The 144179-nt window shown below is 49.4% G+C and overlaps 1 protein-coding gene across 1 annotated transcript; it reads left to right on the top strand.

Annotated features, from left to right (window-relative positions):
* Positions 1 to 27482: 27482 nt before the first annotated feature.
* LOC144947679 (midnolin-like) lies at positions 27483 to 143734 on the top strand. Its single transcript, XM_078876951.1, has 7 exons — positions 27483 to 28113; positions 35985 to 36072; positions 37761 to 37823; positions 91209 to 91964; positions 97892 to 98027; positions 107919 to 108380; positions 136631 to 143734. The coding sequence occupies exons 1-7, from the start codon at positions 27908 to 27910 to the stop codon at positions 136999 to 137001; spliced, it is 2082 nt and encodes a 693-aa protein (XP_078733077.1). The 5' UTR covers positions 27483 to 27907; the 3' UTR covers positions 137002 to 143734.
* Positions 143735 to 144179: the final 445 nt, after the last annotated feature.

Here is a 144179-nt window from a genome sequence, read left to right as displayed (position 1 = left end):
ACAATTAAGGATAATTGCAGATAATAGGATGTCGGTGAAAAGGCGTTCTGCTGTGTGTTGTACGTACAGGTCTGACATCGTTGTCGTCACCGTGTGAAAAAATCTACGAAAGGCCCCCACACCACAGCTTCTCCGCTCAACAAGTCGACAACCGTGATTCGGCATTTACCGAGCTCATCTACCCCCCTCCCCCCCCCAAAAAAAATCCGTGAACACAACGGAGACACGGACGCCAAAAAAAACCCCTCTGTGGTGCGTGAACCGCTCGCTGGGGCGTTTTCCCCAGGCGCCGATTTATTGCCCCTCTGCGTGGCGGAGCTGAGCTCCACCTTCTGCACGAGCCTGTCCCGCTAAGGAGGCATTCTCCTCGTGTGCGTCGGCACTGCGAAGATTAGGCCAATGCGCACGTCATATACTGCGTTGTAGATTGTCTGCTGCAAAGTTTGAATATGTTTATTACTTCCCCTTCGCAATACTTTTGCGGTTGTCAGTCGTACTGTCCCGTTGTCTACTTGTTGTTTTAATAAAGCACAATTGTTTATTAAGACGATTCCATTGCCTATGGCGTTCTGGAATCGTAGGATATAATGACATGTATGCGCCGACTTGAGATACACGGTGTATTTATGCAGAGCGGTTTCAAAAGCTAAACGTGTAGCTATTTTAATAACTGTACAGGCCAAAAAGTACGAAAACCGAATCCTGGTTTCACATGCATGGCACATCATCAGCCCAGTTCAACCCTGCCATTGTAAATCTTGGTCCACGCATTGACCAAGCAATGATGGTCGAAGAGAATCGGTGAACGTAGAGAAACACTGGGCAATGAGAAACGCTGGGGTGACAAGGGCCACACTTCTCCTGCACAAAGTAGGAGTGCGCAAAGCTACCATAGCGATTATATAATGGTAACATTTGAATTGCGTGGCGTTTCAATGCCACGAAAAATGTCGAAGACATTGTGCAGGGAAAACACAGGAATTTACGAACCTTGCTCTGTGGCTGCCCTGCAAATAAGGCGACGCGTGAAACCGCGCTTATCGCAAGCCAGGAATCGGATATCAATTCCCCCCCTTGCCTCTGTGCGTCATTGGGCAGGGGATGGAGCACGGGTCACTACAGGCATGAGAACGCAGCGGGTGTAAATCTACAGCGCCACCGTTGCCCTGTGACGCAGCGCACTGGATGAAGCGGTACCATCGTTGTGCGCGAGACTCAGGGCTCTGATTTGGCTAATCGTCAGCAATACAACGGTAGACATGGTGCGTTTGGGTGCACGTTAATCCAACGTTTACAACCGCATGCCAACAATGGCCCAACGTGTAACGTGCCAGCCGCGAGGCTGCTGACCTATGTACAGGTTTGTGCTATCTCATCGTATGCATGGGTTATCTTGTATGTGGGTTACCTCTAGAGTTGAACTGTCTGATTAGAATCAAGCAATCCATTTTTCTTTGGTTCTTTAGGTAAAGTCACGTAGATAGAAAAAGAATAATAAAAATAAAGTGACAAAAAATGATTAAAAAATATATTAAAAAAAAACATTAATGTAGACTGTAGCCTGGTTCTTAATCGGAGTGAGTGTACTGACAGTCTATAATGTAGACTGTAGCCTGGTTCTTAACTTCGGTGAGCATACTGGCAGTCTATAATGTCGACTGTAGCCTGATTCTTAATCTCGGTGAGTGTACTGGCAGTCTATAATGTAGACTGTAGCCTGGTTTTTAAGCTTGGTGAGCGTAGTGGAATTCTATAATGTAAACTGTAGCAATGGTTATTAAACTTGGTGAGCGTTCTGGCAGTCTACAATGTAGACTTATTCTTGTTTCTTCCAGTAATAAAAAAAAATAAAAGAAAAAATAAAGATAAAAAACAAAAACCACGACGCTTCGATCACAACACAAGCGATCGTCTTCAAGAGGAAAGAGGGAGCTGGTCACCTAAGGCCTACCGCTCCCCATACATACATGCACACGTGTATGCGCACACGGGGGGCAGGGCTGGAATGAACTGTATCTACATCTGTCAGCCACCGGTCAAACGTGTCGAGCTATTTACATTTTCATCATCGGGACGTCACGGCTTTCGGATCATTAATTCGCACGGGGAAGCGGTGAAATCCAAAACGTGTGACGACTTCATTATGAATCACTCTTTCCAACATCAGCACGTGAGCAAATGTTGACCTGCGAGGTCACGCATGCATATGCTTTATATTTGTTGAATGGCAGTTAATTTTCGCACCATTCCGTTATACATTTACCATCGCCATGATATCAATAATTTTACTCTCCTGCAATACACACGGGGGGTTTTGTCCTTGGTTTATGGTTTGTTATCTTGGCACATGCGGCAATGGACTTAACATAAATACAAATAATGTCCGTCCACGTTTATCTTGAGCCCAACTTTGCAGTCATTTTTTTATGAAGTCGTTAAATTATTTCCTGTAATTATTTTCCATTGGTTGTTATAATGACTGTGTCTTCATCAAATATCAGATGTCTAATATTTTCTCCATGCGACAACTGCGGTAGCAGGCTCTGTCATTCCATGATCGGCCTTTTCAGTCATTACCTCTCAGAGAAAAGTGAAATATGGAAGCTTATCGTCTGAATATTTCCCCCCGTATATATATGAAGGCATTTATTTCTCCAATCCAGGTTTTCGGATCTTCTAATGTCTAATAATGGCGACGACTTCTGGAGGATTTCAGTTAGCAGTGAAAAGAGCATGGTTGCTGATGATGACGATGATGTTAAGGAAATAGTACTCCAATCAACTCCATTTACCCCGCGTGGTCTCAGACCAGAGTAACTTTATAATCGCTTCAACGGAGCATTGCATTCAACCATGTTTAGCAACACGCGTTTAGAGAATTTGGCTGCTATAATCTTCCACATGATGATAAGCCACTTCGTTGAGCTATCATTTGTGGCCAGGTCACTTATGAAAAAGAGCTACATAGCTCAGTGGGCCTTAGCTGGTACAATACAAATAGTTTAACATGTAGGCTTTTGCGACCAATATTATAAATCTTGTGGCTTTGCTCTCCAACACACCGGCGTGCTGTACTAGTAACGAATTGGCATGTTCCGTTTACATGACAACCCTTACTAGTTGGCTGTGTCGGGTGGTGGCGGGTTTAACGACACATTTATATATTTACGCGATCTAACCCAAAACCACCTGTATCACGGACAATAAAAAATAATGTAGTTCTAGTTTCATCACAACGCTCGACTCCAGATCGCTGAGCTGAGAATTAAAATCAAGTGGGGGGGGGGGGCGGGGGGTTGAACTCAGCCCATCAGCACCACTGTGGCCCACGTGAAACCAGGTGCTGATCCGTGTAAATAGTCAACAGTGGTAAATCTTGAGGAGAGTGGCCTCCTCCCACCTTAGGAATGTGGAATGTCCACTCGTGGCTCTGGGCTGCCAATGAAGATGAGCACCAAACTCAATGCTCATTGGAGGAGCGCGAGAGAGAGAGAGAGACGCTGTACCTCGTTTAGCCCCTTTTGACGAGGCAACTCCTCAACCAACCACATAAATCAATGTACTTACAGTTCCCAGCCCAGATTCCATTATCTTCGTAGCAACAAAACCAAACATGCGACACATTCGTCAATAGCACTGCCCCCAAAATAAAACTATCCACTGTCTATCGAACAGAGGTGTGGACTCGAGTCATGTGACTTGGACTCGAGTCAGACTCGAGTCATGAATTTGATGACTTGCGACTCGACTTGGACTTGCATAACAATGACTTTGTCCCACCTCTGCTATCGAATAATAGGCAACGTATGTAAGGGACGACGTTTTTGAGAAAAATGGCCATTCTTTACCACACACGCACACACACAGAGACCTATGAGCATCTCGTGCTCTCATTTAGCCCCGCCCCCCCTCCCGATACGTTCCATTCATTGGCTACCACATTCTGATAAGCCCCCCCTCTCCTCCCCCTTAACTTGTATTTAAGAGTTTGCATCTTGGAATCCCTGCCTCACTTGATGCAGCAAATCTGGCTGTGACGGTCCCACCTGACGACGGAGACTTGTGTTATTATTTGGTTCTTTCGGTTAAGTCACGTCTAAAGATAAAATAATAAATTAAATTAAATAATAGAATACGACGTTTCGATTGCAACACAAGCAATCATCATCAGGTATAATGAAATAGCGACATAATATCTAACCAGAAAACTATAGACAGACATATTAGCAGACAGATATCACAAGATACATACATAGCGAGAGCAACACAGGTGACAGAGAGGGGTGATCGTCTCTGTGGGGTGGCCTTAAATAGACAGAGGGGGGGCGGAGGCAGAGAGAGGGAGGGGGGTTAGAAAAAATTAGCATATCAATTTAATTTATTATTTTATCTTTAGACGTGACTTAACCGAAAGAACCAAATAATAATTCCTGCAGTCACGAAAGTTCTAAAATTAAGATTGAGACTTGTGTTGCCTCCGAAACGTCGTGATTTTATTATTTTATTTTTCGTTTTTTATTAATTTTTATGTAATTTTTTACCTACGTGACTTTACCGCAAGAACTAAGAGTATGAATCCTTGCAGTCACGAAAGCTTCAAATCTTGAGACCATGGACATCGAGTGAAAAAAAGAGTCGGGAGACACCGCATCCGCGCTTCAGCATTTGTGCGTCACTGCCGGCCTCGTATTTGGCGCGTTCACTTTGATGAACTTGACGAGCGGGGGTTGTGGTTTTTTGTTGTTAACGGACTGGGTCGACGTCACACGAACGTGCGCGTTTTCCTTGGACCGATGCCCTCAACCAGTGGCGTGCGTGCGCGTAGCAGAGACGGTGCGACTTTGACGGTCTCTTGATCTGCCCGTGTAGTCCTGTTAGTTAAACACATTAATTGGGTGATTCGGCTGCTTTGTTATCTACTTATGTTGAAGCTCTTTCGCGCCGTGCGTAGCCAACCGCGCTAATGGGAGGTGCGTGGGGTGTGGGGTACATCAAACTAAACACGCGCGACTAACGATGCAACCTTAACACGTGTGTCGATAACACTGAGTGGCCTTAATAGGGAGCGAAAATACACCGTGGGTGCACGTGCTCTCTGCTTGATGTGCGATGAGCAAGAGGGCCCTGCCCGAAACGTCGCCTGTTACATATTTCTCAATTTTAAGGCCGCAACAATGTTATTGGAAAATGAGTTTTGGGGCCGTCCATAAATGACGTCACGCACCTGGGGGGGGGGAGGGTCAGACATTTGTGACGATGTGTGACGAGGGGGAGGGGGTTTGAGAAATGTGACGTCACATAAAAATGCGCAACTTTAAATAAAATATAGACAACACGTTGTACTTAATTAAATCGACTTTTTAATAAATGTTTTCTCCTACAACATCAGAGTGCAGCGCCACATTAAATACACACTACAATGACAATAGTTTAAAGCGATTTGAAGCATGTTTTATTTTGGGGGGGGGCGGGGGGGCAGAGCTTTGTGACGTCGTATTTGAGGGGGGGGGGGTCTGACTTTTTGTGACGCCGTGTGACAAGGGGGGGGGGGTCAAAAATCGTCCAAAATCGCGTGACGTCATTTATGGGCGGCCCCTTTCCTGCGCTCCACACGCGTTCCCTCCCGATCACACGCCCAGACTGTCTTTACAATCGCTTGGTAAATGCGACGTGCGGTGTTTATTTGCTGCGGTGTTTATTTGCAGCGGTGCGGGCCGGACACTTTGGGGCACATTTTATATTTTCAACTTTGAGTGCCGACTCGGGCAGAGGCAGCCTTGAGGGGTGTCAGCCCACGCGTGCCATTCGCGAGACACCACGATCCCATAAAACCTATTATAGCCTGTGAATTATTACTGTGATCGGCGTCTCCCTTTGATGTGCTTTCGAGCTCGTTGTTCAATACTCGACTGTTTGCCCTTTGACTTTTAACAATCCCAAGAATGCGTGTGACCTTTGCGAAGACACCCGCCATTCATTCCTCCATTTTTCACGACAGAAAGAAATCCACCGGCGGCTTGGAGCTGTGAAGAAAGATGGAGAGAGAGAGAGAGTGAGAGAGTGGAGTGTGTGGTTTGGGGAGGTTGAGACACAAGGCTGTACCACACCACCGGTTCGTGCAGTGCACTCAGATTAGACATTTTTGGGCCATTCTTCGTTGCGCTGTGTAGAAAGGGACATTGCCCAAAACGTCGTCTATTTTTTGTGTTCCTTTTAAAGGCCACAGTGTTGTGGACGAATGTGTTGAGTTCGGTGTTTTATTTGTGCCTGTGCACCGCTGCCAATACAGCAGCAGCACCAATTAATCGATCTTCTTGCTCAAGATTTTCAAATCGTACTTTCCGGTAACCCTAACACCGCCCCGTTATGCAAATTTCACGCGCCCCAATCGGAGGGCGAGCGGTGATTGACGAACAGAAGCTGTCTGGATCTGCCCGCCCATGCGAGTAAGAAAAGTACCTCGACTTGACGGGTCCCGCTGTATTTTAATTATTATTTCACACCCCCCATCCTGCCCCCCCCCTCCTGCCCCCCTCCACCCTGTCACTTTGCCAATTGCTACACCTGTTGCCAAGTTCTTTTCCCCATCTTTCGAACGTATTACTCACAGCAGGCAGACACATCTCGGCGGCGAGCTGTCATAGATCGAGACATCAAAGGATCTCTGCTCCGATTCTTATTATTTTGTACATCATTTGAAAACGAAAAAAGCGGCAGGCATACGATGGTAATTTTCTTTTGAACGTCGCCAGCCATTCCACGGCATCCAGGGTGCTCGCTAGAGCGTTCCAGACGGCGCGCAGTTTGGTGGGGTCCCACGGTCGTTCCATTTGTGGAGGATATCTCCACAGCTTCTTCCGTCTCTTGTTGTTCTTGGGACGACGTTTTTGAGAGTGGCCCTCACTGTCGTCGGTTCTCCCCCGTGTTGTTGAACCGCTCTTTGTGTGTTTAGTTTGTTGTCCTTCCCCCGCGCCTCCGATTAGCGCGGTTGGCTACGTACCGTGCGAAAGAAGTTCAACGTGCATACAAAGAACATTGCCACGAAAAACCTGCTCTGCAGTGACAGTAGTCATCCCGAAAAGAGAAGTGGTTCTCACCATCAAACCCTGGAAATTCCACCAATGGGCTCAGAAAAAGCCAACGGAGATGAGTGCTCAAACTCAGACTTTATTATTTCAGCCGGTCAGGCCTCATTGAGCTAAGCAGCTCTGATTACAAGGACGACCGCAGCCACCGGACTGTCGCCATCGTTGGCAGCTGCAGGACGCTGCAGGGAGAGAGTGTGTAAACTAACCGGAGCGAAAATATTTCTAGATTTGAAGCTTTCGTGACTGCAAGGATTCATACTCTTAGTTTTTTCGGTAAAATCACGTAGGTAAAAAAAATGTGATTTAAAAATTTTTATTTTTATTAATTTTAATTTCATTTTTTACCTACGTGACTTTACCGAAAAAGTAAGAGTACGGAGCGAAAATAACCAAATTTTCACAAAAACCCACAGCAAAGCTTGCAGCGGACAGGGTTATTCGCTGAGAATAGGTTTTTCCCTTTTTTCTGGGAACAAAACAGGTGTTGAGATGTTAAAACACCAAACTGAAACCTTTTACAAGGAATCATGTCTGCATTAACCACAATACTTGTGGTTAGAATGCCTTTTGGCGTCCTCTGGTCTAACACCGTTTGGGACTAGGCTCAAAAGAAAGCTGTCTCTGGTGTGGACCAATCGTTTTCAAAGCCAATGAATTTCTTATCAGAGTACGGTTTTTGTTTGCATTCTGACCACAAGTACTGTGGTTAATGCAGACGTGATTCCTTGTAAAAGGTTTCAGTTTGGTGTTTTAACATCTTAACACCTGTTTTGTTGCCAGAAAAAAAGGGGAAGACCTATTCTCATATTTTAGTACTGGCAAAGGAGGTCCCATGAGGATTCTTCACTATTCTATTTTTGCGGGGGGACACCGATGCATTGAAACTTTGGTGTCCGCGTTGTGAAACGGTGAACTCGCTACCCCGCACCTCCGATTAGCACGGTCGGCTACGTACGGCGCGAAAGAAGTTCAACAAAAGACAAAGATCCCTTGTATAGCCTTAACAGACTGTCACGGCAAGTGCTGTTAGTACGCACATATGAAGGCCGGCATGGCACACAAAGGGGTGGGTGGCCAGCACCACATCAGTGTTTGGGTGATTTGTTACCTAAATTGTACTTTGATAATTGTTTTTTTACCCTTCTATCTGGCAACAAAACTGACACCTTTTTTTACAAGGAGTCATGTTTGCATAGACCACAATACCTGCAGTCATAATGCAAACTAAAAACATAACTCTGATAATGTGCACTGTCCTTGAAGTTGATTGGTCCACACCCGAGACAGCTTTCCTTAGAGCCTAGTCTCACATGGGTTGGACCAGGCATTATGACTGCAGGTATTGTGGTCTATGCAAACATGACTCCTTGTAAAAAGGTGTCAGTTTTGTTGCCAGATAGAAGAGTAAAAAAAACAATTATGATATTTTTACTTGCAAATGAGGTTCCCATGGTGTAAATCGTACTTTGTTGTAACGTTCTAACCCCGTGCCCTGGCAGGAAATCTGTGAAAAAAATTTGCTTGATAGCACATCGGATTCCTCCATGTAATAATACACATTCTGATTCCGGCATACAACTAGCTTTCCCCCGCCCCGGTCGAGTTCTCCGTTTGAAATCAGCCGCTGTGTGCGTCGCGACTCTCGGCGTGTCTCGCCGCCGCCCGCCGAGTTTCAACGCAGCCGGCTCGGCCCTCTGCCCGTGGCGCCGGGCTCGGCGGGCGAGTCTGCGCACGTGTGCACGTCGTGTGTGGACACGCGGACACCCGTGGCAATGCACTGGGGTCACGATGACTCGTAGGGGAGCGAACTGCCGAGCGCACGGCACACGCAGTGTTAATCAAAGCGTGTGGCGTCAAGTCAAATGTTCTCGTTTTATTATTATTTTTTTCATTCCTTTGAGTGGGGTTTTCTCGTTGGGGGAAGCTGTTGTGTTTTTTTTATTCAAGCGTAAAGTGTCTACCTACTCAAAGGTAGCATTGGGAACGGATTAAAATCCTTCAGCTTGTATTTAATTTGTTTCCTGATTTTTTACGGCACGTTTTTATAGTTATTTCTTTGGCGGGGTGCACGGGGTGGCGGGGTGGGGCAGAAACTTATTTTTAAAATAAGCACCCGGTCTAAACTTCCTCGTAACTCATTTGCTAAAATGTCCACGCGTGACCTCATTATTGAGCCGTGCACATTTAGTTCAGAGAAGGAGCGGCTCTTAGAAGCTAATTTGACACTGGACACTGGAATGCAGTGACCTACTGTTACGAACGTCACGACAGGATTCTTGTTTTTATGTGCCATGCCACGTGACGTATCGTTCTGCGACTCGATAGGCAAGGTTGGCATCGCTCATTAAACACTGCGCCGAGGAACAATTCGCATTTGGAAGGCGTTGAAGAAGTCGTGCGTTTTTTTCCTCCCTTTCATCCCAATGCAGGGCCCTCTTGAAAAAGTCTTGATACTCTTTGAATTTAGTGGTGAAATAATTACGAGTGCCTTCGTGCTTACGCTTACCACTGATAGACATTCCACATTCTTACGGCAGTGCCCATACTAATAATCCTATACAGACTGGCCTCCACCATAGACATGAGGAATTTTCACCACTGGCTCAGGACCAATATCGTTTTTGAACTGCAATAAACAAAATAGTCGACGTATAAATGATCTCTAGTCTTTTGTAAATCGTGTGTTTTCCGTGTGGCCACCACCACTCTGAACCCCCCTGCCCTCTCATCTCTGCATCTCTATCTAGGTCAGCTCAAGCCTCCAGTAAACCACGTGACTTCCTGTGTGGCCACCTGCACCCCCCCCCCCTGCCCTCTCATCTCTGCATCTCTCTCTAGGTCAGCTCAAGCCTCCAGTAAACCACGTGACTTCCTGTGTGGCCACCTGAACCCCCCCCCCCTTACCCTCTCATCTCTGCATCTCTCTCTAGGTCAGCTCAAGCCTCCAGTAAACCACGTGACTTCCTGTGTGGCCACCTGAACCCCCCCCCCCTTACCCTCTCATCTCTGCATCTCTCTCTAGGTCAGCTCAAGCCTGCAGTAAACCACGTGACGTCCTGTCTGACCAATCTCACTCCGAACCCCTGGCCTCTCCTCGCCTCCCGCTGTGACCACAGACGCGACTCCTCCTCTGTGCAGCAGCGTTGAGGCGCTGATGCAGCCTCTCCCTCCCCATCCTCATCTCTCCTGACTCAGTGCTCACGCTTCTCTGTTCTTTCCCCATCCTTTCCCTCCTATTCCCCATTCTTTCTCTTCTCTCTTCCACCCGTTCCTTTCTCTCTTTCCATACGCTACATCCTTGACTCCCGATTTAAAGCTTTCGTGACTGCAGGGATTCATTTTCTTGGTTCTTTCGGTAAAGTCACGTAGAAGGGAAGTAATAAAATAATAAAAATAAAACATAATAAAATAAAATAATTCTCACGACGTTTTGGCTACAACTTCCCTTCTACGTGACTTTACCGAAAGAACCAAGAAGATCCTTGACTCCCCTTCCCTTGGTGTAGCGACGGGTAGAAAAAAAAAAGTTGCTTGCGCATGGAAATATTTGCCATTTGCTTGCTGTAAAAAAAGTTTTTATGACGTCAACATAACATTGCAGTCGTTAACCTTTAACTTAACGCCTGTCGGTGTAACTTTATAAACATATAACTCGAACATGAGGGGTGGGGGGGGCGAATTACAACATCTGAAAACATCCAACGTTGCGGGCTTAATTTCATCCTCGTTCAGTCAGTTGTCGTTAAACAAACACAATAAAAAATTGTTTACAACGGGGCCTAATAAAATAATCGTCTTCAATGGCGCATTAACAGCAAAGATTAATGACGTGTCGGATGAAATGGATCAGTGTACGTTTGCATTTCGTCGTTTACGAATCCTTTCGAAAAAATGATTTTTGTTTTTTAAAATCACACCGCACTGCACGAGAAAAAATGTATAATATTATTTAGGACTGTAATTCCGCTCTTGTGCTTGGAAGTTAAAACTCTTGCTCATACAAAAAAAGTCATCATCATACTCGCGATTGAATTCGGGATGCTGCCAAACACAGTGGGCAGGCATTCCAGAAGTGGCCGGTTCCATGTTTCATCTCCCGGTGTGGCAACTGAAACTGTTCACCACTTGTTAGTCCACTCAGTGGCACTGTATTAATGTGTACATCGATCGGCTTGTTGCGAGTGGTGCGGTAAAGTGTAGCGACTCTCACCGCTTCCAAGACATAAGTAACAGGCAGCTGCATAGAGCGCCATTCACACGAGGCCTCACAGCGCTTAGCAACACAATCCCAGTATAAAACCCTGAACATTAAAACTAAGAGGGAAAACAACCCTACACAGACGGACACGCAAGATAAAATGAATACATGTGGTTTTAAGACGAGCCCTAAAAACGTAGACTGACGGAGCGTCTTGAACGGACCCGGGGCGAGACGTTGGACAAGCGAGGTGCCTGGCTCCTCCTGAACGCTTTCGATCATCGCCAACTTTACGCAGCCTCTGGTTGTCCTCGCCACACTCTCGGGGTGCCCCAATTTGGTGGATCCAAGTTGCCGGACAGGGGCTCACCGTATGGAGTCAGTCGAAATCCAGAGATACAATGGAGCTTACTATAACGGAGCTTACGATAACGGAGCTTACTATAATGGAGCTTACTAACTCTTTCAGGGGCCTGAAGGGTAATACAAGAACTTTAAATTCGATCCTATATTCTACTGGAAACAATGTGCTCATATTTCCTCACTAAACACAAAAGCCCGGCCAGCAGAGTATTCGGCAAGCTGCAACCGATTTAAACCTTTCCCTGTTGCACCACTAAAGAGGACACTACAATAATGGAGTCTTGATGAAATATAAGCACGTATCAGCAGTCTCTCAGCATCCGGCATTGAGATAATTATTGATCGAATGTGTGAAATATTCTGCAGGTGAAAGGAGGAGACCGTAGCCAGATTCCTTGCATGACACTCAACAATCAAGGCGGGATCAAAAATTACCCCGAGGTTCGGGATCTTAGATGATGGTATGATTTCAAGATCATCAATCATCACACCGAAACCATTTACTTGATGAAGCAGGTTTAGGGGAACCCAGCAACATGACCTTCAGTTTTGTCGCAGTTAAGCTTCAGGACATTTTAAGTCATCCACACTCCGACCTCAGAGAGACACTGAGACAGAACTGAAACGGCAGCAATCAGTACCAGGCTTATATTCTTGGGGTTTTTTCGGTAAAGTCACGTAGGTAAAAAATGAAAACTAAAATTAATAAAATAAAAATAAAATAAAAATCACGACGTTTCGGAGGCAACACAATCCTTGCAGTCACGAAAGCTTCAAATCTAGAAGTACCAGGCTTAGTCTGCGGATATATCTGGGTGACGTCGGCATGACAATGATAATTCAGACCATGACGACGGAAATGTTTTCACGAGGAAACAAAGAGATGGAAATCAACAAAGGCCCTAAAATCGACCGCTGGGGGACACCAGTGCCAACGTCACAAACTGTTTCCGATCGGTCAGATAGGAGCTAAGCCGGGAAAGAACTGCACCGCTGATGCTAACCAGGGTCTCTAGGCGCTTGAGCAGAATACGATGCTCAACCATTCCCTGTGCCTGGCTCCTGAACGCTTTCGATCATCGCCAACTTTACGCAGCCTCTGGTTGTCCTCGCCACACTCTCGGGGTGCCCCAATTTGGTGGATCCAAGTTGCCGGACAGGGGCTCACCGTATGGAGTCAGTCGAAATCCAGAGATACAATGGAGCTTACTATAACGGAGCTGCACTAAGATCCAGCAGCACCGGGTTTGAAACTAAGCTCGAATCGGCAGTCGTGAAAATATAATTGGCCAGCATGGAAAAATATGCTAAATATATCCCCGCGAGACGTTTTTTTCCCCACCTGTTTTTTTTTGCCGTATCCAATTAGTCGATTAAATTAACCTTCGCAAGTGGGACCTCAGCCCCCGACGGTGAAGTTTGGAAAGCCGAAAGGAGTTCGCATGAAGCCGCAAACAAAACGCCTCCTCGTGAAACGCCCTCGGCAGAAAAATCCACGGCTTTGATCTTCCACAAAGCTTCTGGGCCGCCACCCCTGAACCGCATCCGCACGCAAACCGTGGCAGCAGATGCAGATAGTTGATCCACGAATGGAAAATGGAAAACTCTCCAGCAACTGTGGTCACCACGGCTCGACGCCCGTTTCACGAACACGGAGGAGGAGGCATCGTCACAGCGATGCACCCATCTTCTTGGTTCTTTCGGTAAAGTCACGTGGAAGGGAAATAATAAAATAATAAAAATTAAACATCATAAAATTTTATAATATTTATTTTTATTATGTTTTATTTTTAACATACTAATATAATATAATAATGATTTTATTATGTTTTATTTGTATTATTATTTCCCTTCTACGTGACTTTACCGAAAGAACCAAGAAGATGAATCCCTGCAGTCACGAAAGTTTTAAATCGATGCACCCCTCAGCTATTCCTGACGCAGTCATCTGGCTCAACCACCTCCACGTAAAATGACAGCTGTTGGTTTACATCAACATCAGCCCTACAAAAGAAGAAGGTCAAGTAATGCATTACTTAATCGGATTACCCAGCTCTAATTTGAACAAAATCTCTGAAAGGATGCATTTTGTATCACGGGTAGGGTACGGGTATCGGGTACCTGATTGCGACCTCTGGGATGAAGCCATGTTGCAGGCGCGGGTGGGTTGATTCTAGGAACTTGAATTGTGAGAAGAGACAAGACGTTGGGAAATGAGTGACAAACGGTGACTCACCAGTGACTCACGGTCTACCCGTACCCGGCCGCACCAGGGTTGCAAACTGGTACCCGTACCCGGCCGGGTACGGGTAGCCGGGTATCGGGTAGGGTACGGGTATCGGGTACCCGGTTGCGACCTCTGGACCCACCCCTCTCCCTCGCACGTGCCCAACCAAAACGTGCAACATTAAACCCTCCGCAGCCGTGGATACACAACATCAATACGTAATTTAGTTTGCTTTGCAGCTTCGGGTGAGGGTATTACAAATACGGATGTGGTATTACCGGCACTGTTGGCTTTGCGTTAACCCGCTGCAAGATCCCGTTGAGAACGGGTTGTTGGCTAAAGGTGTGCACGCGTGCGTGTGTGTGTGGGTTGTGAGGAGCGGTGGCGCAGTGGTTAGCGCACCACGCTGCGGGCCCGGCAAATCGAGTTCGATTCCCGTTCATGGCCAATAACAGTGGCGAATATTTGAAACGGTCCTGGGCCTCGTCTAGGTCGACTCGGCCTTAAATAAGTGCGGTGTGTAAACATCAACGCTGGGGAGACAAAGGTGGCTGGGCGTGATGTTGGTCACACCACCCCCTAATGTGCCGTGCCGGCCTTCACAGGTGCTCGCTAACAGCACTTGTCCCAACAGTTTGTTAAGGCTATACGGGGGATCTTTGTCATTGGCGTGTACAGCCGTGATGCCTCCCTCCTTCGTTTAAGTAAATCGGGCATTGAGTGGTTTACTTGTTCCACGGTCTATTCTGGGTGACCACAGACGCACACACTGGAGAGTTTATTCTGCAGATAAGAGGAGTTGTTTTCACGAGCAGGTGCAGATTATAGCATCTACCCCTCCCGTTCCCCGCATCAATGTGCATCGGAGTTGTTTCACATGTGTGCTGTATTGCAAAGTTCATGCATAAGATTTGTTCCAACCGTGGGAATGTGGAAATTACTCAACTGGCCGAGGACTGACGGTGGAAATGAGTGCGGCCCAATCTGAAACACAGACACACGGTGACCCTTTTGCCTTCGTAAAAAAAATCTGAAAGGTAAAGTTGCAGCCCTGTGTGTACGAATGTTGAACTTCTTTCGCGCCGTACTTAGACAAACGCGCAAATCGCAGGTGCGGGGGAAGGACGATGAACTAAAGTCAAAAAAGCATTTCCAAAGGAATGAGTTTTCAATTTCGACATCGAGCCCTGCAATTACTTTTGTTCGCGCCATTGTTGGCGGAATGCCCCCTTCTAGAGACAGCTCTCGGGTATTTGGCCTACTCTTCCACGCTGGCCAGACGTCTTGGAACAGATGGGAGTAACCCACACTTTACTCCTCCAGCACATGTGACCTGTTGATCGACTGTGGGTGAACCCATTCACACCGCTGGGTGGACAGACGTGGGCGGATGTAATGAACCTGCTGCGCCTGGAGATCGAACCGTCGATTTCTGGATCGCCAATGCAGTCCGATAACCTTTCCACCACCGTGGCAAGATCATGTGTCAAATATGGCCAAGTCAAAGTGTACCCGTGACCGCATTCAAATTCCCATTCCTCAGACGTCTAATGTGAACACAGCAGATGTCTTGAAATATAACGCCGTGGATACCCAAAGGGCACCGTGATAGTCATCGTTGCACCTGAGCGCTGTAAAAGTCTCGTTTGGATTCACAGCTTCAGCTATCAATGTGGGATGCCGGGGGTTTGGGGAGGCTTTCCGTGAAAGGCAGCAAGAGCAGCCTTTGCTGCTAGCTCAAGGTGCACGTTCTCGGTGTTGGAATTAGCGAGTAACGCATTGACTCGCAGATGGAAGTTTGGGAGTTCAAATTATGTCGGTTGTTGACGTGTCGGTAAAGGGGGGGGGGGGGTGGGGGAACGACCACACTTCTCACAATGCCAGCAGATGGCCCTGCATACACATTGCTCTGCCTTAGCAATGTGGAATTTCCACTTCTGTGTCCGCGACGCCAATGGCGATGGGGCAACGCCCCGTGCTTGTCTGGGCGACGAGACACTTTGACATTGTGCCATAATTCGAGGTAGGTTTACATGACAACTGCCTGGCCTTGCTCCCAATTTTTTTTCCACGATGGCTTGTGGGGGCTACAAGGTGCCTACAGCAGGACACTGTCATGGCTTTGCTTGTTTTGTTTAATCATAAATGTATTTTGTCATTAAAGAGCCCACAATTCCAGGGGTAAACAACATATACGGTGTAACAAGCTCAACGTAGGCTTGTTTTTTGTTATTCATTGGATACGGCAGTCAGAGGCAGTGGTGAATGACTTCAAATCAAAAGTCCCCGGTGTGTAGAACGTCAACCAGGCATGGTGGTGCACGCCCGCAATACAGAGCTCTTTGGATCACGGTTGGTGGATCACGCAGGGACTGTCGTGTGCGTGGGGCACCAACCTGCCGGGTAATGCAAAGGTGGTCTGCGGAAGGCAGTGTAGTTGGTAAGCGGCTGCCACCTTTGTGGAATGACAGTGCTGTTATTCCCCCTGTGAGCAGAGCTGTGGCACGGTGCCCTGTGAACCTGTCGACCTTTGTTCGGTTCCTGGCCACGGTTAACACCAAGTTTGATTCCTGGCCATAATTAACACCTTTTGCCGACTTGCTCTGACCGACGTGGTGTGCTTCTTATTCTTTCGTATGGCAAGGTGAGCTTAGCAACGTTATCCGTGTGGATATCGATGTTATTCAGCCAACCGATAGCCGCTGTGGAGGCTCCGGTGGATGTCGGTGACGTTGCCGGTGATCCGAAGTGTGGGATCGTATACCGTATGTTCGTTGAACTTCTTTCGCACCGTACGTAGACAACCTTGCTAATCGGAGGCATGGGGGGAAAGATCACGTGGTCTATGGTTCTGGCTCTGGTGGCCAGTCACAACGCCGGCTGTTCTTCATCTCCCATCGATGATGAAGGAGGTGAGGGCATCTGCCGTGCCCTGTTCTGCAGCGGTTTAGGGCTGGCCAACTTTTGCCTGGGTTAGAGGTCAAACCCTGGTGAGCTCTGTTTGTGACAGTGGAGTGAATAGCTGCCAATGTGGTCAAATAAGGTCAAGCAACTCTCATGACCGGTAGAGTGTGGGGAGACCTACATCCAGCAGTGGATTGACAGAGGGCTGTAGATTAATAATAATGCTTTCATTTTATATGGCGCCATTCATGCCAACAGCATACCACAATGTCCTACATTAATTTTTGTATAAGGACCAAATCCGATATACGCAGTTGGCTGCTTACGGCGCGAAAGAAGCCCAACACACACTTAGCAAATGAAAACCTTTAATACAATGTTGTAAATGTTGTGGATTTACTCTCCAACACACTGGTGTGCTGTACTAGTCGCGAATTGGCACGTTCTGTTTACGTGACAAACCTTACTAATTGGCTGTCGGTTGGTTGCGGGTTTAACGACATTCATAATCACGCGATCTAACCCAAAAACAACCTCTATTATGAAAATATGATATCCCAAAACTGTTAACCGAAACCCAATCCTTCGAACGGTAGCGTATCATTATTTTTTAAGCAGTCGCATAAGCCAATGCATGTATCCTAGAAAATGCTTTACTGCCGACCTGTCTGCATGATGCACATTCGGATAATATTTCTTATTACATTTTCACATGCAAATTGCCACAGATATGCTGATAGCCACGGAGTCTGTTTGGCGCCAGTGCCGTTCGCGAGAGCCTGCTCGGGCTACCATTGCCAGGCTCACACTCGGCTGCCTTTTATCTCCCCATCGTTGCTTTCTACGGTGCAACCAGGTATTCATTTAAAAGGTTGGTCAGGTTCGAATACCACCTTTCACTCGTGTCATTGGGATCGAAAAATGAGAATCAGACCGACATACAAGATTTAAGATCATCCGAGACAAAAAAAACACGTTTCAGACTGAACGGAAAATGTTCTGATATTTCAGCTGAGCAATTATGAATTTCTGGTAATTGGAATCAGGTCACCGGGTTCATAACAAAGTGTACTAAACACTTCACCACAGGTCCCCAAAGACAAAAACAAAGATCCTCTGCATTGCCTTTAATAGACTGTTGCGCCAAGTGCAGTTTGTGAGCATCTAAGAAGACAGGCACGGACGCACGTGGGGTTTGGTGGCCAGCACCACGCCCGGCCGCATGTGTCTGCCCATTGCTGATATTTACACACTGGACCAGATACTCGGCCTCGGATCGATTCAGATATCCGTCACCGATGTTGGCTGTGAGCAGAAGTCGAACTCGGGCCGCCCGGTTCGTAGCACAGTGTGCTAACCAGAGGTGGGACAAAGTCATTGTTATGCAAGTCACAAGTAAGTCTCAAGTCTTTGCTCTCGAGTCCCGGGTCAAGTCGAGTCAAAGATGAGGCAAGTCCAAGTCGAGTCTGAAGTCATCAAAATCATGACTGGAGTCTGACTCGAGTCCAAGTCGCATGACTCGAGTCCACACCTCTGGTGCTAACCGCTGCGCCACCGCTCCACCAACACTTCACCTGTGCCCGTGCACACACGCACGCACGCACGCAGAAAGAGCCGCCCCCCTCATTCTCCTTGTTGTTTTGACGGTGTTCCATGCCTGCCTGGCATGGAATCAGGACAGCGGAGGGAGCTGAGACCACTCCTGTTTATTGACACACCTGCACCAGGTGATCGTTCAGGCCGAGTTGCCCTTCATCGGTGTACGTGGCAAGGAATGGCGCCTGCGTAAATAGAATACAATAGCACCGCTTCCTGCTTTATGGATACCATCTCCCATCGTTCAGAAACACACAGACACACGTACTTATAGACACCCACGTATAGACACACAAAGATGCCCTGTGTAGTCATACAGACTGTTGAGGCGAGTGCTGTGAAGGCCAGCACGGCGCATGAGAGGGTGGTGCAGCCGCAATTGTTTCTACGGTGCCAATGTTTTATTGACACAGTGCACCAGGTACTGTACTCATTTAAGGCTGAGACCAAGGGAAGCCCCAGGACTGATCCAGATATTCGCCACTAATGTTTGCCATGAGCGGGAATTGAACTCGCGTTGACAGGTTCGTAGTGCGGTCCGCTAACCAACAGCCCACTGTTCTCAACAGGCAGCCACACACAGACACGCCGACGCATGCACAAAACAAGAAATAATAAAATAACAAAAATAAAACATAATAAAGTAATATATTATTATATTATTTTATTATGTAGAAGGGAAATAATAAAATAATAAAAAGAAAACATCATAAAATAATATATTATTATATTATAATAAAAATGTAAAGAAAACATAATAAAATATTATATTATTATATTATGTTTTATTTTATTATTTTATTATTTCCCTTCTACGTGACTTTACCGAAAGAACCAAGAAGATGAATCCCTGCAGTCACGAAAGAAGCTTTAAATCGTGAGAATTATTTTATTATGTTTTATTTTTATTTTTTTATTATTTCCATTCTGCGTGACTTTACCGAAAGAACCAAGAAGATGAATCCCTGCAGTCACGAAAGAAGCTTTAAATCGAAAGATTGTGTCGCGTTCTTGGGCACATTGACGATAGGGGTGGGGGGGGGGTGAGACACTCATCTCAGGATGAGTTATCCCTGAGGAGGGATCCAAATACAGGTCTCCGATTCCATTCGCCACCGATGTTCTGAGTCGCCGACAGGAACCCCGGGGCGCTATCTCACGGGGACCAAAAGCAAAGTACCGTAGACGAACCACACGGATGTTAGGGTTTGAAGCTGTGATGTATAGGCTCAAATGAGACTTCCTATGTAATAATTGCAACGTTTGGTTGTGAGCATTGTACCGCAACTCACCCGGTGAGCTGATACAATAATAACGGGGCCACGTTAAATGATTGTGCGCGTGACAGTTGAATTCGTTTGGCTGTGTCGGGTGGTGGAGGGTCTAACGCACATAGAAATCAACGATGAATCGTAAAATCGGCCTCACCGTCACACTGTTCCCGGACGTGCACACGCGGAATTTCAGGACATCTAATCTGATCGTTGCTCAGTGTTTACACTCATTAAATTGCAACCACGTTGCAGCTCATCCATAATTCATGGGAATGTGCCTTTCAAAGCAGGTGGTTAGCATTTAGTGTTATATATTGCTGCATCCGTAACTACATGTGCATTAAAATCACAATGCAATGAGCTGCATTTTTCCATTTATTATTCAGATCTCGATGTACTCTTTCCACCGTTTAAAAGCATTTTACTACTTTGGCCTCAAGTACGTGATATTCTTTTGCAAAACAATACTATTCATGACTCACTCCGGCCTACAGCAGGGTTGAGCCTGAATAGTGCATGGAAGGGCTTCCACCTGTGCATGAAATAGGTGTTACTGCCTGCTGCAAGGCTACATTACTTGCATGGGGCAATGTAAAATTAAAGACACAAGCCACAGTGAGATTGTGGTCATGAAACCCAAACTGTGGACCAGAAAGTAAACCGCTGTAGTCTGCGCTCCTTCAACGGAGGAATCGCAAAACTACACGAACTCCTTACTATTAAAAATTCCTTCCCTTTATTACTGATAACCCTACTTCCTCCCTTTATGACTGCTAATCCTACATAATACACGAGCATAATATGACTTTGAGACCCCCCCACCTCCTACACATTCCACAAGTAGTGACTAATCCCATTTCTGCATTTTCCATAAATATGCTAAATTCATCTGTTGATATGCAAATTCCGTTGTCAAGGCGCCCTTCCTCCTTTAACCCAGCTTAAATATACGCTGCCAAGCTTGGTGGTGTTCATTCAGACGCTGTCTTTCCGACAGACCTGTTCTTCACCTGAGGACGGCTGCTTGCGTTGTGGCCGAAACGTCGTGAGAATTGTATTTTATTATGTTTCATTTTTATTATTTTATTATTTCCCTTCTACGTGACTTTACCGAAAGAACCAAGAAGATACACGAACTCTCTCCTGAAACCCTCTCGTGGCGAGCAGACCTCGACATTGCCATTCAGCTCCTGCACGTTTTTCCGTACGTCAAAAGCAAAACAGAATTCGGCAAAAATCCACCGCTGTGCTTTACCGTGCAACGATATCTGTGCACTCTGCCGTCACTAACCTGGACTCATCAGTCAACTGTGGTCAAATAATCCCCAAGACCCTTGCAGGCGCTCATACAGTCGCGGATTGACAAAGCGTGCTCTATATCTACATATCCATGACTCAACGATGTATCACCCCATTCTCCCTCTGGGGTCTATAATACTAGAAGCACCACTTTTGTGGGAAAGCAACAGTGGTTGTCCTATGGAGTACCATAGGAACATGCGACTTTCCATCAGTATCTCAGGGCTACCAACAGAGGTGAGCACTGCCCCAACACTCAGAGAAGAAAGGAGACACGTAGATGGATGACGTCAGCGTGGACCTGAAAACTCACAGTGGATGGCCAACTAAAATGTCCTTAGAATTACATTTTAAACGTCATTTGAAAAGCGCCGTGTGTGTGTGTCATGCCCGAAGAGTTAACAAATATATTTCAATGGAAGCTGCGGAAACCTCAAACCTAATACTGTGTGTACTTACATTTGAGAAACAACAATAATTACTGATAAATAAACTGCCTACAAGAAAATCAACGTGAATATACACGATCTTAAATCGGCAGATATACACTACTTCCAATATCTGAAATTTCGATTTAAAGCTTTCGTGACTGCAGGGATTCATTTTCTTGGTTCTTTCGGTAAAGTCACGTAGAAGGGAAGTAATTGTGGCCGAAACGTCGTGAGAATTGTTTAATTATGTTTTTTTTTATTTTTCCAATATCTGGTTAGTATTTGGACCGTGGCCACTGGGGCTTGCCATGTGTTATATGGCATGGGGATATGAGATGGCCAGGAGATAGCAGTGCTGATTGTCACCTTTTAAAACCGGTGGGGTCTGTCGATGTTCTCTGGTTTCCACCCACACGTCACTCCTTGCTGGCATGAGCCAAGTGTCCCAATGTGGAGCCCTTTTATGACACTTTGTTGAGCTATCATTTGTGGCCAGGTTGATTCTAAAAAAAGAAGCGAATAGCTCATTGGGCTTTACCTGGTAAAATAAAACTTTTACTTACCTTTCCTATACTTTGCACGCTTATCGTATTTTTGTATTGTTTGTTGATGTAACGTTCTGACAAGCCGCTACTGGACTTCTATGAAAAAGAGCCTTATAGCTCATCGGATTCCTCCAGTATAGCTAAAGACTAATTGTGATAGAATTTTGAAAAAGAGTGTTGAGACTCAAGTAGAAGTGTGTAGGTAATTTCGAATATAACGAATAACACGATGCAGTGCGGAAGTATAGAAATACTGTTCAAGCAGAATGCTTAAAAGTTAATTACAACAACAAGAACAACCATGGAAAGTTCCTTTAAAAAACTGCGCATTGCTCACAGCTACGCCACATACACATGTACACGAAAATAGCTCCGTGGTCCAGTGATCTCTGTCCCACCAAGATACATGCAACTATGGGTTGACCAACAGACGGGCAGTAAAGCAAGCAGGTGACTGATCCAACTCTATATTTCAGTGCTATATCCTGATGGAGGTGGGTTTTCTCCAGCAGTTTTGCTTTTCTCCTACACCGAAAGAATAAAAACTCAATCGAAAACTGGGGAAACATCCCAGTTCTCTCACCTGCTTATAAAGAGTGTGAACACTTTCTGTCAGGATAAATAATTGGTTCACCGAAAGCAAACTCTGGACCGGTTTCAACATTCAGTGCCTCATCAGCAGTCAAGCTTACTTGACCCTTATTCTTCGTATGGCTGATGCAGGTGTAGAGCAACAACCATAATGTTTACACCGGTGTGGTTGAACCAGACAATTGCATTAGGATTAGAGGAGTGTATCGCTGTGATGGCTCATTCGCATTTGTGAACTGGGCATCCGGTCGTCATATGTTCCATGTTCTGGGTGAGCACAGTCGTCACACACTGCCGGAGAGTTTTTATGTTTTTCATTTGTGCACCATCCAGTATCCCCATCATCTGCTGCCATGGTTTGTGCGGTTGCGGTTTAGGATGGGCCCGCAAGCTCCGTGCAAGATCGAGTATATTCTGCGTCGGGTCTTTTATACCTGTGAATTGCCAGATGTGCATCGGCAAAGGCCCTCTCTGTCAGATGTGGGTCCCTAGGTCGACGCAAATCTATATGAAACACTATCTAAACTAATCGGCAACGTTTTTGGAGAGAATGTCCAAATTCAGCAGACAATTCGTCTGCGAATGGATCTCTTAGTGTTTAAGTACCTAAAGTTCCCTGTAGTGGGCATCAGTGTGTCGTCTAAACTCTAAAGCGCTTCCTCGCACACTCGTGGTTCACTTGCATTTGACCATTTCATAAATTTACCATGATTAAGAGGTTAAACTTTTACATGTTCACTTTTTTTTATTAGTTTTTAATGGTTATTGCATTAACACAAGGTCAAAGTCTCTGCGTTCCCTCGTTCAATTAGCAAATTTCATTTGAATCACCATGGAAAATCCCAGCTGCAAGATTGTATCTGCTGCTTTAAATCACTTGAATCGTAGAATGTACATACTTTTTTTTATGTTATTTTTTCTTAACGTAACATTAAATTATCACAATTACTGCAGTGCTTATTCACTATACACTGCATACACCATGTAACACCAGCACATGGTGTTATCATACACAATTGGCAAAATAATTGGCACTTGCCAAAATTATTGGCAGCTGTCCCTCGGTGTTTTTGCTACTTGAACTTAATGTGTTAATGGTGCGACCACAATGCATTAAGGGCCGTCCATAAATGACGTCACGCGATTTTGGACGATTTTTGACCCCCCCCCCTCGTCACACGGCGTCACAAAAAGTCAGACCCCCCCCCCCTCAAATATGACATCACAAAGCTCTGCAATGCCCAAAACTATATTTCTATTTTGAAGAAAAAACATGCTTCAAATCGCTTTAAACTATCGTCATTGTAGTGCGTATTTAATGTCATGCTGCACTCTGATGTTGTAGGAGAACACATTTATTAAAACGTCTACTTAATTAAGTGGAACGTGTTGTCTATATTTATTTAAAGTTGCGCATTTTTATGTGACGTCACATTTCTCACCCCCTCCCTCGTCACACATCGTCACAAATGTCTGACCCCTCCCCCCTAGGTGCGTGACGTCATTCATGGACGTCCCCTAACAGGTGTTTAGAGCTACAGATTCTACTGCATTATGGGAAGCAGTGGATACCAGAGGTGTGGACTCGAGTCATGTGACTTGGACTCGAGTCAGACTCGAGTCATGAATTTGATGACTTGCGACTCGACTTGGACTTGCATAACAATGACTTTGTCCCACCTCTGAGATGTGGACTCGAGTCATGTGACTTGGACTCGAGTCAGACTCGAGTCATGAATTTGATGACTTGCGACTCGACTTGGACTTGCATAACAATGACTTTGTCCCACCTCTGAGATGTGGACTCGAGTCATGTGACTTGGACTCGAGTCAGACTCGAGTCATGAATTTGATGACTTGCGACTCGACTTGGACTTGCATAACAATGACTTTGTCCCACCTATGAGATGTGGACTCGAGTCATGTGACTTGGACTCGAGTCAGACTCGAGTCATGAATTTGATGACTTGCGACTCGACTTGGACTTGCATAACAATGACCTTGTCCCACCTCTGAGATGTGGACTCGAGTCATGTGACTTGGACTCGAGTCAGACTCGAGTCATGAATTTGATGACTTGCGACTCGACTTGGACTTGCATAACAATGACTTTGTCCCACCTATGAGATGTGGACTCGAGTCATGTGACTTGGACTCGAGTCAGACTCGAGTCATGAATTTGATGACTTGCGACTCGACTTGGACTTGCATAACAATGACTTTGTCCCACCTATGAGATGTGGACTCGAGTCATGTGACTTGGACTCGAGTCAGACTCGAGTCATGAATTTGATGACTTGCGACTCGACTTGGACTTGCATAACAATGACTTTGTCCCACCTATGAGATGTGGACTCGAGTCATGTGACTTGGACTCGAGTCAGACTCGAGTCATGAATTTGATGACTTGCGACTCGACTTGGACTTGCATAACAATGACTTTGTCCCACCTCTGGTGGATACAGTGCAGCAACATTCATTGTTGTATTGTACGTCTATGCCATCACCAACTCCCAGTGACTAGCCTGGTGAAGTATGGTCAAGTGACCCCCATGGGATTGAGGGGGGGGGTTATCGAGCAGTGGATTGAAACCAGGGCGCGGTATCGTTGATAGGCTGCGTGACGTCATCGCGTCACCTCAAAGTGTCGTCATCACGTACGCGTGACGTCATCGCGCCCGCGGTAATTTAGACGCGACGTTGATCACTTGCCGCCTCTGGGCGCCATCACGCCACTTGGCGGGAAGCGGCGGCGCACGCCCACCAACGTTGCGACCCGGCCGGTCTCTCGGTGCGTGCGTGGTGACGTCACCTTGCCACGAACCGACCGGTCTCTCGGTGCGTGCGTGGTGACGTCATCTTTGCACGAACCGGCCGATCTCTCGGCCACGTGCGTGGTGACGTCATCGCGCACACGCCGATAAACTTGTTGAGTTGGCGCGCGCCGGCTTTCGAAGGTTAAGCCCGCGTGACGTCATCGCGTTCGCGTTCATTCTTTAAGGCGGGTGACGACGTCACCGCGTCGTGTTCATTCTCAACTCGTGGGGGAGGGGGCAAGGGGGTGGGGGAGGGGGAAAGGGGGGTGGCAAGGGGGAGGGGGCTAGGGGGGTGGGGGAGGGGGCTAGGGGGTGGGGGTTAGTGGGGGGTGTAGGGTGGGGGGTGTGGGGGGGCTCCATTGTTTGAGACTTCACGCGAGAGGCTGCGAGCAACTCAGCCCGGGCTGCGCAGACACGCGGAGACAGACACACAGATACAGGGACGGGGAGACACACAGACACAGGGAGACACACAGACACAGGGAGACACACACACAGACGGGGAGACACACAGACACAGGGAGACACACACACAGACGGGGAGACACACAGACACAGGGAGAGACAGGGAGACACACAGACACACAGACGGGGAGACACACAGACACGCGGAGACAGACACACAGATACAGGGACGGGGAGACACACAGACACAGGGAGACACACAGACACAGGGAGACACACACACAGACGGGGAGACACACAGACACAGGGAGAGACACAGGGAGACACACACACAGACGGGGAGACACACAGACACGCGGAGACAGACACAGGGATACAGGGACGGGGAGACACACAGACACAGGGAGACACACAGACACAGGGAGACACACACACAGACGGGGAGACACACAGACACAGGGAGAGACACAGGGAGACACACAGACACACACACAGACGGGGAGACACACAGACACGCGGAGACAGACACAGGGATACAGGGACGGGGAGACACACAGGCACAGGGAGACACACAGACACAGGGAGACACACACACAGACGGGGAGACACAGACACAGGGAGAGACACAGGGAGACACACAGACACACACACACAGACGGGGAGACACACAGACACGCGGAGACAGACACACAGATACAGGGACGGGGAGACACACAGACACAGGGAGACACACAGACACAGGGAGACACACACACAGACGGGGAGACACAGACACAGGGAGAGACACAGGGAGACACACAGACACACACACAGACGGGGAGACACAGACACGCGGAGACAGACACACACAGATACGCGGAGACACACAGGGAGACACACAGACACACACAGGGACGCGGAGACAGACACACAGACACAGGGACGGGGAAACACACAGGGAGACACAGGGACGGAGACACGCGGAGACACACAGACGGGGAGACACGCGGACGGGGGGAGAGACAGGGATGGTGAGTGGCAGACAGAGGCGGGTATAAACAGAGACACACGTAACACCGGTACAAATAGAAGCAGGCATTTACACAGACAAGCGGACGAATACACAGGGAAGCAGACATAGATACAGCCACATATACATAGACAAGCGGACGCATATACTGTCCTGGTAGGAAGACAGCCACCCAGGAGACACGAGGAGACACGTGCGTGTCTGATTTGACAGCTCTGTGTAGTAAGCGCACGATAGAATGTGTTCGAGTGATCCGCTTTGTACTCGGGTTTAATTGCCGAGCTGTTGCTCTTCTAAAAAGCCACCGGCTGCTGCTGCTCAATACAATTTGCCATAAAGTTGAAACAAAGTGCTGCTTCGTCCCGAAACCACCACCATCATCATCATCCACACACACACACGTGGTGCGTTCGTGTAGCGACGTGGGTCCATACAGCGGCAAGGGGCCAGCAAGGCACGGCACGGACTGGACGGACCAGACACTTGGCCCACCGGCGACCAGAGAGCGAAGGAAGCCCCCCCCCCCCGTGTAACTTTATCGCTCTCGCAAGTGCTTGGGGTGACTGACTGACGAAGAGAGACAGAGAGAACGCTGCTGCCTTCGTTTTATAACTGCACCATCAAGCGCTGCTGCTGCTGCAACCAGCATCATCATCATCAGCACGTCCCACCCACTCATCCTAACCCTACCCCTAAAGCAGCAGCAGCATCAGTAGTAGTAGCAGGCACCCCCCTCCCCCACCCAAAGCCCTTCCTCCTCCTCCTCCGCCGCCTTCCCCGTGGCTCCATCTCTCGCCGTCCCCACCTCCTCCGTGCTCAACAGCCCCATTCAAGCCGAGCCGAGCCGCGGCACCAGCCAGACGCGGACCCTCCACCACCACCACCACCCCCCTCCACCACCACCACCTCCACCACAGCCTCCTCCACCACAGCCAAGCGGAGAAAGGCGAACGAGAGGCGACGGAGAGCACCCCCCCCCCCCAGATAGGGAGAGGAGAAGAAGAAGAAGGTGGTGGGGTTGGGGGGCTAATATCGATCTAATATCGAGAGCTCTAGCGAGCGAGGAGAGTGAAACCGGCGACGGTGACAGAGTAAAAAGCTCAAAACTCCCGAGTAGCAGCAGCAACAACAACAGCAGCAACAACAACAACAGCAGCACAGATGGAACCGGGCAGCAGCAGCAACAGCAGCAGTAGCTATGACCTTGGCGAGGTATCGTCGCCCATCGCCGTGTGTATCCGCTCCACCACGGGCTCCGAGTTCGAGGTGACCGTCTCTGCCGACGAGACGGTGGACGGCCTCAAGCTGCAGCTGTCCCGCCGCCTCAAGGTGTCCCGGGACAGACTCACGCTGCTGCACAGAGAGACGTGAGTGGAGCGCAGAGACACACACACACATTGGGGACAGAGACAGACGGGGGGACAGAGACACACGGGGACAGAGACACACGGGGACAGAGACACACGGGGACAGAGACACACGGGGACAGAGACACACGGGGACAGAGACACACGGGGACAGAGACACACGGGGACAGAGACACACGGGGACAGAGACACACGGGGACAGAGACACACGGGGACAGAGACACACGGGGACAGAGACACACGGGGACAGAGACACACGGGGACAGAGACACACGGGGACAGAGACACACGGGGACAGAGACACACGGGGACAGAGACACACGGGGACAGAGACACACGGGGACAGAGACACACGGGGACAGAGACACACGGGGACAGAGACACACGGGGACAGAGACACACTGGGACAGAGACACACGGGGACAGAGACACACGGGGACAGAGACACACGGGGACAGAGACACACGGGGACAGAGACACACGGGGACAGAGACACACGGGGACAGAGACACACTGGGACAGAGACACACTGGGACAGAGACACACGGGGACAGCGACTCACACAGAGACAGAGACAACGGGGGACAGAGACAGACACGGGGACAGAGACACAGATACAGACACACGGGGACAGAGACAGAGACACGGGGGCAGAGACACACACACACATGGGGGACAGAGACAGAGACACACGGGGACAGAGACAGAGACAACGGGGGACAGAGACAGACACGGGGACAGAGACACAGATACAGACACACGGGGACAGAGACAGACACGGGGGCAGAGACACACACACACATGGGGGACAGAGACAGAGACACACGGGGACAGAGACAGAGACAACGGGGGACAGAGACAGACACGGGGACAGAGACACAGATACAGACACACGGGGACAGAGACAGAGACACGGGGACAGAGACACACACACACATGGGGGACAGAGACACACGGGGACAGAGACAGAGACACACGGGGACAGAGACAGAGACACACGGGGACAGAGACAGAGACACACGGGGACAGAGACAGAGACACGGGGACAGAGACTCACACAGAGACAGAGACAACGGGGGACAGAGACAGACACGGGGACAGAGACACAGATACAGACACACGGGGACAGACAGAGACACGGGGACAGAGACACACACACACATGGGGGAGAGAGACAGAGACACACGGGGACAGAGACACACGGGGACAGAGACACACGGGGACAGAGACACACGGGGACAGAGACACACGGGGACAGAGACACACGGGGACAGAGACACACGGGGACAGAGACACACGGGGACAGAGACACACGGGGACAGAGACACACGGGGACAGAGACACACGGGGACAGAGACACACGGGGACAGAGACACACGGGGACAGAGACACACGGGGACAGAGACACACGGGGACAGAGACACACGGGGACAGAGACAGAGACACACGGGGACAGAGACAGAGACACACGGGGACAGAGACAGAGACACACGGGGACAGAGACAGAGACACACACAGAGACAGAGACACACGGGGGACAGAGACACACACGGGCACAGAGACACGGGGACAGAGACACACACACGGGCACAGAGACAGAGACACGGGGACAGAGACACTCACACAGACACACTCACACAGACAGAGAGACACGGGGACAGAGACACTCACACAGATACACTCACACAGACACACTCACACAGACAGAGAGTCACGGGGACAGAGACACTCACACAGACAGAGACACACGGGGGACAGAGACAGAGACACGGGCACAGAGACACTCATACGGGGACACGACTACACAGACACGAGTGGAGACATCACAGCGGGACAGCCTTGCATCACTCCGACTGTTACAAGGCAGCACACCTTAACGCCACCACACTTGTGTATGTCCACAGTGCTAACCCACACACAGACTGCACTACAGTACACACAAGCCTCACCCACTACTAACCACACTTTACTTTCACGCGTGATTATATTAACTCGTGCGTACCACCTAGGCTTGTACCGTACAATTTGGAGTCGTGTGTACAATATATCATTATACATCACCCTGCACGGCAATTTATAAAGTGTGTGTGTGTATAGCCTTTGTATGCGGCAGGTTTACGAACGCCCTCTTCTACATAGGGATGTTAATACAGTACAGGTAGTCCGCGAGTTACGGTGACAGTCCCCGAGTTACGCAAGCAGTCCCCGAGTTACGCCAGCAATACCCGAGTTACGCTGGCAGTCCCCGAGTTACGATGGTCCGACTTACAATATTTCGATCTTACGATGGCGATATCGATTCGACAAAATTTGCCATCAACAACCTAACATCGTTCAAGTATGCAGACGACGGACAGAATCTTGGTGTGTACAGTACAATATGATACGTTACGATAAGATTTCATTTTAAGGTTACCACGATAAATTGCTCTGTTTTTGCTAAATTATCACCATTCTTTAAGACTCCTGGGTAGGCGAGGCCATCTTCGACTTACGACATTTTCGACTTACGATGATGGGGTCGTCGTAACGCATCTCCATCGTAAGTCGAGGACTACCTATATACGCAGACTACATCACAGGAGCTATATATGGGACACACGCTATTCACTGTGTCATACTAACCGGTGTTACCGTAGGTGCTATGTAGTATAAGTTGCGAACCCCACAGACAATCGAGCCCCTCCAATCCACAGTCGCACTCCTAAAGCGTGGTTGTGAAACCACACACCGCCTTACAGATTAATAGTATAAATCTATGGCTATGTGGCCTTGTTACATAATGCTGTATTGTGTATGATTGTATGCGAGAAGCTATAACGTGGTGTATGTGAGCGAGCGTGTGTATTTAAAACAGCGGAAACCCTTATCCTGTGGGTATACCAAGGGTTGATCCTATATACCATCGGTGCCCATATAGGACTTTGCCCGTGAGCTAAATCTATGCGTTGCTATTGTCATAACTTTGCTTTGTAGCACAGTAGTTTAAACTTTAAACTATACAACCACGACTGATTCTAGTGCACAACGCTGTTGCAATATGTTAGCACTGTGTGTGTATATATAAGCGTTGTTGCCTGGCCACCCACCCCACTCCCCCTCGTGTGCCGTGCCGGCCTTAATAGGTGCGATACTACTCGCTAACTGCACTTGCCCCTATAGTCTGAAATGTCTACACGGGGGTTGGGGGGATCTTTGTGTTTGTTGGCTGGATGATGACCTCCCCGCACCCCTTTGCGTGGCAATGGGGGGTTGTTTGACCATACTTCACCACTCTGGGTTGAATGTGCACGAGGGAGTGCACACAGCGTTGGTGTACGGTGCCTTTTTTTCTGGAAGACTTTGCAGTTTTTTCATGGATTTTTCTGTTTGGGCATAGTCACTTTAAGATGTTTTCTTGTTCATGTTTTTATTTTTTTGTTTGTTGCGGTTGCACGCGATTCAATAACCGAATGGCTTACAGGGCTATACCATATAAATGAAAACTGAAAAACTGAAACAATGGATTTTTCAGCACTGCCCTCTGCTGTCCAGAACCTCTGCTGTGTTTCTACGCCCTGTCGATTGTCACCCCCGGCTCAACCCCCAGATATCTACCCCCGAGATATCCATCCCGAGATATCATTCCCGATAAATAATTCCCGAGTGGCTCGTGATATCTTACCCTCTCTTGCTTTATACCACTATGTAACACAATTTTGGTTCCTGGGTAGTAAGTGTATTTTTTTATTGCTTATGCCTAAAAAGTATAGACAATGGATATTATTCCCCACAAACTGTGCTTTTGTGACCGGGACTTTATGTGAAGGAATGACACATGCACACCACGTTTTTCTCATTGAAAATATGTAAATTTCTAAATATCACTGTCCTGGTCACAAAAGCAAAGTTTGTGGGGGAATAATAGCCATTTTCTGTACTTTTGAGGCATAAGCAATTAGGAACTAACACTTACTACCGACGAACAATTATTTGTTTGTTACACACTGTTATCAACCGAGTAGCCGGTCTGCGTGGTTGGTACTAAACCCCCCATTGACCAACAAGGCGTAGGGGGGAGGCTTCATCCAACGGTAGATTGAGAATGATAAACTGCATGCGAGAACACTGCCAAATGCACAGGGCTGTACACGCAACAGTACAGATTTAGTTGATAAATATATATTTATTGGAGAGCTCATATATTAAAGTATTGTGCACGCTGCAGCGCGCAGTGTATTCAGTATGTGGTGATGCTTAATGAGGATCACAGTGAGCGTCCGCTGTGTTCGCGTAGGCGGTGCTGTTCTATGCCATCAGTAGCATAGCATGCGAAGGGGAGTCGTACATGATAACCAAGGTACATGGCAATTGTGGGCTGTTGTTGCTGGATACATCTCATGCAACCCCCCCACACACACTCTCTTATTCGCCTATTGAAAGCTGTCTGTTCTGAGCGCCGTGTTGCTTCGCGACTCGCAGATGGCAGTGAGGCGGTGTCCGACAAGCGCTTTGAGTAATGTCAATTAAACGGGTCAGCTCATGCACCCTAAAATAAAAAAAACTAATTAGCATTTTGTATACGGTTTTAATTGTGTTCACATCACTGCGTTGCGTTTGCATCTCAAGTTATGATCGGAACGATAATAACAAAACTACGGTGCGGTGGGAACGGTATAGAACCCGGCAAACGTGAGTTAGATTCCGGGCCATTGCTAACATCAGAGACGAGCTATAGACATCTGATCTCCCCCCTCCGCCCCTCAAGCTTGCACTGACCAGCATGGTGAAGTATGGTCAAACACCCCCCACCCATTCCCGACTGCGTGGGGAAGCCTTCATTATGCAGGGATCGACAAAGGGCTGTCAATTATATCCATCAAATACTGTAATATGTAGCGCGCTATTACCTCTTCCAAGCTGACGTAACGCCTATTGTGGTCATACATACTACTATTGACTGAACTATTATAGCCTTTACGCCCTATAGAGACGCATTTTTATCCTGCCCAGTATACACATCTTGAACCTTTACCGAACGGAACCATGCAAGACAGTTATTATCTTACAAGCGCGTCTTACATAATACACGGGTCTAATATAGTTTCCTTTGTGCAGTTCATGCTATGCATCATATAGCGATCTACACACAGGCTGCGTTGACTCCTGTCCCGTATTCGACTGCAGACTGGTTCTGCCTTTGTGTCACCAACCATTGCACTATCTGTGCAAGAGACACTAAGCCCCACGCTTTTCCCTACAAGGCTGCGCTACACTCTTCACCCTACACTCTTCACCCTACAAGGTTATGCTGTCTAGGTTATACTCTATCCAGGATACACTCGATGTATGGAATGTGCTTGTACACTTTTGTATTGCACCGTCTCTTGACTACGATGTATAATACTAGGCCATGTGTAGGCTATGCTATGTACCAGGCTCTATAGTCTCGACTAGACAGAATTCAATACAGAGGCTATGTTAACTTGAAACTGGAGGTACTGCATTTCCCGAGTTCGTCATCCGATGAAGCTCGGGGAGGTCTTGGCTCGAAACGTCGTCGTCCCACGTTGATGTTGAACTCGGTGGTGAGAAGTCCGAAGCCGGAATCTGATGGACACTTTAGCCACCTGTGAATAATAATAATAATGTCTTGTGTGAACGGGACAGTCGTGTCGGGTGGTGGAGGGTTCACGACAATAACGTTGGAATAATACTACCACGTGGCCTAAACCAAACACACACATGAACCAGAGGCTATGTACTCAACTATTGTACGCGATACGGAATAGCATGGACTTTAATCTATAGCGTTCACTCGAAAGGCTACGTTTTATATCATCTATTCTATCCTGTATCATGTGTGTGCTATACCATATATACCTACAGCACCATCTTATACACTTAAGACTACTGTATCCTATTAAGGCTATTCAACAAATAATCCAGTGTTATATTCTACATATACTGTATATCATACCATGTACAGATGTATGCTCTGCTATTCCCTATCCAGGCTACACTGCATGCTATGTCCCACAGAGATTGTTATGCTGTACCCTACACAGGTTATTCTTTAATAACACACTACCCTTACTGGACATCTGTGAACAAACAACTTTATAGCTCATCGGATTCATCCAGTATAAATAAATATCCTGATATAGTCTATACTCCACGCGATGCTATACCATAGCTCGTACAGCCTATACGATCCTATTACCAAAACATACGTTGCTGTGTAGACCTATACTGCGGTCTATATATCGTACCGAGGCCGCGTGCTACATACCACGTGTTATTGGGCTCAGCTGATGTGTTGATGCTATGTTGGGTTGCCCGCTGCAGCTTTCATGAACAAAAGAGGTAAAGATGATAACACAATTCTCCTTGCTCAGGTTCGCCGTCGCATTACTACCAGGCACTGCTTATCGACCTAATAAGGGGGAGAGGCTTGCGTGTTATCGACTTAGTCGGCAGTGCAACAGCCCCGTCTTTATAAATAGCGTGCTATTTTTTGCGAGATCGGATTGCCGTGTAACTGCGACTGCTACACGTTGGTGTTGCTGCATGGGGGAAACTGCTTTTCTCTATATCGAATTCGCGTGCTTTGTTAGCCGGTAACGTGTCATCGCAGTGTGGCTCTGTCACGTGTAACCCATGCTGTGTGTGTGTGTCAAAAAGGAGTCTAGAGTGTATCCGGTTAACGCGCTGCGCTACGAACCCAGGGACCCGAGTTTGATTCCCGCACACTGCCACCAGCAGCACCAGTGACAATTATCTGAATCGGTCCTGCGCCTCTCCCAGGGTCGAATCAGCCTCAAATGAGTACCCTGGTGCGGTGTGTAAACATCGCCACTGGGGAGACAAAGGCGGCCGGGCGTGGGGGCTAGTCACTCCCCCCCCTACCCCTTGTGTGCTGTGCCGGCCTTCATAGGTGCTCGGTAACCGCTAACAGCACTTGCCCCAAATGTCTGTTAGGACATATACTGGGTGATCTTTGTCTTTGTGTGGTTCTGGCCACCCACCCCCTCGTGTGCCGTTCCGGCCTTAAAATAGGTTGCCCGCTAACAGCAGCATTTCCCCAAACAGTCTGTTAATGCTGTATGGGGGATCTTTGTCCTTGTACATAATCCGAAGACGTTATGAGCCACAGTTGTAATTGCGGTAGCATACGTTGTGTCTGTGCGGGGAGGAGGGTGGGCTGGGGGTGGGCTTTGTCATTCATTCCTTTGTTGAGGATCTGTCATGAGACCTGCAGTCTGCCCCGTCATCAGAGACAGGAGGAGACTACGGTACAATCAGCCACCATTGTGAAACCCCCTTTGAAGGAAGAGCACCTGTGTTGTAAAGACACAAAATTGACTGCACATGCAATGCCCCATTGTGCCATGAGCACAGCACCGCGAATTGCTTATTTTAACTCACAAAAGCCAGTGTACACTGCCGCTGCCTCGCCAGTTGTGAAATGAAAAGCTAATGGTTTTATGAAACTTCACAAATGAAAACAGCACGTGTACCACCACCACCCCCTTCCCCAACATTTTTTTCTCTCTTTGCTTTCATAATTTGTCTTGCTGGATAATAGCCACGCAGACAACAAAGATGAACGTCTGTTACTTTCTCGGCGTTTGTCATCATCACCAGCCCGTGATCAATCCGCCGCTCCACGAAAGACTCCTCAAGCTGTCGCAATCAGTTTGAACGTAATGCTGGAGAACTGACGTCGTGTGAGATTGCCTTTGTTATGGGGTTCAATGTGCTTGTGTCCACGTGAGTGTGTTCCAGTATATTTGTGAGCCAATGTTTTTGGCGCGTGCGTTTAAGCCCGTGTTGTTGCGTGGTAAGCGTTGCACATCGACTTATGTGTGTCTCTTCTGTTGTCTCTGCAGGCACCTGAGAACGGGCAAGTTGCGTGATTATGCCGTGTCCAACGGAAGCAAGCTTACATTGGTGCCAACGGTGGAGACGGGACTCGTGGTATGTTTGTGAATTGCAACGCACAACACACCCGCAAAGAACACGCACTCGGGTTATCTGCAAAGAAGGACGCCGGGGTGGCGAGATGTGAACTACCTCGCCTGGTATACAGGAGGTCGTGGGTTCGATCCCGACCCTGATGCCTGTATATTTGGGGTTTGCATGTAATTCTAGATTTGAAGCTTTCGTGACTGCAATGATTCATACTCTTAGTTTTTTCGGTAAAGTCACATAGATACAGCAAATCTGGCTGTGACGGTCCCACCTGATGACGGAGTCTTGTGTTGCCTCCGAAACGTCGTGATTTTAATTTATTCTTTTTTTTATTTTTTATTAATTTTAATTCAATTTTTTACCTACGTGACTTTACCGAAAAAACTAAGAGTTTGCATGTAATCTCTCCTCACGGTTGTGTTGATTGTTTTTCCGGGTCCTCCGGGTTTTCTCTCAGCATTTAGGAACACACGTTTAGAGTATATGACTCCTGTAAGTTCCCACGTGATAAGCCACTGCATTGAGCTATCATTTTTAGCCAGTTCGCTTCTAAAAAAGAGCTATACAGCTCAGCTGGCCTTAGTAAAATAAAAAAAATAGTTTAACAGTTTAAACAGTTGAACACACACACACATTGCTCATTCTCTTCTGCTTCCGCCGTTCTCTAGAACTTCCTTCCCACAGCCATCAATGCTGTCGACTCTGCCCCCTGTTTAAAGTCCAGTCTTGTGGACGTTCCTTTGTTTTCTCAGCCTCTGACAGCCTCTGTAAAGCTCATTTGCCCACTCTTTCTCTACTGCGTCTTCACATGCACTTACATTCAGATGCCGTATGAATTCAAATGATATTGTATTGTTCACATGATTTCATAAATACAGATGTATTCCATACCATGCAAGTGTATATTTTGTAAATGCATGCGCATACGTTTTTGATGGGTTATATTTTTTAAAGCTCAACTATATCCGTGCCAAGTGTTTTTCAGCCTTCTAACCCTTCTCGAACATGAATTGAATTGGCATCAGTCACGGAGTCGGTCGTGACTGGCTATACGCGGCATATATTAGAGAAAGCGTAGTATGCGTTATCGCAACGTGATAGTCATCGCCAATTGAACAATATGTGCTAACATTTAAACAGTAAAATACAATCACAGCCGTGGAAAACGCTGTCATGTGATCGGCTTATATGGTACCCTCTGAGTCAGAGGAAAGCTGTTTGTGTAACATTTAAGCCTGGATCTTGTTATAAAAGACTGTTAGTTTCAAAGCCAATTCCCGGTGCTTTTGAAGCAAATCTAAGGCCATACAATGAAAAACGCAGACTCAGATCCTCATATAAGTCCTGTTTGTACGGGGGGGCTGTGCATGTTGGTCTAGTACTGTTTTTGCATACTTTAATGTCTAGACACGAAAGCCTCATCGAGGGTCAAGCCTCATTTTCAGGAGGGCACAGCTTTGAGATCCACAAATGTGTTGACTAAGCAGATCATTCATGCAGTATAAAGTGGGTACTACTTTGTAGGAAGTCGACAGTGGTTATCCTCTGGTGTACCGTCTCTCATAATTGAAATTTCTAATATTTGCTTGGGACTGCCAATAGGATACGATCACGAACATTGGCTTGGAATATATATGTGTGATTCTGTACTCTCTGTGTTTAAATAACACGTGTATTGTAATTGTTCTTTGCAGTCGCAGTCGGCAAGGCCGGAGCAGTCGGTGATGCAAGCTCTGGAGAGCCTGTCTGACAACCAGGTAAGGGCGCCGCACTTGCATTTTGCTGCTGCTGCTGCATTGTGTGGTGGTGTGGGTAAGCTACGAGTGGGATCAGTGTTGAGTCCAGTCTTGTTGGGGGGGGCCTGTGTGGGTTTGGAACGAAGGGTTGTCCTCCTTTGTTCTGTACCAGGCAGCTGTTTCGTGGCATGTGGTAGGGAGGGGTAGCCCCAATGGGTTGGGCACTGGGTGTGGGGCAGCGGTGGTGGGGTGTGGGATTTGCAGAGTGAGTGAGTGGGAGGGAGGGCTTCCCAAGGTATATATTTGGGGACCCAACCACGCGCTGCATGCTGGAGATTGCCTGGGACCCACGAGCCAATGAAAGGCGTTGCTGTACAGTGGGTGTGGGCCAGCTGCCCAGCACGCATGCACACACAGACACACGGCATTCCGGGGTTGTGCTTTTCTTGAAATGCGCAATTACTCACACGGTCTATGAAATCCAATGACTGAGACGGTTGATTTTGTAGTGAAGATAAGGAAAGAGAATGTGCTTTCCAATAAATAAATGGACAGTGCATTACTGCCATGGCAAGCCTGAGTGCTTTGGGTGGGAACGTAGGTTGCTGTTGGCCTGGGGTTGAGGCCATTGTGGGCATCCAGTGCTGTTAGGTCAGAGTTCCATTTAACCCATTAAGGGTTCGGCGTTATTAAGAGGGCATTGATGATACACGTGTGGTTTTTACTGCCACCGCCCATGCACCTTTGGTGGATAATGAAACAACACACTGGTTATATCCCACTTAAGAGCAAAGTAATTTTTTGATAGAATGTCAATGTGGGCAGATTACAGCTCATTCGGTAAAGCAGAGGGAGCTCTCAACCGTGAGTTCGTGATTTCAGATGTTGGCCTGCTATTGAGTATTTTTTTTTACCAGTGTGAGAGAAATATAATAAATACTTTGTAGCAACGAAAACGTTTTCTGTTTTTAAACAAAGTGCAAATGCTTGTAATACTCCTTCATCTGATCTTTCTTAACATATGTGTCTGTGACAATTCGGCCGACCGTTGAGATCCGAATGGCACCCTATTTAGATTTGGCAGAGCGCACACATTGTTTGCATTGCCCCTCCATTCCAATCGGACGCGCTCGCATTTTGAATTTGCCCAACCGGTGCGGAACGACGACAAATCGACGGGAAGGTGCCACGCGACACTTCCCATTTGGCTCGCGGGACGCTGCCGAGTCATTTTCGTCGCCATTACTACTCAACGGTGTGTAATTGTGCTAATGCTCAAATCAATGCGACTGCCTTCAGGGGAGGGCGGGTGCAATTATAATTCCGTGGCCGGGCTGCTCGTTGGTTCGTTTGCTCACGGAAGGTCTCCGCGGTGTTATTGTTATTATTCTTTTTTTAAATGACCGTCGCTTTATTTCGCTTCGTGCGCGCTCGGGCCTTTGTGCGCGCGGCTCTTACCGACGTGTCGAGCAGTCGTTATGCGAGGAGTGCGTGTTGGCAATATGTCGAAATGATTGGAACGCCCCGTACGATGGGACGCAAAAAACACGCAGGCACGCTGCTCGAGCACGTAGGGGCGGCTGGATGACATGCGCCCAGTTGACGTCTAAATTTTGGGCAAAATCACGCTTTTACTTCAATTTTCATCGAGCGCCATTCCCAAAAGCCTTGCTGTCTGGTTTAATCTGAAAATGTAAGACTCCTGTGAGGACAACTGTTTCGATGTCACAGCCAAAATCCCTGAGAAAATATTCCTCCCCAAATGAATAAAAAATAGACCTTACGGAGGTCGGCCTCGTAACAGAGGCAATGGTTCATATTTAGCTGTCGCTGGATTCAATAAGAGACCATTAATTGAATTGAAAATATATAAATGTAAACTACTGTACAGTCATGCCTTAGCTTTGGGAATTAGAATTCATAAGACGTCTCATTGGCCAAGTTCAATTTGCATATCCGCTTCGCATCACTGAGAATCATTATTCTTAGCATCATTATTCTTAGCATTGCACTGTTGCTATTAAAAGCTGAACGGCCCTTCTAAAGGGGCCGCGTATAGGTATCCTCATTCGCAAGCAAATACAAAGATCCCCCGTTTAGCCTTAACAGACTATTGGGGCAAGTGCTGTTGGTGAGGACCTACGAAGGCCGGAACGACACACGAGGGGGTTAGTGGCCAGCACCACGCCCGGTCGCCTTTGTCTTCCCAGTGGTGATGTTTACACACCGCACCAGCTACTCATTTGAGGCCCAGGACCAGCTCAGATAATCGTCACTGGTGTTGGCCGTGAGTGGGAATTGAAATCGGGTAGCCGGGTTTGTAGCGCAGCGAGCTAGCCGCTACACTACCGCTCCCCACCCATTTGCAAGCGCACACGCGCACACACACCTACGTACACACACGCACGTCTGTGACTGCTCGCTTGCACGTCGTCTCACAGACTGAGCCGGTAAAGTTAAACCCTTGCGAGGACACGCTGAGATTGATAACCTAATCGCGTGATGTTTTGAGGCGTGCGTTATTGTTTAATCAAAGCCGCGTGATGCGATTTGAGATGGCGGGCATGAGAGTTTAACTAAGCTTGGGTACATTGGCCAAATTCAGGCCTGGTTAAATTGAGATTAACAACTGACTTGTGACTAATTCCAAGTAAGTCGCTTTCTTTGGCTTTTTTACAAAATAAAGAAAATTTAACTGCACTCTACGCTATTTGACAAATAATTATCAATCCTTGTGCCGTTGCGATAATGACTTGGCTATAGAACCCCCTTTGGGCCTTGCAGTGTACCACACAAGAGAGAAAGCATGCCACTTTTTTTTAATATTACTTTAAATCGTTGAAGACAGTGTAATTGTCATTACTATTGTTACCCGGTTTTTAATGTATTACTAAATCTCGCTCCTGAGCAGACCGCTTTCCCAGAATTGGCCACAACTTTAGCAGTCTGTAAAAGCAGAAAACTAAAGCATAATTCAATTGCATCTGCATTGAGAAGAACACACTTGGATTAACTATTGGAAATAAAAGCAACAACAATCACAAATATGCAGTTAACATTGATGTCTTCTAAACAGCGCATTTCCGAAAAGGGATGGTGCGGTGGTTCGGCCAGTGACCGAGGTTCAATTCGCACCATGGCTCACATCGGTGGTTAGTAATATCATAACCGATCCTGGCCTCCCCCCCCCCCCCACTTCGCCAACCCCCCAATTATCCATAACAGAGGTTTTTTTTGGGTTAGATGGCGTCAATATAAATGTGTCGTTAAACCCGCCACCACAAGACACAGCCAATTAATAAGGTTTGTCACGTAAACAAAACCCACGACGTTTACAATTCGAGTACTGTGACATTTCGCCGGTAATTACAACCAGCCTCATCAGGTGACAGCCAGAAATGTGGAGAAATCCTTCTGTTTCGGTCTTAAATAGAGGGATAGATGTGATAACGTCACTTGTGAGGCACACGACCGCCGCGATTGCCAGAGCATGGGGAGGACCTCATCTAAAAGTGGCTGGACAAAGCCCTGTAAATTATTATGCTGGACAACATAATGACATCCATTTGCCAGTTTTACATACTCAACAGCAAGTCTGTAGGACGCCACCCCAAATTTTCAAACCATGTCCCGTTGTAATAAGAAGGCTCGTTGCCCGAAACGTCACCCACTATGTTTTTTATTTATTGAGTTTCCTTTTTCCTTTTAAGGCCGCGGCCGTGTCATCGGCGAACACGTCCGAGTTTCCCCGTTGCAAAGTGGCTGTTGCGCTTCAAAGTTTTTTATGGCGATTAGATGAACTCTTTGGGCGTCGACGCACACACGGTTTACCGGCAAGGCGTCGGCACGGTGGGGGGGGGGGCTCTGCTTTGTAAGCCCGAGCGCGGCCTAACAACGCCAGCCAAGATACTTGATCTCTTAGTCACTGGATATGGCTCTGGGCGGCCGCACGAATGCACGGAGAGTACAACTCTCACCTCTGGCGCATGCCGTAGCTCACGCACGCTCAATCCCGCCCCGACGGGAACGCCGTCGTTTTTAAGTGTCCCCGTGAGTGCGGCGGCGTAAGAGAGAGCGAGCGTATCGATCCGTCTCCTTTATTTCACCAGGTGGGAGCCCAGACAGTTTAAAAAAAAATCCAATTTGCATGAGACACTGCATCCTGTGCACCGTGGTTTGTGCGAGAGTGTACAGTGGTCCCTCGGTTAACGATATCAATTGTTTCCACGAAAACCATCGCTAATTGAAATATCGTTTAATCGATGGCATCGTAAACCGAGGGACCACCGTCTTTTGTTTGTGCGAGTGCCATTCGAACGCTTTGTGCTATGATCTGAAGCCATCTGGGTTCAATTTGTGGGCAAGACTTTGGTGGCCAGGACACATAAGTGTGAGGCGCTTATTTTACCTTAATTGCTTCTCTCTGACCGCACTTGGACACAACGACGTAGGTAATTGGAAGATATTTTGTTCGTGCACATTTTCTTTACTAAAGAGGTGATTTAACACTTGCGTTGTGCACCATGTGGGGCTATGCGTGTGCATCGAGTGAATGCGCAATTGGATTTATGTGGAGACGCTATGGAGGGAATTTGTATTTTGATGCGTGGCGCGGCCGTGACGTGGCAATTCGTAATGAGAGGGTGGAAGGCATGCGATGAGCGAGCAAATCGTGCACTGAAATATACGCAATATACGCGTGGAAATGCGGACACCGTTACATTTAGATGCAGCTGCACATTGCCTCGCATTCACTTTCAGTAAATCCCCCCCCCATCGTCTCTTTGTCCAAAGCTCTTCGTTGCTGTTTGTTGCTGGCCGCTTGACGTGTCGGGCCTTTGCGCCCTGTGTGCTCAGCAACTGCGCTTAGAACAAAAATTAATCGTCAATCGCCGACCAGTTCAACTCGTGGCTGCGTGTTTAACTTTGCCCATGATTGCTGTTGAGTCATTTAAATGAGTTCCACTCTGTGGAAAGGTAACATCCCCCCCCCCTCTTCGAAAAAAAGAGTATCTCCACATTCATGGGGATTTTGGTTTCCCACTGGCTCAGGATTGCCAACGGAGATGAGCCTCACATTTGTGTCGGAGTGGTGTGACGTCCGTTGACTTGAATATTGAGAGGTATACAACATTACTGGTATATACTCAACACACATTATGCGCTGCATATTATACCCACACAGCACATAGTACTGCTGATTAAATATACAACCCATATGGCGAGTTTTACCTTGAGGCAGTTTTGTCTCGGAGAGATTTCTCTCCAGAGGCCAAGGGCATCTGGCTTTGGCATGCTTTCAGCAAGGGACACTACCATGGTCGCCTTTTTTGGCCTTGATGCACACACACACACAATGGGCACACACACAGGTTCGCCATATACTTACTGTACATTCCGCTTGGCTGTGTGCAACGAAAGGTTCGCGTTTTATCAGCGCGTCTTGTAATGCCCGGCGCCCTTTGCTCGCTCGTTGACATTGGTGGTAGAAGCCTCGCGGATTTCGCGATCCGTGGCTTGCTTAATCACGCGCCTTTTGACACGCCGTGTTTGAATTGATGCTAAAGGTGCCATTACGTGTGTTTAACTCGAGAGTTGCAGTTGCCTGGCACCTGCGCTTGCTTCAAACATTACGCTCTTTTTCAAACATTAACATTTTTGAAACCCCAGCATAAACGTTTTCACGCAGCTTACCGCCGCCGTGTGTCATCGTCGGTGCTTAATGCGCGGGGAGAAGTTAATTCGGTGCCCCCTTATTTCATCGGCTCGAAATGTCTCCTGCGGTGCATTACCGCTTTTTGTAAAGGCGAGAACTGGGCAAATGTGACTTTTTGTAGGGGGCATCTTTAATGGTCTTAGAGGAACTCCCGTGTAATTTTGTTGCACTTTATTTTCAAATGAGTTACTTTTCAAATGACGAATACAGCTCCAACCCTGCTAGATTTCTCGTATGAATGGCTATGATTCCTTTGTTGCTGAAGATTGTTTTTCGTTCAAAATTTGGATATAAAAAAATCCTCAAATTGCTGGAAATCGCAGCCGTTTCACCACTTTTCCTGGCATTTTTTTGACAAAAGCTGTCTTTTTGTCAAAACATGTTTCAGCTCGGCGCTGTAGGTTCTTTAACATCTGCCTCATAGCAAAACGCTTTGGTAATTTCTCAGTACATTTCAGAGGCTCTTAAGTTAACATCAAAGGCGCGGGGCACGGGGCAAAATTGGTGCCGTGGCCAGCACGCCCCGACTGCTAGGGTTACGCAGCCACGTTAAATAGCAACGGGGGAAAAAAGAAAAACACACGCGTCGTGCGTGTGTGCTCGAACGAGGCCTAAATTGTTTGGTGGGTGGGGGCTGCTGGGACCAGGGCCAAAGGCGGCAGAGTGGAGGGAGGTCGCGAGTTTGCGGTTTTTGCGGCTTATCAGCCGGTCTCCATGTGGAACAATGCGCGCCCGCCCGCGTGCGTGTGCCCGTGGGACTGCTGAGTTGCTGCGTTTGGTTGTCACGGCAGGGGCTTCGCTGGGGCGATGCGTTCCCTCGCGTACCCCAAGCCAAGCCGTCCGGCGGCGGCGGTGGTTGGGCCACAACAAACCGCACGCCGGCCGGTGGAGGGGCCTCCTGCCCGTTCAACGCCCCCCCCCACCCCCTCAATCCCCCCCCCCCACGCGGCTTGGTCGCCTGCGCGTCTTTGTCTCGGTGTGTGTCGGCAGAAGCGCGTTAGGTCCGGACGTCGATGCGGCAGAGGAGGAAGTTTAATCGCGCAGAGCATCGTCAACGCGGCCCGCGCACTGATGAAAGGAACTGTCCGTTGACGTTTAATCCGCCTGGCTCCGTGTGCCTCCCAGCCCATGTGTTCGTTAAATCGGTCAAAACCCTGCACTGGATTTTGACTGCAAGTCCTCATCAGCAGTGAGTGTAGTGTGTAGAAAATCTTGCCGTGCCGAATTATGAAAATACCTTTAGCCACTGTTTTGCTGCGTTGTTACGTAATAATAGCAGCAGCATTTTGTTTTGATTCGATTACATAAATGTTCTGTCTGCAAGGCGTTTTCCAAAGGGTTACACCAAGTGTGCCTTGCCCATTGAGACCTTTCCGTGAAGGGGCAGGCGAGCGCGTTGCTCACAAAGCTGCCCTCAATATCCCCAACCTTAGCTCGATTAAATTGATAGAACCACGCTGTTTCGGTTACGTCGCCTTGATATCGCTCACACTTCACGTCCCCCTGCCCTCCTTCTCGTTTGTCATCATGCGTTTTCATTTATTGCCGTTTTTGAGCCAGCCTAGGGCCAGGATTGGGGAAAGGGACACGGCTCCTCTTGCAGCTTTTCACCCAGGCAGCCGGAGAGCACAGCCTTAGATATGTCTTGACTCATCGCTTGAACAACAAACGATTACACATGTTTAAGAACGTACAATATATTAACCTTATGACGGCACCCCGGGGTCCCGTAAGCCCCCGGCTCTCGCATTATATTATAATGTAAAGAAAAAAAATGCTCCTTTTCACCAATGGGTTTGAAGGATGGTGGCAAGTGGTGTCTTGTTAAACGATGCCTTTAAAACTGAAAACTACTTACCTGCAGTACGTCTTTAAATACACTATCGAAAAAATTATTTAAACCCCTCTGTCAATCATCGTGTTTCTCAGTGTGGATTTGTGAACACACTCTGCAAACGGTACGTAATATGGTACACGTTTTCAATGCGCTATTCATATTGTAACAAGAGTTTATATCAATGTTACTCCACAGAGTGGTGGATCGCCGCTCCTCTTATCCGCATTGATACGAGCGGTTTGTAGGGAACTCCATTCTGTATGGAGTTACCCCCGTTTACCCAACATGGCCTCGCTGCCGCCGCCTCAAGACTAACGTTTAATAATTGACGATCAGGGATATGTTGAGAGTGTGCCTCAGCTGGCACGGACCGGCTGAAGAAAGTGGGAAATTAGGCCGGGTCACGTAGCACGCGACCAGCATCCTTCTGCCCGGATGCGACAGGGAGCGCCGTTAGCATTCGCAGACGGTCTGGTTATTATTTTTCTCAAGCCGTTGTATATATATGGGTGTTTTTTTTTTACTCTGTTGGAAACAGCTCACTGAAGTAACGATAACAATAGGAATGTAATAATATACAAGAATTAATTGTCACGATTTTTTTTTTTGCAAGGGGTAGTAGTAGGTTGTGGGGGGGGGGGTTGTGATTCTTATTCAGGATTTATTTCTCCATTTTTGGAAATGTTTTTGCCGTCTCGCTCGCTTGTAATGTTTCTTCATCATTTAAATGTGCACCGTACTACAATCGGAGTATCTGACCTCTCTCCCGCCATTCACCATTACGTGTATGTTAGGAGGACAGACACGCCGTTCACCATGGAATGTATTTTCCTCCGCAAGTCAGTTCCGACGACGACAACTGCGTTAATAATGCAATCGGTGTGGCAATCCTAACGCTGAGCAACGCGCGCACACCCTGTAAACGTTTTGAACGTTTGGAAACGTTCCCGTAAGTTGCGTGCAGCATCCCATTCTTACTGCGGACCCTGAAACCAGAAGGGGACAAGATGTACCATCCTACGCAAATATTACGCAATCGGTTGCCGGTGGAGATGGGCACAAAAACACACCCAGTGTCTCTTGCCATGAATGCGGGCCCATGCCGTTTCTCCTCGCACTCGTTTGTCAACCATGCATCACCCTTCCCCCCCCCCCCGCTTAGGCTTGGATTGCAGACATCCTCGTACGAAATCGTACACTGCTTTATATCGGCGATTTAACCGTACGCTGGGAACGCGCGATTTAACCGTACACTGGGTTTCGACTCAAAACACTCGTGCAAGTCGGAATTTGAACCTGGCCTGGATCCTCTATTAGGTCAGCTTCACCCAAAATCGCCGCTTGGTAGTGGTGTCATGAACATTAAGATTCAGGGAAATTAGGGTGGCTGGGTTCGTCTTAATCCCCCCTCTCTCCCTACCCCCGCCCCCCCCCCAGATGCTACGCTGACCTTTCTAGAGGCTTGCTAGCACGAGCACAGCATAGCCCTACGGCCCACGGGGCTATACGGGGGATCTTTGTTGCTTCGTTAGATAGACGCCACTTAACGCAGCGTCGTTTGCCCACCACGCCCTCTCGGCGTTCGCTCCCGCCCGCCCGCAAACACGGCCGGAGATTGGGTTTCCAGGGCTGCGGGTAAAAGGTTATTATCGGGGTGTGTACCGTGACTACCGAAGTAAAGGGCACCTCGCCCCACCGCTTTTGTTCCTGTAACTTTTTAACGGCAACAGCCCCCCGCGGTCTTGCCAAAGGGACACCGGGCATCCATTACTGCGGACACATTTGTGCAGGGGGCGCCCGGCGCTGAGGGCTCCCCTTTTGTTCTTTTTGTCGCCTGGAACGAGGAACGCCGGTGATTTTGAAAGCGTCGCCCGTCCGCTGTGACATCACAGTGTGTCGCGGGTAATGGGAGATCATCGGAACCTTTCTGTTGCCCGCGCCGAACGCCATGCCAAATTGCAATTGGCGACCGCTTTTTGTGTAACGGGTAAAAACCGAAGTGGTCCTGAAAATGGTAAAAAAAAAAGGTGCCGGCTTGGTCAGCACGACAATAGGCCTGTCAGTGAACCAGCACTGCTCCGACAGCACACCCCACCTTGCTTGAAGCGATTGTGACACTCGCCTAAGCTTGCCAGAAGCCCCTTTTGCAAAACGTGGATACTCGCCGGCGCGTTTCTGATGACGATATTGAACAGGACGAGGAGGAGGAGGAGGAGAAGCTGATTGAAATGCCACATTTTCCCGGACAACCACTATTGACTCCCTAAAAATCTGTATTTGTTTTAATAACATCCGAAGAGTGATGGGTTGAGTTGAGCCCCTGCCTGATTGAAACTCGCACTGTTCAAATCACTCGTAGCTGCGTGGTATAATTTAGTAACCGCCTTCACAATAGACCTGTGAACAATGGTGTTGTCAAGTATGAAGATGGGAAAAAATTAATAAAACCATAAGGGATTGTTATTGGTTATCGCATGTGATAGTGTGTTATGCACCTTGGCAGATGATCCATTGAAAACTCTGCGTGACTCAGAATAATCATCAACGCCGTTTTAGGGAACTATGCGCTATATTGTAAGGGGAAGGTCCTTGTCTGTCAGATAAGCAGTTCACCAGCGTTGATTCGAACAAGCCTGACTGCTGATGAGGCGCTGTGTGTCGAAATCGGTGCAGGGTTTACTCGTATTGAACCGATGCTGCTGACATCGTGCACTCCTAGAAGGCCGTGCGTTTGATGGGTTGTGTAATACATATTTTACGTGGAGAGACGGATAAATGAAGGAGATGTATTGTCTGCTTGTTTATTTTGAAACTTTTTATCATCGTACTGTGTGTGGCAACATTCGGTTTGGTATGTAGTGGCGTGCATAGCAATGGTTTCAAATTAAATTAAGTTTCCTTAAAAAATTGACTTTTCCAAAACATTTATTTCTCAAGACGGAAATGGGTGAGTTGTAGAAAGAGCCCGATGAGACGAATTTTCAGGACTTTTCTGAATTTCTGTCTGACACCTCCAAGCAACATCTCAATTCCCCTAAAAGAAGTGTGTTTAAGAAAGAAATAAGATTTTTTAACGTCCACCCCACAACAGAAGGCAATGCTTAAGTAACACGGCCGTGATTATGTGTTTTCGGTACGTCTGGAACATCCCACCGTTGACCGTTGTTGCTCCTTCGTCGTAAGCGCTAAGCATTGAGTGTGGCGATCCCACCAACTAGGCCATCCAAGCCATTCCACGGTCGATTTCGTGGGACTGTGCAATCCGGGACGCACATGTGGCGCGCTAACAGTTCAATTCGAAAGGGCATCCAGCGGAGCGTAACCCCCAGTTCTGCTGGGAGGATCACGCTCACCAATTTCTAAACTCATTGGGGAAATGGGGAGGGGGGGGCGGGTAGCTCCCGCATACATTCTCTCGGCCCCAGAACTTTGGGACTCGCTCCACGGTCACGTGTTTGCAGCCAGGAGGGGTGTTTCGCCACTGTTGTGCAGCTGAAACAAAAGCAGGAACTGCACAGCTCGTGACCGCGGCCTCGCCAGGCTCTTACCGCCAAACTGCAAATGAGGCCCCGGATTCAAAAGTGTTTCTTGAAGCGTTACTTGGCTGGGGAAAATGCACACTCCAACGTCGACGTGCTTGATCCTGCTTGGGGACCGACGCGTAGGCAGATGCGTCAACAGGTTACTGGACACATGCCCATCGGCAGACAACGGACATTGACACCGCGGAGCGAAAGACACGTTACCGGATTACCAAACGAGGCACTCGCCACTTTGAATGCGGGATTGGGTGCTTCACTGCTGCGCTTTGGAAGCAAGCGAGTGTCGGGACGAGCGCGACCGCCGTCCGACGAGGTCGGATTTGTGCAGGGAATGGAAATGGCACTGGGGGTGTGGGGCCGGTTAATCGGTCAGGGGCGGACACGTGACGGTGGGACGCGAGCCGTTGTTACTGCGCACTTCCAAACGCGAGTGCACGTCGCCCCCGCGAGCGGCGTTCCGAAGGTTCCTGTCGTGTGGCACGCATGCACTCTACCAACACATGTGGCTTCATGGTATCGGTTAACATTCCGCGATGGAGAAGCATCAAAGCTGTCTCTCCCCCACCTTCCTTTCACCAGAGCCCTCTTGCAACCCTCGGCGATTGGCAATAATTGACATATTTTTTTATGCCGATATTTGTGCAGAGTTAGCTCGGTGTTTGGGCAGCGTTCGCTGGATGTTGTTTTAAAAGAGCAGCGTGGACGTGGCTATCCCGGGCCCCCCCCCCCGGCCTTTGATGTCGGAGGCGGCTTGCTGGAATGCGTGGGCCGGGCCTGCGTGGGCCCGTGATGATTATACAAGGGCCCCAGAAGAAAAAAAAGGAAACTGTCTCAGATCAGTAACAGCTGTGCAAGCATATTTGCCTACTTCCCTCATGCTCCCCGAAACTACGCTGGTTCTTTAAAAAAAAAGTGCCACGAGCAACTCCGGCAACATGTCAATAAATAAGCGTCCGTATGATGCCGAGAGAAGGGCCCACGAGCAGGAGCAAAAGTCAGTTTGACACCATAAACAAAAAGCCGCAAGGCCAACTGAGGGGCGTGGAGGGGGGTGGGATCGCGAGGTTCCAAAGTCGGTCGCCAGAAACGGCCGCCCCATCGAGAGCCCCTCAACGCGCAAGTCGCGGGATAACGCTGCGCGTTGTTGGCCATGGAATCTCGCGGTCCCTTGTGACCCGAGTAAGAAAGTAGATTTAACAAACGTGTGGCGACTAATGCACGTCGTGTCTCGGGTTATCACGAGTGAGCCTCGTGTCTCTTTGCGCACAATGCGAATGGCGTGTTCAGCGGGAGCACTTAGCGGCGATTGTGTGGCTCCATGCTGGCTCATGGAACGTAATCCATGTCGGTGGATTACAAACCCCGAGAATTGTACTGTGCTGTGTTCTTTTAATTGAAAAGTTTGTCAAATCACGGCTGGCTGTATTTAATTACTTTCATGGGCGTCTGTGTTGTGATTATACTTACTTGCGGGGAGCAGTAGTGTAGTGGATAGCGCTACGCTGCGCGACGACCCGAGTTCTATCCCCGCTCACGACCACCAACGCCAGTTATTGTTATCCGAACCGGTCCTGGGCCTCCCCTCGGTCGACACCGCATTAAAATGAGTACCGAGTGCGGTGTGTAAACATCGGCACTGGCATGGTGCTGGCCACCCACCCTCTGGTGTGCCGTGCCGGCCTTCTTAGGTGCTGCTCGCTTAGCAGGATTCGTCCCAACAGCATGGTAAGTCCATACGGGGGGGGGGGCATCTTTGTCATTGGGTTAACCTCGATCTGTGTTGCCCCCGTGCCCTGGGAGCTCATTGAAAAGGCAGTCAGTCCACTGTCTGTATCGGTGAAAACAATCCTGATCGCGTGTTTGGCATCCGACCTGCAGCCTTGTCGGTGGGGAATTTAATCAGAATTCTCATTCCTCCACAGTGGATTTGAATAGCGGATGCCAGGGTGAACACCTCCTTTGCCCCCTACGGAAGAGAGAAGCGTCGAGTCTTTGATGTCAAAACGGCCGACAGGAACTAACTTTAATGGATTACGGTGCAAATCCCAGCACTTCTTGCGGCTCAGTGCTCTCCAGATGTCAGTACAGTTTTATATTTTAACATTTCAAAACCTACCCATGCTAGAATGATTCAGAGGGTCTCGTTTTCCTTGGGAGTCTAGGACCTGTGGTTCCTGTTGAAACCCCAGCCAGCCTTTGCTCGGCGGGGGCAGGGGGGGCGGGAGTCCCTCCTTCTCTTGTGTTGCTCTCGCAGTTTGTGACTCCCTGCCACCAGCCGTCCGTGCTGTTGACCTCCCATCCCTGTTTACGTCCAGACTCGTGACCTTCCTCTTCTCTACTGCCTACGACTGTTCTGCTTCTTCTCTGAAACACTATTCACCGTGTACACTTCCATCTCCACGAAGTTGCACGCGGCACGGTGTATGGAGAGCGTCTCAAGATGCGGTTGCACTGGATTTGGATGCCGTTTAATCCAAATTGCATCGGTTTCGCTTGACCCATTATATCCACTGGACGTTAACCGCTGACCTCACTCGAGCCTCACAAAAACGCCCTTAATGTACCCATCGCGGTGGGACGATGACGATGATAGGGCCAAGTTGACCACCCCCCCCCCCCCGCTTGTATTGAGTTGACCCCATGTGTCGATGAGTCGCACACATTGGGTGCACTCTGCTCGAGACAATGTGCCATCCTGACATGCTCCAGCATACGAAGCCTACATCGTAGAGCATCCACGAATTAATGTCCCACCCCGGTGGTCAACCGCCATTAGGTTTACCCAGACCAAGCTGCGCTCAGCTTGGGAGATTAGGGCAGTGGCAGCCTGGGACAACGTCTCAACAGACTGTTGGGGCAAGTGCTGTTTGCGAGCAACTATGAAGGCTGGCACGGCACACGAGGGGGTGGGTGGCCATCACCACGCCCGGCCGCCTTTGTCTCTCCAGTGCCGATGTTTAAACATCGCACCAGGTACTCAATTGAGGCTGAGTCCACCAAGTGGAGGCCCGTGACCGGTTAAGATATATCCGTCACTGGTGTTGGCCGTGAGCGGGAATCGAAGTCGAGTCGCCGGGTTCATAGCGCGACGTGCTAACCACTGCACTACCGCTCCCCATTACGTACACACACACACACCTGCACGAATGAAATGTGCGGAGCCGTGAGCTTAGAGTCGTATTGAAGCATTCCTGCTGGCTCCAGCTTGCCAAGGGGATAGCAGAACAATAGCAGCGATTGTGTAAATAATCTGAAGCATAAGCGCGATTAACATGAGAGGCGTTCTTTCCAACCATTCCCTTCATCCCTCAGCCGATTCTGCTCGATTAAGATACGACCCACAAGGGGGAGCGGCGGGGGTGGGGGGGGCTCTGTGGGGGGCCATACTTCGCTAGGGGGTCCGTTAAGCGCTGTAGGCTCCACGGGGCTTCCCCGGCGGAGAGCAGGGGCGGTTTTCACGAATCCACCGCGGTGCTTGTGGTGTTTTTTGCGGTTGACCCACAACCCCCCCCCCGCCAACTATTTTTATTTACGGCCGCCCACCGGTCTGGAGTGAACGAGATAAACGCGGTAACCAAAACAAGTCGGTATCTCGCGAGTCGACCACCAGAGCACCGGGTGGTGCTCGTTACCCCTTGGCGACCTGGAGCACGCTGGTGGAAATTGTGGAGCCCGGTCCCCTCGATTAGATCATCACCGCTGTGTATTTTTCCATCGGTGTGATACAAGTAATTTCTCAGCCAAGGGAGGGATGTTGGGTTGAGTTTGACCAGACTGCATGTCTTCCATGCCATGGTCGATATCATTACGGTATTATATGACTCAGACTTTCAGCTGGTAAGGCCCATCAGGCTAAGCAGCTCTGTTACTAGGACATCCACAGCCCAAGACTATTGGCATTGGCAGCAGTTTCAGGACATTGCAGTGAGGGATTTTGGCACACAAAACAAGAGAAATAATTATTTGCAGGAAACCCACGCCAGAGCTTACCGTCAACAGGATGAACAATAAATAGTGCTCAAAAACGAATCACAAACAGGGGCACGTATGTTGATAAACCTTATATACAGCCTCACCCATAATGGAGCTAAGTTATTCTCTGATGGCTTTGATGGAATCTGCGCCGGTGCGGGGCGGATTGTTGCGTCGCAGAATACGAGAGATGGCGATGGCTTGGGGTGGCCTTCATGCGGCAGTGGATTGACCGTGGCTGATGGTAGCGATGGCTTGGGGGGAGGCCTTCATCCAGCAGTGGCTGGTTGTGATGATAATGATGATGGGGACTGACTGACTTTCCGAGGGCTGTTGACCCAACGGTTTGGACAATGTTTGTCAGCTGGCGAATCTTGTGATTGCGTCGGGATATTATTGAGTGCAACAATTTGACTTACCATTTAAAAAAAATAATTTGGGAATAAGATCAAGTCTTTTTGTTGTTTGCATTTATATAATTAATGGGGGGAAATGGATTTTCATATTGCGTGGAATTTATGAAAATTACCTTATTCTGCTTACTTACAAATGGCATGTGATTTACATATTTATGGAAAACGCCTGCTATATGTGAAACAAATAGAAATACTTGTGGTGTGGGCACCAGGGTTGGGCATAATAAAACATTCTTTTCGTGGGTGACACCGACCTCAAGTTATGATGACAAAGATCCCCCGCATAGCCTTAACAGACTAGGGACAAGTGCTGTTAGCGAGCACCTATGAAGGCCGGCACGTTACACGAGGGGGTGGGTGGCCAGCACCAAGCCTGGCCGCATTTGTCTCCCCAGCTATACACCGCCGCATTAGCTACTCATTTGCAGCTGAGTCAACCTAGGGGAGGCCCAGGACGGGTTCGGATCATCGTCACTGGCGTTCGCCTTGAGGGGAATCAAACTCGGGTCGCCGGGTTCGCAGCTAACCGCTACACTCCCACGTCATCATAAGTTACAATGCTGCATGGGCACACACACACACAAGTTGATATAGAGTTTCCTTATGGCTACAGTTCTTGAAACCGCATTAAGGCAAGACGTTCCTTTTGCAAGGCCAATCTGCCCCGCTCCTCCGCCAGCTTTAGCAGTCGCCGTCAAGTCGACGCGCCACCTTCAAGGATCACTCTTACAGCGATGGAAAACTCCAAGGCTATCAGGACAATGTCCGGCCCTTGTGTTCCTGTGGCAGAAGGCTGTGAACTCGTGAGCTCATGTCCCGACTGGGAGTCAGCTCGGGCCCATCGTCCCTCTGGGGTTGAGGGAATATGCACCGCTTCAAATGCTGGTAGTCGAGAGTGGTCGTTCTATTGATAGTCTCATAGGAAGGTGAAATTCCCACCCCTTGCTCCACCAGTGGAAACAAGCGTACGATGCTGCCGCGTTTCAGATCGGACAAACTTACGGCTGGTTCCCCAAAATGCATGCCGCGTTCGCGGCGATCTCGGGCCAAAGCGGTTTTCACCGTCTCGGAGGCCTCATCGAAATCCCATGGAAGTTGAAGTGGTCGCATTCAGCAAAAGCGTGCTTGGGTCATTACATCATCGCTAGCAGCCGTGGGCAGGTTCACCCAAGGCTGCCATTTCCTCCCACCGCCATCGAAGACAAAGATCCCCCGTATAGCCTTAACAGACTGTCTAGACAAGTGCTGTTCATAATAAGCCTACGTGTTAAACTGGCAAGTGCTGTTTGCGAGCACCTATGAAGGCCGGAACGGTACATGACGGGGTGGGTGCTCAGCATAACGCCCAACCACCTTTGTCTCCCAGTGGCGATATTTACACGCAGCACTCTGTCCTCATTTGAGGCTGAGTTGACCTAGGGGAGGCCCAGGACCTGTTGAGATAATCGTCATTGGTGTTGATGGCCGTGAGCAGGAATCGAACTCGGGTCGCCGGGTTTGTAGCGCAGCGCGCTGACTGCTACACGACCGCTCGCCACCACCACCACCATCGCTCAATGGCGCTCTCAAAAAACGCACAAAGGAAGCTGAATGTCCGGAGCGCTGGGACGATAAACATGGAGCTCACGAGGAGGCTGCACTAGGACCGAGCCGATTGGCTAAGCCATTGGCCGAGCCGATTGGCCGAGCATGGTGTAAAAATCCAGCCAGCGCTGTGCACGCGAGGAGTTAGCGGGTCACGCAGATATCGTCTTGCTTTATTTTAAGATGGAAAAATGTAACAATACAGTAAGTAGGTTGGCAACCTAAAAGCAGACTAAAAATACTTGCATATTTTGGGAGAGAAATTGTTGTGAATAGGATGTCAGACGGCACGCCTATTTTTCTCACAAGTTGGCCATCGTGGGCCACTTCAATTGACGACAGATGGCACGCGGTTGAGTAGTTACGGTAGATTTTCTAGCTCTGGAAATGCATCCACGAACTCGCATTCTTTTTTGTTTTGCTTAATAAAGACAGCGCTCGCATCAAAATCTCAACTTTTATTTTTTCTTCTTCAATATTCCTCGAGGAATTTAGCCCCCGGCTTGGAAAAGCTTTGCGAAGGAATGCGTTCCACGCAAAACCTTTCGGCTACCGAGAATGCTCTTTCTAGGAACTGAAACGTTGCAAGTCTGCACCCCTTGAAAGCGCCTCCATGCCCTGCATCCCCATCCCCCCCCCGTAACCGTAGTTGTCACGCAGAAGACCGCGTCCGAAATAACTCGCACGCAAGTCGCTGCACGTTTACAGCAGCGAGGCAGACCGCTCGTGGAGGAGCTCTTCCTCTCTCTCTCCCCACGGGGAGGTTCCCGACGCGCCGCGCTTAGCCTGGCGTCTCGTCCGCCACTGCAGCCATGAGAAATCCCCGTGCGTGCCTTTTAGTCTGGCCACGTGGAGTGTTGGGCATTCCATGGAATCTGAATAATCGCAAGAATGTAATACGGTAGCTTTTTGCTCAGGGGGGGCTCTGGGGGGGGGGGGCTTGGGGGAGGCGGTGGGGGGGGTCACCCACTCCTCGTGAGCATTTTGATCACGAAGGCATTTCTTTCAAGTGATCTTTTTGCTTGCAATCTCCGATTGGCACGGTTGGCGACGTAAGGTGCGAAAGAAGTTCAACATACATACATTACAATCATGAACTTGAGTGTCTGCCGAGTGACCCAAACGCATCGCCTAAGTCAGCCGTGTCCCAAACTCCATTTAGCGTCAACCACCACGATTCGCATTGCTGTGCAACAAAGAAACTCAACACGGTGCACCAATAACAGGGACTTACATTTATATACTTGTATATAACAGATGTAGTTTTGGGCAAAGGTCCTCTTCTCGGAACATAGGCCAAATACAAATGATGTAATTACACACCGCACACACCCTTGATGATGAATAAACACGTGATGACGTGGAGAATGCCGATTCAAATTTAGGATAGAGGCTCTTGATTTAAATCTGCCACAGGCGTACACACACATGCACGCACGCACACACACGATCTGTCTGGATTTGACTCGGCGAGTTTCAATCGGGACGTGTTCACCAATCATCGGGCACGAGCAGCGTGCCTGTAAACGATTTAATTTGAAAGGATATGTGGACAGCTTGCGAGATGCCTCCGGCCACTTTGTGCATCGAAACACTTGGTGGGAAAATAATCCGATTGTCTGAATAGTAAATTGTACTCTTTGGGTAAAGTCACGTAGATAGAAAAAAAATAAAAAAAAATGTAAATTGTAACAACAAGTCATCACAGCTCAGTACGTGGCATTTTATTGCCGTGGCTAAAAGACAATGGCGAAAGACTGCAGTGTATGATCCATGGTGTTTATGGATTCTAACAATGGTTTGATATGAAATGATAACAATGACTAATGGTGTCACACAGCTCCCATGCGTCATCGCACCGTAGCCCAACGCCGATAAGAGCGTGGAGGCATTACTCTGTTCTCTTCCCGCGCATGGCTGCGTGTTCCGGCATTACGTTGGAAATGCATTCAGGAGTTGAATGCCAATGTCGAGGTCGTGCTACTTGCCCCTGTGTGAGAGAGGGCTTCAGGGGAGAGTTTGTGTAAGTTTTGCTGCTCCCTCCGCCTCGGTTGAATGAGCCGCAGACTGCGGTGCTTCACGATGTGGTCCTCAAGTCATTTTGGGTTGCGTGGAAACTTGCGTTGACGGTGAGGCTGGCTGCCGTCCGCGAAGCGGCGGTCGGGGTACCGCTGTCACCTTGCTCCATGCTCAGAGCGAGGGAGGGGGGAGCATTGCGTATTGGAGAGGCCGGCGGGTGTAAGATGGGATGGGAGGTGGGGTTGGCGCCCTGAGCTTCGAGCAGAGAGGGAGAGAGAAACAGCCGCTCCCTGTGTTTGCAGCCCCATGCTCTCCGGTTCGACATTCCGCGTCGTCGTTTTCGGCCAACCAGCCCATCCGCCATTTACCGCCAGCCCCGCAAGTAGAGGCCCCCCAGCGTCGCCACACGCCCCCACCCCCCACAGAGCCCCCCCCAGCCCAACCCACATCCCTACCCCTTCCTTCCTTCCTGCCGGACAGACCCAAGTGCTTTTTTGGCTCCAATCCCAACACAGCTGTTCCCAGGGCGGGCAAACATTATTCTTTTATTTCGGCTGCAGCCTTTTTAGGCTAATGCTTCAGGACAGCCCAGTGTTTTATACATATATAGATAACAATAATAAAAGGTCCCCATTTAGCCTCGTAGGCCGTAGGGCCAATCGCTGTTCGCAAGCACCTATTAAGGCCGGCACTGCGCACGATAAAATAATAAGGCCAGCGCCACGCCAGGCTGCCTTTGTCTCCATAGAGCCCGTGATTGCACATTGACGGGTTACTCTTTTACGGATGAGCTGACCTAGAAAAGGCTCCGAGCAGGCTCGCTGTTAAACTTAAGAGACTAGGTTGCGTCTCGTTTGCAAGGGGGAACTGGAGCATTGGTCTGCCAATGAAAGGGGACGATGGCTGCTGCGTGTACAATCCCAATTGAGTAATTTGCGGCGTCATTTCTCGAATTTGGCAAATTTCGTGCACCCGACGCCGACACACAGTGGCCCGCTCTTGGGCAATTAGTTGAGCGGGATTTTTAAACATCCACCGTGAGCGAAGTATTTGTCATCGTTCATACGCGCAGCGCAGCAATTAACCGGGCCGGTCAACTGGATTCGAACCCGCGAACCTTTGAGATGAGCGGCAACAAAACGCGCACGACCACTCGGCCGCATCACCGCCGCTAGGCCGTGTCGACGGTTGCACGCGACCGGGAATCCGAACCGAATGCTTCTGAGATTGTCGTGGGGCGGACAAACTCGCTGCGTGGCCACGAGCGGAGCTTGCGCGCGAGTCGTGTGCTCATTTGTTTGCTCGAGGGATATCTCTGTGCTCGTAGGGGCTGGTTGGTTGGTGGTAGGGGTGATTTACGCCCCGCATTGGAGCTGATGTTGTCGTTGCCCAGTGCCTTTTGTGAAAATGACTGATGGTAATGGGTGCTGGATAACCAGCAAAAGTGTAAGTCTGTAATGGCCAACAGAAGCACACTGAACTCGTTTCAAAGCAATTTAGACGTCAGGTGAACTGTAAATGTGTGCGGTCGCGTGCCGCATACACGGAAATGCCGCGAATGTCTCTTAAGTTTCTTCCTGAACTAATTCGCATGAAAGTGAAAAACATTTCTTTTTTTTACTTCATCGTTGCAGAATTCAGGCATCCCCTGGGCTTGTGTGCATGCTTCCTAGCAAGCCATTAGCCGGATTGTAATAAAAAAAAATGTAATGTCTCGGATGTTATCACCTTTTGTAGCCCATGCGCTGTTATCAACGGTGTCAGGGCTGTTAGTCTGTTGTGGTTGTGCAGTCGTAAGTGTGTATTTGAACCGCGCACGCACACACACTCGTACGCACGCACACTGCAGCAGAGCCTCGGATGAAATGGGAACTACCTGGGAGGGTCTCCACAGAGCTACGCCAATATGTCTCCTTCACCACAACTACTCTTGAGGTCGTGGGTCCAGCATAGATCATGATAGAGCGCGAGTCTTCTAAACGGCTGGGTTTGTGAGATAGCCAGGAAATGGTCGTGCAAAAAAGTATGGCATCCCTGTCACCTTCTTCATGTGCGGGCACATTTCTCTAGGTTAATCAGTTTGCTTCTACGGTAGAAAAATTCAACCACCGCAGTTGCGATTCGAGGAAGTGTCGGTATATATTATAGTGCAAGTGTAGGAACCTGCTGCCAGAGGACTCCCCCCCCCCCCCCCGAGACCTTTTGGCTACTTGAGAAACCCCATTTGAGATGAAGCGTTCTCCGCCTTCGCAAAAGGCAGACCTGGCGTGGTGTTTTTGCTGATAAACAAAGGGTTTCGCATTATCATAAATTAATATCAGTTGTTATAAATGACACGAGAGAGGCGTTCTTTTCAACCGTTCCCTTCATCACTCAGCCGGTCCGGCTTGATTTAAGATACGGCCCACAACGAGGGGTTGGGTGGGGGTTGGGGGATTCTGCCAGGGACCACAAGCAGTTTCGCTAGGCTCCACGCTGTAGGCTCCACAGGGCTTCCCCGGGGGAGCGCAGGGAGGTTTTCGCGAAGGCAGCACCGAGCTTGTGGTGTTTGCGGTCGAAGCCACAACCCCCCCACTATTTTTTTATTTACGGACGCCCTCCGGTCTGGAATGAACGAGATATCAACGGGGTAACAAAAACAAGTCGGTATCTCCCGAGTCGACCACCAGAGCGTTGGGTGGCGTTCACTGTCTCTGGCGACCTGGAGCAGCTGGTGGAAATTCCACATTTCCAATGTGTTGCTCACCCTCCCCGTTCCATTAGATCATCATCACCACCACCACTGTGGATTTTCTGCAGCGTGATACAAGTGATTTCTCAGCCAAGGATTCAAACTTAGACATTGGAGCCCTAATAATTCCGAAATACGCAACTACCCCCCCACAATTTTTGAAATAGATATTCATGGCCTCAAAGTGCACCTGGCCTGGCGCTGTGGTGACGTCACCGCCACTTGGTGGTGAATGGCAGCTGTTGTTGTATTGTGGGAGCATGGGAGATGGCGGAGGCCTTAATTTGGAGGTGTATAGATCATGGCTGATGATGAGAACCTGTGTAGATATTGGTCTCGGGCCCCAGGATTGGCATCCGTCGCTATTGACACGGTGCCATGGCTTTTTGCATCCAAGGCACACCACCCAGTCACGTTGGCAGCCCCAAACGCTGAACCCATTTGTTGTGAGCGATTGAGAGGGTGTAGGGGATGGGGCGGAGGGTGCGGCATGAGAGGGTAGCGGGTGGTTGTGCATTGACGGTTTTGCACGCGAACCCCAAAGGCACCCCTAAAAAATGTATCATCACCCAACTCCCACAAACATCGGGAACCGCTCCAATCTCGATAAACTCACCACGTGGAGGTACGGTGGAGGAAGGTTATCAAGAGAGGGTGTGGTTGTGCCGGTCGTCGTGGTGGGGGAGGGGGAGCGTGGACAGGTCGTGAGTGCTCCGGGGAAGGTAGTCGTGAGAATGGCCCTGCCGGGACAAGAGGAGAAGAGGGGGGAGGATAAAAGACAAATGGCAGCCACGTCTGATCAGTATTCATGCCACAGTTGCCTCGCCTTGCCATCCTCTCAAATGAGGCCAATCGAAATCACCACAGCGCCTCTCGTCGTGCCATTAAATAGTCCTCCCTAATGTCACCATACGCACTGTCCCCCCCCGAAAACTGTCGCGTTCATATGCTAATGCTTTATCAGCAGCAGCAGCAGCCGCAGCCATTTTCAATCCACAGCTTGATAAAAGCCCTCTCTGTGTGCGGGCGTCATTGCCTGCTGTCCTGCACGCAGCTGCAGTCCATGGCTTTTCGGCATACGCCCTCATTACAGAGCGTGATACGGCCCAATTTAAACCGCTGTAGACAATCGAGGCACATTGGCTTTGTAATAGCAATCTGGCAAATGAGATTTACCCCCAGTATTTACAAAAAAAAAATTGCATGGAGCCTTTTTCTGATTTCTTTTGTGGCTATTCTTCATAACAACATTTCTGGCGGTGTTTCACTGTTATATATTAAACGAGGGTTATATATTTATATATGTTACCTGTTTAAAAATTAAGGCAGTAAGAAGCGTCATTTGCTTCCAGAGGGAATATGTTGGCTTGCTTTGTTTCTGACCCCATGCTCTGCTGCCGTGCAAATGTGGTTATTATTGTTCACTCTTTGGACGCTGGCATTTACGTGATCCGTTTTAAATAATTTGCTCTCTCTCTTTCTTGATTAATTGCAGAGTGATGATCATCGTCGTCATCATCATTATTTGTAAACTATTTTCTTGACCTGGGATGTAGTGAAAATAGATGGGGTTTATTTTTTTAAACAGCACTTAAAATGTCAAGGATTCACATTCTGAAGGCGCTTCACGTGTCATTAGCGACATTTCTGAAAATAATTACCGACTGCTCTCTATCTTATTATTTGTCGTGGTTTTAGCCTCGACTATTTTTAGTGTTTGCAGGATAAATCTGTACTTCTTATTTCCACCGCCCCTGCGGCAGCATGGAGAGAACACCATCTCTACGGAAGGCTCCGTAGCCGTGGAAACCTTTGTTCCTTTTTTTTGCCTAGTCCCGTTTTCGGGGGCCCCTGCAGAAAAACGCTCTTGTCTCGCAAAGGTCTCCGCCTCGCCCACGTGCCAAACACCGAGGCAATATCGGCGCGAAGGAGCGCGCACGCCGCGTGGGCGTCCGTACGTGGGAAGATTCAATTTGGCCTCGGATGCTTACGGGCATCCGTTAATATGGATCCGCGAAAAACAACAAACAAAAAAATGTACACACGCTCGCCCGTCCGCTCCGGCGAGGGCTCGTGCACGCGCATTCCAGCTCCGGATGCCTCCCGTCTAAAAATACATTTCATCAGCTGCGCTCAATTCTTTTGAGAATGGGAGGCCTTTATTTCACAAGCGCTTATTTTTTTCGTCTCTTTCTTTTTTTCACCCTCCTCGGTAAATTTAGCCCTCCGCGGCACACGAATAGATCGAATTGAAATGCTTTGTGTCCTTTGGAACGCGGTGTACCGGTGCTATTTTTGCCCGTGTGGGTGGACTCCGGCGATAGTGCAGTGTGTGCATCATTCTCATCCCGAGCGCACACACCTCGCCACCCACGCGGTAAAGCAAAGAACTGGCTCCAGGTGGGAATAGAAATCTGTGGAAATGCCAGAAATGTGTTGGTGGTGGTGGTTTTGGCATGACATGCATGTCATTGTGTGTCAGCTGTAGGTTGTAAATAAAATAAAAATGATTCCCCTTTCGTAGATCCGTTGTGCCATTTACATGCTCTGAAGAAGCACCGTTGGCCAAAACGTCGTATTGACGAAATGTGTTGAGGTTTTCATCGTAGTATTGCCATGTTCAGGTATTAAACGCGCAGGCATTTGAATTTGTAAATGTAAAACGATGACAAAAGCTGCGGATGATGAAAAATATTCCACCGCAGTATTTTACGGGAATATTTTTTTATTCTGCAGCTCCTTAAGCACACACGAGAGCACTCGTTCACTGATGTAAATATAGACTTACAGTTATTTTGACATTTAAAATAAATTAAATTAACTGGACCACATTTTCTTTGGAGCTCTTGAAATACGTTTTCAAATTTTTAAATTAGCCACAGTATAATCTTTCACCATCTCCGGCTTCACAGCATTGGCGAATCCAAATTAACGTTTTAATTTAAACCGACAGACCTTTACCTGGGTAAGTGGCTTGCCCATTTCCCAAAACCTGACATTAATAGCCACATGACACACCTGGCCTTTGAGCCGCCATTATCATTGCCAAGCTGTCACCGTGAAGCGTCGCCACCACCATATTGTTTCACCACCGGGATTCCACCTCTGACCTGCTCTGTGACTCACACATGATCTCCGAGCGGCCAATCAAAGAGGGGAGTTTACAACTTCACGTCGTAAAGTAAAATAAAAGCAGCCTTTGCTGAAATTCGTTGCAAAGTTGGCACTTGGTAAACAAAATAAAAACATCGATCGAAAATAATCTGAGACGTGACAATTGGGGGAAAACTAAAATGTGTTATTTTTGTCAGTCATGTAAAGCGCGTACAGCTGCACGGTTGTTCATCGCGTGCTTGGAGGAGTTCATCTCCTATGCGGTACCATGCTGAAAGGCGGCGGTGTGTTTATGTGAACCGCATGGCATTAAAACAAAACATGCCTACAGCGAGTTGCGATGTGCAAATACCGCAGTGCCATGTGGAAGCGCGTAATCACGCAATGCAGTTGCGCAAGTTGAACAGTCGTCCATTGAGATTACCTTCATTTAGTCAAATTAATGCACGGTTGTTTTTTTGCCTAGCCAAACATTTCCAAATATAATTTTAGCAAATTTTGCATCTGAAGTAAACATTTGCATTTTTGGTTTTAACTAATTCGAATTATTATACCCACAGCCAGCCCTGTGTTACATATCTGTGCGAAGAGCTGTTTGCAATCAATCAATCCCTGCATGCACGATGCCGGACACACGGGGCATTGCGGTTACAATGCCTGTGAACGGGCGAAGTAATTTGCCCAAAACTTTAAATCTGCCTTGCTTGGGACTCGAACCTTGCGTTGAAAGTCCAGGGTGCAAACCACTACCAACCTGGAAGCACTAACCACTTCTCCCTCCGCCTGCATAAACATAATGACTGAGGTTTAGTGCCGTGCAATGTGCACTCGGTACACATTAATCCTTGCAGGTGTTTTATTCCTGGAGTGTGGTGGCCCCCAGGGTGAAGGGAATATTTGTTAAGTGGTCACCTTGACTGTGCCGATCTCATTCACTGCTTGTGGATGGCATTTTAGTGGCTGGGATGGTGGATGCTCAGACTCGGGATTCATTATTTCAGCCGGTAAGGCCCCATTGAGCTAAGCAGCTCTGTTACTAGGACGACCGCAGCCCAATACCGTCGGCAGCAACGGCAAGTTACAGGGCATTGGATACATATTTTAAACACCTGCTGAAGCACAAATATAAATCTACGACAGTCTTTACCGCTGGCCTTGCTTCGTCCGTGGTGTGGTTCTATGACCATTTTGGATTGTAGGTTGGATACTCCTGTGCTGTTGTTGAACATGTTACTGTGTGAAAATTGGGCTTATTAATAAAATCACTAAATGGATTTTGCATTGACCTCACGACGACAGTTAATCCCATAATGCAATGAGCCAACAACATCTTATATATTTTTTTAAATTTAAATACACATTAATTTTTTTAAGTCCTACTTTTTGATCACTGAAGGGTGTATCTGTTACTCAATAGCTACTAATAGTGTAACTATGCTAATGTCAATTAAAAAAACTGTTAATCAGAATTGTTATATTTTTTATCAGACCCCGTGGTGTCGAGAGCAATCTGCAACTATTATTATCCATATGTGCTATGAAGAAGGGCTCCTGTCTGAAATATCACGTTTCCTTTTAAGGCCACACGGTTTCATTGACAAATTTCTTTTTTTGTACATCATTGCGTGTGGTTCATCTGCATTACGATAGACTAATAAAACAACATGCTCATCAAATGAGTGTGGGCGGGGAGGGTTCTCACTTCCAATTGGGTGTCTAAGAGTCATTGTGGAAATTCCACATTTCCATGACAGGGAATGGCCATTCAGTAGGATGACGACTGTTGACTTCTTACAAGTACTTTGACGTTCACTTAAAGTACGTAGCACTTCCCTGGCCATATACAATTCAGTATGCAGACTGTGTGTGTGTGGGGTGGTTTAAAGAAAATCAATTGTGCACTGTAGGGAGAAAAAAAATATCACGTTTTCAAATATAAACTGAGGAATGCATAAACAATCGGACCATGCCTTCACGATTATGGTGGGAATAGTCAACGAACTGCCCCTCTGTCTTCATGAGACTGTTACCAAACGAGTTATACTGTGACTGTATTGTCACCATTCCTATGACGGGGCCCAGTACCTCACAACCACTTTCGACGTCTCAAGAACCAAGTTGGCGCAGCCTCAACCGGAGTTCCTCGCGCGGTTGTTGCGGAGGAACGCCGATGGTTGCAGTGGCGACGGGGCTGTGGATGGTGAAACTTGGCCGAGATTTGAACTCGGGATTAGAGCTGAGACTGTGAGCTCTACTGCTGTTCACCAGCTGAGCCATTTCCCTAGCCACAATAACAATAATTAAACTGTAATCGTAAAGGCATGTGATCAGTATCCTCGGGGGTGATTGGCTATTTTTCTTCTCCGCCGTGAGGTCGTGTGATTTGCTGTCAAGTGAGATGGGCCTCACAAGCAGCCCTTGTTATATTTTTTTTAGCGGTGATGAAAGGGGACGGTAGAAATCCGTGGCAGCACTTTGTAAACCCTTTTTGCGACCTGTGCTAACGGGGTTTTCTCGACTGGCTCTTATTACATCAATGACCAGATCCAACATTCATATAGCCTTGGAATTAAGGTACAATTAGTACAACAACAACGAAAGTGGTGAGAAATAATGTGTATATTTTTTTGGAGAAAGCGCTTAATGAAAATATAATTTGTTTGAATTGTTGAAGGAAAGCTGCAGTGAGTTGTAGGACTGTGCGCTCTGCTTGACACGCTTGCAGAGTTTATTCTCAGATATAAAAAAAAAAATGTGTTTGCGAGTAACCCAAGAATTACACTTAAAAAAAGCCTCGAAATACTTTGGAATAACCGTAAGTAAATTCATTTCCATAATCAATCCACTTGCTTTACTGCAATATACCCAGCAGGTTAGGAGTCTCGCCTGTGCGTTGTTCTTCGTGCCATCATCCCATGCAGCTTGCAGAGCATTCGCCATTAACGGCCGGAATCACACGATAACTCGACGCTAAACATCCCCAAATGTTGTCTATTTACGTCCACACTGCTCTGGAAGCGATGTAAAAAAAAAAGTTAATGCAGAGATGAGGCTGGCCCTTGGTCACCCGTGCTTTGAAACTCTGACCTTTGCACTCCTGACATGTTGACCTTTGCACTCTGCCCTTCCGGTTTGTTGGTCCAGGTTTAATTGCCTTAATTGGTCAGGTTTCGCATGCAGTGCAGTTGTGTTGATATTTTTCTCCAGACAGCAGCAGGCTAACACAAAATAAATATATTAATTAATATTCGCACAAAAATGATTAGTGGCTAATCACCACCGTGATGAAAATGGGTGCGTTAATTACGGGAGGACCCTTTAATTACAAATTAATTAATTTAATTCTCAAAGCTGTCTTAATTATTTGCTTATTTATTTTACGCATAGAAGCTCCGTAAATGTTTTGTTTGTGTTAATTTAGACACTTGGAAAATTGGTTTGCATCATATTCTCCAGCATCCAGTATCTTATTTTTTTTCCACACTGTGCCGTCAGAGACAATCGATAGAAAATCATAATTTAATTGCAGTCCTCGGACAGCGTCGCTAGCCACAGAAAAGCCGCAGAACCAAACACGAGTGCCCGCATTCTTTGTCTGTGCCACGTCCATTTAGCTCCGTCCGTGATATTTATTCAAGAACTGTGAATTAGACACTACCAGCTGCATCCCATTTGTTCAAATTGCTTATGTAACTTAAGTCACTGTCTTCCCCTGGCTTCTTGTATCTCTAATTTTCCCAGTCGCATGCAAATAAGTTCCGTTTGTTTTCATGGGGACTCGTTTGTCAGAAGATTTTGGGGAAGTGCGTGGAACGATCAAAACGCTGCATTGCGTGATGGATTTGCATCCGCTCGTGTGTGGTGTCTGATTAAAATTGCACTTTGTGAATATGCTTTGGTCATGGGGGTGGGGAAGTTATGATACTTCACCAAACTGGTCAGGGTTTGTGGTCGGCAGGGAGTGGGGGAGGGGCTGTGAGGACCAGTTTGGATTATCACTCGCCGCTTGTGATGTTAACTACCTCGCCTGGTCTACAGGAGCTCGTGGGTTCGATCCCGACCCTGACGATGTTTGTATATTTTGAGTTTGCGTGTCTCCTCATGGTCGCATGGATTTTTCTCCGGGTCTTCCGGTTTTTCCCTCCACATTTATAAACATGCGTTGTAGAGTATTTGGCTGCTATAAATGTCCACGCGATAAGCCACTTTGTTGAGCTATCATTTGTGACCAGTGGGCTTTACCTGGTAAAACAAAAACATACTTATACTGAGCTTGATGTTAGCTGTGGCTGCAAATAAAATTCATAGCACGGAGTACGAACCAATGCACCACCATTCCCCCAACATTTATAATACTCATATATTTATATATATAAGCTGTGTGAAAATGGGTTATGCGGCTTTGTGTGGGCGACGGCTGTAGGCGTGCGTTTGGGGATGGTTGTTAATGGAGAAAGGAAATCGTTTTGCCCGCTTCCACAAGGAAGTGTTTTTAGTCCCCTTTACATTTTGACATACTGCGATGCAAGTTGGTACCCATCCATCCAGAACGAGCGTCCATCTCCGTTGGAAGGTTTTGCTAGTTCACATCCTGATGGGGACCCGGCTAGGCTTATGGTGGGTTTGCTTAAAAAAAAAGTTACCTTTTCATGGAAAACTTCAACAGTGGGGAGGTGTCATGGCATGAGCAGATGGCGAGCTGCAGAGAGGAGCTGCCATCATCGTTGTCTTGTTGTTTTGAGTTGGAGCCTCTTGGCCTTGACATTGGAAAATGCGTGTGGGCACATTGCGCTCCGATGATGAATGCGAATTGGCCACGGATCGCAGCACGAGCCACGATTGGTATCTGCACCTGGGTTTACCTAACCTCCCCAAGGATGACCCAGCCATGAATGGGTACCTGGCACAGTGTCGTCATTGTTGCACACGGAGGAGGCTATCAACTGATGCTCGACTCGCCAGCCCCACCTTGTACAAATTAATAGTCTTGCGCAATTGCGGCTTTATCTAGTAGGTATGTACATAGGTCTCGTGGGTTCAACTGAGGCGCACACTTGAACCTGGAGGCAACACGTTTATTCCGGACCCAACGGGGTAACTACATAACCACTCACGGGATAACGATATAGGGTGGTGACCACCACGGTTAACTACATAACCACTTCCCGGAATACTATATAATCGACCAGGTCAGCTAACACACTGCCTGGCTCCCGGTGTCTTGTGCGAAGCCCGAAGGTTGAAGACTGAAGACTTGGCCGGCAGATTCCATTCCCAAGGACAGCACCCTCCTGCCTCCCCGCACCGGCTTTTCTCGGACCCGGCTAGGCCGGGCTCCATCCCTGGCCACGCCCCATTCCCGATCCTTCTTGATCCTTCTCGAGGACTCTGGTCCCACATCACGTGTCCCTCTCACTGCCTTTTGGGGGCCCCCTTTCCACCTCGTCCGGTCACGTGCCCTCTCGGGTTCACCCAGAGTACCATGCCCTCGCACGCCCTCTCTCTCACCGTCACCAGCGCGATGCCGCCTAGAGAGGCCTTCCATGGCATACTCTGGTGCTAGAGAGAGGCTCCACATACAGTACCACTCTTCACTCGGTACTGTCGCTACACTATAGTGAGACCTTTTATGTCACTACATAGGTATTTTGAACTCTCTTTGCACTGTAAGCAAATCAAACTAAACATAAAAAAACTGTTCTAAAGAAATTAGTTTTCCATGTAGGTGCTAAGCAACAACAGCATTTACCAAGATAACAGTCACCGGAAGTAGCAATTTTTTTGCTCGTAAAAAAGAGGTGGCTTCTTTGTGAGTGTGTATCGGTGAAAATGAAGGTTATTCATTTTAACGTTACATTGTGAAAACGTGTTTTAATAGTAAAAATAATATTATACACATACGTTACGTAAAACATATTTTGCAAGTTCCTTACGTAAGATTTTAGGTAGCTGTATGTTTTCCTTTGTGCTCAATTTGTTAAGGTCAGGATTAAAATAAATAAAACGCATGATTGCTTATCGGTAAACACATCCTTTGGACGTGACTGTCCGTTGTCCAGCCAGCCAGACAACCAGCCAGCCGGCAAAACTTTTCAAAAAATAAAACCAATAAATCCTTCCGTACACCTTGGCAAAAAATACTCTCGCAATCGATCGTCTATCGCCGCTGCCCGCGAAGACAATGTTTGCAGCAGCGAAATCGGCTGATCGACATGGCTCAGCGGGAATGGGGCATAGGGGGAGCGGGTCTCTCCCCTCCGAGCGGCAGCGGTGAGGAGGAGGGTTGTGGCGGGGGGTGGGGTCTCCCGAGCGAGTGGGGGGGTGATGACACAGCGAGGAGAGAGAGTCGTGACTATGGCTCTCCTTTGATGTCTCTCTCGATTGTTCCCCGTGAGTGGATTGTGGCGTCGTGACTGCCCGTGGCCTCAATCCTCTCCCTCCCATTTGCCTTATTTAGTCAATGGCGATCGGCTTTTATTTCATTATTTGCATTTGCCGTGTTGTTCTCTCGCCCAATTGTGTTTTGTCGTGATTCGGGCCGCTTGAGTGGGCGTTGTGCCTGGGCAAAAAAAAACAACCTTCCCCCGCCTGCCAAATCTGTGAGTCGTGAGTTTTATATAAAAGCTGGAGTCGTGAGCAATAATTACATATTCTCTGGGTTTTTTTTATTTCTGCCCGGAGACAGATGAGCACGTGGGCTTTGCAAGAGCTGGCCACACAGACGTATTACTATTTAATGTTGCAATGCCTTAAAGCAGCACGCTCCAACCTTAAGCAATCGGGAATTGACCATCGCATTTATATTATATTACATGCGGCCTTCACAGCCACCAACAGTGATAGGCCAGTGGATGGACCGATCCCTGCCACAGGAATGTGTAATTTTAAATGCTGCTTCAGAGCCCTTATTGAAGGTAAATACTACCCCCAATTGTTGTTTAAACCGATACACATTTTTACATTGACCTTTATCGATGTGATTAGCCGGCATGATAATTATTATTGTGTGGATGTACACGTGTTACCCATGTAGGTCCACTACAAGCAGCCTTCCCCCCTTCCTGTGTATCTCTCTTCCCGTGGTCGAGTGGATTTTTCTCCGGGTCCTCCGGTTTTGCCCCCTACATTTTAGAATCTACATCACGCGTTCAGAGAGTAATTTAGCCGCTATAAATTTCCACGCGATAAGCCACTTCATTGGGCTATCATTTGCAATCGCCAGGTCGATTCTGAAAAAGAGCTGTATGGCTCAGTGGGCCTTACACGGTACAATACATTTTTTTTTTAAGAATGGTCAAATAAACCCCCAAGATCGACATGTTGCGGAGAGGTTTCCATCCAGCAGTGACCTCGCAAAATACTGAAAATGATTTAACTTATTTTTAAACTGTCGTGTACATGTATACACATGTAAAATAATGCACAGGGCCTCCACATCCATCCGAGTTTGCTCACTAAAATATCATCACTCTTGGACATCATTGGCATTGATTAGCTGGGTTTAGCTTACCGATGAACATAGGAAGGACCCAGTAAAACGTTCGGGTTCTTCCTTCTTCCCGCCTGTCGCCCAGGATCTTCACAACGCTGACGAGCTCCCCGCGAGTTTTGGCATCCGCCAAAAGAGCGAGTGTCCCCGGCAGTCGCGTAGTCGAGTTCCAGTTCCGCCGATGAGCCATAAAGAGGGAAAAACACTTGAACGTCTTGTGTTCTGGACTACTGCCACCCCCCTCCCCCCATATCTTTCTGTATTTGTAAGAAATCACAATGAGCATTATTGGCGAAGATATCTGGCAGCCGAACGGAAATGAAAGATCCCCGTGACATCGGTCCGCGACCGTGGCCCATTGTCTGCGAGCGTCTCGGGCGCCCACTCCCACGCATCAAGCCTGGACTGTGCTTGTACATAACTCAATATAATCATTGGCATTGTTGTGCAGAACGTAAATAACAAAATACGCAGACAATGCGTCTCCTTCATATTTCCGTCTCCCGACTTGAGACAATTATTTCTTGCGCAGGCCCATCGGTTGCGTGGCCTTCTGGGAGCGCATTTCAGAAGCATTGTTTCAAGATAAACTAACTGGACCGATTTCGACATTCAGTGACTCATCAGCGGAGCTGGGCTTGAATCAGTGCTGGTGAACTGAAAATCCTGTAGGCAAGAGCACCTCCCTTGTGATAATGGGGTCTCAGTTCAACGCAAAATGACACAATACGTGACTCAAACTAAATAATTGTCTGCGTTGTGGAGAACATGCTCAGAGTCCTTTGTCGTAGGAGCCGTGTGACTGGAGTTGACAAGGACTGTGGTATGCTTTGTGTGACTGCACCGGTGCCTTCACTGCGGTGGCGAGATGTTAACCACCTCGCTTGGTGTACAGGAGGTCGTGGGTTCAATCCCGACCCTGACGCCTGGATATTCGGAGGTTGCATGTTCTCCCTGTGGTGGTCGTGTGGGTTTTACTCCGGGTCCTCCAGTTTTTACCTTCACATTTAGAAACGTGCGTCTGGAGTATTGGGCTGCTATAAGTTCCATGTGTGCTGTTTACTGCGCAATGTTTACCATTGGTTATGCCGGTTTAACTGCTTTGTTGTTCACAAATTGCGTGCTATTTGTGAATGAACTCTCATTCTGTTGCGTGCAGCTGCTGTATTTGGGCCAATTGAGTCATCGCCTGTGGAACGGTGCACACACAAAGACCCCGCTAAGGCTTACAGACCATTGGGAGCAAAGTCTGTTCGCGTGCACCTATTAAGTCATGTTCAGTACCAGATGGGGCGGCTGGGGTCAGCCCCGCACCCGGCCACCTTTGTCTCCAAAGTGGTGATGTTTCCACCCGCTGCTTCGACCTAGGACCGACTTAAGATATTCGTCGCTTGTCTTGGCTGTGAGCGGGGAATGGAACTCAGGTCGCCGGGTTCGTTGCGCATTTAGCCAACCGCTGCATTACCACTCCCCGTTCACATGCAATGACCGCCTTGTTTCGAATTAGCCTTGCAGACCGTTAGGAGACATATTCGGGTCGTGAGCATCCACTGATGCATTAATGGCACGCGAGGTGGTGGTGGTAAGGGCAAGAGCCACACCCAGCCAGCCAGGCTTTGTCTCTTCTGGTGATGTCTCTCACACACACACACTCGCACGTGCATACTGACAGCGTGCCCAGCAATTTGCGAGATTTACGCTCACATGAACAGTGGCTGAAAATTGGACGCCCTTTTGTTTGGCCTTATTGAAAAGGGAAGCCCCATCTGTATCGTCTCTCCCCCCCCATACACCCCCACCCACGAGCCGAGTTGGTATATTCCTTCTCGCCCTCTTGTCAGATTAGGGTCTCTATGGGGTCTAGCAGCTGCACATATTTTACATTTAGAGGGACTGGGCGGGTGAACGAAACGGGTCATTGCTTTTGCAGCTCATTTCCCTCCCCCTCCCGCCTTTCTCTTTATTTTTTAAAATATTTTTTTTCACTTCTGCATACAGTACCATACTTTATTAACGATTTCGACGCAATTGTCTTGCCTGAGTCAGTTACGCCACGGAATTCGGCAATTGCGCGTGGACTAAGGCGCACGGGCTTATTGTGCCGTATGCAAAGACAAAGGTCCAGCTCGTATAGCCTTCAACGGACTCTTGGGGCAAGTGCTGTTAGCGAGCAACTATGAAGGCCGGGATGGCACACGAGGGGGGTGGGTGGCCAGCACCACGCCCGGCCGACTTCGTCTGCCTAGCTAACGTTGTGTACACACTGCACCAGGTAGTTATTTGAGGCCGAGTCGACCTAGGGGAGTCAGACAGCAGCACAGCTTTTATGCTGCTCGACCCGAGCTCCCTTCTGCTTTCACCAACTCGTGCTCGCCAGGCCTGGACCCCACAGAGCGCGGGGGAGGTCCTCATCCAGCAGTGGATTGACACAGCGCAGTCCCTGAACATTAATACTCATGAGGTGTGCACGTGAATGACGGCGGCGTAATCCTCGTCACACCCACCCACAGTCCTGGCTGCCTTTGTTTTCCCCAGTGCTCATGACGTTCACCTGGCTGCTGAGTCAAGGTGCTCACTCGAGGCCGAGTTTAACCTAGAGGAGGCCCAAGCCGCCAGCTCCGGGCAACGAAATCGCCACCGAAATTAATGATCGTGGCCACGACTCGAACCTCGGCTTGCTGGCATCGCGACACCGCAGCCCACTTTCCGCCGAGCTGACCTTGGTTGCACAGATTGCTGCGAGAGGATTTGGATCCATGTCATAATATATTAACAGGTTTACGTTTTGCTGCTTAGGCGTCTGTGGAGTGTTGTCAGTCGATACATTGATGAAAATCACTTCCGATTGCAAACGATGGTGGGAGTCGCTGCGTGTGAGCAACATCGCGATGACCACCTTGCTGCACATTTAATTTTAGGCCGAGGAGACCTAAGGGAGTTACAGGCCAGGATTAGACTTCCTATATCTTGATGGTGTTGCGCGTGATAGCCAGGAATCGAACCTGACTTTTGCGATTATCGCCCAGCGAACCAGTGTACCGCACGAATTCTGCTCGACACGCACACACCCACACACCACTATGAGGAATGTTGTGTCCTCTGCGTCCGTATTGATTATCGGAGCAACTGTTTTTTAGTGAGCGCCTATTAAGGCTGGGACGGCACACGAGGGGGTGTTGTGACCTGTGCCATGCCCTGTCAGGTTTGTCTCCACAGTGCTGATGTTCAGACCGTTTATTTTTATCGCTAGCTTATTTGCCCGTCCTAGGACGGAAGCTGTAATATTTACGAAAAAATTGAGCAGAGCATCATTGTATCTTGTGTAAATTTAATGGCAGTGAATCTTGCACGAAAGTACGTCATCAAACACTTCACTGCAGTTCACTGTAGCACTGTATTAATGGCAGTGATTCTTGCACAAAACTCCATCATATAACACCTCGCTTCATGTCACTGTAGCACTGTATTTAACTGACCTTCAATTTATTCAAATTCACTGCTCTGATACTTTATTCTCTTCTGCTTTCGGTCGCTGGGGTTGAAATAAATTGTAAAGCGATACAATATCTGAAAAATCGCCGAGAAATATATATTTTACCACAATGTAGAAGCATCAATTAGTCCTGCCTTTTGTCTCAAGTGCTGAAGAAATAAATGAAGACATCAAATCCACTTTGTTGCTGTGTAGAATAATTTATTAGATTCACTTTCAATAAAGAAACGTCAAACTTAAAGCGAATTTGCGAAAAAAAATCCATCCGCTCATGAATATTAATGACGGGGGGGTGCGTCATGTGGAGTGACGTCACGCACGATACACACAAACAGACATTCTTGGCTCATAGTAGTAATTCATACTTTAGTAGTAATTAAATTTAGGCTGAGTCAACCTAGGGGAGGTGGGGGTCAGAAATAGGTTCAAATATGATGAACGCTTATCTGGTTCAGGTGACTGGAATTAAAGCACACAGCCCTGCACACTGCACCACCGCTCCAACACACACACAATCTTCCATGAAGCCCTTAACAGACTGTTGGGGTAAAGTTATTTTGGCACGGCCAGGGTAGACGTTTACAAACCACATCAATTACTCATTTTAAGGCCGAGTCATCATCAATAATCGTCACTGGTGTCGGTCCCGTGAGCGGGAATCGAACTCGGATCGCTGGGTTCGTGGTGTTGTGCGCGAACCACGACACGACAGCTCCCCGTGCAGACATTCACACACACACATACACACGCCCGCCCACGCACGCATTTACTGGCGCTCTGCGATTGATTTCAGACTTGCAGAGGCCCAAGTATGTTGTTGTCGTTGCTCCACTTTTATGTCCGAACATAACTCTAGCTCCACCACGTCTCCCTTGCGAGTGATGTAACAAATCTTAATGGGCTCTCTCTTGCTTAAATAAAGGACATCAATAAATAAATCAAACCGTGGCTGACGCTAGGGCTCGAGACAATAATTTAGGGAGCGCTGCTTATTGCTCCAAAGAATGCCCGTGCTTTGAGATTTTTGGGGTGATTGGGGGGGGGAAGCTGGGGCTGGGGAGGGAAAGGAAAAAAGGAAGGTTTGTGACATTTCGAGTGCGCACCTGTAATTTAGTGTCTCGGTGAATCACGTGGGGGTGGAGCCCCGCATTGCCAAACATTCCGAGCCAGACAAAGTCTTCTTGGTTCTTTCGGTAAAGTCACGTAGAATGGAAATAATAAAATAATAAAAATAAAACATAATAAAATAATTCTCACGACGTTTCGGCCACAACGCAAGCAGCCGTTGTGGCCGAAACGTCGTGAGAATGATTTTGTTCTGTTTTATTTTTTATTATTTTATTATTTCCCTTCTACGTGACTTTACCGAAAGAACCAGAAGATGAATCCCTGCAGTCACGAAAGCTTTAAACAGACAAAGTCTCTTCTTTCGTGGCCAAAGAAGTCACAGTTATTGCACGAGGCCAGCTGCTTGCATCTTCTACCATTCTGCGGCTCCTCTCTCGTCACAGCACTGCCCTCATATCTCGTTTCACCGCACCCTTCCCTCTGCGCCCTCCTCTCATTGCATCTTCCTTATCTCTTATCGACACAAGCACGAACCCCGGAGTGTGTCTCTCTGCTCGAACGAGCAATGAGCGTCGCTTGACTCTTGTCGGCAGCCCCTGGCAACTGGCGGAAACTCCACGTTCCTGTGACGGGGGATCTTTCTTTGCAAAGCAGTTGTTTTCAGGGATGCTGCGTGTCAACCCATGAACGTGGATGTGAACTCAACATTCTGCTCGTGTGAGTTGGAGCGTGCCAACCCCATGGCACCTTTTAGCTGGAATTTACAAGCAAAGGGCACTCCTTAAAGCAAAATCTAAAATGTTGGCGCAAACCAGTCTGGACATGGGGTTTGTACTGCGTCAGGAAAAACCAGCGGCACATTTGGGCTAGTTTTTTTGTGTGTGCCAGATATTGGCGGATCTCTGCCTCTCTACCCGCATGTGAAGTGGGTTCTCGACCAGGCTTCTTCTGGCTATGTTTTGTTTTAAAGACACCAGCAAATGATTGCTCTCTCCAGCTCTCGACATCGTTCTCCGTTTTAATAAATGCATTCATAAATCCATGATGGGCTGGGGCTGGCCGGGCTGGCCGGGCGGGCGGGCGGGTGGCAGCACCCACCACCATCACGCTCGGCGGCTGCCCGGGTGCTCTGCTTGGGCTTATCTGTCTTTTCCAGAGCAGGGGGGGTGGTGGTGCATGCTCGCTGGTGACACTGCAATTTCAAAGACGGAAGCGGGACCATACTTCTCCCACCCCCTGCCCGCCACCTCCTGGCACCACCGCACGTTGTTTAAACCAGACCCCGTCGCACGGCAGAATCTGTGTGCTTTTTTTTTGGAAAGGCGATTGGGCAGGGGGGGGTTTGGGGGATTTTATTCCAGATCGAGTTGATATTTTTTCTATTCGCCCCGTGTCTTTTTCAGCGGAACCAAACCGCATTGACGAATTTGCATCGAAGCGAGGGAAAAAAGTGGAGTTAAAACTTCGTGTTTTTGTCTAATTATAAAATGTTTTCAGCCCGTGCTAATTAAGGCACCTCGCGCCTCTTTGTGGCTGCTATAGAACCACGTTCACGGCGCCGAAGTGCAGAGCTGATACATTTATAACCAGAAATCTAAATGCGCGCGTGTGCGGTGGTTAGCGTAGGTGGGTGGGGGGATGCGTGGGGAACAGTGGTGCAGCGGTTAACCCCCTTCGCCGCAGTCTTCGTGACCCCCGGCTTAATTCCTCGTTGCCTATCGTACCGTGAGCGTGCCGCCGGGGCCTCCCTTGCGCCAACTCGCCGTTGAATATCGTCAGCGGTGGAAGACGAAGGCATCTGCGGGCGTGCGTGGGCACAGCGCTCGCTCGCGAGCCGTACCCGACCCCCCCAATGGGCGCGCTTGCTCAGCCCCCCGGGCAGCCGCGATCTACCAGGCAGGACGAGAGAGTCTTTGTGCGTGCGATGTGTCTCATCGGTATTCACAGCGCTGGCTTAAGGTCTCCTCTGAAAGAGCTTCGCAGTACGAATCCCCTTCACAATCACGGGGCTTAGGAGAGGCGCCTTTTTTTTGTTGCCGCGAGTTCGTTTGCAGAATGTGGCCCGTCATTGCGAAGTTCTCCAAGTGGAAGGAGACAAAAGACGGAACTCGGCGGAGGATCGTACGCCACGCAACAAAGACAGACTGCCCCCTCCCCATGTAGCCCTAACAGACTTGTAGGCCGTTAGCGAGCACCTATGAAAGCCGGCATGGCACGGTAGTGTGTGGGCGGTCAGCACCACGCCTGGCCGCCTTTGTCTTCCTAGTACGCCACACGCGCGCACGCACGCACGCTCAGTCGCACACACGATCAGGGAACGTGTGACGTCTCTCCCTCGCCCAGACGCTTTAGCCACTGGGTATTTTTGGGTATTTTTTTTGTTGACGTTGCTTTGTACAGTTTTCTCCTCTCTTTTTATTTCGTTTGTGTTCCGTGCGGGGTTGGGGGCCTTCATAGGTGCTGCTCGCTAACAGCACTTGCCCCAACAGTCTGTTCAGGCTACACGGGGGATCTTTGTCGTTTGTTTGTGTGTGCGCTCGCTCACTCACTCACTCGCTCGCACGCGGTTCACTGACATTGCTGCAATCCTGGTGAGCCGAGTTTGATTCTCGTCTGAGCAAGTAAAATGGAAATTGGGATCTGAACCAGTCCTGGCCTCGTTTACATTAACTCAGCCTTGAACCAGTATTGGTAACGTTGTGTAAACATCATCCCTGGGGAGATAAGGTCAGCCAGGTGTGGTGTTTGGGCCACAACACACCGTCTTTGTCTACCGTGGTAATACGTGCTCGCAAACGGAACGTGTATGCACGTACGTTGAACTTCTTTCGCGCCGTGCATAGCCAACCGTGCCAATCGGAGGGTGCGGTCTGTAATGCCAAACAGAGTCGAGTGGTCGTGAATGGCGGTGGCGTCAAGCGGTTTGTGCGTTTGGGCCCCGTGACCTGGGTTGATAATTATTGGCCATCGGTGACAAGTGGATATCTGGGCATGTCTTGCGCCACTCCTATGTTGGCTCAGCCTTAAATAATTGCTTGATACGGCGTGTGTGTGTGTGAGAACATCGGCGCTTCAGAGACAAAGGCGCAAGCGTGTATGGTGGTGACATGATCGGCCTTAATAGGTGCTCGCCAATGCTACTTTCTCGAGTCCTCGTGAGCATCTACGTGCGCCTGCCAACGCGCTGTAAAACAGTCTCAAGCTGTGGCGCTGACAAAGCGAGCGATGCAAATGTAAATCCGTGTGGACGTTAATGTTTTTTTTGTTTCTTAGGCCTCAAAGGGTGGCCTTTTAAACTGAGCGTGCTCTCTGTGCTGCCAAAGAAACCGTACGCACGCCACTAGCAGTGTTGCGAGTCAATAAAGCTCTGGGAGGAATATTAAAATTTATCACTGGATGCCCGTGGGCTTTAAATCCAAATAAACCCTGCGACCTAAAATTCATGTACAGTACGTACTATTCTCCCATCCCTGCTTATGGCAATTTGTTCAAGGGCTAATTGCCAACGTCGATGTCTGCGAGTCGCGACAAGAGGGCTTTCAGGAGAGAGTTGGTGGAGTCTTTTTTTGCTGTTCCTCCCCCTCGGTTAAAGGAGCGCAGGCCACGGTGGTTTAGTTTATGATCCATATGGCCACGGATCACACTGCGGCTTGTCTTTAAATTGCCCATTCATGAAGGAGACGCGAGCGCATATTCATTCGACACAGCACACACGCTCACGCGCGTTTGCAGCAGTTGTAACGCACATAGGCCAGAGACATTCAATTGTTTTGAGAATGGCTCCTTTAAAATTTCACCCAACCAAAAAAAGACACGTCCTCTCATTCATCATTGTGGGCGATCGGGGTAAGTTCTGTTGGCGAGTACCTATTAAGGCCAGAATAATACATTAGGAGGTGTGGCATGCACTGGTGCCCAGCCTCTTTTGTCTCCCTGGTGCTTATGTTCATCAACTCCACCGGGTAGCCATTTTATGACGAGACCAGGGTCACAGACCGATGCCTCTGGCGAATAAGCACACTGTGTCCAGGAATAGGAACCTGGCTTTGCTGTGTAATTGCAGGCCCGTGTATGTGCACCCTCTGTCGCACGTGAACAGACTCCAGATAGAAATCCGTGACCGCAGTCCGCTTTAGGTAAAAAAATGGGCAGAGCTTTTTTCAAGAGGCATTGACGCTGCTGCAGATTTCTAATCTTTTGCCGACTGTCTCGCACATGTGCCTTCTAGCATAATGACCCTTGAACCCACTAAAATTCCTTCTCTGTTACCATATATGGTTATGGTGGTGTAGTATGGCCTATCAGCCCCACAAGCCCGCCTTTTGTTGGCCAGAATTCCACTGAGGATTTCGGCTATCTTTTCTCATTATCTTCCATTGTTTTGTCTTCCCAATTTCTGTGACCATAATAATCAAATATGTGTTTACGTCACAGGAGCACCTCTGTGCGTGCTTGGACACCAAACAAAATAACTGTTATTCGGCTGATACGTGCGCTTGTTTCTCTTAACCTGGTTTTGCTTACAAGATTAGTTCTTTCATATGTTTTTTGAAACGATGTTCAGAGAGTAACCGTACCACAGGCTGTGCCAATTGGCTTGCCTGGTGTGACACAACCTCTCCTGATTGACGGCTTGTCTTCTAAACAAGATTACTGTGTGCGCGCGCCCATGCACCGCCCGGCAGCTGAGAAATGTCTCGAGCTGCCGCGACCTCCATCGCGTACTGAACGAGCCGCTCTGACACATGGGCTCGTGATATTGCATTTAGAAAATAGTTTTCCACCATGTTCTGACGACAGAAAACAAAATGGAAGCTCCGGGATTCGCAAGTGTCGAAATGCCTGCTCAGCTCTTCTTGCCGTGTTTATATTAACAAGACTTTGCCCCGACACTACTCGGCGGTATATCCGATGGCGTGTTTCTCCTTTGTGTGGAAGGCGAGTTTCAAACCGAGCAGAAGAGAAAAACAGAAGGCAGTGAGCAGGCCTAGCTGTGGCAGCCTGCTTACAAGGCCGAGGAGCATAGGTGTTTGCCTGTCTGCCGTCAAGCCCCATAGCAAGAAGCCTCATTTTGTAAATCGTTGTACTTTTAAATATCGTAATGTATTAAGATGCAAAAAGACAACGGAGGAGGTCCGAGAATACAGTATGCAATTTTGGAATTGACTGTCCCCTGACCCATCTCGGCACATGGCTGCGACCGGCCATTGTGATCAAAGCTTTTCTCTCGCAGGAGAGCACACGTGTCACGCTCCAGCAGTCTTGATTCTGAGATTCATTCGCGTGTGCCGCTGTTTCTGCTGCAGCAGAGCACCGATGGCTTTTAGCCACGGTGCGTTATTCTCCAGGATGCATTTTCCGCGTGGTGGCATTTGTAAAGGCAGTGTGTAGATGCTTTTATGACGATGTTCCACTGCAGTTGCATTAAGTCTTAACTATTTTCTTAATCTGTATCATTTGTGTGATTTGATTTCGAAAAAAGCTAACACGCACTTGGTCATCTTTTATGTAAACATTTCTAAATGATTGTGTTGTGGGTGCAAGTATTTAAGTCAGCCTTTACCATGTGTTATTTTTTTCGCCACCCATACATATTTTTCGCAATGGAGGATGAGGGCAAAGGGCCAAGGCCTCCGCCTCCTCCTCTCACGCCCGAGTGGAACATGCCGCACGCGTGCACGAGCGCGGAATGAGATCTGTGATCCGCCCGGAGGACACGCCGTCCCCAGGCCTGCGACACGGAGGCCTGTTTACTGCAAGCGAGCGGGCGGGCGAGGTTGTCCTGCCCTGGCAACTCGCACTCCCGCGTCTGGCTCGTGGTGCTTGCGGTGCAACACCCCCTTCTCTCGTTACCACAGCGAAGCGTGTAAGGTCGCCCTTCTCGCGAAGGTCCGTTGGCTGAGATGATCGAGTTTTTGTGTTTTGTTTTGGCTTCGTCATTCGTTAGATGTACGTTTTTTGCCCTTGTAAAACGGAATGTTTGACTTTTGCGTATGATATAGTCATGCAATACAAGGTTAAGTGACACTGTAACGCAACATTTAACATTCAGGGGAACGCATGTTCGCCTTTGAGTGTATGGCCAAATATCTTGACGCAGAACCCTGAAGGAAAAAAGTGTGTTAAGATTCATCATCGTTTATTATGAGCCATGATCAGTCGACTAATGGATGAATTTTTTCCCCAAGTCCTCATTTTGAGATTCAATTTGGCTTTGCAGTGTTTGATAAAGGACATTTTGATCTGTTTTACAGAACATTAAAAATGTCTCCCCTTTATAAACCCAACTTGTTTATCATCATCATCTTCAGTTCAAGTACATGTCCCAGTTATCAAACCAGCGGCGGATGAATCGAGATCCATCGGCACCTCGACACGTGCCGACACGATGAGGGAGAACGTCGGGCAGGAGGAGGTGACTGGTGGATGCGCGTGGAGAGTTTATAACAACGATGAGGAGAGGCCACAATGCAGGAAGAGCTGCAATAGGAGAGACAGAGAAGGCCGAGGCCCCACGGTGGCTAGGAGATGTTAACTGCCTGGCATATAGGAGGTCGTGGGTTCGATCCTGAGCCTGTCGCCTCTGTATTTGGAGTTTGCGTGCTGTCTCTCCCAGCGGTCGTGTGGATTTTTGCCCGAGCCCTCTGGCTTTTTCCCCCTCCTCGTGTCGAATCGACACGACGCATCCAGATGATTTTGCTGCCGTGAATTTCCACGCGATGATGAGGCCGCCTTCGTTGAGCTATCGTTCGTGATGGCCCAGGGTCGCTTCTCAAAAGAGCGCTGTGTAGCTGAATGGAAATAGATCGGTTGAGGTCATGGTTTGTAAGTGTGGGCGGTGGGGGGGAAGGGGCTCTTTGTGCCAGGGACTTGAACAGAGGGACGATGCTGGCATGGGTTGGGGGAGAGAGGCATTTCCAGGCCAGTCTCAGCACAGGAGGAGGGACCGCTCGCTGAGTGGAGATTGACTGCCGGTGTTGACAGAAGGCTTACACACATTAATATTTGATTGCCATGGCTTCACTCATTACAAGGAGGAGCAGCATCCACTTGCTTCCCCCCCCCCCCCATATTGCTGTACCCTACAACTATTCCAATCCACTGCAAGCGAGTTGTTTTGTTGTTGTTGCTTAAAATATATATGGAATTGGTTAAGGTTCACCCGCTGACACCACGCTGCACGCACCCCATTCCTGACAGACGCTCAAGAAAGGTATGAAGCAATCCGTGGCATAGGAGACACCGCCCTTGTTTCGTTTTTTTCTAACACGGGCACACACATATAGCCCCCGTTTATCCCTCTCGAGACCCACGGGGGCTTGTGCTGTTGGCGAGCACTTGTTAAAGTAGACACGGGCACCACACTGGGGTGCGGCTCGTCGCCCCACCGATGCACGCGATACCCGGTGCTCTTCTTGTCGGCCCGGGCCACCTCGGCCGGTGGCAGGGTTGCTCGCCATGCCGCTCGACATCGATGCACGTGCCTGGGAATCGAACACCCCCGGTTGTTGTACGTACGTTGAAATTCTTTCGCGCCGTACGTAGCCAACCGCGCTAATCGGAGGTGCGGGGGAAGGATTACTAACTCAGCACGAAAAGTTCTAAAGAAATGAGTTTTCAATCGAGATGATTTGAAAGTGCTTCTGGATGTCGGAAGGGCGTTCCAGACGGCCGCGGAAGCGCATTCAAAGGCGCGCTATGCAGTGACCGTCTTTGTTTGATGGCCACCCAAAAGCCACTGCGGCGAGGATGACTGGAGTTCGTGTGATGGTTTATGCTCCTTCACCAGATCACCAACTTGCTGTGCTGTATTTTGTGCACCATTGCACCGCCGCCACCGCACGCATAAATAAAACACGGACGCGCGCGCGCGCACACGCCCACACACGACACAATTTACGTTCTGTACACTTGATGAAATGCACACACGACCGTACGCTTGAGCCCTTGTCATAAGAATAGAAAATTTGACCGGAGCTGCTTAAATGCCGTTGCTTAAAAAAGAAAACGCATCTCTTTCTCGGCGGCTATTTCAGGTCGAGGACGCACACATTCGGGTCCTTTGTCAAGAAGAGGCAGTCAGCTGTTCCCACCGGCCCCCCCCCCATCTCCTTCCTCCTGCCCATCCCCCGCAGTAACCCCCGCACCCTCCCCCAACGCCCCGTGGTCTCGCCCACCCAGACCTCATCAGCACCACACGACCTCGGTGTGAAATCACAGCCCCCCCCCCCCGGCCCGCCTCCAAGGCTTCAGGCTTCATGAAATGGCCGCGTGAGTGCACATGTGTGTGTGTGCCCGTGGTAAGGAAGACAAAGATCCCCCGTGTAGCCTTAACAGACTGTTCGGGCAAGGGCTGTTAGCGAGTAGCACCTATGAAGGCCGGCACGGCACACGAGGGGGTGGGTGGCCATCACCACGCCCGGCCGCCTTTGTCTCCCGCGTGGCAATGTTTATACACCGCACCAGGTACTCATCTGAGGCCGAGTCGATCTAGGGGAGGTCCCGGATCGGTTCAGATAATCGTCAGTGGTGTGGTGGGTAAACACCACCACTGGGGAGACATTGGTGGTCGGGCATGGTGCTGGCCACCCACCCCCTCGTGTGCCGTGCCGGCCTTCATAGATGCTACTCGCTAACAGCACTTGCCCCAACAGTCTGTGAAGGCTACGCGGGGGATCTTTGTGTTTTTGGAGCGGTTTTCCAGCTTAGCGGTCAATCAGTTCAATGTGGCGCCGACGGTTCGATTCCCGCTGCACTCGCCCCGAAATAAATCCGTGGCGAATTAACCCAGTAAATCGGTTTATTTCAGTTTAGGTTGATTGAGTTGAAGGTTTTGTTTTATTTCAATGGCGACCCAGCCGAGACTGCTGATGCAACGTTAGCCAGCGCGCCGCATGGGTACGGAGGCTTTGACTGGGGGCTGCGTGGAACAAAAGCGGCAGAAATGTGGCGATCCTGTTCTCGCGTGCGGCAATACTGTTCGGGAGATCTCGATGGCAACGTCCAAGGACTCTTCGGGACGAATATGTTGGCCATGAATCTTTAGGGGAGTAGGACGGTGATGTTCGTCATCGTCGTCGCCTCCGTGTTGAGAGTGGCCAATAAAAAAAAACGTGGACTTTGGTCTGCAAAGTGGAAATCTAGCTCGTGATCCAAACTGACGCTCCGTAGTGCGCAACTCTCATCACCTCGAGCTGTGAAGTAGATGTTGAGGACCCCGTGACATTGTGGCGTAGTGCTACATTTCCATCGTGTCTATCGTAGCCCAAATTCCCGCCAGTGAAATCGAACGCCGGAAACTCTTTGATTGCAAAAATCAACTGTTCCTCCGATGAACGTGGTTTGCTACGTACGGAACGAGAAAGAAGTTAAAGATACGTACGTACGTTCAAACCTAGATTAAATATTTCGTGCAGGACCTCTCACAGGGCTGTCTGTTTACAGTTACTGATCAATTGAAAGAAGTCGACACGTTTGTCAACACTGCCCCGAATGGGGAGAAAAAATATGACGTATAATAGTTGATGTTTGGAGTAAAATCATGGTTCTGCATAGTGTACATACCGAGCGATGAACTGCATTGTATTTCCGTTTGCGTACACGCGTGTGTGCGTGCGTACGTGTGCAAGCGTACAAATGACAGCATACTGTGTACCGGGGAATGTCAAGCGTAGCCAGGTGGTGTCGTGGCTGACAATTCGACTCGTGCCGAGAAGATTTTAGAATCCTGGCTGGCGTTTAACTCCGGACAATCTTCCCCCCCCCTCCCACCCCCAGGTTCAATCAGAATCACAATCTTTATTTAGATGTCCTTTAGAAGGATTAATGCGGTGGTTGTCCTCGGGAGAAGCCAGCCAACACCGTGTAGCAGTTGTACGCTGTCCGCCACCGGCTCGAGGGCCCTCCGGCAGTGCCGAGCAGCACGCCGCGATCACGTGAGCGGGGGAGACTCGCTCCGCCTGTGAGATCGGAATTCTCTACACGCCGCGCATCGGCCCCTCCGCTTGTCACATTTCACGAGCCAGCCCAAGCACCGGGGCCCCACCAGCCTCCACCGCCTCCCCCCGATCTGTCGCTTCTCCTCCCCGCCGCCGCCGCTCAACTCTGCCCGTGCACGGTAGAGCACTCGATAACGATTTCGCCAGGCGTGCCAATAAAAGGGTAAGAGCGGCGAAGACGCATCGGTTATTCACGAACGCCGGAGAGCCGAGTTCGATCACTGACGCTGGCTTAGAGTTGCGAGCGATATCTGAACCGGTCCCAGGCGCCGTTCCCCTCGTCACCATCACCGCGTAGTTTGGTGAAATGACCGTGGGGGGAGACCAGCAGTCAATTGAAAAGGGACCTTTTTTTGTTTTGTTAAATGCGATCATAAAAAGGACCCTGCCGAAATTCAACGGTGGAGACTCCGTGAGAGGCTTTTCTCACCGTCGGCGGCGGCGCACCGCTGTTTATGTCACCTGCTCGTAACGTGGTAGCGAAAATGCACGACGATATTTCCGTACGGCCGCCGTTGCACAAAGTGTTGCGAATTCGCTAAAGGGTTGCAAGAAATAACCTCCCCCCCCCCACTGCCCTTGATGACAAAGCGCTCGCACTCGCTCGCTCGGCGGTGGAGCCAAGGGTGTCGAGGGCGAAAATAGCGCTCGGGCTGACACGCCGCTTCCCTTGCCCCGTGATTTAAAAGGGACCTAATTTTAGATCGGCCCCAGATGTTACGAAAATATCGACGAGCGCTCCGTCGCATAATCTCCCAGTCTCTCACCCAGGTTCGTCAAGGTGGTTCACTCGCTCCCCCACCCACACTCCTGCCGCCTCCCACGCTCTACGAGGCTGTAAGGACCGCCATTGCAGGGCTCATTATGATTGACGCGATGAAAAGACAAAGGCCTCCTGTTTTTTGTTGTTTTGGTGGTTTATACCGCCCAGGGCAGGTTGGTCCCTCAAGCCATCGGGCGCAGAAATGTACCTTATCGGTACCATCCAAACTGGCAAATGCTTACAATGATATTCTTCAAGTATATTATCCCCAAATCACAAATGTGTATGATAGCAAGGTCACCGTGGTAGCTTTATTACGAGAAACATGTCGTGTGATGTGAAATTTGTATGGAATTTGAAATGAAATAAAAGACACGGTATGTGCGCTAGCAATTAGGTGCCCTTGGTGGATACCGCTCATGGTGGACACGAGTAGCATTTGGCATCTCAGACTGTACCGACCAAGACCGCGCCCCCTTGGCTCATGGGCTATGTTGTTATCGAGTGCCTATTAGGGCTGGTACATCACACGAGGGGCTTTGTGTGCTCAGAACGCACGCCCAGTCCACGTGCGTTTCTTCCCAGTGCTCACGATGACCAGTGTCACCAGACTAGGTTCTTTATTTTATGCCAAGTTGACGTAGAGGAGGCACATTTGCCTGGTTTTAACAATCCACTCTGGTGGCATGGATTGTTCATCAAAGCCGGGAGACGAGCGACAAGGTTCAGTCGTGTTGGATTGTGCTTCTGCAGATTTCCATTGCTTCCTCGGATTTTTAGCGCTCTCTTAAAAACCACCGCTTCGTAAAGGTCCGCTCACATTTGCTGTCATTTCCTGCGGATCAGAGAAACTGTAATCTGTCATTCCTACGTGCGGTTGTTGTGGTTTTTTTTGTCATTCTGTTTCCACTTTGGTGGTCCCCATACGAATGAGTTCCTCCCCCGTGTTTGGTTGGTCCGGCGAGACGGAGGCCTCTGCCTGTGTCACGCACGCCTTAATAGACGCTCGCTAATCATACTCGCCTCAACACTTTTAAAGGGGGCTTGTGTGCGGATGATGTCAGAAAGAAAATAAGTGAGTAATGCATGCGTAGCGTCGTCTATTTTATGTAGACGTATTATTAATGTGGTGCCCGTGGCCCTGGCTGGTATCTACGGCGGAGGGGAGGGGGGACGGAGGGAGCATCGGAATAATATTTATTCGCAACTGGAGGAATTCGACGAAGCTGCTCTTCACAAAAGATCGTCAGCGGTGTCTGTAGGCTGCGTGAAGCGTCGACCAGCACAGGGGAAAGCAGAGCAGCTTGGGTGGTGGCGCAGGGGGTGGGTAGTGGAGTTGTTGGTTGTCGAGTCAGAACTACTGAGACCCAGGGCTTCAATCTGGGTTCAAAGCCACCGTTTATCAAACGTGGGTGCTCCAGTGAACAGAATTGTATGAGGGTAGTCACCAATGAATGCGTAATGTGTGTATTGTGTATCATTTAAAAAAAAAAAATTTACATGGAAAGCCTTGCTGTATGCATTAAAAATGTAATTAAGATGTTAGGTATTTTGAAATGTTTATTTGCTCTTGAAGAATTTTAACTGGTTGGTTTTACTTGGTGCAATATTTCTCTAAGGTTCGTGACCGCATTGGATGATGGGGGCAGCTTTTTCAGAGTGTGAAGAAACGCTGTCTTGTCTTTGAAACGGGGAGCAAGAACCGGTTCACTTGACTTCACCAAAAAGCAGTTCTGGAACGCGTCATGCCGACACACAAATACTTCCCTTGATTATTCGATATTCAGAAGCACATTTCATCTCATAACTTCCACTCCCACATTTGCGCAATTGGGATATAATTAGCGGTCATGAAATACAAAAATCTACACAAAAAAGGAAACGCGCAAAGAGAGGGAGGGAACGCGTGATAAGTGAGATGACATTAAATATGGAGCCAGAAATGTATTTGAATCATCCCAGCAGCAGATTGAGAATGACCGACGTTGGCATCCGGCAGGATGACGTTGAAAGTGTGGATGTTGGGGCGAGCGTTGCCATCGCCCCGGGGAGCAGCGCGCGGTGCGGCTACGGTAATTGCTCCATCTCTGCGGAGCTCTGCGGAGCTCTGCATCAACGGTGACCTGTCCACAAGCTGCCGGCGGTGACCTGGTCACGGTGACCCGCGCTCGGCGATGGTTCCGCACGCGCTGAACCGCAAGGGAACGGGCTGCTGCTCCATTTAGCCTCGGCGTTTTCAGACTTGCCCCGCTCCTTCTGTTTTCAATAATATTGGTCCAATTTGCATGGCCATTTAGGATGGGTGGAAAAAATAGTTTTAGAATGAGACGACAGAACACACTGCATTTCGAAACTCAACTTCTATATTTTATTTCTTTATTCGGAAGTTTGTTTTCGTTCATGTCATTAGCGCCATAGTTCGCCATCATCAATCTACTGCCGAACGAAGGCCTCGCCTCCCAAAATCGGTTGCCATCTCTCGCGATCCTGCAATGTAATAATCCACCTTGGATCTGCACAAAATAGCAGGACTCCATTCCGGTGCTCCATTCCCTCGGTAGATGTTTCTGTCGGGCGCGTTTCCATTGCTTGGCTGCCACTCCGCGATTCATTCTTTGATCGTCGGCCACCATCCCTTCGTTTGAGAATGCTGCTTCATCTCGTCGGGCTGGCCGCCGAATCTGATTTGAACCCTGAATCTTGACTGTGCCGACTAACCAATTTGACGAAGCAAATTATGAATCTCCCGAACCGCCTGTGGGCCCCCTCTCTCGAGCGTCGTTTTGATGGCTGGAGTGAACCCGCGAATGTCCCACTGTGAGCCTTCATCGTGACCTGAAACCTGGCTCCCTTAGAACTGAGACACTGGGGACGCGTATCAGCTCCATGTTCCCATAGCTCAAGAGGCCAACTAGGTCACCCGAAGCTGGTTCAGTGAGTGCCTAACAATAACCCTGCGATGTCATACAGTTGTCTCGAAAAGCCCCACTGGGTGCCCCGGATACTCTATAAGAAGGCTTTTTAGTTTTGCTATTTTACCAATTCATTTTGTACATGGGGAGGATACTTTGGCATACCCAGAGAAAACGCCGTAGCCCCGCGTTCGGATGCCTCGCGCACACTTACGATCTTCCTGCGATCCAGTGACCCACGTGCAGTGTGCCACGCCACGTAGGATCTAAAACTGCAATTGAGGCTTGGGCGCCACCGGTTGGAATGCTACGCACGAGTAAAGAAGCCAGCACACAGGCACCGCGTTGTCGGCTGCGTGGGCCCGTACCTTCGTTGTTGTTGTTTAAGAGTTCGTAAACAGGAGCAGGGCCGAATGAGCGTGTGAACCAAAAAACAAATGCACTTCCTTGTGTACGTGCGCGCGTAGGCATGGGTGTTGCACGTGTGTGGGCGTGTGTACACGCGTGACCCACGCGTGTGCGGTAGACATGCAAAACAGGGGGAAGAAGAGGAGTTCTGAAAGTATTTTGCCGTTGTTAATCACGACGTTCAAACTCGCGGTGATCCCAGGGCCTCCGGCAGTGGTCTCACGAGCGGAAAGTCGATTTTGTGACCGGTCACACCATTGGGACGTGTCGCCGAGTTTCTGGTTCTAAACGAAAGGTGACAACGCAAAACATCCCTCGTCCAACCTATCGTTGTGTGGCCCTCATTTTCCGTTGAGCGCACTGAGCAATTGCTGGAATATTCTAAAATGATTTAAACTATTTTGATTATTAAACGATTAAATACCATTTTTATTTTACCATCTGTATAGCTCTTTTTACAAAACAACCTGGCCACAATTAATAGCCCAATGAAGTGGCTTTTCACGTGGCAAAATACTCTAAACGCATGTTTCTAAATGTGGAGGGAAAAACCTGAGGATCCGAAGAAAAATCCACATGACCATGGGGGAGAGAGATGTGCAAACTCCAAATATACAGCAGGCATCAGGGTTGGGATCAAACCCGAGACCTCCTGTATACCAGGCGAGGTAGTTAACATCTCGCCACCATGGAGCCCACATTCCAATGGCAGAAGCCAAGGAAACCCAAACCACTGTCTGACTTCTAGCAGACGAAGTGGTAATAATTTTTAGAGACCGCACCCCAAAATGATTAGCCAAGTCCATCACTGATCCACCACTTTGGACTTAATTTACTCTATTGTAAATCAGGTGGAAAAATATTTTGGGATGTAACGAATTGAGCTCGTAATAGCCGCGTCGGAGCACTGAGTCAGCACTGCCGAGAAGCAGTGTAGTGACGTAGTTCCGAGACCCCTACTAACACAGCATGTGGATAGAGTTGATAACATTAACAGTGTTTGTAAAGAACACACGTACGTACTGCTGTTGTTCAGGGTTTTTTTTTTAATGACCACCCTCTTAATAAACGGTTGGTCACTCTGCGTCGTATGCAACGTCTGGTATTTGTTGCCGCTGAGGACACGGGCATTATTGTCCTGTTGTAGATTACAGCCACTTGGCGTTGACCGTTGATGGTCAGTTGATGTATTATTCGACGCCACCTAGAATTGCGTTATCGATGCGAAATCTGCGAAAACGGGTTCGGTGAGAAAGCGTGTGTGACGTTTCGTCTGCGACCACGTCACAGACGCCTCGTCTGCGACCACGTCTCAGACGCCTCTTGGATTTCTTTCCTTTCTGGAAATGCCGCTGTGCAGATGTTCACGGTTAAAATGGAGAAAAGTAATGACATTTGGGGGCGTGTTTTACACTCGCTCTATTTCAATATTTCTAAATGCGCGATGAATTAATCCGTTTATTTGCTTGTCGGGTGGTTCAAGAGGGCACGTGACTCGTAAATGGAAGGGTCATGAGTTCAAACCCAGGTCAGGGGTCGACTCGGCTAATCATTCATCCGAGGTCACTAAAATGAATACCACTTTGTCTTTTTTGGAAGCCTTCAAATGGTTGTTCCATGGAAACATTGGCAACCAGTCACGGGAATGTGGAATTTTCCACGGCTGGCCCCCCAGTCTTCCGGCAACGATGAGCACTGCCCAACATTAATTTGGGCAAGAGGGGTGCTTGGCTTTAATATATTCATTCGATAGTAATTGATGGCATCGCATCTAATGATTTTTCTTTTTTATGTTCGGTATTCTCAATATTGCACTTATTCGAATGAAAACTCAACACATTCATCACGAACACTCCGGCCTTAAAATAAAATAAAAATGTATCAGTGCCATTACAGGAAATGCCTGAAATGTCGCCTATTAAATATTGTTTTTTTTAAGGCAACAGCGTTATTGTGCTTTGTGCACTGCTACCAAGACAGTACTAAAATGGGTTAGCACACGGATGAACTAAACATGACCAATTCATACTGTGAGGTTGTTCTTGGTGTTTAAACACTAAGCAACGTGTCCTTTTTAACAAAGCCCCAATCCATCTCTGAAATGAGAGCCGCACGTCTCGTGAGGTAATGACTCGTCGTTATGTAGCCCTTGGATTGGAATTATTATTGAGAGTCTGTTGTATTTTGAAACAATACACAGACATAAGTGCCAGAGCCACAGTGAATATGGCGAATCTGTTGTGCGGTCACTTTGCCCACCAAATAATGAGGCGCTATCATCGTGATGTGTTAGTTATTTTGATCGCCATTGCTCATCCTTCTGTTTGTTGTTTACCCTTCGCAGGTCAGTGACTTCCTGTCAGGCCGCTCACCTTTGACCCTCGCCCTGCGCGTCGGAGATCACATGATGTTCGTGCAACTCCAGCTGGCTCCCCAGCAACACCAGCAGCAGCAGCAGCAACGGCAACAGCAGCAGCAGCAGCAGCAACAGCAGCAGCAGCAGCCGCACAGCCACCATCACCACCACCACCATCACCACCACCACCACCACCATCACGGCGCTCCCCGCGACCCGCGCTTCCAGCGCTACTCGCGGGACCCGCGCGCGCACTCGCACGCCACGGGCTGCCTGCACGCCTGCCACCAGCGCCAGAACCGCTCCGCCGCCTCCTCCTCCACCTCCTCGTCTTCCTTCACCGGGGGCCACCAGGCGTCCGGGTCCAGCGCGTCGGCCGGCGGCGTCCCTCCCTTCGTCCCCCAGCACCAGCGGGCGGTGCCGCCGGCGGGCCACCACGGCTCGCCCGGCCACCACCTCCCCGCGGCGGCCCTCCAGGCGCAGGCCGCTCATCAGCTGTCGGCGCGCCACCAGCTGCCGGCCGCCGTTCAGCACGCCGGCTCCTCGGGCCATCCGGCGTTCTCCCTGAGCCACTTGGCCGGGCAGCGGCAACAGCAGCAGCAGCAGCAGCCAGGCGGCACCTCGTCGCCCGCGCAGGCCCCCGCGCCCCACTTCGGCAGGATGTCCAATCAGGCGTGGCACGCGGCTCGGGCGGCCAATCAGAGCTGTCCTTGCGGGCCGCCACCCACGCCAGCTGCGGCCCACGTAAGTAGGCGGTGCCGTCGTGGGGCGGCGTTTTGTCCACCGCTGTGATTGTTCCCTTTTTGTCATCGTCTACATCATCATCATCACCATCGTAAATGTGGTCACTGTATTATATACAGGCCGTAATTCAATGATGTGACAATATAAAATGATAGTCATCAACCAGACTACCCAGTAACCATGGAAAGTTCCAACAGATCCAACCAACGTTGACCCAGCATTGTCTGGTTTACTTGGTAGTTATTTACAGCCCAAAAGTCAAAGTGCCCTTCCCACTAACATTACATCAGAACAGTACTCTGCACCCTTTTTGAGTGGTGACATTGCTACGGTGGATTCCATTGTCTCCCAAAGAAAACCACTGCTGACCTGCACAAAGCGTCGGGTACTAGTATGCCGCAGCTTCCTTTCATCATGGTGCGGAGCGCATTCTGAAGTACGTCTAAAGAGTATCAGCGTCAAGCCACTAAACTAGGCTGCCAAGGAGGCGTGTTGTTCTGCCGACTCCTGTAGCTCGGCCGGGCTTCATTTCTCATTTCACGAAAAAATAAAATTAACCGGGTGAGGACAACATCCCGAGGTCATCGATTCCATTTTGAGTTTTGTAAATCACCCTGCCCAGGCCCGCCCCTGGTCGGGTGAGATTCCATCAGATTCCATCACCCGACCAGGGTGTCGCGCACAAGGCTATTACCGTGTCGATAATTGCCCATTGCACACGAGCCTCAAATTGCCCCTCGTGCTCAAGAATGGTCAATGCGCAGCACGGCCACACTCCAAAAAAACAAGGGTCTTTAAATCCAGATGTCAGGCTATAATCGGTCGTTTCCAACTTCTGCAGACACAAGGCTTGCCAATATTTTGTTTCGAGCGACTGAAATGTATCGAAACGCCAATTTGCGCTCCCGCAATTTGGCACCGGGTGTAACACGTGATCAGCTGGGCTGGTGGGAATGGTCCAAAATTGATATTTTACTAAGGGGTGTGGAGAGGCGCGAAGTGGGGGGGGGGAGGGCAACGTCGTGACTCACAGGAGGCGATGCAAGTTGTCTCCGACATGCTCCGGCTCAAGAGGCAATTGCACTGCGGCCTGTGCCGTCAGGCACTCAGAAACTTTCATTCTCATTATTAATTATGATTAATGATTACCTTAGCCATGCCCGGGAGCGTGTCCGTGGCCACTTATGAAAGCCGAGTTTTTTAGCATGAATACTAAAAACTGCTGATCCGTCCGCACACTCTAACGAGGTCGCTGAGATCTTGGGATCCATAGTCTTCTCAGTACTCCGAGGTCAAGGCTGATTTCCTGCAGGGGTGATGGGGCTTTCGCCAGTGCAGCTCGCAACGCTTTGGGACGTTTTGCCCTTTGCTAGTAAGACAATCGGAGTCGTTTGATATATTGAAGTCTGTCTTGAAAACTCACCTCTTTAATACTCTTAAGTTTTTTTCGATAAAGTCACGTAGGTAAAATTATAATAAAAAAATAATATAAATAATAATAGAAATAAAATAATAAATCACGACGTTTCGGAGGCAACACAAGTCTCCGTCATCATGTGGGACCGTCACAGCTAAATTTACTGTATCACAGCTAAATTTACAGCTAAATTTACTGTATCTTGATACAGTAAATTTAGCTGTGACGGTCCCACCTGATGACGGAGACTTGTGTTGCCTCCGAAACGTCGTGATTTATTATTTTATTTCTATTATTATTTTATTATAATTTTCACCTACGTGACTTTACCGAAAAAACCTAAGAGTATGAATCCTTGCAGTCACGAAAGCTTCAAATCTAGAATCACCTCTTTAAATTTGCTATTACCCCTCCGCGTTTTGGCCGTTTACCCTGCAGGCCTTCTTCATTTCCTGCTTTCCAAACAGGGGACGCAGTGGGATCTTGGGATGAAACGAGCCTTACACATTTACATTATTACGATTAAAACGCGCTTTTCTTTGGAGTTGAATACACTGCTTCACTTCCGGCCGCTGCATCTGCGAAGTCGGAAGAGGCGTGCGATGGGCCGAGTAAGACCAACCACACGCTCATTTCGAGAAACCCGTCGCGCTAGTGCGCGCTCGCGTTTAGCGTGACCTGACGCTCGCCGCTCACTTTAACAATCGGCAGCCTACGCGAGGGAGTTATGTTTCTCTTTACAAATGCGCGGGGTGTGCCGCTACCGTTGTAAGCGACCCCTTGGCTCTCGGAATCGCCTCGGCAGAATTAAGAGACAAACCAGATTGTATTTTTGTCGTTTTTCGTGCGGTCATTGCCGACCGGGCTGACGCCATCGGCTAATTACACTTCAGACCTGTGAAGAAACATAGATGTAACAAAAGAGCTTTCTCTCAGACAGGCGTTGTCGATCCGACGCGACGGCCCACAACAACGAGAAGAGGTTTTACCCTTTCTGGCAATAAAACAGGACGTGTTAAGATGGTCAAACACCAAATAGACACCTTTTGCAAGGAATCAAGCCCGCATTAACCATGCTCTGGTAATACCTATTATTTTTCATACTTTGATACTGGCGAAAAGGTCCCATGACAACAATAACAACAACAACGCTTGAGCACCTGGCGCAAGCAGCGCAGGTGTCCGACACAAAGGCCGCATCCGGAGGACGGTGCCGGCTCGGCGCTCGGAGGGTCCCCCGATTATCCCGGCTGCGTCATTAATAAGCGAGCTCCTGATTGTAATCATGAGCATCATACGCGGCGACGCCTTGACAATCGGTGCGGTGTGGAGCCCGCGGACTGCGAGTTCCAACAAGAAGAAGCCCCACACAGTGGCATTCCTTCCCCCCCCCACCGCCGCCGCCGCCATCACAGCGGGCGCAAAACCAGGTGCAACATCTGACTGAAAGTTTCCACTTGTGATGCCCACGCACGAGCAATAACCCACAAAAGTAAAAACAAAATTTATAAAAGAATACGGCGCTGGCAGTGCGTCCAAATTTTTCTGTGACTAGGTCATGGCGTGAAGCGCTGGCGCGGGGTATCCAAAAGACGTTTGGGCCTCTTCCCAAGTCCGAATCATGATCCTCCGGCTTGAGGGGGCGCATATCTAATGAGCGAGCAAGCACGCATGCCTTGAGCTCGAGCGACACCATCGCTCGATCGGCGGAGCTGAGTCCGAAAGGTCGTCCCCTCCACACCAACCCACCCACAAGCACGGGGAGTCGTGGGCACGAACCGCTGGGGGGTCTCAAGCTGGACCCCCCCCCGCACCTCCACGCACCACCGCGCACCACCGCGCACCACCGCCGCTACCGGCGTGACGTTTCCGAGAAAGTGCGCGTAGCAGCGAAACCGTTTGGCCTCCTGCGCGATGAGTTTGCGTGACGTAGTTTCTCAAAATTCCGTCATTTAAATAATGAATTGCTTTGTTTATTTTGGTCAAGCGCATTTTTATTGGCGGTGGTTGATGGGTGAACAATGCACTTTCGGGGCGAGAGATTAGATGTGCCGACTGCTTGTGTCTTGTCAATAACAAAGCAGTAACTTTGCCGAATTGTGTCGTGAACACCTATTGATAAGTATTACGGAGACATTTCTAAAGTAATTCACTTAATTCTCGAAACATTGCGGTTTCCCCTCGAAACGCGCGCGTACCAGTGTAGCTTACAGCGTGTAAACACGAAATAGCTGCTGCATATCCAGTGCTTCAGGCCACGATTATCCCCATCATGTTTACGCAGCTGATGGTCCAGAGCAAACCCTAATTAATTACAATTTAAGTTCACAAGCTGCGAGGCTCCGTCGAACGGCATCGCGGGCGTTACGAACCCAGCGCGAGCAGAGGTATTAGGTTTTGGACCATCAGTCACGGACCAACTTTTAAATTGAACCCACTCCTTTTGCTTGGAACAAAACACAATAAATACAAACAAGAATAATGGAAATGGGCTTGCTTGTCAGCCCGTTCGTGAAGTGAAGCAGCCCACCATATGTCTTGGAACGGCAATGATTGCAATAGGCATGACACAATACGTCAAATCGGGGAACCTCATCGTACAAACAGAGGCTTTGGTGTCAAAGGTGGGTTTTATATCGCCCGGTATCATGAACATTTTTTTAACTCAGTTTTGGTTACAAATAAAACACACACACACAGCGTACATCGCAAATGTGTTTCCGCAGCAGCCACTTTCATTGACCGGAGTTATCGCACGTTGTAAATGCCTGTTGAGAACCTCCGACGAGTGTATGCAAAGGAGGCTCATCTGTCTTGGTATTTTTACTACCGGATTGTAGCGCACACACACAGCAGTAGATCTTGATATGCATAACGCTGCACAGTCGGTGGTTAAAAAACCCATTCGCGGCAGACAATGAAACTGGGTTTGAGGCATACTCTTCATTTTTTCGGTAAAGTCACGTAGGTAAAAAATTAAAATTAATAAAAATAAAATAATTTTTAAATCACGACGTTTCGGAGGCAACACAAGTCTCCGTCATCAGGTGGGACCGTCACAGCTAGATTTGCTGTATCAAGTGATACAGCAAATCTGGCTGTATCACTTGATACAGCCTCCGAAACGTCGATTTTTTTTTATTAATTTAAATTTCAATTTTTTACCTACGTGACTTTACCAAAAAAACCTAAGAGTATGAATCCTTGCAGTCACGAAAGCTTCAAATCTAGAATGGGTTTGAGGCCACTATAGCTGCTTCCGACCGAGTTGAGCACTCAAGCTGCGTCGTCATAACTATCTGGGAGCATGCGTGCCGGAGCCTGGGTATAGCTGGGCTAGAGACGGGTTTAGAACCGCGATGCAGTCGGGGTGATTTGCATTTGCATCACCAACTTTGGCCCTATATCCTCCATCCCTTCCCACGTCCCCCTCCCCAGCCTCCTAACCTCCACCCCCCAAATAGGGCAACACAGCCGTGGGGGGGGGGGGTGGGGGGCACCTTCGTGCGTGGCGAGGAAGTTCATGAAAATTATAATTTGTTTTGCAACAAGAGTTATGCGGGCGTAGGTTGTACCATTGTTCCGATTAGGAATGTAAATTGTTGTTGTAATGCACCCCCACGTGTTACGTGATGTTATTATTATTCTTATTATGTGGCCGGCGGTGGTTGACACATGCCTGGTGATCGGCACTTGTCGCACACTGCCCAATCGTTGTTCCAGTTTTTATTTTTATTTATTTAGTAATTTGAATTTTTTTATTTTGTAATTTTAATTTTTTTTGTAATTTTAATTTTTTTATTTTGTTCTTTTTATTTTAGTATTTTCCCTTTTGTTTCGGCGTTTAATTTATTTGTTCAACAGTGCCTGGAGTTCTTTTGCTTTCAGATCCAATTTAAATTCAAATTACTATCACTATTAATAATGCCGTTTATTGAAGAGGTAGTTATAATATCATTGGTTGTCATATTTATTGTTATTTTTATATTTGTTTTTATCAAGGAAATCATCACCCTATCTTAAGATTTTTTTTCAGGAGGGTCCTGCCAGATTTTTCAAAACAAAAAATTGTTCCCAAAATTAGGCAGCGCGGTTGTCACCCCACGTGGACACGAAACAATAATTCACAATGACGTACGTAAATTATCTAAAGTGTGTGTTTGATCCTCTTCCCGCTGTGTGTCACTGGCATGAGCATGCTCCACTCACATCCCCACTGCTCCGCATGACACAAGTACCACCCTTGTGGGGGAAGTTGACAGGAAATTGTTCTACGGAGTGACTGGAGTGACTGGCACACCTGCCGTGGGAATGTGGAGTTTCCATCTCTGACTTTCAGCCAACCTTAGGGGTGTGAACACTGCCCATGCTTGCCGGTTGCAAGGAGAAACGCTGACTTAGAGAGGTGGTAAATCTCCGTGGCGCATCGTCTGGAAAACCGAATATAAACATTGACGCGCGCGCGTGTGTGTGTGCGTGTTCTCTACTTCCTCTGCTCCACACCCGGCAGACTTCGACGCAAGCGCCGGCTAGCACGGCGGTGGCGGCACCGGCGCCGTCAGCCCACAGCCGGGCCCGCAAACCCGGTGCCATCATCGAGAGCTTCGTCAACCACGCTCCTGGCGTCTTCTCTGGAACTTTCTCCGGTATGTTCGCTTGTTTGTTTGATTTCTGAAATCTGCGGCAGTCTGGAAGGCTCTTCCTTCCGATATTAGGAAGGCCCCACTGGAGCTTTGCGCTTTGAAATCATCTGGATTGAAAACTAATTTCTATTGTGCGTTTTAGTTTGTCCTCCCGCACTACCGATGAACACGGTTGGCTACGTACAGTGCGAAAGAAGTTCAACATACATGATAACCTGGCTTCTTTTCAGTTCTGTGCAGCAATATATTTTCCTGGGTAAATAGATCACAGTCGCGAAAAAATATATTAACAAAAAGAAACGCCGGTCGCACCGTGCCCGGTTAATCGGCCACCTTAAAGACCAATATTGTGGGTCGTTCGAGCGGTGTCCGCCTTCTCTTATCGGCTCACGTTCCTCTTCCTGCAAATGAGCACACGGGTCAAGCTCAATCAATGTGTTTGCTGTTGTTTTATATTTAGGACAGCCGTTAACTTCTCAAAGGTCATTTTTATTGATCCCCAACTCGCATTCTTCCAACTGTGAGTCAGGCGCTTTAACCAAAGCACCTCCTGGCCGGTTCAACCTTTGCGTTTGTCTGAAACGGACGTAAAACCTCGCATTCTTGAAATAAGCGCAAGAAAGTTATCGCGTAAGTGGCGGGGTGGGGAGGGTGGGGGTCCTTGTAAATAGCAGTGTTTACAACGTGGTCATGGCGACTGTGAGGATGCATTCCATCGTAGATAAGGTAGAGTCAGAGCTTCGGGGCCTTCAACCGGACGCCTTTTCAATGTCAGTCATACCCAATCTCTATCTGTCTCCTGCTGTTCACTCTTGTCACCGACACATTGTACGGTTGAGCGAGGCTGTTGGTTATGTGAATGTTAACACGCGCGCTTTGGGAGGAGGAGGCGGCTGGCTTGCGTCAGGAAGCAGAGAGGCGCCCGTGTCAGAGATACGGAGTCACGCTGCTTAATAGGGGGGCTGGGTTCAAATCCAGCTGCCCCATCACCCCTTGTGATTGAGCCACAGTCTCAAGCGTGGCGAGTTCAAAGGTCGCGGCTCGGTCACCAAGGACGGCACAAACACAACCAATTTTCTTTTGCTTTAATTGGACGACCCAGTTTAGTTTGCGGAGGGCTTACACAATGTGTCGACTATATCGCACGATTGGCGCACGGCAGGATGACTCCGTTGCGGAGAATAAATGAGTGGCCATCTTCTGGGGTTGGTTAACGAAGTCCCCTCTTCCTGGTTCCCCATCGTTCTTTGTCGGTGGCATACACCCGGAGCCGTTCCGTGACGCGGCATTGTGCCGCGCGGCCCGAGGGTCGTGCCACAAGGACATCTTCTCGCCTCGTACACTTAAACTCCCATGGCACGATGAGCCCCCTCCCCTAACCTTGAGTCACCAGCCCACTATAAACAGAGACGCCCTCAATCATTCAGGTGAGTCGCCCATTGTGTGCCAGAGACGCACAGCCCCTTTATCTCGGTTTTTGGAGTCTACAGGCGTTGGCAGGTGGTACAGCAAATGTGTACTCCGCCTGTTCCGTCTGTATGGGATAAAGTGTTGCCCCCTCGCACGACAGTGGGCGCTTTCTCCGGGTGTTCCGATTTTCTCTCGCCTGTAAGCACTCATTAATTAGAGGATCGCAGAGCTCGAGCAATTGTTGGTAGCGCCGGCTTGCCCGCCTGTGTGTGGTTCCTCCTCGCGCCTCTGAGTCGTTGTCTGTCTTCGAGAGCCAGCGGATACTGTGCGGCGGTGGCTGCATGTTGCATATTGAAATAAATTACTCGTTAAAATTCCCAGTGGCCAAGAGACGGTTGCTCCTAATGGGGGGCCCTCTCACCCTCCAGGCAAAACAAAGGGCAGTCAAGTCATTCCACGCACATGTCAATCGTTTGCTTTTCGACCAACAAAAATTGGTGGAAAGTGATTGGAGTTCGGCACTAAATCGTCCCGCGGTCGCCGCGCTTGGGCCCTTGAGCTGAACGACGCGCTCACGCTTGATCGTCAGAGGTAAGCGGAGAAGTGGGCCCGCTGTTAAATGTTCCGCCGGTGAAGTGTGCTTCGTGCGATTCGAGAGCAGCCCGAGTGGGCCCACGCTCTCCACCCAGGTCGGCGTTGGAGCCCCGCCCCCTCCCCCACCACCGCCCCGCCGTGTGAGATTGACGGTGTCTTGTAGGTCAGGGGTCGGCGCTTTCCACGCGTGTGGCAGCGTTTGCACACTTGTAGCACGGCAGCGGCGTGTTGCCAGCGTGGGCTTTTTGTGGATCGAGCAGAGAGGTGTGAGGGGGGTGGTACTGGCAACGGAAGGCAGCACAGCAAGTGGGCTGGTGACCCTTTTGTGGGTATTTTTTTCAATGCTTTTCCCTTCGTACGCACGGTGGCGGGTTTTTTTTGTTCTTCACGATTCATAACGCTCATTACAAAAGAAATGGACAAACATCCCAGTGGCAGGAATCTCTTTAAATTCAACCTCGAGACCCAGCGACGAGACTCTTAATGTATAAATATGTGCTTGACGACGCCTCGCCGAGCCTCGAGATCTACTTCTCAGCAGGGCCCTCTTTGTGATTTTGGCCTTGAGCTTTGTTTCACTCACGTGGTTGCCTGGAGAAAATACTCGCGAATAAGGAGGAGGGGTGGGGGTGGGACGGACAATGAAAGGAACGACCACGCAGATAGTTCAACATCCAATTTGTTGTCCTCTGCCCACCACGTGGTACCTCATCGGCCCTGCAGGGTGGGAAGAGTCTTTCAATGGGGATCAACCAAACCGCACCCTCTGCATCGCCACGTTCCCAGCTGTGCCAAACGTTCACATGTGTGCCAAACGCGGCACAACTTGCAGAGCTACCGTGGAAGTAACACTGCGGGCCGATGTGCGATATCCACCGATAGCTGGTTTGTTTATATTTATATATGGTGGTCACTGACGTGCTCCGGGTAAGGTACAGAGATGGACCCCATCTCTGTACCTTACCCTGTACCTCCATCTGTACCTTACTCGGAGCTGTAAAATCGATTTTGAAACGTCGTGCGGGGCAGAGGAGCAGCACGCTGGCGGCAGAGTTACGGTGCACGGTCGCATGTGATGATAATCATATATTACATTTATGAGGCGCAATTCATCCACAGATCTCAGTCCGCCATGCACGAAGTTAGTAAAAATAAATACTTACAAAAGTCCAGAGTTGCACTGGTCATACGTGGGGAAGTGTAGGCCGGGCGAAACAAGTGTAGTCTTAAGCGACGGCCTACAACAAGCCCAGTGACCTCGCCCGTCTAACCGCTGTTGTGAGGGCACTGCGTAGTGTTTCCCGTACGTACGTACGTGCGTTGAACTTCTTTCACGCCGCACGTGACCGACCGCGCCGATCGTCCCGCGGCGGCAGAGGGTCGGTCACACCCCCTCCCCTCACGTCTTTGCGATCGCCAGGGGGACTCCGCTCGCTCTTCTGTTGTTGCGCTTGGCTCGAGGGGGAGTTGCTTGGAAATTAGCCTCGGTACGTGAGGGGGCACGTCCATTGTTTTTCGCGAGTCCAGCGCTGCACGCTTGAGCCGCAAGAAAAACTGAAATTTTTCCGAAAGTCCCCAGCTAGGATCAGCGGCGGGAGTTCCAACCTGGGCGTTGCATGCTCACAGTTTTTTTTTTCCACCGCCACTTGCAAATTCTCACCTTAATAAATTCCCTTTTTGAGGCCTTCTCCTGTTGGTAGATGTTGTCGGTAAGGTCTGCTGCATGGCACGACCATGCCTTGTCTGCCCAAGTGCTGATGTGTACACACTGCACCCATCGACTCATTCTGGCCGAGTTGTCCGAGAGGTTGGGGGAAGCCCAGGATTGGTACAGATACTACTTGCCACTAATGTTGTGTTTGTCCAGAACCTAAGTCCACTGGGATTACAGCGTAGCTACTGCTCACCATTGTGACCACGGACCGTGCTGTTAGTGAGCGCCTATGAAGGGCAGCACGGAACAAGAGGGGGTGGTGTGGCCGGAACTGAGCCCAGTCGCCTCGGTGTGCCCAGTGCTGATGTTTAGTCTTAGCACCAGGTACACTTATTTCAGGTTGAGTCAACCTAGGGGAGGTCCCGGATGGGTTCACATGTCGCTCACCAGCAATCTTAGCTGGGAATCAAACTCGGTACGCTGGGTTCGTAGCGCAGTGCGTGACCCACTGCACCACTACTCCCAGCATTGGTGTGCGTGGGTGTCGGTGTGTGTGTGTATATATATGCATACACACATTAATTTGTTTAATTTAAAACAGCAATGCCTGCATTGGGCTGATAAAGGTTTTTTTTTTTCCCGAAATCATGCGTTACCAATGTGACAATGTCAACTTGTTTCTGCGGCGCTGGCGACTGCGCTGGAAGGGCGGTGCGATCAGGGCCTCGGGAACGGGGGGCGCTCCCTCGTGCCTTGCAGAATTAGCAGTGGGATGCATAAACAACGCCTGCAGAGGGGGGGGGGCAGGCAGGTCCATCAACAAAATGAGACGGGGGGGGGGTGAAGTCCAAACAAACAAAAGCTTAGGCAGCTGCCTCCTGTGCGTCCCGTCAACAACGCTGACCAAGGCCAGAGGCGTGCGGCCAATCGCGTGCCACCGTTTGTGACCTGTGACATTCAGTGGAGCCAATGGGATTGAGTCGTAATGTCCAGGGAGGAGGAGGAAGGGGGGGGATGAAATGTCTTGTCGTTTACAAAGTTCTTTGTTTCATTGGTCTGGGAGGGGAATTGAGCGTGTTGGTGCGCAACAGAAAGTCAAGGTTTCTCCGTTTTCGAAATTTGTATCCTCCACAGGGTGACCCAGTGCTGGTTGACGATATTCCACATTCCCATGGCGGGGATTAGTTTATAGATAAATAAATAAAACACCTTTTGGAAGGAAGATAACGGTTAACAGGCCAGGCGACCCCTGTCCTAGAGTTGACCTCGTGACCTCCCCCCCCCCCCCCGATTGTGAGCTAAGTGCTCTGCCCCAGTGCAAATTTGCTCAAAAAAGAGAAAAAGCATGAAAGAAATGCGGCAGCCACTGTTGTGCAAGAAAACCAACCAATCAATCAACCGGGTGACCTTTATTTGGAACCAGGTGAGGAGCCATCGGGACAAAGTCTTGTTTTGCAAGGGAGAGAGCTGGGATTAGCAGTTCATTAACTCTTGTAAACACACACTGGGCAGATCTTTCGAGAAGTGTAAATTGACAAAAAAGATGTATCTGGTAGTTTCCTGCACCGCCGTTTAATTTGAGACTTTGGACAACCGCAAAACAAAAAATAACCCCTGTGTTTGTCAAGGTGCAGTATTTGTCGCGTCCCGTATCGAAAGGCGGCTTAATATAATGACAAGAATCCGTACCATTGTCTACGAGTGGATGGGGTTATTAACACATCATCATCGCTGCTGCTGCCTGTGTTTCTTCAACAAAAGCCGTTTTCCCTTCCATGAGGAAATGGACATGGTCAGTGGTGCAGGTGGAATTACTGTTATTTTAAACCTTTCTGCGCCTCCTCGGGTTTGGTAACCGCCGCAACGTGCTAAAAGATCGGCCAAAAATATTTCCTGCTCGGTCCATTGCCTGCAAACTCTCCTGTCTTCACAGCGGGGGCATCTCATCTTACTTTGCAGTCTCCTCCCCCCGTCTGTGCTTTGTGCTCCTGACTCGGCACAAACCCTCGTGTTCCGCTTCTCGTGAGCCGCCAATGACAGCACTCCCTTTTGTCCACAGTCTCTCGCTGGAACAATTGTGGTCTTGAGGTGTCCCGGCCCGGTCGACAACGATAATAAACCAGGAGCAAGCCCGCTCGCCCCCGCCCCCCCCCCCAACATTTCAACAAGAAGCTTTTTTTGTGGTTCCTGAGAAAGCGGTCTTGTGAAGTTGCCCACACTTATCCCGTGGCTGTTTTTTTGTGATTCACTGTCAGCTGGACACTTGAGAGTCGTTTATTTAGTCATTTTAAAATAAATATACCGTCGTGTAGAAACAGTTTTACCATTATTCTGAAGGCATTTTTTGTTGTTCACATCTGAGTAATCTACAAACCCTATAAGATAGGTGGTAGGCCACAGTCCAGCAGAGTGGCACTGCCAGTTAGAGGGCTTTGCTCCCGATTTGAAAGTTTGCAAGCTTTAAATACCGGCTGGGAAGTTGACTGGTCCACACCCCATTGGTGTAAATCAAAGTTTTGTTGTAGATCAACAGTCGTCATCGTTTAAGAAGGCTCCGATGCTCAACGCAATAATCTGGAATTTCTATCGGAGCTCAGGGTATTGTGTTTATACATCCGCAAGGTCCGTTGTTGATGCTTTAACAACCCCCATTATATACTCATTAATTCGTTATACGAGTAAAGAATATGTGGAAAATGTCAGATTAATTATCCCATATGATTGCAATTTTGGCTGCCTGTTGTGCCCACCAGTCACAGCAGATCAGTGCATCAATTTCTTTGCTGGAAAGGGAACAATGAAGACCCTGTGACATCACTCACAAGAGCAGGTCATTATTGTGCCAACATTTTCATCACAAACCCAACCTAATTGCCTCAACAACTAAAGCCAGAGAAGCCCAGCACTTGTCAAGTAAAAACCACTTCCGATGCCAAAATGTTTTTTGCTTCTGCAACCGGCCCACCAAACGCACAAAGACCCACCTTCGACGGACTGTTGCAGCAAGTTCTGTTTGCGAGCACCTACGCAGGCCGCAACGAGAGACACGCGAGGGGTGGGTGGTGGTGTGGCCGGCACCCATAGGCGGAGTTTGACTTCTATATTTGGGGGGAGGCAGGGCCCGGGGTTCGCTTTGTCTCTCATACTAGGAATCGAGGGTGCATATCATTAATTTATTTTTGAATCTGAATTGTGAACTAGTGACAATAAATGAATGTGTCCAGTTTGGACAAGGGCGTACCAGGTACTCATTTGAGGCTGAGCCAACCTGGGGCAGGCCCCAGGAGCAGTTCAGATAATCACTGAGGTTACTAGCGGGGATCAAACTCGCACACGTACGCACGCACGCACGCACCCACCCACGTGTTTTCATAACATTTCAAGGAGGATACTTGTGGGACCTGTTTTTGCCTGTATCAAAAAAGTTAACTCCTTAAAAAAAGTTTTTTTTTTTTAAACAACGGTTTTATTAACAACTTCGTTTAACTCACGGTCGAGAAGTACGTCAATGATGCGACGCCTGCTCCCACATGAACGCTTTTACTTTAATAAATTGATCATGTCCGTAACTCGTTCACACGGAGCAGGCGCGCCCGAGGCACGTGGTGCCTGCTTCTTGGGCGAGGCGATTCCAGAGTTTAGGGACCGCTGCGTTTTTGACCTACACAAATATATATATAAATAATAAGGCGTGCATACAAAATGTCAATTGCTTTAAAGTAGCGAATTAATTAATTGATGCCGATTTTGATACTGGCATGCATTGTCACCGGATCTGAGTACGTGAGCAAAATGTGCAATTGATTGGACAACAGGAAGTATACGAAATTTTGATTACAAGATTTGACCACGACACAGGAATCAAGTTGAGTAAAACCGTTGAAAAAAAAAATAATAGGTTTTTACCCTTCCTGGCAATCAAACAGCAGGTTTTAAGATGTTCAAACATCAAATAGAAACCTTTTGCAATGACTCGTGTATGCATTAACCACACGTAAGTGCGGTAAACATGCAAACTATTTTTTTTATACTTGCATTCAAGGGTACTTGTGTTCAAAAAGAACCCAACACAGTGGGGTTTCTGGTCAAACAAACGGCCCTTTACTTGAACCAGGTGAGGGCCCGTTGAGGCATCGGAAGGCCAAGGAAATGTAAGTGTCATGCCGCCGTGCCCGTGTTGTGCACATTTCCTGATTCCAAGAACACCACCACTTGTTTACACAAACATTTCTGGTGGGGGGGGGGGCCCAAGAGACTCGAGGCTCGGGTCTGGAGTGGGAGTGCAGCCTTCTCTCGCATTAGCGGCGCTGTTTGCCGTTTAGATAAGGAATTGCCTAAGCGCACAGAGCCCCTGCAGCAGCCGGCATGTTTGTAAAGTTTTGTAGACTTTGCTTTTCTGTCACTTGAAACCTTTGCCAGTCCCCCCCTCCCCCCCATCGGCCGACAGACGACGGCGCTCGTTTCCACCACCGCACGGCGACGAGGAGACAAAGACAAAGCTCCCCCATGTAGCCTTAACAGACTGCTGGGGCAAGTGCTGTTAGCGAGCACCTATGAAGGCTGGCACGGCACACGAGGGGGTGGATGGCCAGCACCACGCCTGGCCAACACCACGCCTGGCCACCTTTGTCTCCCAGTGGCCATGTTTGCGCACCACACTAGCTACTTATTTGTGGCTGAGTCGACCTAGGGGAGGCCCATGACCGGTACCAATAATCGTCACTGCTGTTGGCCACGAGTGGAAATTGAACGCAGGTCGCCAGAGTTCATAGCCCAGCGCGCTAACCACCACTACTGCTCCCCGCACACACACACACACAAACACGTTCTTCGGATGCAGCTCGATCACGCAAATCCGGCGTTCACCTACAGGTATTGTCGTGACCAACGCGACCACCGGCGCGGTGTTTTCTTGTCGCTGGCGAGCGCCGTATCCCCGCCGCGCCGAGTACCGGCGAGCGCCAAGTGGCCGAGGATTTGCAGATTTGACCACCGCGGTTTGGGGATGCGGTTGGAAAACTGGCCGTTTCTAAAAATAGGCTGAACGGTGGCAAACGGCCGCTCTCTCTCCTTTATTTTGTTTTTGGTCGAGGGTCCCCACCCTGGGGCATTGACCACAGAGATTGCGGGCCGTTTATATTTTAGTTTCGGTGTTATTGTTCGAGAGGCGAGAAGTGATTGCTTAAATCCTGCTGTTGATTGTTCTCTCGATTATTTTATTGACTTGATCGAATATGCCCAATGGTTGTCGTAAAAAAAAAGCACACATTTGGAAAAGTTTTGGCCCGTTTTAAGAAAAATAAATAGATGAAAATTTGTCCGCGAGTTGGTGGGCACTCGTGGCAGAGCGTGCGCGCAGCTCGCAATCAGAAAGTTGCTAGTTCAACTCCTGGTCGGGGGCCGACTCGGCTCAGCATCCTTCGAGGGCAAATGAAATAGGTTCTGCTTCAAGGGAGGTGAAGAGTGGAGACCGGTTTTCGTATCATGTTGCTCGTGAAATGTACTGGTTCACCGGGCCACCAATCAATAACTGCTGATGGCTCGGTGTGTCGTAAGCAATAAGTGTCTTATAAATAAGCAAGTGGCCAATCAAGTGTCGGGCATTTAAATAATTTCTGTTTCTTGACCAAAGGTGTGCGTATACAGAGAGGCTGTTGAGTAATCGCAGAGCTTTGTCTGTTCAGCTACTCATGCACGTAGTCCAAGTGGTTTTGAGCAGGTTGAGAGGTGCGTTGCGTCAGGGCAGGTTTTCGATGGATTACGTAAACCACTCTACTACGTGTAGCGGAGAGGTGAATGTGTGGTGTTAAATCATGGGTCTGTGGGACAGGATTAACCTTCTTGTTTGTTACATCTCTGAACAAATCAAATGGAAAAGAAGCATCTGGCTTCTCGGTAAAAGTACAGGGCAAGCACCTAGGGGATTTGGACACGTGGTTAGGGGGATTTGGACACGTGGTTAGGGTGGGACACGTGGTCAGGGTGGAGGACGAGGGGTTGGGTCACCGACACGGGCATTGGAATGACTCCTGGTGGTTGGAGGCCAAGATGAAGACCAAACGCCGGATCGTGGCGGTGACACATCTAGAGAAAAAACTTGGAGGGTTGGTGTCAAGTTTGTAACAGCCGAGTTGATCTGGCAGAAGGAAGGCTCAGTGGCAAGGCGTGATGGTGTCAACATTGCATTGATTGATATTGATTTTGCTTTGGTCTCTCTCTCTCTCTGCGACGCTCAGGCACGCTGCACCCCAACTGTCAGGACAGCTTGGGCAAACCTCGTCGGGACATCAACACCATCCTGCACATCCTCAACGATCTGCTGAGCGCCACTCGCCACTACCAGGGCATGCCGCCCTCCCTGCAGCACCTCCACCGCCACGCTCAGGCGGCCGCCACGTCCGTGGGGGGTAACGCGAACGGCACGGGAGTGTCCGGCCAGGGCCTCGCCACCCCCATGCCCTCGCCCGCATCCTCCCCTTCCGCCCACTCCTCTTCGCCGTCTTCATCCCCCGCCGCCGCCACCGCCGCCTCCTCGTCTTCTTCTCCGGCCACTGCCGCCCCCCTTCCTCCTCCAGCTGTTGCTGCTGCTACTGCTGCTGCCGCCACTCCGGTGCCTTCCCAGCATGCACTGCATCAGCAGCTCCAGCAGCAGATCCAGCGGGAGCTGGCGCACCGCGTGGTGGGAGTGCGCTCGGCAGGTATGACGCAAGCTACGCGCGATTCCCCAGATCTTATTGTTTTCGAACTTTTTGTGTACATATATCTGCTGTGCATCTCGCTATCTTGATATCTTGTCCTGTGGCGCTGTGGTTACATCGCCTGACTTGCAGTCGAGTTCCAATCGCGGTCAAAGGTTCATTTGGCTGCAAGTGAAAAAATGAATCCAGCGTTGCGGAGAGTCAGAAGTAGGTGTCAACAAGGGAGACTGGACCCCATGTGATTTCTACCAGTGATTGCTCAAGCATTTGTGATACTCATCATTGTTCTTATGATTTATAATAACAGTGCTCATGATTTCAAGAGCAGACCCGTTTGACTTTTCGGGATATAAATCCTCACTCTCTCCCCAACCTGTGCGATCATTGTATCGCATTATCTGCGCAGAAGTGTCCCCATTCACACCCACGCTTAATTGCTTTCGAGAATTTTGCTTTAAAGAGGCAACCTAGTGCATACGAATGGGGTTATTGGCAACACATTTCCACGGAACAAAAGGTGCAGGTTGGGTGATGCGTCTGAGAAATCATCGACGCTTCTTTTTGTGTTTCCGCGGCGCTCCTGTTTTGTTCCCTGGCCCCGGCGATCGTGTCGCTGCGTGCGTGCTGAAGTTACGTCACCTGCAAAGGGTCGGCGAACGGGCGGGCGGGTTGCGAAATTCCGCAGCGGCTTCGGCGCCGAGGCGTGCGAGCGATGACACCGGGGATCGTTTAAAATAAAACATTCGCTCGTTGAAGTTTATCGGGTTTATTTAGACAATGCGAGGAATCTCTTGGCGAGGATAGGGTGGAGCTACTTTGGAAGTCCAAGATAGAGGAGGTCGTGGATGGGTGGGAGGTGTGTGTGTGTGCGCAGGATGGGGGGGGGGAGCACAGATTATGGAGACAGGCTTTGGATTGGGCCCCCGGAAAGAGCGACCACCAACGGCTGGTCCGATAGCAAGATTGTGGGATATTGCAACAGCGGAGCTTAGAGGTCCGCTGTCGACTGTCAAATTGTTTAGGATCTGACGGGGAAGGGAGCACATGACAGTGTGGTGGAATCTCATGGGCATTGTTGCATTCGAACTGAAGTTTCTTCTTTTAAAAAAAATGTTATCTGAATTTCTAGCCGTTGCTGTTGACAACTTCATCTTCTAACACCGGTGGCTGCAGGGCCACGAATCGTTATAACAGAGGCGCGCATGTTTGCAATCGACTGCCTCGGAATCGAGGGTCCGGTGGACCACGCAGACGTGGAGCCATCGCTTACGCCACACGCTCGCCGCTCTCGAGGGAAGCAGTCAGATGGGCGGGTCTGTCGACCGTGGCTGTAGGTGACGGAGCTGTGGTCAGGGCCCTTTTCTCACAAGTTCGAATCCCTGACGCGGCGGGTCAGCTCTGCTCACCCGTCCTTCTGTAGTCATTCACTTGCCACCATTCTGTCGGAAGTGGCCGGTAGACCGACCTCTCCCTCCCAGGTCCCCGCCGTGCAAACTGTCCTAGAGAGGCCTGCCTGAGCAGCATCACCGCGACACCTGCTTGAGAAGAAGGGGGGAGACACGACTCGCGCGTTGTTTTTTCACCGTCGCTCTAAAAGTCGCTGCCCTGCGCTGCTCGGCATGCCGGGCGAGGCCCTTGTTTGTGCCGTGCGCTGATGCGATCTGGGAGTTTTTTTGCCTGGGCTTGCGGCTTGGTTTGTTTTTTTTCCATCCGCATTTTCCACGCGTGGACGGCCCCCGCTGCACCGATGGCAATCTTCCGCGCGCGTGTGACAGTAAAGCGAACGTTCGCGGCCGAACGTGCCGTCGCGTGTGCACGCGCTCACCCCGAGAGCAGTGCGGATCCGTGCGCCTGTTAGCGAACGCCTGTTCAAGGCCCGCCAAAATCCTGGATGGAGAAGCCAGGGCCGGGTTCCGACAGCGTTTGCCCATCCCCCCCCCCTCCCTCAGGCGTTGTGCTACATTTGCCGCTTGCACGGCGATGCCGGTCGCACGATATTGATTCGTGGGTGTTACGTACCACGCCAGTGATATTTGGGTGACACGAACTTCCTCCCCAGGGTAACCGCAGCCGAGCAATGGGTAGCACACGTGGCCTAGCACGCGGTCATCGGCATTGACATTCAGGACACACACACACGCGCGGTCACGATACCCTCCTCACGGTGTCACGTTGCCTGTAAATAGGTACTCGCAAACAGATCCTGCCCCCCCCGACAGTCTGACTAGGTGAACACTCGATGGTCTGTGTTGTGTGCTGCCGTTGGTGTGACTGTGTTTCTGTTGGTGCCGATTGGAAACTCCGGGAAGCGATGGTGTTTAAGTGAGTGCCGCAGGATTACTCTGCCTGCGTGAGCGCCTCCGGTGCACAACTTCCGTGTTTTTTTCCTCTTCTCCCCCTTACAACGGTTTGTTTTGTGTTAAATCAATTTTTCATTTCTTTGCGTACGGGCCAAAAGGTCGCTCGCTTGCAATGCGGGGGGGAGGGGGGCGGCCCACACAATTTGAGGCTGATGGGGGTGAGGGGCAGGGAGGAGGGGGGCAATAAAAAAATGTTCACGGTGAAGAAATAATCACGTTCCGGCACTGCCAGCTGTAGAATCCCAGCACCACATCGCACCACATCGCACCGCACCGCATCGCACCGCATCGCACCACATCGCACCACATCGCACCACATCGCACCACATCGCACCACATCGCACCACATCGCACCACATCGCACCACACAGCACCGCGGTGGAGCCGGCCTGTACTGCCTTCGCCGTCTCAAATCGCCCCCCGAAAACACCTAGTCGCCTTCCAGCTCCCGAACGAACCTCCTACCTGGCCGTGCAGGGTTAGCAAACACGAGGCCACGTGCAATCACGTGATTCTGTGCCGGCGCTTGGGTTGTTGCACCCACGCACCGGTACACAACCTCCGATGTGTTTTTTTTCTTTTCCGGTCGTACCGTGCGCGCGCGCGTGTGTTGTTTGGCATGACGTCTGACGTTTCGCTGGGGCTTGCTCGGAGCTTCTTCGGGAACTTGATTTGGAAGAGCACACTTCTCTCGCTCGGCCATACAGCGTTCCCTGCCCCTGTTCCCGATTCCGGACGGCGATTGGGCTCGGCTCTCTGACTTGGTGCGACTTCATTGTGGAACTTCTTTCGCACCGTGCGTAGCCGAGTGCACTAAACGTTACTGCAGTGGGGAAATTAATGCTACAGTAAAAAAAATGCAAATATTTCCCCACCCACAATTCACTCCCACCGACCATCCCCCCCACCTCATAAAAACAATGGGAATGAAGACTAGTTTGACATTCAAAAATGCCACCACCTTTAGGGCATTTCATGTGCTGCTCTGCATGACTCTGGAAAAGTGTTAAAGGTCACCGTCAGTGTGTTTTTAGGTTTGGTTGGTTGTTTGAGAACCGCATGGCTGTTCGGAAGAGTGGCTTAAGCCACGCGTGTGCCACAGGTAATGCGGAACAATTTTTAAATATGTCTGCTGGGCCGCAAGTTAACAAATAGTGCGTTTGTCGTGTAGCAAAATAAGGTCATGGAGAGAGGGCTCATGTCAGGCCGGGGTAGAATGGTCAAACATATTATAGACTTCCTGTACCATTCGTAAAGCCTCGCCAAACATAATGGACTGGAACAGAGAGGGAATTTTTCTTGTAAGAATAAAACGGCCAAATTTACATGATGCCATTACAGCAGAGACCCGAGGTAATGTTGTCATCCAGGCTGTTGCAGTTATGCCGCGGAGGATTTTGGCGGTTGTGCTGCTTGCGGGTTATACCGAACACGCATCAGAGAGCTTCTCCGTACGGCAGATTCTGCAGTGACCGGGAGCCTCTTCAGAAACTTTCTTGGTCTCTGAAAAAGCACCCAGCAGATGGAGCGAAATGTCATTCGAACCCGACGCACCCAGATTCCGTCCGTCTCGATGTTGCCAAGCGTTGCCATAAACACCACACCAAAATCACTAATTTTAGGCCGAGTCAACCTGGAGGAATCTCAGGCGAGGTTTCCAATACGAATTGCCACTGGCGGTGTTGCCCGCGTGTTTCTCACGGTCGGGAATTCGCCCCGGTGAAAACCAGGTTCGTCATAGCGGCGCTAGCAAATACGATGGCTCTCTCCCGTACTCGCGTACACGCGGAGCCAAAGTGTTTTACAAGCTGGCCAAGCCAGTGCATTTGACGAGTCTCTCCTTTCGTGTCCCTAACCCATCGGTAAATGTTTTTGATGTATTCGCTAATTACTGCAAAGTATACCCGACTGCTTTGGAGGAGAGTTATTATTGGAGGTTATTTTTTGCTAAATATTGTGTCCTAATAGTGGTCCCGTTGGGATTTAAAGTCTTTAGCACGAGTGCTTGCATGTGTACGTGTGTCTTAAGTGACTGGAAAATGGCCAAATATTTAGGTTGGCTTGTGTAACTGTTTGCAAAGCAAAGGGGGCAAATCTGCAAGCTGTTGCCTGCGCCGTGCGGAAACGCGGTAGTGCAACCAAACACGGACCGCACTCGACTCGCTCGTGCCACGGGGCGGCGGGTAGCCAAGCTCGATCGGCGCGTCCACAAGCCTCGGCAGTGGAAACTTAGCTCCGAGCGGCGGCTAATGACGTCCGCTTGTACGCGGCCTCAACATCAAATCTCGAAAAGGTTATCCACCGTTTAGAGGTGGGGGGGGGGGGCGGGGGGGGTGGCATGACAAGCTGGTCGTCTGCACTAGCGAGCGTGCTCGTGCGTTTGCGCTGCGCGAGCGATCACGTTGCCCGCGCGTCGTGCTGCTGCTGCTGCTGCTGCGTCGTACTCTGCAGCGGGAGCAAATGAACAATTATCGCATCCAACATTAACGATGGTAGTAGTAGTAATGATAAACGCGCCTTCGTGAGCTGACTCGTACACAGGAGCTGTGGACTACCGCGAGCTGCCTAGCAAAGCGTACTGGGTGAGGGGGAGGCCCCGGGATTCCATCCTCGCTGCAGCGACGCGATTCGATGATCGACGTCCTGTTTTTTTAGGAACTCGTTTCGTTCACCGCATCGTTCGGTCCTATCTCGTTCATTACAGTTCCAGTTGTGTGGCTCTGTCCGCGCTGCGGTGGCGAGATGTTAACTACCTCGCCTGATATACAGGAGGTCGCGAGTTCGATCCCGACCCTGACGCCTGCTGCTGTATATTTGGAGTTTGCGTGTATCACTCCTCACAGTTGTGTGGATTTTTCTCCGTGCCCTCCGGTTTTTTGCTCCACATTTAGAATCATGCGTTTAGAGTATTTGGCTGATATACATTTCCACATGATAAGCCACTTTGTTGAGCTATCAATTATAGTTGCCACTTAGAAAGGCACCTTGTACAAGAAATCTCAAGGCACCATGAATGAAAAGAAGGAAAGATCTTCGCGCAGGAACCCAGTGGTAATGGTATGAACATCTGAATCTTTATTCATCCTCGAGAAATCCGATGAGCTATGAAGCTCTTTTCACAGATGTCCAGTAGAACGAAACCGATTCGGAAAAACTTCTTAAAAAGTAGGTTTTTAGATGGGATATAATTAATTGGATATCGTATGCTTTCACCCAGCAGCGGATTAGCAAAGGGCTCTGCATAATTTTGGTAATTTTTTGACACGCATTACAAAAGAGAGCCTGCGTAGGACCCCTCACTAGCAGGGACGATGATGACGATGACGGTGATGATGTTGATGATGTTGATGATGGTGATGACGACGGTGATGATGGTGATGACGACGGTGATGATGACGACGGTGATGATGACGACGGTGATGGCGATGGTGACGACGACGGTAATGATGACGATGGTGATGACGGTGATGGTGACGACGGTGATGGTGACGACAGTGATGGTGACGGCGACGGTGATGATGACAATGGTCACAACGACGGTGATGATGGTGATGATGACAATGGTGACGATGACGATGATGACCACGATGATGGCGACAGTGACGATGATGGCCGATGGACAAGAGTGGTGACGGGGGATGGCAGTCAAGTCGTAGAACGCATCCAAGAGAGAGAGGGTCTCGTCCGACAAGGAGATGGAGCGACGAAATCAACCCGCGTGCCGGTGCTTGGTTGATTGTCACGTGCCAGGATTCTGTGAGAGGTGGTGGCGGTTTGTGGTGTCCTTCATCCAGCAGTGGATTGATCGTTCATGGCCGATGATGATGAAGATGATCATGTATTCCAAACGAATGATCAACTAAAGTAATGGATCAGCTTGAGGTTTATCTCCCCGAGTAAAATGCATTGAGCTGCCTGGCGCTTGGCAATGCTGGGCCACTCAGCCAGCAGACACCAGCCATAGCAAAGCGTTACAAATGTACAAGTGGTTGCCTGCTTAATAAAAACACACATTTTATCGGAACAATTGTACTCCGGACGTAAAACATTTCCTCAATTTTTCGAAGTCAATTCTTTGTGGAACTGTAAAAACAAAAACACGCGGAAAAAACCCACCTGTTTCACAATGAGAAACGTGCATCCTTATTTTTGACGTACTCTTTTATAGCATATCACAGGTTTTTTGCTCCCCCCCCCCCCCCTGGAAGTGTATGGACAGGTGCTGTCTCTTGCAAGGGTTTAGGGTTAAAAGCGACGAAATACCCCACCTGAAACAATCGAACGATCTCACAGCGCGGCTGGGCATGCCGCGTGCGTTTTGAACAACGCTTCGTTGCTAGGCGTTGGCGGCAGACTCAACAAGAAAATCATATTGGCGTCCGTAGTGCACACAACAAGAGCGTGCTCACCTTATGGACTGGATTGAGCAGGCTGCTGCCCAACACTAGGCACGGAGTGCGTGCGTGCGTGTGTGCGTGCGTGTGTGTGTGTGCGTGTGTGCGTCCGTGTGTGCGTGCGTGCGTGTGTGCGTGCGTGTGTGTGCGTGTGTGCGTCCGTGTGTGCGTGCGTGTGTGTGCGTGTGTGCGTCCATGTGTGCGTGCGTGTGTGCGTGCGTGTGTGCGTGCGTGCGTGTGTGTGTGTGCGTGCGTGCGTGTGTGTGTGTGTGTGCGTGCGTGCGTGCGTGCGTGCGTGTGTGTGTGTGCGTGTGTGCGTGCGTGTGTGCGTGCGTGCGTGTGTGTGTGCGTGCGTGCGTGTGTGTGTTCACTACGGTGGCTTCGTGGTAAGCGTGCTGCACTACGAACCCGGTGACCCGAGTTCGATTTCCGCCCAAGACCACTGACGGATATCTGAAACCGGTGCAGGGCCTCCCCTGGGTCGACTTAGCCATAAATTAGTTTCCTGGTGTCGTGTGTAACCATCGGCATTGGGGAGACAAAGGTTGAGTGTTGGCCACCCACCTTCCTCGAGTGCTGTGCTGGCCTTCGTAGGTGCTTTCTAACAGCACTTGACCGTATAGCCTGTTAAAGGCTATACGGTGGATCTTTGTCTTTGTGTGCACTACAATAGGAAGTGGCTGCGCATGGATTTGCACCGAACTACAAAAAGAGTTGAATCAATACAGCGTTACGATTATTCAGAGATTAACATTCAGAATTTAAAATTGTGAAGCTAAAGTTACAGACGTGCGTTATACATTCCCAGCCATGGCGACAGCATCAGTGGCAACGTGTTTCCAGAACTTGTTGTCCTGGGCATCCCCTAGGACAACTCAGCCTTTAATAAGTACCGGGTGGTGAGGTGCGTTAACATCGGCATGGGGAAGACAAAGGTGACTGGGGCGTGCTGCTGTTCTCACCACCCCTCCATGCACTGCGATGACCTTAATAGGTGCTCGCTAATGGCACTCACCCCAACAGTCGTCATGGCTATATGGGCGGGAGGGGGTTCTTTGTTTCTCTGCGATCTCCGCACCTCGCGTTCTCTCCCCGAATTCGATTGCCGGATACGATGAACAAAATCAGCGGGGCAGCGTGGTCTCCGAACCTGCGTGTCGCGGGCCTCCGCTAGGTCCGCTCAGCCTTAAGCACGCGCCTGAAAAGCGCCGTGGTCACCAGGGGCACAGGAGAGACAGTGGCCGCTGGTCGCATCGGCCATCGGCGCATGTTGTTGTCGCAGCCCTAATAGGTGCTCGCTTAAGACGACTTTCCCTGCCAGTACAGAAGTCTAAGCAGCGGCGACGCATTTTGTGCGTGAAGTGGCCACGGCCTTGTTATGAATGTCAACGTTTATTATTTTATTATTTCCCTTCTACGTGACTTTACCGAAATAACCAAGAAGATGTTCCACAACTTCTGATCGTTCCACATTTCTCCACTGCGAGGGTAGAAGGTGGAAATATTTCTTCGTACTTTCTCTCTCTGTGTGTGTGCTGGTTTTAAAGTGGCCTCCCTCACCTACTGGGGTTTACTAAACATGTGCAGCCACTTTGGCGGTAGTGAGCGATGTGGGGGGGGGGTACAGTGCGAGTGTGCATTCTTTAAAAAACAGGAAGGTGACTTATTGGCAGCTACAGGCGTCGATTTAATCGGCAGTTTTAGTTGGGTTCATTTTGTTGAACCAGGTGAGAACCCTAAGAGAGGCCAGGATAAGTATCGCGTGAAAGAGTGGACCCTGGGTCACTCCTCCACGAAACATTGAGCACTGCTCAGACAAAGGTGGCAAGGCACGGTGGTAGCTGTCCTCTGCTCCTCCAACCTCGTGCGCCGTGCTTAATAAGCGCTCGCTAACAACGCTGATGCGGCTATCTGGCTTGACCCCCTGAATGTGAAAGCGTAGCTGTTGCTCTTGCGTCTACATCGGCAGCCGTACGACAAGAAGAAGAAGAGCGGCACCGTGGGAGCCGCGCGGGTCGCGTGACGGCGGTGGCAGCGGCGGCTGCGTTGGGGACGATGTCCCGGGCGCCGGAGCGAGGAGCACTGGGAGGAGCAATGCGCCGCATAGCCGCGCTCGCGGGGGCACGAGTGTTACGGCCTCGCAGCTAGACCCTCGCGTCGAGCGGGCGGGGGGGCGGGAGAGGTGGGGTGGAAGTCGCTCCGTACATCGAGCCGCTCCGAGAACGCACGCCGGGGGGGGGGGGGGTGTGGGGGGCAGCGCCGCGAGAGGCCCTGGCAACGGCGCCCACGCAACAAACAGCGGCGTGGCACCGCCGTGCCGTGCGTGCGACTCGGGTGGACCGGCGTAAACGAAGGCGGTGGCGTGTCCAGCCGCAGAGGTGGGGGCGGGGGGACGCGGGGGGACGCGGGGGCTGCCACCCTTCGATTGACTGGGCCGTGAGTTCAATTCCCAGTCGCGGGGAGAGGGTGGGGTGGGCTGTTAGGTCAACAGTGGTGGTTCCGTGGATGGACTGACACCCCGTCATGGAAATGCGGAATTGCCACCGTTAGATCGGGGGTGGGGGGGAGCGGTAGCGGAGGTGGGAGCAACTCCGCAGTGCTGGTTTGAGTCGGAAGACTCCTTGGATTTGAAATTGCCCTTGGCCTTGAGACGCTGGATGAAAAGGGAGTACTCGCGTTGTGATTCGGGAAAGGCGGCGAGGGGAGGGAGGGGGGGGGAGTTCTTTAACCAGAAATATATTTGGGGGTCCTGCGGGGGAGGGAGAAATGAAACTGCCACTGCAGGATAAGAAAAGTCAAGGGCAATTAATTTGTCTCCTGCTCAAACGAGCTCTTGGGTTAGCGCTTGTCTTCCGTCGGATATTTCACACGGCTTCTTCTTAAAAGCCTCTCGGAGTGAGATTGGATTATCTGGTAGGGTCGACTTGATACGATTACCGCCAATGTGCAGGGCTGGGAGGCAAAAACCAGGTCGCCGGGATCGTAGCACGGTTTTGCAATCGGCCACAAAGATCCCGTGTTGCCTAAACAGAATGTAGGAGCAAGTGCTGCTAGCGAGCACCCATGAAGGCCAGCGCTGTGGCACGCGAGGGGGTGGGGTGGCCAGCACCACGCCCGGCCGCCTTTGTCTCCCTAAGCGGCAATGTTTACACACCACACCAGGCACTCATTTGAGGCTGATTCGACCTAGGGGAGGCCCAGGATCAAATAATCGTCCCTGGTGCTGGTGGCCGTGAGCGGGAACCGCACTCGGGTCGCCGGGTTCGTAGCGCAGCGCGCTAACCGCTACATCACCACAATCGGCCACACACACGCTCGTACGTACGTATGCAATGTCTGGTCCTGTATGAGCACTTCATATTGTATTTCAATGGAGCCAATTATGCCCATTGTACTTGGAGTTGGTCAGATGAGCACCGCACCGATCTCATTATTATCTTGTTCGCTGCAAAATGTGGGCTGCAATTTGATGCCTGCGTGTGTGCATCGGTACGTGTGTAAACAATGCCACTCGGGAGACAAAGGTGGCCAGGCGTGGTGCTGACCACCTCACCCCCTTCGCGTGCCGTGTCGGCCTTCGCAGGTGCTCGCTAAGAGCACTTGCCCCAACAGCCTGTTCAGGCTACACAGGGGATCTCTGTGTGTGTCTTCGTGTGTGGGAGAGCCTCTGCATGTCTGTGAGATCCCTGCTATATGGTGTTCCATTCCCCGCTCGACTCAGCCTTGACATTGCTGCTAGCCGGCGTTGGTGGGTAATAAGCATGGTCATTGGCCCAACCACCCCGGTGCCGCGCCGACCTTCAGTGGGACGCACATGCGAACGACGCTCCTAACGTAGCGTGTCCCACGCGCGTGCCCGGCGCGCGTATCCACGGGTCGCGGTGCGAATAGACTCCCGGGTCGTGCGATGACGTCGGCTAACGAGAAACACAATAGCGGGCAGCCAAGGCAGCACCGCAGGCTGGGCTGTTATTTAAAGCAGGATATGAGGCCCTGTTTGTTTGGCAAAACTCTATAAACAAAAGTGCTGATGAAGCAAAAACAGAAAAGTCGTTATTTTCTACACATTTTTTTCCCCTCCCCGCCTGCTCTGTCTGCGGCCTTTCCTGCCGAGTGGTGGAAATTCAAATTCGGCAGCTCAGTGGGGGTGAGGGGGGGGTAGGTGAGCCGGGGGTGGGGGGCTGATGTTAATTTCCTGGAAAGGGTGTGCACGTGCTTGCTTCCCCCCTACCCGTCACGGCCTTTCTCATCCGATCCCCTACGGCCGCCCCCCTTCACACACACGCAGAGGTGCCCCCCTCCACCTACCCCCCCCCCCACCATCAACCTCACTGACTGTGAGAGCAAGAGCGCTGCTGCTCACGGCAATGTCACTCCCAGCTCAGAGGAGCAGGGCGGGGGGGGGAAGTGGTTATGCTCATCTGCATTTCTGGAAATTCAACATTACTATGACGAGGGCCATTAACTCTGCAGCATGACCGCTGTTGACTCCGCACCTACGATTTGGCCCCACGCCTCCGGTTCGCACGCTTGGCTACGTGCGTCCATGCGCACACACACACACGTATGTGTGTTAAAATTTTTTCGCCGTACATTTGTGTCAGCCTTAGAGTTGGCCGTGCCGCCGACCAGGATTTGCTCGTTCAACTTTACGATTGTCGGTGAAGCTGACGCTCGAGTGGATGGTGTGGCCAGCGACATGCATGCCTGGCCGCCTTCGTTACCCCCCCCTCCCCGCCATGCTAACGTAGACCGCAGCGCTGACATCAGGCACTCGTGACCGGTTCAGATAATCATCACTGGTGTTGGCCGTGAGCGGGAATCCAACTCGGGTCACCGGGTTCGTAGCGCGGCGTGCCAACGCACGCACGCACGCGTAGGACCGATCGTCACTGCACGCTCTTTTAGTTTTCGTCTTCCCTTTTCACAAACGTGAGATGGGATGGGGCCCTGAGCGGGCACAATGTTCTCGCCCACGACTGTGCCCCGCATGTGGATGACTGGGGGAGCGCCACAACAAAGCAGACGACGCTTCTTCTATTGGATGGCGGCTTCGGGCGGCTGAGTCAGTCCGGGGCAACGGAGGCGAGGGTTCGATTCCCGCTACGGGCCTTCACTGTTGGGGAGGAGGGAGCCGGTGTTAAACATCCACGACATCGTAGCTCCCTGGAGAAAACCATTTTGTGTCCATGTCAACTAGTAGCGTTGTTCGTACGTGTCCCGTACGTCAGCACGATTGCAAGGGTGCGGTTCATCTCTTGTGCGTGCTCGCAGTGTTAATAGCTAATTCGCATTGGTATCTGCTGCTGCTGCTGCCTTGGTCTTGGCTGGACCCGCGTGTGGGACTTTCAGGATGGCGTGGCCAAAAGCGAAGGCCGTCGAGCCTCACATTGGATGGCGCGATGATGAAACGCGCGCACGTGTCACAGCGCGCGTGTCACAGCGCGCGCGCGTGTCACAGCGCGCGTGCGTGTGTGTGTTCAACGTGTTCCAGTGGCGGGTAGGAGAAGGTGCGTGTGTCGTGCGTCGTGCACACGCTCGAAGCGACTACCGCACCACAGAGATAGATCCCCGTTTGGACCTTGACAGAATGTAGGGGGCAAGTGCTGCGAGCGATCACAGCCCCCGACGCCAAAAGAACAAATCTTTACGCCGATTCCTTGGCTTGCCATTAAAAACACAAAGCTAAAAAAGTGTGGGGGAGTGGTGGGGGGCACATTAAAAAAGGGGGCACCCGTGGGGTGAATCCAGGTGGGGGGCGGTGGGGAGTGTGGTGAGGGGGGGGTCGTCTCCAGCAGCTTCCTCCGGGATCTTCGTACCCAGTGGGTTGGGAGCGGCGGGTACTGGATGTGGGTGCGGGGGGATAAGTGTCGCCTCTCAGACTCTCAGCATTGTGCTTAGGGGCAGCAGTGAGGTTTGAGTGGCGGTGTAGAAGTGGGTGGGGGGGGTGTGGGATGGCTGGGCTGGGGGTGACAGGGGGGGTGCTTCAGAGGCTACGGGCTGCGGGAGGGGGGGGGCGAGACTGGGGAGGAAGAGGAGGATGAGAGAGGGTTGGTGACCCCGTATTTGTCCCTTGGGCATCGCTCGTGATGCAGGCAAGCCACCGGCTTCCTCGTACAGTGCACACGGGCTTGAGTCCTGCGAGAGCGGGCGTGTCGGACGCAGTACACAGCCCGCGACTCGCACACGCTCGTCCACAACACTTTGGGCCTTAAAAGGAAGAGTATGTAATCGGCCGACGTTTCGGGCAACCGCCCTTCTTCAGAGCGCACGTGAGGGTCACTGTTATTCGTGCTTGCGCATCGCTGCCCAGGCAAGCGGTGGGCATCTTCAAATAATCTTTTTTTGAAAGGGTCACCTGATATTTGTCAAATAGGATGGCATTTCTCTGTTTTGTGTTCAGGCGATCGGCTTCGCGCTCACTGCTGTTGATGCCGTGACGGGTGTAGGCCTGTCTGGGCTCTCTGTCTCGGAGTGATTTGCGATCCCCTGCGAGCCTTGGTTCAATTCCCGGACAGTGACAGGGGGGCGGACGCCATCCGTCGGTCACCATTTCGTATCGGAACACGGACTGAGCCTCAGATTGGGGGCGGGGGGGGGTGGTGGGAGTTCCTTTTCCAAATGTGACTACTTGACGATGCGGTGTGAGGACACCATCGTCAGCACGGAAGACAAAAAAAATGCGGCTGGGCCCATACGATGCAGTTCCGGCAAAACTTCACCCCCGCACACAAACGCAGAGGAGCTTCGAGGGACTCACAGATTCTCGACACACAAGTGCGGAGGACTTGAAAGCGCACGCCGCCTTCGGAGGGTGCCGGTCTGGGGATTGGTGCGTGGCGCTACAATCCAGAGATACCCGAGTTCACCTCCCAGCCACGCACAGCCAACAGTGGCAGCTGGTATCTGGACTTGGCTTGGGCCCCCCCCCCCCACATCTTAAGGTCTACTGGGCCAAAAGGCAAAGTCAACCGTGTCAGCCTGAGTTTGAGTTGGAGGGCGGAATGTGTGCGGGCGTGTGAGTGTGTGCATGTGCGTGCCTATTGTTGGCACCACCACCACGGCTGGCTGCGTGTCTGCAGTGCACTCAATAGGTGCTCGCTAACAGCACATGCCCCAGCGGCCAATCGCAGGCATCGCAAGAGTTTGGCGATGGGTGGTGAGTGGGGGGGCACCTTTGTCTTTGTGCCTGAGCATGCCCCCCCCCCCTCCAATACCGCCGCCCACCTCTCCCGCGCGCCATAGAATGGGATCTTAGCGAGGCTGTGTTGGAGAGGTATTTGGGTGTGCGCATGCGTGCCGATACGTGCTGATGCGTGTGTGCATGCCTGCTCAGGGAGGAGGGTTTAAGGGTAGGAGAAAGGTCAACAGTGTTCCCTCTCTGGGCTCGTGGGCTTTTTTTAGTTGAGTGGGTGGCTTCAAAGGGAAACGGTAGGGGTTTGGATAGGAGGAGGGGGGTATTTTGAAAATGGCCTACAGTAGGATTTGTGAGAGGGGGGGTGCGGTGGCGGGGAAGCTGGGGAGAGAATGGGGACGCCGAGGTTATGGCTGCGGTTTAAAATTACTCGCGATACGACCGGTCGTCTCAATCCGCCACCATAGCCCGTTTTGTACGGTTCAACACTTGCCCGTGGCTCGGTTTCTGCAGCGTCTTCCCAAAAAAAAAAAACAGCGGTAGAGTTCGCCTGTTGGTAGATATCTTCATCGGCAGCCACGATGCCATGATCAATCCACTACTGCATGAAGGGACCCCCCCCAACACAACCAAGCCGTCGCCATCTCGAGATCCTGCAACGCAAATAATCCACCGAGCTGATTTCGTCGCTGATATCCGAACCGGGTCTTGGCACCCTCTCCTCGCTTAAAGCGACCCGCACTGAAAAACGAAGTTCTCACGACCCCTACGGCTGACGCAAGCTGGGCGGCGGAGAGGAGGGGGGGGGCTTTCAAGCAGCAGTGGATTGACAAAAGGGGCTTTCAATTATTAATTGTAACTAAATGTTTAGCCAAGTTGTGCAGAGTTTAGAGCACCCAACAACTCACAATCAGAAGGTTGCAAGTTCACAACGTGGCCACAGGGTAACAACAACAACATTGTGGAAAATATAATAATGAATACCACTTTGTGGTACTTATTTCTTTAACAGTGATCATTCAGTGGAGTCAATTGTGGCCAGCCATGGGAACGTGGAATTCATACAATTTATAACAGGGCCAACCATTTGGGGGGGGGGCATACAAGCGTCAATTGGGAATTTCCTGCAGTGTGTGTCCCAATACAGGGCTCTAATCGGTAATCTGTGTGTGCACAGTCACCTCGGCATTGCATCCCAGCACGAGATGGCCTGCAAATCACCCTGAAGTGTGTAAATACATCATCCGATGTATTTACACATTATTGGCTTTTGGCCTAAATCAAGTGGCACGGTCACAGTGTTCATTTGTGAAGCCTGTTGTCCACCAGTGCGCATTGTGACGATACGGGGGTTGTCTCGCGATTCGTTTTGGGATTGAACTCGATTCCCTTGAATCATTCTCTTAAATCATTGAGCTTCTAGTGACTGCGGGTGGTGAGTTTCAACCAATCACGTGCCATTCTATTTTTTGTGTTGAATCTACGGTGGCCTTTGTGCGCCGTGACCACGACGAGACCAGTGACTCGCAACACACCTGAGAAACCGATTGTGGTCACGGGTGGCCGCACCCAGGATCCGAACCCAGCATCTCGGCGGTGTGACGGGGGGCTCGGTGTCTACGACGCCAGAATTATCCCCCCGAGCCACCAGGCGTCCGAGGGTACTCGAGACTCTTAGGCCACGTCAGCTGCCACGTCAGAACGGGTGGCTGCGTTTGTATGGGTGCAAAGTGGCCCCCATTGTGACATTGTTTGCGAGAGAAAGCCATTGTGTACCCAGTGTCTGGCAATTACTAAAGTTCCAAATTGTGTCTTTCAAAAAATGCTTGCTGGAGGCAAAAAAATAAAATAAAGCGTCGATTTAAAAATGGTTAGACGCACACACCGGCCCATTTCATGGCAAATTGTAAATAGTGATTGCAAAATAAATTATTTAGCTCTTCAAAATGTAATCTTCATTTGATCGCGCGGCGGTTTTCGGTTGCTCACAGCCCACAGTTTATTAATTCCTGCAATTATCCTTTCATCTGAGTTGAGTCGAAGCTGGGGCTCCGGTTTAGTCCCCGGGGGTCCATCCTATCTGAGGACTTGGGCCCCTACCGTGTGAATACTGCGTTTCCAAACGAGAGGAGTTCTGCAACGTAACATTATTCTGGAGAAATCTGATGAGCTATGAAGCTGTTTTTCGCCGATGCGTAGTAATTTCACGGATGTCCAGCAGCAGGTACACACGATGACTAGAAAACCCCCTTTGCTAACCATCAGGCATCGAATCGTTCATTTAAAATGATGCTCGCGCTCACTGTACTAGCAGAGAATAGTGCGTGTGCAACGATTGATTTGTTTCGATCTCTGTACGTTGCACGTGATTCGGTCACGTGACTCCTGTGACCAATAGGGGCACTTTTGTGTACTTCAGTGGTGAAATATCATCACTTCCTGAATCGTGACCCCCAAATTCGTTCTAAAGTAATTGAATTATGACGGGCGCTAATCGTAACTATCAGACGAGTGAATGTGCGGAGCACTGCTGCTCAATGAGCAGTGTGGTTCTGGCCCCTTCTCCTATTGGCAGCCCACAGCCGGTGGTGGAAATTCCACATTCTCGGCCAGGGTCAGGTTCTCAACCTGGACAGTCACCGTTGTGGACTTCGCACAAAAGTGGAACTATTTCATTCGAGAGGCCGCGTCGACTTGGGACTGGGATTTGAACTGCTTCTGGCAGTCGAGCACCGCCCAGCCCGTCCGAAACCTACTTGCTGCGCTGCCTCCTCTGCTTAGCACTCGATGCCTCCCCGCGAACGGATCTCTTGCGCACAATGGCACGTCTGGTAATTTTTTCACCAATTGTCTCGGAAGTTTCGAAAGTTAACCTCGAGGGGGGGGCCGGGCCGGTGAGTAACGCACACGCGGTCAAACACATACCGCGCAGTGCGTGCCAGTGGGCTCCCGTGCCCCGTCACGAGGGACCGGGCGATCGCTCGCGAAGGCTCGCTCCGGCGTCTCCGCGACGAACGTCGCTATTCGAAAGTTCGCCGAAGCGGTCGCTGTTCGGCGATGGGATCCCGGCCGGGAGACATGTTGCTCTTCCAGCGTTCGTGTCGTCCCCCTCTTGTGTGTGCGTGTTTTGTCGCCGCCGATTCGCTAACAAAGCATCTTCACCGTTAAACGTTCGAGATTGCTAGGACAGGTGCTGTCAGTGAGTACCCGTGGAAACGTGGTTGGCGCACTGTGTGCCCGAGCACATGATTCGCAATTGGAAAGTTCCAAGTAAAGAAGTCCAGGCCAGGGGTTGACTCAGCCAAATTTCCTGTCGAATAAAATGAGCAGTGGTATCTGAGACTTAAACAATGGTTGAGCATTTAAAGACATCAGACCTTGTCACAGGCCAGCACCCCATGCGTGCATGGCCATCTTTGTGTCTCCAGTGCCGATCTTCACGACGGCAACCAAGTATTTTTAGGCCTTGTCAATCTAGTGGAAGCCCAAGCGAGGTTGAGATACTATTTTAAATTCATCAGTGTGCATCGTGGACAAGATTCAAAGCATCACAATATGCAAACCATCTCACCAGCACTACACACACGCACATGTGCATGCACATGTGCACACACACACAGGCGAACCACATTAGTAATTAAAGGAAATTTAAGACTCTGGGACAGGAAAGTAGTGTTTATCATCGAGGAAATGTGCATCCCATCCTGTTGAAAACAGTGCGGTTGTGTTTCATTCTCTATCTATCCCTGCGCTTCCTGCATCGGACTTAAAGGGCCCTTGGGGTAATCCGTTTTCTGGGGCAGATGACAGAAGGCGAAGCCACAACAAATGTGCAACGGCGGAAATCCTGGGTGGCGGCTGGTGGGACTCAAGAGCCTCATTGTCCTCCTGCTGATGTCTCTCTTCCTCGTGAAATCAGCCACGCGGTCTCTCTGTGCAAAAAAACGAGCGTGGGGCCCTTGTTCATCTGCGTTTGGCAGCCTTTCGCCCGTGGTAGAACTGTGACACGTTCTTATGCAAGGGTCCAGAGGGCAACCGATGTTGACTCCGCGACGCAGCGCTCTGTTTAGCCGGAAGGACGACGGCCCGAGTCGAAACCCCGACCAGGATTTTAACTCGTGACTTTTTTGACGTTCTAGCACAGCGTCGCCCAGCCTAACGATTGCAGGGTTCTGGTTGCCAGAGGCCTATCTCTCGTATAGTGTCAGGCAGATACGGGCACTCTGAAAACATACAAAGGTGGGCCAGCAACCGGCGTTCACTTCTCTTGGCCCCCCTGTCAACGAAACGCGAGTGGAACACGTTATTGGCCCCTGTCCGTGTTTGAGCACTGAGCCCAACAATACCGAGATCCTTAATTTGAATCCCACGTGACCACTCACCTGAGCCAAAAGTAGATTTATAATATAATCGAGTGGTCTAACCGAGAGTTATTCTCCAAATGCTGCATTTGATTTCGTCGATGCCTGCTGCGAGAGTGCTCGTGGCTGATGGACGCAAACACCGACGACGACTCGCTTGCACTGGGCTTTGGTGAGAGACCCCTCGATAGTCATCGAGGAAACATCTTGAACGCAAATTCCGGCAGGGGCTTCCGCGATCGAGACGTAAGGCTCTGCCGTCTGTCGTAGGCGGCAGGAGTGACTCGGCGTAGGTGCCCGGGGTGGCCCCGTAGCGCAATGGGGTTTTACGAAATCGCAGAGAGTGCAGAGCGATGATAACAATTAAGGCGGACGGAGAGATCGCCCACGCGAGGGAACGCACCCGGAGGCTATTGGGCCACCGTGAAAGTAGAAACACGCCGTGCCGTGGTGCCGAAGGGCCACCCCTTTCAAGAATGTCGTGCCGTACCTGCCCCTCTGGGAGTGGCAGTGCGCACGCCGCGCGTGTGTGTGGGCGTGAATGTGCGTGCGTGCGTGCGTGCCTCTGCACGGTTGGGGTATATAGATAAGCGCGCCGGAGGCTGAAAGTCCCCCGTGACCTGGGTTGGGTTCCTGACCACGGCTTCAGCGGCGACTGGGATGGGAACCGGCCACGTTGCGAGTCGTCGTTGTCGTCGAGGGGCGTTGTGCGCACGGTGAAATAAATAAAGCGGCACCGCCATTCATCATTGCGCTGCGTTAAGAACAAAAAATGTCAGCGCATCAGCCTCTGGGCTCTCTCTTAAATCAATATTTTTCACACGGCATTTGGTTTAGGCAACACAAACTTCTGGACCGGTTTTGACCATATGGGTCTCCAATGATGCCAGGTTGCCAAGATGTTATTGGCGAGTGCTCTCCACCTTCACGATGAGGATCCTGTCTGGCTTTATTGAATTGCGATTATTATTCTTGTTTGGCAGGAGGGGGTGAATCTGATTATTTCCCATCGGTCCCCCGCTGATAAAAGGAAAATTTTTAAATTTCGCACGTGTCCAGTGACCCAGGGAATGTACAAGGCGACTTGTAAACTTCTTGTATGTCACGACGACACGCGTACATCGCTGGGGCAATCACTCCCAAGATTGGTGACAATTACGGAGGAGCTTTGTAACTTCATTACCATCGTGGGGGATAGAGGGGGGAGGGTCATTGATTCGGGGTGGGGGGGATGGGATGGAATTTTAAGGAACTGGGGGGTGGAGGGGGCTTACATCGCAGTGTTGCGTGAGCCGTACGAGCCGTTTGAGCAGTGCGAGTGCCGAGCGAGCCCTTATCAGCGTGCGGGGAAATTGTCGCCTTCTCACAATCCGACTGCCATGCTGCTGGTACTGCTGCTGCTGCTGCCGCTGCCGCTGCTGCTGCTGCTACCGTGAACAGCACCTGCACAGATGTTTTTATTTTTACACCCACGTTGAAATGTTACTTCCTGGAAATTGTATTTGCACTTCAAACACACACACATATACACAAAGATCCCTCGTGTAGCCTTTAACAGACTGTTCGCGAGTCGTACCTACGAAGGCCGGCACGGAATCCGAGGAGGTGGGTGGCCAGCACCACTCCCGGGCCGCCTTCATCTCCAGATGTCGCGATGCTTTTTACACATCACACCAGGTACTCATTTGAGGCTGAGTCAACCTAGGGGATGCCCAGGAACAACTCAGAGAATCGTCACTGGTGCTGGCCGCGAGTGGGAATTGAAGTCGGGTCGCCGTGTTTGTAGCGCAGTGCGATAACCGCTGTATCACCACTCCCTACTTGCGTGCGCTCACACGCACACACACGCGCACACACACACGCGCACGCACACACATATGCACATGTCCGTTACCTGCTCTTGAAACTGGCTGCCCCAGCCTTGGCTATTAATAATGAACCCAAGCAGTCATCATGAAGGTGCACAAGTCTGACTCTCAACCTTGGGATGTCAAGTTTGGCTGTCCGAACCCACGGGCATTCACGATGAAGCCCACCATTCTTGAAGGTTCTTTTTAGTCTGGGCCCTTTGAGCCCCAAGGGCATTCAAAATGAAGCCAGCGGAATCTGAAGGAGCAAATTATTCGGTGTGTGTGTGTGTGCGCTTTCAAATTCTAATACCACAGGGGTGGGAATTGGGGCCGGTGGGAACCCGGAACGCCCCTGGTGCGCATTTGCTCGGAATACACGGCCAGGCTGGAGGGTGGGGGCTGGGGGCTGACGCTTGAACCCAGTGGTGACGTCACCAATGCGCACTTTTCCTGGCCCCCGCAAGCCAGCCAGCAAAACTTGCGATGTCGTAGTCCGTGAGTGTGATTCGCAAGTGCATAGTCCTCCGTCCTGTCACAGACTGGAGGATCTCCAAAAACATTGAGGAAGAAAAGGGTCTGCGGATAAATGTAACAAATTGCGTAGCTTTGTTTTTGATGAGCGTGCTGAAAGAGGCAACAAATGTGAATGCGATTTAAAGCTTTCGTGACTGCAGGGATTCATCTTCTTGGTTCTTTCGGTAAAGTCACGTAGAAGAGAAATAATAAAATAAAAATAAATTTCGATTTAAAGCTTTCGTGACTGCAGGGATTCATCTTCTTGGTTCTTTCGGTAAAGTCACGTAGAAGAGAAATAATAAAATAAAAATAAATTTCGATTTAAAGCTTTCGTGACTGCAGGGATTCATCTTCTTGGTTCTTTCGGTAAAGTCACGTAGAAGAGAAATAATAAAATAAAAATAAATTTCGATTTAAAGCTTTCGTGACTGCAGGGATTCATCTTCTTGGTTCTTTCGGTAAAGTCACGTAGAATGGAAATAATAAAAATAAAACATAATAAAATAAGTCTCACGACGTTTCGGCCACAACGCAAGCAGCCGTCCTCAGGTGGAAAACAGGTCTGTCGAGAAGACAGAGTCATTCAGACTCTGTCTTCTCCACAGACCTGTTCTCCACCTGAGGACGGCTGCTTGCGTTGTGGCCGAAACGTCGTGAGAATTATTTTATTATGTTTTATTTTTATTATTTTATTATTTCCCTTCTACGTGACTTTACCGAAAGAACCGAGAAAATGTGAATGCTTTAGTCAGTGGTTACGTCTGGCACCCCCTCAGTTGGTACAGTCCAGATCTACGGGTAGGGGGGGGTCATTTATGAGTTCCTCCAGCAACTTGTTCCCATTTCCAGCCCTGATTAAATATTGCGTACACAGCTGACAAAATAAACAGGGGACTTAAGATGATCAGAATACATTTCTAATCTCGAAGCCAATGTTAAAACCTTGATCCCCTACCGCTGGGAAAGCCTGTCCCCAGATGCGTGATGTTCTCATGGATGTCACAGAAAGTTGCACATGGTATATCTGGGTCATGCGTGCATGCTGTAGTTTTATAAATGTGCATTGATTCGCTGGTGCTGTATCATCATCATCATCTTGCTATCCGCCCATGTGAACGGTTAAACATTACCCGAGTGCTTTCATTTGACCCCAAGTTTTGTTTGATTATCAAAGAAAGATTAGCATGGCTGGTTTGGAAAAATGCCCATGTTCAATTGAGTTATTGTCTCCACTTTTGTTTTGGTTTGCAGAAAATAACCATATTGGTCTCATGGTTTTCAGAAATTCCATCCATCTCTGCGAGGAAATTAATGATGCATACACAGCACACGTAGCCTCGTGTGTATGTGCTCAGACTTTGCTCGGGGCTGTGCTGATCTATAATTAGTGGAAATCAACTCTGGACCAAAGGCAGACTGATCGACCACTGAGTGGCATTTCAACTCAAAAGTGCACGTGGTTGCTTACAATGTGGCGATCTCAGCATATCGCGTGCCACGTCTCTCGTCCCGGATATCTCTTCCGCTGTAGTCGCTTAAATGGTAACTTAGAAACGAAAAGAGAAGACCGGAGCTTGAAAATTGATTTCGAAGTCGACGTCTCGACGGCCGAATGTGAGCTCGTGTAAAGCGTGCGCGGGGATTTCGGTGAGCATCGCTGAAATCGTTTCACGGCGAGACAAAAAAAGAAAAACTGGATCCCCCCTCCGCTTTTGACTTCAAACTTACAGAGTGGCAAGCTCGCGTTGCCAAGGGTCTCTTGTTCCACCGCTCCTCCGGCTTGTTTTTTGGCGTAGTGTGACGGGATATATTAAATATTTTTTTACACTGAAATTGCAGATTCTTTAGCTGAATCATGTGACTGTAGGTGAAGTCACAAGGCTAAGGGGGGGAGGAGGGGGGGGGCATCCTTTGTGAAACTTGTCGGCAAAGCCTCCTGCGTTACATTTGTCTGTTGTGCGGTATCTTCTTGGTTCTTTTGGTAAAGTCACGTAGAAGGGAAATAATAAAATAAAAATAATAAAACATAATAAAATAATTCTCACGACGTTTCGGCCACAACGCAAGCAGCCGTCCTCAGGTGAAGACCAGGTCTGTCGGGAAGACAGCGTCTGAATGTTTCATTCAGACGCTGTCTTCCCGACAGACTTGGTCTTCTTTCAGACGCTGTCTTCCCGACAGACCTGGTCTTCACCTGAGGACGGCTGCTTGCGTTGTGGCCGAAACGTCATGATAATTATTTTATTATGTTTTATTTTTATTTGATTATTTCCCTTCTACGTGACTTTACCGAAAGAGCCAAGAAGATGAATCCCTGCAGTCACGAAAGCTTTAAATCGAAATTTGTTGTGCAGTAATCGGTGACCCGGGCTGAGACCATCAACTCATGGACATGCTTGTGGGGATACCAGGTTTCTTTTAGCGAGCGGGCAGCCGATACCCAGATTCAAACGCAGGATCTCGGCAGTGCCGGCTCCGTGCTGCATGGTATTAGCCCCAAACCACCAGGGCCTCCTGCTGTCAAGCGGTGTCCCAGACCGACAGGGAACACCCCTGATGCAAAAAAGTCGGACGATTTGAATAACAGGAAGTGAGCGATAGGAGGAAGTTTGTGAGTTATCGACAAATCTGCTGCTGCTTTGGTTACAGTTTTTGCCGAACCCTTAATCAGTTGCGCATCACGATGATATTTTTTACCGCTGTGTTCCTACGGCGGGGGGGGGGACGGACATTTGTCTGCGCCCTTCTTTCCTGTTAATCTTGGCACAAGCTCAGGAGTGTCTCATTGCGATTACGACAAAACGTCAAAAGTTACGTCCGAATGCCGCCGAGTCTTTCGCATATTTTGCCGCCTCTTAGAAATGTCAGCGCGATCGACGAGACGGATGTCTTGAAGGGAGATGATTTCCATTTAAGTCTCTGCTGGCACATGCACGTGTACCCCGGGAACATGCAGGGTTGCTGGATCACACACTGATTGGTGTGTGTGTGGGTGAGATATCGATCGGTGAGCCCTGTAGGGTTTATTTTTTCTCTGGGCTCCTCTTCCCTCCGCTAAAGGAGCCCGTGCACAGCCGATGATGATGATGAGTTAAGCACCGTTACCGACTGCACTTGGGCTTGTGCCCCTCCACACATGGCCATCGTCGATCTGACTGAGGTCGTTTGAAGGACACACGATGATGACGATCCCCAGGTGAGGCCTTCCTGGGAATATCACTACAATAGTAATCATTCTAGCATCTGTGAATCAAGCCGAATTGATTTACGACGCCTGACTGCTGACGAGAGCCAGAATGTCGAAACCGGTCACGAGGTTTGCTAGCTTTAAACGAATTCTGCTCGATAAAATTGGTCTGGAGAGTCGGTGTGGACTAAAACACTTTCAGTTGTGTGCGAAGGCATCGAATGGCGCCCTGTGCGTCTCTTTGCTTTCCCATTCGGAGAGTCAAAAGTTGTGGATGATGACGGGGAAGGCCATTCCAGGCTGTGAGAAAGACTTTGAAGATGGAAGGGAGAGGAGGCAGTCTTATCGTGCTGAGATTGATGACGATGGATGGCTGATGGAGGGGGAAGTGTTTGCTGTCGTGGAGGAAGGGGGGTGGGAAGGAAGAGGAGGAGATATGAGGTCAGTAGTCAGCGGGGCGCGCCTCCGATGACCACAGTCGGCTACGTACGGTGCGAAAGAAGTTCACCATGCAGGCGCGCGGTTCGCTTAGCAGGCACCGCCGGTTTAGACAGTTGAACTATATGTTTTAAAGCTTTCGTGACTGCAGGGATTCATATTCTTGGTTATTTCGGTAAAGTCACGTAGAAGGGAAATAATAAAATAATATTAATATAAAACAATAAAAATTCTCACGACGTTTCGACTGCAACACAAGCAATCATCATCACACCTGATGATGATTGCTTGATGATTGCTTGCGTTGCAGTCGAAATGTCGTGAGAATTTTTATTGTTTTATATTAATATTATTTTATTATTTCCCTTCTACGTGACTTTACCGAAAGAACCAAGAATATAGTTGTACTATAGTCACGCTATATACGTTTAATGTTCAAGTCTCTTGCCGAGCGTTATAATTTGTGCTGCGTTCAATATGGAGGTAATTTGCCCAAGCTGAATTAAGTTTAGTAATATTTAAAATTCTTTATCGCGTGATTGAGTTGTTTTTTGTTTCTACATAATACATTTTTATTTATTTTGCTTGTTGGTTACCCAAGTCCCTCTGCCATATTGGAGACTATCTCCCCTGTTATCTGTAGAGTTCTCACCACCCGGGTTAAACAAAATCCAAAAAATTGATGGGTCCCCTGGGGGTTACTGGCAGCGTGGATACGAAACGCGTGCAAGTGAGTTATCAACATCAAAGTCGCTGTCCCGGTAGCTGTGTTTTGATACATCATACGATGGTTGTACTGTTCACTGTTTAGATTCACATTGTGCCGACATAGCACACGCGGCTATCGTGCATTTTGCATAAATATTCCCCCTAAGAAAACGTTTTTCCTGGACCACAATCGTTTTATTAATGCAGACAAAATCTCAGACTTGTACGAAACACCAACATATTTCCAGCAGTAGGCCCTTAACGTCGGTGCCTCTCGGCAACATTCGTTTTAAGCAAAGTTAAAAGAACATGGTCTAATCTGTGTTCATTTTTTTTTATTATCCACGATCTGCGAAGGGCATCACAATGAGCTAGTAATTACATACCAGACCCTATTGTAAGTATTTTCTTTGAGGACCGCAACAGAAAAATGTCCAACCTGATGGTGTCGTGTTGTTAGGCTTGGCCAGCTGTTTCCGTAACTAAAACAACTTGAACATCGCTGTGGTTTTAAATCTGTAATGTTTTGTGTCGACCGGCCGACTTGCAAAACTTGTGGCACAGGTGGCAGCAATTGTACGATTTGCTTAGCTTCTGAGTGGACAATGGTTTCGCACTAAATGAGCCTCTATTACAGCAGTCCTGGGGAAGGTGGTTATGGGCATGGGCGGTGAGCCATCTTTTTGAGGCCTGCTATAAAATTAAGGAAATTTGAGCTTCAAAAGCCCCATCATATTTGAGAAATGTTCCGGAGTTTGAAAACACAAATCAAAGCACTGTACAAAGTTATGGCCAATAGCTTAAACAATGTACTTTGTTTTCTAAGTATGTGAAGCACAGTCAATCAGTAGTAACCGCCTTGGGTCATATGAGGCCTTCCAAACCAATGGGGTGTGCTCGAGCAGTAAAATTAAATTGTAAAAAAGTTTAAAGCCAAACACATTTTGTAATCAAAGTGGCACATTGCAGAGGGGTTTAAGATAGCGAATGACACCTCCACCCAGTAATTATTTTGCTATAAATCGATTCTGCTGACCCTGTGGCAAAATTGACACTATTAGGCATTAGTGCCAACGCCAACTCACGTGTCATAACCTAAAATGCGAGAGACATTTTACGTAATTTCCTCCACAAAGATGCCACGGACCCTTAATTTATACAAATGCACTTGCCAATGGGAACATCTGCCTTTCGTTAGATCTGTCCTCTTCAGATATATTTGAAGATCATCCCATGCAATACATTGCACCGCACCGCAGGCTTAAGGTCCGTGGCCAAGGACAATATGCCCTTGTGAAGTGTCACAGTGTTACATTACCCCAAGGTTGTTGATGCGCACACACACAGGACGCCTCGTTTAACAGGGTCCCAGGCACTCAGGAAGAGGTCTGCATCAGTTGCACAACGGTGGTGACGAAGGTGGATGCCAAAGGATTGCAATCTCTCAATCTCAACAGATGTTAGTGCACAGAAATGTTTCCTGCAGGGGGGGGGCGGGGCGGGCAGGGAAGTGTTATTGAGTGCCCTCAGTTCACTTCAGCTCTGCCCCTTGCTCATTCTAAGGACGTTCGCAAAAGATAAAATTGGATGGCTGAACGGCGTCATCGTATATGGACGCATATAAATTGTCACCCCGCATCCGAAATGGCGCACGCGCACGCACACGCACACACGCACACGCACGGCGCAACTTAACAGCAGCCTTGTGGTTGGCTTCACCAGGGAACTTGGCAGACTTTATTTCAACTGGTAATGCCCGCTGAGCTTGGCAGCTCTTTTACAAGGACAACCAGGGGTGGTAGCAGCGTGGCTACAGTAGGAACACTCGCGCCTTACAGCAAGAAGCACCTGGGTTTGATTCCTAACTTGAGCGCCTTTGCGTAGAGTGTGTATGTTCTCCCCCTTGTTCTGCATGGGCTTCCTCTGGGTTATCTGGTTTCTTCCGAAGGCTACAGAAAAAATATTACACGATTGGTGTCCATAATCAACGTTTTTGGGTTTAGATCGCGTTATTTATAAATGTGTCGTAACCCTCCACCACCCGACACGGCCAATCAGTAAACAAGTGTCACGTTGACAAAAAAGACCAATTAGTTCACTGCTTTAGCCCACCGGTGTGTTGAAGCACGAAACCACAACATTTACAATTTGGTGTGTTGGCCAAGCATCCCAGTCAATGATTGGTGTGTTGGCCAAGCATCCCAGTCAATGCAGGGCCCTCCTAAGAAAGTCTTTGGACTCTGTGTGGCTTTCCCCGGGGGTAAATAAGTAAATGATTAAATTACTATAATAAATATATTATAATTAGTCTGTCTATTTTGGTTTCTTCTTGTACGATATTTTTATTACAGTATTGTTATACTGACATGAGTATCTATTTGCACAGTTATGTGTTTAAATATGGTTGAGAAGCTTGGGGTTTCCGATCCCAGGCCTCCGTTTCGAATGAAGCCGGCTGCTTCGTGTGTGGCGAGGCAGTCCTCCCCAGTGGCTCTGCGGGTTGCCCAACATCTACACTCTGAATCTATGAACTTATTTTTTCGTGTAAATGACGTGTTTGTTGTTGTTTGCGCTCCGGTTAGGTTGCATATTCCTCTCCCCGCAATGCCGTGTCACTGCCGCCACCGTCGCTAACAGTTTTTGAGCTGCGGTCGTCCTCGTAACAAACCCGCTTGGCGCAACGGGGCCTTACCCGCTAAAATAACGTCTCGGTTATAGTTATGCTAAACTCGGCCTCGAAGATATTCCGCGAATATGCATTTTGGAAACGTTTTTTATGGTACAGTGCGAAACACCGTGCATGAGACAGAACCGATGAGGATTTGCAGCACATGATTTCGGACTCATTTCACATTTTTGACACGTGACCCTGCTGTCAGAGCAGTGTGCACAGATACAAACGGATTGGTGGCACTGCCAGGAGATTCGAGTTCACCGACAGCATTGGCCAAGACAGTTTGCTCGATGTTGCGAGTTCAGTAGGACATTGCGGGTGCAAGCCCACAGCTCCTCTAAAATATTCACGTTGTTATAAAATGTAATGTTATCCCGATTGTGCTGTCGGCATCATGTCGCGAGACGGCTTCCATCCGGATCTCAGAGCGGCACGACCCTTCGCGTTAACGCGTGACAGTTGACGCTTGTTCTCAGGACTGGGCGCGGCACGTTCTTGCGTCCGTCTCCGCCCTCGAGAACGAGCCGTCCGTCTCGTCGTCGCGCCCGTGGCGATCGTTTGTCCTTGCCCTCAAGAGTACTGACCGTGCGTGCGTCCGCGTGCGTCCGCGTGCGTGCGCTCTCTCAGGTGGCGACCGGCTACGTCAGCACCAGGAGAACAGCGCGACGCGATCCAAGGTGGAGCACCTGCAGCTGCTGATGCGGCAGCGCAAGCTGCGGCGCAAGCAGCGCAGGGACTCGCGCGCCCCCTACCCGGGGGCCGGCGGCGCGCACGACGGGACGGTGGGGGCAGGGTGGGGCGGGGCTGGCTGCGGCGGGGCCCCCGGGGCGGCCGGAGGGCAGCGCAAGGCCGGGCGCGTGGGCAGCGAGAGCAGCGTGGCGAGCGACGCGTCGGGTCTCGACCTCGAGCTGGACGATCAAGCCGTGGTGGAAAACGGGGCGAGCAGCGGCGCGTGGGCCAACTCCGCGGAGATGGAGCCGGAGTACGTGGTGGCGTGAGGCGAGGGCAAAGGCCGAAGAGGAATTGAATAGAATCGACGGCAGCCGAGACAACTACAGCAGCAGCAGCAAAGAAAACATGACACGACCGTTTGTTTAAAGGAAAGATGAGTGGGGCTGATTTTTTAAAGTAAAAATTGGCGGTGACGGAAGTGGAATTTGAGAGCGACATGAGCCAGGCTCTGGGCGAGCCTGGCGGGGTTTTTTTGTTTTGTTCCCGGTGTCGCGTTTGCGAGTCGTGTTGTAGCTGCGGCCTGCGTGCTCGAGTTGCAGGAGAGAGAGGTGCCATTGATTTGGTTTTGGTGGGTGGGGAAAGTGATTTTTTGGGTTTATTTAGTATCAGGCCTTGACCGATTTGGTTCAGGTGCAGCTTGCGGCGGCGTTTTCATACGACGATGTGCGGGAGGTCTGCTCTGTGGCGTTAAAAATAACCTCTGCAAGGAGCAGAGCAAAGGAGAAAATCCGACCTGGCCACAAACATGGCTGCTCCAGCCTCACTTGGGTCCCGCCTCACGTAGCATACGCACGGAAATATATCTATTCCAGTTTCTTAACAAACAAAATCAGATAAAAGTAAAAATGGAGGCATTGCAGTTTTCGTTTGTTGATAAACCTGAGGTATAGAGGTTGTGTTTGTTGTCAGTAAAAAATTGGCAAATCAAACAGAGAGACTATATTGGCATGGGAGGGTGTCCTAATGATATGGGATGGTGGTGTATGTGTCTATTGTGTAACGCCTCATTAGTGACAACGTGAAATATTGGCCGACTTAATAGATTATTTCCTGGACGCAATGTTTCGGCAACATGTTAAGAAAAAAAAATGTTATGGATGATTGAATTACAACTCAGAAACCCTCCATTAACATAAATGCATGTTTTAAAGTAGGTGATGGTAAGGAAGGCAATTCTCCACAAAGATGGACTCGAGTGTTGAAACCCGCCCTCGTGTTTGATTCAATAATAAACGTGTGAAGTTATTCGTGCTGCACAATGGATGATAGATGTTAACGCTCGTGTAAGCGTGACGGAAAATCGTAAACGTTTCAACAAAAAGGCTTCCTTTCTGATTCCTGTGAAACTCAAAAGGGGGGCCGCGCGTTTCACCAACGTACGCCGCGGCGGGGAAACGACACGAAAAAAAGAATCGAAGCTAAAAAAGAAAGAAAAGGCAAACCGAGAAATCTTCAGGAGGTGCCCGTCAGCCGGGGGTGTGCGAACACCGCTTTGTAAAACGGACACGAGGCAGGGGAAAAGGGGGGGTTTGCGAGACAACGCCCCAATTAATAACAAATGCATGAGGAAGAAAAAAAACAGACGTTTAAATGCTTGAAAAAAAAATGTGATACCGATTGAAACTTGTAACTGACCTGATGGACGAGTCTTGAACTTTGCTCAGGATTTACAAAAATCTCTTCCGTTCGTCAGCATCTCCATCCGAAAGTCTCGGACCTAACAAGAACAAGAAAGAACCCACCCCCCCCCCCCCGACACTTGAAACGCTAAACTCTATAACTTCGTGCGACATCATCACGACAAGTCGGAACACCCTACACGGAAAAAAAAAATACTATCGTCTGCCACAAGGTTTTTTTTTTCGGTCACCTGCAGCTGTAGTGAGCGGAGCGCTTTTATTCGAATCGCCCATGTCGTGCGTGTCGGGCAAAAAAATATAATAATACCAATAATAACAATAATAATAATTAAAATAATATTGTACTGTCTGAATGCCGTAGATATTGGATGACTTTGTGCGGTAGTGATTTTTCTCGGTGTACGTGTAGAAAATTGTGTACTATTAGTTTACGTTGCAGCCTCTGTAAAACTGAAATCGTTGAGGGAAAGGCTGGGCTGTGTCAAACAGTATCGCAAGTTAAAGACAGTTTCTGTCAACAAAAAAAACATTTGCTTCTATTATATAATCAGGTATTTTTTTTTCTTCTACGCTAGCGTTACTCTATTAAGCACCAGGATTATTATTTTTGTTCGTTTCCCTTGATTTATTTTCATTTTTCATTAGACTTCAACAGCACCCTCCTCCACCCCCATATGGCTGACCCTTTTAAAATGGTCTGGGGGGGTCCCCCTTACTTTTTTTCGGATAGAAAAATCATTCTTGGCTCAAGCGTGTCCGCGATCACGTGCACACGCACGCTGCAGTCCCACCCTCTCGCCGGCTTCTTTTTTGTTCATATAAAGTTGCAAAGGTGCACGCGATCTACAAAAACCGTCACGATAATAACGCCACGCTCTCTCAAAGAATGAACTTCCAAGATTCAGTCTGTCGCGCGCGCGGGCTCCCATCGCGCGCGAGCATCCCGTCAAATCCCCGCGCGTCCTTAATTATGCGGCCAAATGGTTTAATTCACATGTTGATTTCCTCACTTCACAAGTGAACACCGTTACGAGCCATCGGGTGTCCGCGATGTACACAACTGCAGGTCAAAGGTCACGTTGTGTTTATTGCGTGCCGGCAAATTCAACGAAAGTGAATCGCAGTGCCCTTTGGCCGGCATAATTCAGAACTATGGCAAGCCTTTCGTGGGTCAATGGTTATCTCCTTACAAGCCTCTTTTGATGTTGCAATATGTTAGACACAATAACGATGATAATAATAGTGACCACGATAGTAGCATTAGTCTTTCCAAATCACAGGTCCCCCCTCCCCGTGGTCTGATGCCCGTGTAAATGTACATTTTTGAAATCTTATTCACTTGTATCAAGCTCATGTACTTGTACTGAAATGAATATGCTCTTGGGTAAGTCTGTGTCTGAATATGAACTGCACGTGATATAAGCACAGATGTGCCATTTTCCTCTCATTGTACTTGTTCTTAAGGGTTGTATATACCGCACACTTTTCCTTCGTCACTAGTTTATTTTTAAAGGCCTTACAACGTCTAAGGACTAAGTTCAAACACCACCCTCAACTCTATGTTCTCCTGATGATGATGATGATGATGTTGTTGTTTTTGGAAAAGCTCAGAACACTGGGAAACACGATGTCAGGAATCCGCGCAGCAAAATGCATCCTCAAAAGTAACAACCGCTTTAGCAAATTGCTCGCGAGCATTTCAAGCGTCGGCGTGACCACGTTTTGGCCGCACGTCGCGGGCGGCGGTTCCTGCCCGTGGCGCCGTGACGAACCCAGCGGAATCGGTTCACGAGGGCCTCGCGCAACTGGCGACGACGAATTCCCGAGCCTCGCATCGTCAGGTGACCTGGAATCCCAAGCTATTGGCGGCTTGCCTCATTGCTGTCGATTCAACACCCCCCCCTCGCCGCCTCCCGCCTTACCCTCCCGATTGCAAATTGGTAATGTTTAATTTCATAATCGATCATATTAAAAAAACGTCAATTTTTTGGGTTTTTATTGCAAACAGAAGAGGCCTTGCGCACGTGGTCTTGCCTGGGTCGCTCTGCGAAAGCCACGTGGCCTTTTTCTTTTGTGTTGCGCTGGGGCAATTCAGGGATTCGCACCAACCGGGAAGAGGAGGAGAGGGTGCGTTTTTGCTGTGCGGTGTTCCGAGTTTTATTTGTCCGTGATTGCGTCCCCTGTGCCGGCAGTAGTTTGTTACGGTGCTCAACTTTGTGTTCACGTTGTTACTCATTTCTGGATGTTTGTGGATCGTTTCTCGGAAAGGACACCCGTGTGTCATTCGTGTGTGTGTTTAATTACAAAGAAAAGTAGACACCCCATCACCCCCCTCTTGCACGCACCGTACGGCCTGCACAATCGATGGTCAATGATTTGCAGGTTACGCATTGCCAATGATCCAGAGCCAAACGTGCAGGATTGTGTATCTCAAGTCTGTTTCATCACTCCGCAGACAAATGTGCGCACGGCATTGCTATGCTCTGCGTGGCAATGCATCCCCGATTGTGAAGAAGCGTTCCATCGGCTGGCATGGTACACACCAATGCATTGACACCTCTTATAAAAAAAATAACATTACAAAAACATAAAGCCTGACCCTCATTCACTTGTGAATGAATCTGCAGTAAAGAGGCCAATTTTCATATATTTTTACTTACCCTGTAATTGGATGCAGATTTCTGACAGGTGTGATAATATAAAAACAACATGTTGTTTTCTTATGCACTCTAAAGACTGCTTATGAAAGCCAGACGCTACGATACAAAGTAGATTCGTAAATGTTGTCCACAAACACGTATCCTCCGTTAAAATCCCGCAGCTGCTATTTTGACGGTAAACACCCCACCAACATTTCTGATGGAGGCCATCTCCCCCCCCCCCCCCCCAAGTGAAAAGCATTCACTGGCAGAGCGGTCGCTGGAAAATGTATCAAAGATGTGAATGAGGGTGTTAGTCTTTTTTCACTTCTACCTTGGCCCTCGTCCCAGTCGTTTTAAAGTGAGCAGCGTTGCAGAAGGGCGTTTGAACACAAATTGCTTTCGCTCTGCGGTCTACCTCCTAGAGGCGCGACACAGAGGCAACAGAAATGTGCAAGAACACGACAGCGTTGAGCCCCGTTTGAATGGAGGCGCCGTTCTCGGAATGGGATTGTGAACGTCGCAGAGACGAGAAGATAATCCAAACCGAGGAGTTTCTAAATGTGTCCTCGCTGCGTGCTCCAGTGACCGGCCCGGGAAGGTAGCAAGAGCACTACGTCACGTGTGATCACGTCATGTGTAAAATGAAAAAAATCCGAAAAAAAATCTTATTCCGAAATTGTCAATTAGTTTGGAAATCTGATGTTTAAATCCAAAATCTAGACTCTGATCTCTATACACATATGGCTATAACGTGCGTTTAAATTATCACCCTGTCCCTTGTGGATTAAACTTCTCACCTGCGCTCCAACTCCACACGGGCAGCAATATTTTTGAAAGGCAATCGGTCTGATTATCGTTTATTCCCGTGTTCTAAAGGGAAACTAAAATTCGAAATGTTTTTTTTCCCAGCAACATAATATCTTCAGATTGATACATAGTGGTAGGTTGATTGTCAGATATAACAATACTATTATGACTGCAGACCTTAGCATGATCGATATGCATTGGTTGCTGCTGGGCTTTTTTCAGAGTACATATTTAAATGTTAAAAATGATCGTAATCGTCCAAATTTTATATTACACACACATTACACACGAAAAAAATCAGTAACCTCCTTTGGCAATATTGACGACAGTGGAGCGTTAACTCCCAACAAAGAGAGCCAAATGCTATACATGTGTAAAACAAAAACCGCACGCATAGAGAAACGGGTCAAAGGTCAAAACGTGTTCTGCCCTCTTGAACAACGAATTCTGTCGTCTCTGCCGCCATTCCCAGCAGTGTAACTCTGTGTTGGGCACATCGCGTTCATGCAAGCCGGTTCCCCCTCTCTCTCCGCTCGCGGAAATTCTATTCGTTTATTTCCTGCCTGGCTCTGCGGACCTTCACTATTCATGGGACAATGCAATACTCTCATCTGGCTCCTTGGCATAAGTGCAATGTCAAGCAATTTTCTGCAAAGGGAAAAAAAATTGAGAATACAAAGGAATGGAAATGATTACAAGCAATAGGAACTTTTGTTCTGGTGTTCTTAATTTGACACGAGTACAGTATTTGATGTATTTTAACCGTTTGGTTATTTTTTTTTCCCATTTTAAATAAGATATACTGTAACGGTGTACTGTATGACATGCGGAATAGCTTAGATGTTTTCCGTTGTGTGTGCTTCAATGTATAAAACGCTGGGTTAGTAGTCTTAAACGGCACAATGAATTTACAAAAAAAGTTTGCAATTTTAACATAAAATCAGTTTATTGTTAAATAAGATCATTTCCAAAAGACATAAGAGCACTGATTGGTGGCAAATGACAATGGTAGTCACGGCAATAATGCCGTCAAAGTCCGTGAAAGAAAAATCACTGCGCGACCGAATACTTGATGAAGAAAAGGTTTACGCTTTGGAAATGTGACGCTCCACCCATGTTGCGGAAAAGGCCCAGCTGCAAATCGACGTCTCACTGCTCCTCCTTCTGCAGCCACCTCAATTCGGACTCCCAAATCCAAATTATTTAGCGGGACACCATTTTAATGAACACCGTTCGTTGTTTGCAATCAAACGAAAAATATGAGCAGAGAGCTGGACTTTACCCATTTAATTAGAACCCCAAATTTTAATTTGGTGGGGTTTAAAAAAAAATGTTTATTCGGTCCACTAACCGCTCACTGGAGCTGAGACCATCAACTCCTTTGAATACTTTGAGATCGTGGTGGGTTTTCTTTTGTTCACGTGGGGTGTTACCTTGGCCAGTTTGCAACCCCAGGTCTCGCCGGTGCTGGCGGGCTCTGCGTTGTTGCGCGACGCAGGATGTCACACGGAAACTAGCGAAACGCAAAACAGTTTTAATAAAAGCACCTGCCCGATTGATGTGCAAATTTGGACTCTCCCCCCCTCCCCCCCTCGAGTAAGTTCGTTGTGCCGCAATAGTCGCCGTGTTCCACCACTGCTGTGTTGTTTTTAGTGTCTCGACGAGATGTGTTAACCCCTCTCCACAGCATTACTCAAGTTCTGTCCTGAAGCCTTGCAATGGCGGGACAGCGTATGAGAGTGTGTGTGTGTGTCTGTACGTCTATAAGTAGCTGTTAAACATTCTGACTTGTGGTAGGGCTTAATGTTTTTTCTTTTCTTTTTAATTAATTACTTTTTTTTTGTACGAGTATGTTGCATAATGAACTGATGTAAAATCCACAATAAACAAAAACGTGAAGAATAAACACACAGACGCTTCGGGCCTGAGTTATTTTTTGGGCGAGGTTGATATTCTGCCGTCTTTGAGCGTGTGTAAGTGTGTGCGTGAGTGTGTGTATGTGCGAGTGTGTGCGTGAGCATGTGTGAGTGTGCGCGCATTCAAAATACCTGAACCGGTCCTGGGCCTCTCCGAGGCCGACTCGGCCTTTGACGAGTACCTGCTGCGGTGTGTAAACGTCACCACTCTGGAGACAAAGGTGGCTGGGCATGGTACGCACGCCTTGCCGGATTGCATAGGTGCTCGCTAACAGCACTTGCCTCAACAGTCAGTGTAGGCTATACGGGAGATCTTTATCTCAGACTTTGCGAGCACCAGTCATTAGGTCGTCAGCAAATGTAATGTGGATGATGAGTAAGGGAGCCATTCATTGATCACATCCGAGCATCGCTCAACCTCCCAATATATCCTTACCAG

This window comes from Lampetra fluviatilis, chromosome 46 (assembly GCF_964198595.1).
Source record: "Lampetra fluviatilis chromosome 46, kcLamFluv1.1, whole genome shotgun sequence".
NCBI classification, from domain to species: Eukaryota; Metazoa; Chordata; class Hyperoartia; order Petromyzontiformes; family Petromyzontidae; genus Lampetra; species Lampetra fluviatilis.
Note: the sequence above shows the minus strand (reverse complement) of the source record. Positions and strands in the feature narration are given on the sequence as shown.

Excerpts from the sequence above, each read along its gene's own strand:
- LOC144947679 (XM_078876951.1), top strand. The coding sequence starts at position 27,908 with ATGGAACCGGGCAGCAGCAGCAACAGCAGCAGTAGCTATGACCTTGGC. Across the intron at positions 28,114-35,984 it reads ACGCTGCTGCACAGAGAGAC|GCACCTGAGAACGGGCAAGT; the intron begins GTGAGTGGAGCG and ends TTGTCTCTGCAG. Across the intron at positions 108,381-136,630 it reads GGTGGGAGTGCGCTCGGCAG|GTGGCGACCGGCTACGTCAG; the intron begins GTATGACGCAAG and ends GCGCTCTCTCAG.